This window comes from Cheilinus undulatus, linkage group 4 (genome assembly GCF_018320785.1).
Source record: "Cheilinus undulatus linkage group 4, ASM1832078v1, whole genome shotgun sequence".
Classification (NCBI taxonomy): domain Eukaryota; kingdom Metazoa; phylum Chordata; class Actinopteri; order Labriformes; family Labridae; genus Cheilinus; species Cheilinus undulatus.
In genome coordinates, this window is record NC_054868.1 from 3,380,044 (window position 1) to 3,483,682 (window position 103,639).

Below are 103,639 nucleotides of genomic sequence, written 5' to 3' on the forward strand. Positions count from 1 at the left end.
TGAGTATTCTCACTTCAATTCTCTGTCTTTCTCTCTGTTACGCTCCGACTCGTCTCATTGACCAGGCATGCATCTTTTAAACTCTATAAACTCCAAAACTTTGAATAGAAATACACCCAAAAATGCTGCTGGGATTGAAGTCACTCATGTCCGCCATCTCCTGGTGTAAAGTGGTAACAGTGCAGACCTACGCCATTAGCCCTATCTCCCAATAGTATAGAATTCTTTAAAAAATTCCTGGATCCAGACGGTGATCCAGATCACTCCCAAAATCTAGTCAGTTCTTCCTTATGCCGTTTTTGACATTTCCACAAATTTCATCAAAATCTGTCCACAACTTTTTGAGTTATGTTGCTAACAAATGAACAAACTGTCAAACTAACAAACTAACTAACAAACAAACCAACAAACCCTGCCTATCACATAACCTCCTTGGCGGAGGTAACAATAAAACCAATTTAAGATGCTAAGATATGCCAGGTTATTGAGTATGCCTAGATGGTTAACTACTGACAAGGTAAACAATCATTTTCAGGATTTTGGGAGGGCGATCAGATTTCAGGGGGCCCTTTTCAGCACTGGCTACCACTAGCTCCGCCCCCTGTTATGTTAATGGTAGTGCTATTTGATGCAGTAATCCATCAGTGAGTTATAAATCAAGATATTATGATTTTGGTTGCAAATCTGTTCACTCTGCACAGTGTTGTCCCAAATTAGTCGCAAAAAAACATATGAATGCATATTTTTCAAAATATTTGTTTACAAAATTGACATGGTAGCTCTGCTTTGTGCTGAAACTACAAAGCTCAACACAGTTAAGCATAATGTTTATGTTCAAATGTGGGCCGTGCTTCATTTTATATCAAGAATTTGCTGGGGGCCAGTCAAAGATGGGCTGCAGGCCACTTTTGGCCCCTGGGCCATTGTTTGGACACCCCTGTCTTAATGCATTACAGTCTCGTAGATTGGTGAACCCCTGAAAGTGTTTGCTTCCGAGAGACTCTGCCTCTCTAAAATGCTCCTTTCATACCCAGTCATGTTCACTTATACTTTTCCAGCCTTTTGTTGAACCATCCCTACTTTTTTGAGATGAGTTACAACCATCGACTTCAAAATAAGCACATTTTTAATGAACTGGGAAAATGTTGCAATTTCAACATCTGATATGTCGTTTATATTCTACAGTGAATAATTTATGGGTTTATGAGATTTGAGCATTCGGTTTGTATTTAAATTTTACACAGTGTACCAACTTTTTTGGAACTAGGGTTGTGTATTTAAAGTTCTGATTTTTTTAAACTTTTGCTTACAGTTAGTAATGAAGTGTGCATCTCTGATATTGCTCCTCCGTGTTCACTTGCATGTGCATGTGTCTGTGCATGTGCGTGACAGGCAGAGACTGATTGGTTAAGCCTCGAGGATAACTGCTGGCTGCACCAAATGAGAAATGATTCCTCTCCTGAAGCTCCTAATGAAACAGGAAGTTGTCATTACTAGTGCACTTTATATTTAGCCAATGCAACATGTGCAGCAATTGACAGCAATTTGTCTTCTGCAGGGCCTTTTGATCATCATCAATAAAGTTAGTTGGAAATCCTGAGCTGCTTGGATTTCATCTTTGAAGGAACATTCATTCGATAAATGTAGAAATGTATAGGGTGTAAATCCTGCAGCGTGGCTGCTCTCAATCAAAACAATAACAAAAGAAGCCTCTGCTAATCATTTCTCATTTTAAATCAAGGACAAAAAGGAAACTGCTCTCCATAACATTCATTTACTTAACAGTAAACTACTGTCTCAGTTTTACAGATGCATTCCTCATAATAAGGAAGAAAAGCTGTTAAGAGTGCACTTCCTGTTTTGCACTGTAAATCATACCAGGATGCTTTGCTATTAGCTCACAGTGCAAACCGAGAAGGGCACTTTTAACAGCTTTTCTCCCTCATGTTTTGAAAGCAAAACATCCTTTTTATGTGCAGCTTTTACTCATCAGGGTCTTCAATTTAAAACAAAAAGTAAACAACAGAGGGCAGAGATGAGCAATACATCTGGTTTTACTCAGCATGGGAATGTCTAGTAGGGCCACAATGCTCCATGAAGGGTTAGCTTGGGCGATTGAACTTGCAGCCAGCATGTTTAGGATTCCAGAGCTACTTTAGTAGATGGGGATCACAGTGATGCATTAAATGGCCTCTGACTGCCAAAGTTTGATATTTTCACCCTGTTGTATTCATAACTCAGGGATGGATATGAGATACAATGACCTTGACACTTAATCTTTGATCCTTACAGGGATACTTCAACATTTTGGCAAATTTGCCCATTGCCATTATTCCTAGAGTCCTAATAATATGTTTGTTTCCTTTATTTGTCCGTGCAAGCTGTTCCTAGATCTGGGTGGGCCGTTAAACCAGCTGCACCCCGAACACTATTGTGGCAGACGGTATTTCTGGCTTTCCCTCATCAAACTCATCAAATACACAATCCAACAACTCCAAAACGCTCTCATGGACAAGTTGTGACCTATACATTCACCACGCTATGAAATAATAACGTATAGTTATGTAACATTACGACACATGAAGCAAATACTCTGAACTATTTCTTGTGTAAACCACTTGGCAGAGAGACACAGTGCAGCATCCATGTCTGGAGTGTAGTTCCGGCTTTGCGTTTAACTTTAAACATCTCCGTCTCGTAACGTTCCATGATTATTTCATAGCCTGGTGAATGTATAGGTCACAACTTGTCCACGAGAGCGTTTTGGAGTTGTTGGATTGTGTATTTGATGAGTTTGATGAGGGAAAGCCAGAAATACTGTCTGCCACAAGAGTGTTCAGGGTGCAGCTGGTTTAACGGCCCACCCAGATCTAGAAACAGCTTGCACCAACAACTAAAGGAAACAAAAATATTATTAGGACTATAGGAATAATGGCAATGGGTGAATTTGCCAAAACGTTGAAGTATCCCTTTAAAATCTAATTTGTTCACGGTTGAGCCAGAGTGGACATTAATGCAAAGTTTGAAGAAAATCTCTCAAGGTTCTTGAAATGGTGTGTTTTCAAGATTGGCTTTGATGCAGAGCCTGAGGACCTGAAACCATGATGGCTATTGGCAGCTGGAAGTTTATCTTATTGTACAACAGCAGCCTAAAAGGCCTGTGCACATTAAGAATGACCTGAAAAAATTGTGCATAAGTGAGAAAAACACCCCTGGCATGCAAGGGTCTTTACTCCCAACTCTCTTTTTTTTCCTTAATGTGGCTCTTATACTAATCCATTCTTAAAGGGGACATATTATGCAAAAATCATTTTTTCAGGCTTTTCTAACAAAAATATTTGCCCCTGAACTGTCCACAATCCCCTCAAGTACCAGAAAAATCCATTCCCTCCCTCCTCTCTTTCTCCACCTTTCAGAAAATGTGTGCTGAAACAAGCCGTTCTCAGATTTTCCCCTCATGAAGTCATGTGGGGAGTTAGCCCCGCCCCCAGGTTTCGGTTGGCCCCCCCTGCCTGGAAGAAAGTCCCGCCCTCCTCTCTTGATTCTCCTTTCAGCTGGATCAAGAGTGCCACATACATTTCCTGAGAGGGGCGGAGTCAGACAGCTCATTAACATTCAAAGCCACAGACACAGAAACAGCTGGTTCTGAGCAGGGCTGAAACAAAGGGGATTTTAGACATGCAAACATCCAATAGAGGAGTGTTTTTTCAGCAACAAACTTCACAAGCATGTTATAGGGACCTCTAAGACCGACATAAAATGTCTTAAAGGGTAAAATATGTCCCCTTTAAATATTGTCCTCCCAATTAGGGTTCAGTTAAATGCATTGCATGCTAATTCTGCTGGGGGACGTTCTCATCCTAAAATAATCACAAACGATCACAAATAGAGCCCATCAGCTCCACCCAACCCTACTGTTTACTTCCTGTTTTTTTTTTTTCAAGATTTATTTTTGGGAATTACATTAACAGAAGACAGTGGACAGAACAGGAAACGGCAACAAGAGAGCTGGGGAGAGACATGTGGAAAGGTGGCACAGGCCAGATTCAAACCCACACTGACATGGGGCGCGCCCCAGTTTACTGCTTGTTTTGAATCGAGAACTGTGGTTAATGCTGCAAGCCACTTGCAGCGTGAACAAGGAAGTGCACTTTTAATAGCTTTTCTCCCTCATAATGAGAAATTCAGCCACGAGACCCAAAAATTGGTTCACTAGTTGATACACTTAACAGAGTGCAGTTTTATTATGAAGAGTCCTTATATTAAAGTGGGGGTATTATGCCTTTTTTCAAGGCTTTACACCATCTCCCTGATACCCACGTAGTAGCTTCATATGGTTTACAGCTCAAAAAAACTCCTCGTTTCTCACCCTGGTGTTCTGATAAACCTTTATTTTAACCTCTGTCTGAAATGCTTCGCTTTCCCTGCTGTCTCTTTAACAACCTGCTTTCCTCCGATTGGCCGATTTTCTGGAGGCTGGCCGGCAGCAGGACTCAATGTTTTGTGCCCGCCCCCTCCAATGTGGCTATATTGCTATGCTATTATTTGTAAACTTTGAATGAACCTTTCAATGAACCATACGTCTGAGTCTGACCCTGATAGTTTGGAGAGAGAGGGGGAAGAAAACCAGCAGCAGCGAAGGATAGAGCAGGACGTATCTGTTTGGTAAGTGATTAATTATTGTGTTACTAAATGGCTAAATGGCTAAAAGGCCTTGTGAGGGCGGTCTGTTCCGCTTTGCCGGCAGCATGGACGAACCATGAACCAGTGAGGAGATCCTACTGCGATGACCTCATCAGTTCGCTCCATCGAAATCTCGTCTCGAGAAGATCTCTGAGAGATTCCCAACGAACTGTTTTCATCAGTTTACACTCTAATTCCAGGATTACTGCCACATACGTTTATCTTGCGGTTTGAAAATTTGCATACGTGAAGTATGGACACCCAACATTTTGACTTTATATTTATGTTTTAAAAATAGGAATAGTATAATACCCCCTCTTTAAAGAAAAGCTGTGGAGTTGGGCAGAGCTGAACAGATCGTCTAGTCTCTACTCGACCTGGAAAAGCCATGTGTGGACACAACTGGAGGGGTATAACCCATTATGGATTTCAGAGAGTAATCATGGGACATTACAGGTAAGCAGGACAAAACATGGATGAGTTGTTTGTAATGCTTCCAGGAGCATTACACTAACTTCGCACTTCAATATGCAGCAGTCTTTAACATAGAGTTTTATAGGAACAAGTTGTGTGCATAAATGATGTCTCTACATGTGATATCAAATGTCCCTAAAACTATAAAAATTACAGAATTCTTCAGCTTTGAAAACTGTGGGAAATTCTATCTCATTGTGGCTTAAACTTCTGAAATTTGATTTATGATAGAAATCAACAAGTTTTTCTTGCTTTTAACTCTAAAATGACCTGGTAAGTCTACGTATGGTAGCACACTGCATGCAAAGAAAGGAGTTAGTGGGTTAAAAAGTGAACATAATGAGCCATGCAACCACTGAAAATAACTTTAACTTAAACCTTCTAAACCTTTCAGAGATAAATCATTGCAGAATCTGACAACTTCCCTAAACGCTGCTGGATCCTCTGCCCCTGACTCCACCCCAGTTACTCACTGATGAGCTGCTTTTGTGAGGTTTGTGCTGGTCCTCTGAGCTCGCTTCTTCTTGTTGGTCTTCTGCATCTCCAGACCACTCTGCACCACGATCCACTCGCTTAGAAATCCAGCAATAATAGTGTCCAGTTAAGGATAAAACTTTAAAACCAAAGAAGGACCTGCAAAGGAGCTGAGTAGTCCATAAGGTGAGTGTTAGCTGCCGAAGTAGAACCAGAAAACTGAATGTTGTTCACCGGACACTCCTCCATGTGCAGCTGACTCTGCATGAGTTAGAAGTGCTCTGACCTTGCTCTCTCTCTGGTATCTGACTCACACTCCACATTACACCCTCTCCTTGTATCACACCGACACACTGAACCACGGTGAGGAATTTTTATTATCCCCCCCCCCCCAAACTGTGAGAAATGCATACCCACAGAAATAGTTAACACCGGGATGAAGAGCATCAACATTAATACAGCTCAAAGCTGAATAACACCCAGGCTCAGAGCTGTGTCGTATGGATTATTTTGATTATTTTTATGATGGTGTGACATGTACAACACATTAACTGTGCTCTATTTAAATCCCTTATAATGTTTGAACCACAGCTATTAAAGTTTAATGGTGGTCAGTGAGCTGGGCGGCGTGGAGGCTAAGCCGTCTTGTACAGGATGGTCTGGATTGCCGGGCCACAAGTCACAGCTTCAGGGGCTTCAGTTACAGCAGACTGCTGATTCAGAGGAGGAACGCTGAAGCTGAGGGGGACAGAGAGAGGGAGGACGGCAGGATGGTGTAAGTAAGAACACGTACGAAAGACAGAGATCTATTTCTGGAGAGTGACGAGAGAAGTTAGGGAACACCTGAGACAATCAGAGCAAAAATGAAAGGATAAGAAATTTAATTATGATTTTGTCAGGGTGGAAAAACTCAGAGTGGGAGCTGGAATGTTTTTATGATGGTCTAATGCATTGACCATCAACTGGTGGCCCGGGGGCCATATCAGGCCCTCCAAAGCTTCCTGTCCGGCCCCCGAATGATCATTTAATTCAGGAAAGATGTTGTGGTGTTTAAGAGTATCCTTTGGCTTTCAATTGTCTGCAGCTGTTAAATCCATCCCACAAACAATGAATATTGAAATAGTTTGAGAATGACTTAACATTTGATCTGTTTTACAGGAATTTACTGACATAATTAGTAGATATTTAAAATTAGGGTTAAGGTTGGCAGAAGTGCTGCAAAAATGATCAGGTAAAGTGGTGAAAAGAGGTTCAAATGTGGTTAAAGAGGGAAAAATGGGCAAAAATTGTCATAAATTGGTTACAAATAAAAATAGTTCAAAAAAGCAATGCAAAGGATTAAAAAGTGGCAAAAATATAAGTGGCAAAAATGGGTAAAAGAGTGGCACAAAGGGGAAAAAACATGCGAGAAAAGTGGTTGAAAAGGGTTAAAGAATGGCAAAAATTAGGTTAAGGAAGCAAAAAGGGGCAAAAACTATCAAAAATTGGTTCAAAGTGTCAAAAATACAGCAAAAATAGCCAGGTAAATTAGCAAAAACGGGTTCAAGAGTGGCACACAAGGGAAATAATTGGCAGGAAAGTTGCAAAAGGGGGTTAAAGATTAGCAAAAAATGGGTGAAAAGTGGCAAAAAATGGTTAAAAGTTGCAACTATTGTTAAAAAATGTCATAACAAAGTGGCAAAAATGGATAAGAATGGCACAAAGTGTATAAAACATGCAGGAAAACTGTTTAAAAAGGGTTAAAGAATGGCTAAAATTGGGTCAAAGAGGCAAAAAGGGGTTGAAATGAGTTAATACTGGTATTAAATCACAATTGTGGAGGGCCCACTGGGATTTTCAGGGGCCCAGCTAATTCTGTTGTCAGGCCTGTCTCCTTGTGGCCTGCTGCATTACAGATAATAAGGATAGATCTCACTGGGTTGCATTGTGAAAGAAAATACAAATACTACCATTACAAAATGTTAACCAGACCAAAATATTGATTTAATTTTTGTGTACTTGAAAGTCCGGCCCCCAGAGTTTCTGTCTAGACTAAATCTGGCCCTCGTGCAAATGTACTTGATGACCCCTGGTCTAATGTATTTGGGGTGTCTGTCATTAGGAACATTTTTCTCAAAGATTTTCTAAAAAAAACATGACCACTCTGACTCAAGAGTTAACTGATTTTACTGATAATGTCAGAAGCCATATGTGAACAGGATCAAGAAACACAGCCATCTTTCCTTCGATAAAGCTGGACTGAAACAAAATGCAAAACTGTTCTGTGGTCAGATTAGTCAAGGATGCTGTGTCCTGTGGACCAAAGAGGAGAGGGAGCAGCCAGCTTGTTCTCGACTAGCTCAGATCTAAAGCCTGCATCTCTGATGGTATGGGGTTGCATCAGTGCCTATGACGTGGGCAGCTCTAACATCTGGAAAGTAGAGAGAGGTTTTAGAGTAACATATGCTCCCATCCAGACAATGTCTCTTTCAGGGAAGTCCTTGGGTATTTCAACAAGACGATGCCAAACCACGTACAACATCCATCACAAGAGCATGGCTTCACAGGAGAAGAGTCCAAGTGTTGAACTGGCCTGCCTGCAGTCCAGACCTTTCATCCATAGAAATCATTGGATCCTCATTAAAAGAAAAATGGGACAAAATTCCTCTTCCAAAACTCCAGCAACTGGTCTCCTGACCTCCGGTCTCTCCTCTCTGCAAAACACATGAAAGCCCACTTGGAGTTTGAAAAATACTCCAAATGGGCGGGCGGCACGGCAGTGCAGGGTCTAGTGCTATCGACTTACATCAAGAAGGTTTCTGGTTCGCTTCCTGGTCAGGGCCTTTCCTTGCGGAGTTTGCATGTTCTCCCTGTGCATGTGTGGGTTCTCTCCGGGTACTCCAACCTCCTCCCACCACCAAAAACAAGCTTATTAGGTTAATTAGTGACTCTAAATTGGCCTGAGGTGTGAATGTGAGCATACCTGGTTGTCTGTCTCTATATGTCAGCCCTGCGATTGACTGGTGACCAGTCCATGATGTAATAGCTGGGATAGGGTCCAGCACCCCCGTGACCCCTAACTGGATAAGCTGTATAGAAAATGGATGGGTGGACTCCAAGTGGGCTTTCATTTGGAGGGCTGCAATGATGGTTGTCCCTCTGGAACTTTGTCCCATCTCCAAACAGGATCTCTAGAGCTCAGCCAGAGTGACCTCTTGTTCTCCTCTCGCACTAAGACCCTTCTCCCCCATCTGGCTGGTCAGTTTGGCTGGGCAACCAACTCTTTGGAGAGTCCTGGTTGTGCAAAACTTCTTTCATTTGAGAATTTTGGAGGTAACTGTGCTCTAGGGAACCTTCAACAAAGCAGTCTTTTTTGTAGCCTTCCCCAGATCTGTGCCTGTCAACAATCCTGTCTCTTAGCTTTGCAGCTCCTTTGACCCCATGGCTTGGTTTCTGCTCTGATATAGAGGTCTGTGCCTTTCCAAAACATGTCCAATAAGTTTATTAACCACAGGTGGACTCCAGTCAAGGTATAGAAACATCTCAGCGATGACCCAGAGAAATGGGAGGAACCTGAGCTACATTTTTATTTTTCAGATTTTTGCGAAAATTTCTAAAGTGCTGTTTCCTCTTTGTCATGACGGGGCACTGAGCTGGGTTGATGGGAATAAAAATTAATTTAAACGACTGTAGCTTTAGACTGAATACTTTCTCGATGGCCTGTAAATATCAAATAAATAAAGAGCTGTAAACTATAATTATGTGATGAAAAGAGTGTCTTTATTGGTGTACAGTGTGTTCATAAGTGATGTGGCAGAGTGCCGGTGTGTGTCCTCAGTAAACCACAGAGTGACAGGTGTTGACGCCGCTGATGGATGAAGCTTCCATTTCTGCCGCAGAGAAAAAATGCAAACCCCTGAGCGGCATGAAATTCCATCTGTGTTCAAGGCTCTGTGAGAGGTGATATGTGTAACAGACCTTATCTATCTATCTATTTATCTATCTATCTATCTAGTTGACTGTTAGGCCTATTGACAACTACTTTAACTTCTTTTCACAGATCCACTGGGTTCTGGTGCTGCAGTTGTAGTCATTCAAGCCAATAAAAGTGACCATTGTGCGAAGGTCGCCACAGTCCTCTCCCCCGAACGCTCCATCAGGCTGTCCCCTGGCCCACTGCAACCTACAGACAGAAACGAGGACTGTCAAAGTAATACCATTTTTAATCGTGATTAATCTCAAGTTTCCTTAACCTGACACGCCAAATGGATGGTAAACCTCTCATAGACAGCATTTGGGAAAGGGCAGAGCCTTTGGAAAAAACTCGGTGGGTGATTGGATAAACGTTCTGTTTGTCACATCATTACGGGCCAATCAGAGCACTTCACTCCACCGTGCCTAAAAGTACTGCTGCTTACTCCTGATTGGTCCCATCACTTTCTAACCGGGCCCAAACCATTCAGATGGGAGCATTAAGATGGATTTGCCACTGAGAAACACGGAAACGGGTGTATCCATCTGCTTTGCAAGGTTAAAAATTTCTGTAGTTAATCACAGTTAATCTCACCTATTGTCACATTTTTAAATTTCACAATTTACATAGAGAAAAATAGTTTCATTTTGGATTTTTAAACTGTCTTAAACTAAGGGTAACCAACTCCCTGATTGGATAAGACCTGCTTTTATTTCAAAAGGAAAAGGAAGAACACCCAGCAAATCGGAGATAGAGATATGAACTTAACCACAGGAAAAGGAACTACTGTGGCCCTGAAGGTCATTGCAAAATATTTCATTAAGTGCAACAACACTTCAAGTTACTGTAAAAAAGGGTCTAATCATCACAACTAATTTACAACTGAATATTTAATGGGACCAGTGTTTTATTTGCAGTGAAATAGTGAATTTAAGAGCTGAGACGTAAGCTTCTTTTGCCTGTTTCATTTACTTCTGACCATTTGAAAAACTATAATGGTTCAAGACAAATGTCCAACACAATTTCTACTTATATCAACCAATTTCAGTTTAGAGTGCAGTCCCAAATCATTTAATGAAATGTAAAGTGGAAGTGTAACAACTATTAATAGTTATTAGGGCTGGGACGATTCACTTTTCTCCCGATTCGATTTTTTACGATTTTTTAGGTGCCGATTCGATTTAAATTGCGATTCTACGATATTGCCGATTTTTGCAATCTTTAGTTAGCTTTTTAAACACCAGTGGAAAAAGATGAATGATAATGATGCCTACAGACTATATCATGAAAAATACACATCACATGTGAGTCAGTTTTTAGGATTTATTCAGCAATATATTTTAACCAGCTTTTTATACTTTCTCTTCAAAAGCCTGGACTGCATTTAAAAGCAGCAATAATCAGTATAGAACACATCTGAAACCCTTCTGACAAAATGTGATAGAATATAGACTTTGTGAAGTAAACTGCTGCATTTATCTGCACACAAATAGGAGCCTTTACGATAACATACTCCATTATAAAGTGCACTTAAACCCTTTTCAAAGCCTGGACTGTAAGTAAAAAAGGCAAACAAATGTACAATATGAAAAGATACATAAAACATTTTTCTTTAGCTTATTTAGCTGTTTCTGTTCAGTCAGTGCTTTAAGAAAACAAATGTCAGGTCAAACTGAGCCCCTGAAAACTCAAAATTTTTGCCTTGAACTTTGTATGAAATTGAATTTGAAAAGTGTTTTGTTCAAAACCCTTGACATCAAAAGTAGTAAACTAAATGCATAATACAGTGAACAAAAATATATACTTTTTCAAAGTACTCTGCTGCTACAATGAACTATGCTCTTCATCAAGCTAGTGCTTGGGAATGTCAAGATTCTTGTGCAAAAACAAGAGCTGGTCAACATGCTCTGTGGTGAGGCTGCTCCTCTGAGCGGTGACAATGTCCCCGGCTGTAGAGAAGACACGTTCAGCAGAGACGCTTGTCCCTGGTACACATAGGTACCGCTTGGCTAGTTTGGCGAGGAGAGGGTACTCACAATGATGTTCTTTCCACCACTCTAATGGACTTTCAGACAGTGGCAAAGGAGCAGCCCTGCTGTACTCTTTCACCTCCTCTGCTGCATTTTCAAAGGCTGACTTCTCTTGAAGTGCTGGTGCCTGCCTGCTGGTTTCCCCAAAAGTGTTCCCAAGTAATTCATCTAGTGCACAGGACACTCTTCTTTTTGCAGATGGGGGCCCCAGGAAGTTGTTGTCTCCTCCTTCATTCTGACCCTCTTCTGCAGCAGCACAATCACCAAGTTCCTCCTGGTCCTGCCTGTTCATTTTTTCCTACAACAAAACACAGTGATAAAAAAAAAAAATCAATTAATAACTAATACAGTATATAAACGTCTTCATGTTCTGTCTTTGGCAGCATTCTACTTATTTGATAATAATATTGCAGCAAATCATGACACAATATTAGCCAAGTGTTCTACGTACATGATTATTCTTAATCATAAAATAAACATTTTAAAATAAATACACGTCCAGAACATTCAGTTATTTTTTATGTATATATCTCTTTATTTACCTGACAATGCTCCACAGAGGCTGCAGCTTCAGCGACCATTCTTAAAACGTTTCTTGCTTCTCCTCTTCTGGCAGGAATGGCAGCACTTTAAACCTTGGATCTAGCGCTGAAGCTAGATTAAGTGTGGCCTTCTCCCCCTCTGACGTGTACCTCTTACTTAGGTCCTGGTGAATGGCATCTTTCAGGTCTTTAACAAACAGAGGGTCTCCGAGGGTTTCCTGGGTGGCCTGCAGGAGTTGCGCATGGAGTGGAGCTATGATGGAGACTGTCGGGTTGTTCTCATCTGACATAACATTTGTAGCCACCTTGACTGGCTTCAGGGCCTGAATGAACTCCTCTGCATTAGATATGTCAGACTCAGTGAAGGTGCTGATCTCTTTCTCTCTTTTTCTCACATCGGGGGAAAGCAGTGCAGCCGTGACTGCTGGCTGCTGTTCGAGGAAACGTTCCACCATATCATACGCACTGTTCCATCTGGTTGATACGTCAGTTATCAGTTTGTGCGCGGGGAGCTTCAGCATCTTCTGTTTTTGCTCCAAAACATGAACTGCTGTGGCACTTCTGTGGAAAAATCCAGTCTCACGCCGTACTCGTCCGAGTAATCTTGCTACAGCCGGCAGCTTAAGGGCACGCTGGGAGGCCAGGTTGAGTGTGTGCGCGTAGCACTTAACATGGAGAAAGCCGGCTAACTGTGCAGCGACAACCATATTAGCTGCATTATCCGACACTAAAGCCGGGTCCTTCTCTGTGATATCCCATTCAGTCAGCAAGTTACGAAGCAGCTCTGCTACATTTTAGCCTGTATGAGACTCATGCATGACCCTGGTCTGGAGGACGTAGGAGGACAGAGACCAGTCTTCAGCGATGTAATGGGCTGTTATGGTGATATAAGACTGGGTTGCCCGTGAAGTCCATGCGTCACAGGTAAGAGCAACACGTTCTGCTCTGCTTAGAGATTCTTTGACTTTTTCCTTAGTGTCCTTGTAGATTTGAGGCAGTGCTGTTTCAGAGAAATACTTTCTGGAAGGTATCACATACCTTGGCTCCAGCGTGTGTAGCAGGTTCCTGAATCCCGTATTCTCCACCACACTATAAGGCCGCAGGTCTTTGCAGATGAAGTCTGCGATTGATTTAGTGATGCGTTTTGCTTTTTCAGAGCAGCTGGGTAGTTTACACATTGCTGCTTTGAGTGTCTGCTGTCTTGCTGGTGCGGTACGTTTGGTTACCTCCACATTTACCTCAGGGTGGTGTCTTGCTAGGTGGGCAGTGACGTTTGTCGTGTTCCCGCAGTATGCGACGTGAGCTTTGCAGAGTTTACAAATAGCTTTCGACATGTCCAGTTCTGCTTTTCCCTTCAAAGCTAAAAATCCAAAATGTGCCCACACTTTGGATTTAAAATGTGATGGCGGGGGTTTTATCTCCGTGGTTTTCTGCATGCTGTCCGCCATTCTCCGCGTTCTGTTTTTTCTTCCTCCCCGAACGGATGTGATGTCACGTTACCAGGTAAAAATGGACGAAGAAAAACATTTCGCCCTCTGCTGGAGAAAAGCGGTAACTGTTTTCCGGCCCGGCTTATTAACACAGAGTAAAATGAAGCGTTTAAATTTGGGGGGGGGGTGTCGATATTTGAACAAAAAAATCGATTTAAAAATCGTCAGACAAAAAAATACCGATTCTTATGTGAATCGATTTTTTCTCCCACCACTAACAGATATATCACATATTTTGCAGCAGCTTAAGTATTTCACACAGGTGAAATATTTTGCAGCAGAAATCGTTCACAGTTAGCCTTCAGGGCCACCGTATGGAACAGTGAAAGGTAAATATTTGATCGAAAAGGTGCAGATAACTTCTGACTGTCCGCTGAGCAGTCTGTGAGTTTTTGCAGGTGAATGAGGCGTTTAAAGAGCAGTGGTGGACTTCATTTATGTCACTGTGGCTGCAGGGAGATACTGCATTTTCTAATAAAAGGAATGCACCAATGATGGACCTAAATTAACTAATGCATTAAACCTTTACCTACTGACCCAGCGCCAGCGCTGTGTTTTATATGTCCGGAGTATTATTACTGTAAGTCTGTCAAAATCTGTCGGTGTTGGAAAGCTGAGAATTGAGGGCATGTGCACATATATGTTTAAGTACGGTACTTGCAACCATAAGATGTGGGCATTCATAGCAAAACACCATAGCAAAACACCAGAAGTATTGCAAGACCGCACGGATTCTCAACATTGTAACTCCTCGAAAGTTCGCTCAATCTAAAAAATTCCAACGCTGACAGAGAGCTGAGAATCTGTGCTTTCCCACAATACATGATGTGTGGTATATATATTTCGGTAATGTCCAGCAGCACCGCGAAAACGGCAGCTTTGGCAGAAGATGAGTGAGAAAGGAGAGTGAAGGAAGAGAGTAAAAGGAGAGTGAGCGAGAGTGGTGTTTTGTTTTCAAAAAATAGTGTTAGATATACATATATATACATATATATATACATACACATGTATACATATACATTTGATGTTTGTGTTTAAGAATGTTTAAAGAACACTTTCTATACTAAGTTTCATAGTATGTTCAATGCAACTGTTCTTATTAAGCTAAAGGCACAAAAAATGTGTTTGATGAGTCAAAAAGTGCTCAGAATATAGTCCGTTTGAACAGAAGGGGAATGTTGGTGTATAAATGATGTCGTGCTGGTAAAAGTGGAATGTAGGTAAAGTTTACAGTGCCAGTCTGCCAGTCTCCTTTTTTATTTTCAAATTCACATCATGCCCGATGTGGTTCCTTGTCTCTTTGGTTGAGTGGCTACATGTGAGTATAACCTTGAACAGCCCTGGTACAAGTTTCTTTCCATTTTGTAGCTCAAAATACTGCATAACTGCACCATTCCAGTGCATTGCTAATGATGTTTACTGCCTAGCTTCTTTTATTTACATCTGGTAGAAAGCCAGAAAGTCAGGCAGCAGCTACTAGAGGTGGGAGAGTACATTACTGTTTAAGCAGAGGATTTGACCTGTATTGAGGCCCTGTCACAAAAAAGATGGATAGATAGTTTAACTGACTAATAATTAGGTGTCAGCTAATTTGTCTAAAATTAACAGATTAGCTATCTAACAATCTATTTTATGCTAAGCTGCAGGTCGTACAATAATGTTTGCTCTTTAATAGACAATAAAACAATGGGAAAAAAGTGCTGCTGTTAATCTTCTCCTTATTCTATGACTCAGTTGTTCTAACTTTGCCATTGATGCCAATTGATGCATCAGTTTACTGTCGACACTGTTGACAATGGGCAAATTTTCCTTTTAAGCTTTTATGTACACTGGAGAAGACACTGTATTGTCAGTGTTCTGTTTTACAAGTTGTGGTCAGTAGTTGTTTAATTCAACATTACAATTTTTGAAGTTTAGAAACAGTAAACGGCTGTACAGCAAAGATGTTTCACCAAAATGTGTTTTTACCAGCTGAGGGTAAAGAGTTCCTCAAAATGTTAAAATGTTTTAAAGTATCTTACCAGTAAGTACACTGTACACCTGTACTAGATTGTACACTGTACAAACTAATACAGTTTATTTCAGATGAAGATGTAACGGCTATTGTTCAACTCATTGCCACTGTTAATATATGGCAGCAGATGTGTGCTGTTGAATAAATGTTGGAAACAGAGACCTATTCTTTACTGAATTCATTTAATGTATGTTACTGACAAATTATTTGAAACAGGCTCTACTTCAAAACACTGAAAGGGAGAGTTGGCTAAACTTATAAAAATTGAGTAACTCAATGCTTTTTTTAAATTTATTTTACTTATTTTAATTAGGTCTGATGGAACTAATTTGATTTCTATTTTTACTTTGGTCGAACTCAAGTTTTTTGGTTTCTTTGTAGAATAAACTTAATTTTGTTGCATAAAGTCAATTGAATAATATTAGGTTTCACCAACTCAAAAAAACAAGAAGTTCATTAAACTAACAAAAATTGGTTGGAAAATGTTGCCTCAATTTTTTTGAGTTACATCTAAGCAACAGTTTTTACAGTGTGCGCGAGGGCTCACAAACATTGCTGACGCGTTTACCTCGACAAAAATGTAACTACACGTTGAAACGACACAGACTGCAAACCCCAGCACTGGGTGACTTACAGGCTCTGAGTTACAGGCATGTTGTGTGTGCTCTAGAGTTAGATAAACGGCTGCAGACAGGGACTACTTTTAATATTCACCGCTCCATCCAGCTATCAGACAACGCTTTTCTTTGGGACCCTAAAACATCAACTTGATTTCTCACAGCATCAAACTTTGTCAAGATATCGCAACAACTGACTTTTAGCTTACTAGCCAAGTTACCCAGGTGTTTTGACTCTCACCTGTCTTTGTCCACTAATGTTCCATCCACCACACCCACGTCCCTTCCTTCTCTCTGTCAGTCATCCCGACCCATGCCGCCTCGGTGAACCCAGTTAGAAAGGCCTGTCATGAACAAACAAGAGACACAGATAGGAAACATTTCACAATCTCCATTTGATATTTTTGTATTAAATGTTTTTCATTATTAATAGATAATCTGTTTTTGTGTGTCATGTAATAATAGCACTCAAATATTGTTATAGGCGTATTTGATCTATAATTGTAATTGTAATTATCCTGGCTGTGGGACAGTGGACCAGTTCTTTACCCTTGCAGGACTTCTTGAGGGAGAATAGGAGTTTGCTCATCCAGTCTACATGTGTTTTGTGGACTTGGACAAGACCTACTATCGTGTACCTCATGGGTTTATGTGGGGGGTACTGTGGGAATATGGGGCCGCTGAGGTGAGCCATCAGGTCCCTGTATGACCAAAGTCGGGGTCATTTCCTGTGCTTGTTGGTATCCGCCCAGTTGCCCCTTGACTCCAATTCTGTTTGTGATTTTCATGGACAGGATCTCAAGGCACAACCAGGGGTAGGAGGATTTCCGGTTCAGGGACCTCAGAATTACACCTCTGCTTTTTGCAGATGATGTGGTTCTGTTGGCTTCTCCAGCTGGAGACCCCCTTGCAGGTATTGGGATGGTTCTCGGCTGAGTGCAAAGCGGTCGGAATGGGTGTCAGCAACTCCAAATCTGAGGCCATGGTTCTCTGCCAGAAAACGGTGGATTGCCCCCTCCAGGAAGGGGGTGAGTCTTTGCCCGGCGTGAAGAAGTTCAAGTATCTTGGGATCTTGTTCACGAGTGAGGGTAAAAGGGAGCGTAAGATTGACAGGCGGACTGGCGCAGTACTGCAGGTCTTGTGCCAGACCGTTGTGTTGAAGAGGGAGCTGAGCCGAGAGGTAAAGCTCTCAGTTTACCAGCAAATATACCTCCCAACCCTCACCTATGATCATGAACTCTGGGAAATGACCGAAAGAATGAGATTGCGGATACAAGTGGCCAAAATGGGTCTGCTCCAGAGGGTGGCTGGGCTCAGCCTTAGAGACAGGGTAAGGAGCTCAGACATCCAGAGAAAGCTAAGCTGCTTTTTTGCATGGTCCGGGCATCTAATCAGGATGCCTCCTGGTTGCCTCCCTGTGGATGTTATCTGGGCACATCCATCAGGGAGGAGACCTCGGGAAAGACCCAGAATGCGCTGGAGGGATTACGTATCCTGTCTGGTCTGGGAGTGCCTCGGGATCCCCCAGAAAGAGTTGGAAAGTGTCGCTGGGGAAAGGGACTTCTGGGTGGGCTTGCTTAACCTGCTACCTCCGCAACCCCACCCTGCATAAGTGGAAGAAGATCGATGGATGGATGGAATTGTAATTTTTTATTTTTAAAATAAACCTTAGTAATTGGCATTTGTGTTTATATGCAAGTTATGTGTACAAAAAACCCTAAAATGTAAATTTTTTACATGATGCTTTGTGCAACATTGTACACTTTAACCACCCTCGGGAATGGTGGTCTTTGACGCTGTTATTTTCTGAGTTACAGGCTGAAAAGTGTGGGAATTCCTCGACTAGAGGGAGTCTCTAACAGTATTGAGCCCATGAAGGCCCATGTTAAAACTTTACAGCTGAAAAAAATGTTTACTGCCTGGTATAACAACCATTTTAGCCCTTTCTTTACAATTCACTCACATATTAAATTAAATATTCAGGGAATACTTTTGTTTTGGGTTCTTGTGCTGTGTCCTATATATCCTATTATTTGTGCTTTATGTTCAAGCATGTTGTAAATGGTTGGTTTTGAAGATGTTATTTAAAGCTTCACTGGTGCTGAGGCTCGGAGGACAAAAAGAGCTTATGAAGGTAGGAATAGAGCTGTGGCACTGAGCATTTTAATCCTAAGGTGACAGCCTACTTACCTGTTCCAGTCTGCTGTTGATGACCACCAGGTCTGCGCCTCTCTGCAAGCAGTCCCTCCGGCTGTTGTCCCAGTTTCTCTGCTGAGAGGAAATGAAGTAACAGCTGGAGGCGAACATCACCCAGCCTTGAGGACAGCTGGGTTCCTCTGTCTCAACTTAACACAACAAAACAAAACATGTCAGCACAGAAATAGTGATGAAACACAGAGCAGGATGCTGCAAGTGAACACAACAAGGTACAAAGCTCAACAAGACAGTAAAAATCAACAATAAAACTGAGCGATCATCTGATTCATAAATATATTTATTTTGTTTGAAAGTTTCAGTGTCCTTAACAAAACTCTAGTGGCTCTGTTTCTGAAATCTTCAAAGAACAATAAAATTCTCTGCACGGCCTCTCTCCACTCAAACTGGGCTGGCAGAATGAACTTAAAGTGTAAAATGAGGGGTTGTAAAACTAAAACAAGGATTGTGAGGACATTTTAAATCTTCACAGATAGATGGGGCTATAGGGACAGTAACATGATTGATCTACCTTTAACAGCAGGCTGAGTGAGAGCGAGTCTCAGAGCGATGTTCAGGATTCCCTGAAGAACACATAACAGACCCATAATCAGTAGAACCACGCTGAAACGTCTGAAATCTGAAAAATATATAAATACGAAATACATTTGTTACTAGTTATAATTGTCTAGAACAGGGGTGTCAAACTCAAGGCCTGGGGGCTAAATCTGGCCCGTGGAACGATTATATCCGGCTTGTGGATCATATCATATTTGTATTTTAACTGGCCCACCAGTATGAGGTCTACAGATTTCCTCCAGTATAATAATATAGACCTCAGCTTGATTATTTAAAACGTCCTTGTTAAGCCATTAAAATCTGAAAAAGTAAAGCATAAGAAAGATTTTTAAAAAGTCAAGAATTTGGGGAAAGAAATTATTTTGTGTTTTTTATTTCATATTTTAAATTTTGCATCTGAAGATTACGACTCAAACTTATGATTTTGACTTTATATTTCACATTTTTATCTTTTAGATTCCCAATTTTAAATTTTAAGTCATATTTTTTACTTTGGCTTTTTAATCACATAATTTGACTTTTAAACTCATGATTTCACATTTTATCTCATATTTTGACATTTTAAATCAATAGCTGTTACTTTTTATATCATATTTTGACCTTTGAAACTCTTCAATTTTAAACTTAAGTCATATTTTTAAATTTTTAAGTCATCATTTTCAATTCTAGCTCATATTTGTACATTTTCAACTTCATATTTTGGCTTTTTAATCCCATATTTTGACCTATCAAATTCACAATTTAAAATTTTAAGTCATATTTTGAATTTTACACTCATGATTTCAAATTTGATCTCATATTGTGACATTTTAAATCAATAATTGATACTCTTTATATCATATTTTGACCTTTCCAATCAATTATTTTTATTACTTAAATCATATTTTGACATTTGAAACTCTTAAATTTTAAATTTAAGTCATATTTTTAAATTTTTAAGTCATCATTTTGAATTCTAGCTCATATTTGGACATTTTCAACTCCTAATTTTGGCTTTTTAATCCCATATTTTGACCTATCAGATTCACAATTTAAAATTTCAAGTCATATTTTGACTTTAAAACTCATGATTTCAAATTTGATCTCATATTTTGACATTGCAACCTTATGATTTCAACTTTCTTCTTGTATATTTGCTCTTTAGAAACATTTTTTTTCTATTTTTAATATGGTGTTCTGATCTTTTGAACTAATAAATGGGAATTTTTTATCTCAGATCATTTTTGACTTTTTTGAATTTCCAATCGATTTATCATCAGTGCTGTTTTTTTTTTCATATTTTATTACTGGTGAAAATGGATTGATGGTTTATGGTTAAATGTTGACCCTGTAAGGCTCTCAGGCTAGACCTGAATCTAGAATCCAGCCTCTGCTGTGATTGAGTTTGACACCCCTGGTCTAGAATATTAAAACTGCATTGAAATGGATGGACGTAGAGAATGTTTCAATCAAGAAATAAATAAATAATAATCTTAGGAAAAAAGACACATTCAAAATTTAAAAAGCATATAAACAACCAATTCAAATTTGGGAAAAAAGGCTATAACAAATAGGATTTAAAGGAAATTATACAAATAAATGTTTAATTAGTCACTCGTCATCCTCCAAATAAATTTGAAGAGCTCAATTGATTATAAAAATCAGTCCATTTCATTCCTAAATAAACACATCTGCTCTTCTGTGACCCCTGATTTCTGTTACTCACTGAGTTTATCGTCCTTCTCTGCAGTGGCATCTTTGGGTTCAGGTCTGGGGAGCTCCTGATACTCGCCGACCTCGGCGTTGATGTAAGAATCTCTGGAGGAGAAGACAACGGCCATGTTAATCGGCAGCAGTGAGGAGAAGTGTTTTAAGGCTGATGTTGTGAAGCGTTTCTGCTCACGGCGTCTGTTCCTGTTTGCTTCTGCTCCTCCTGTAGAGGAACTGTCCATCTCATCCTCTGTCACAACATATTTTTTATATATGTATTTTCTGTGATTTCATCCGTCACTTCTCTATCACATCATTTTTGTACATGTATTTGGATTCATTTTTTTTCTATGACTTTTTATAAATACCATTGATACAGCTGCTTCATATCGTTATACTTCTCAGAGTTCTGTTTCTGTATTCATTGGTTTTACACCCAACAAATTCACGTTGTGTGTAAAAGAACTTGGGAATCAACAAGAAATTGGAATACTTTCTCTTGTTTTTCCAGTGGATATGTGATGATATAAAAACCCCTGAGCATCCTGATCCCTACAGAGAGTGCCTGCTGTGATTTCTATGTTTCAGATTGAGTTTTTTAATTTAACACTCCATCTCAGACTCATATACATAGACTCATAAGGCCTAGAGAGCTAAGGACATGTTGTGTATCTTGGCAGCTTCTGCACTACAATCAGTCAAGACATTTTCCAATCCACATGGCCAGATGGGGAATAAAATCCTTCCAGAGAGTTCTGGGTCTGCCCCGGGGTTCCCATCCAGTTGGCTGTGCAAAGAAGATCTCCACGGGGGAGGTGACCAGGAGGCCTCCTGATCTGGGCTCCTCAGTTATCTCTAAATCCGGGTGTACACTGTACTGGTTTCCCCTGATTCAGACACGAATTTTGAGTTGTCAAGCTAACTTTTGTTTGTTGTGCTGTGTACAGGGGATAAAATGGCCGGCCAAAGCCTGACTATGGCCCAAGCAGCTGCTCCCGGCTAGTCTGATGGATCTCTGGTGTGTTTGCTATTTTGGTTCAACAACCGAACAGTGCCACCTCAACTTTGGGGAATTTTCCTTTGTAAACTGTCAGACGTCTAAAATAGTCACAAAAACAGCAGAAATGATTTTCTAATCCCCCCAGTAAAAAAAAGAAATAAATGAGCAGGAGACATGCCTCCAGCTGACACGAACGGTGATGTTTGCTTGTTTGCGTGTGAAAGAGAGAGAGATAGCGTGAGACGGGACAAGTTGTTCTAACTGGCCCATCAGTATGAGGTCTGCGGATTTCCTCAAGTATAAAAATGTGAACGTATCCTTGATGATTTAAGACATCAAGTCACAAAATCTGAAAAAGGAGTAAAAATATTTAGATAAGAAGTCAGGAATGTGAGAAAAGAAATCAATTTGTGTTTTAATTTCACATTTTCAGTTTTACATCTCAGAATTAAGACTCAACCTTACGATTTTGAATTTTTTTTCGCACTTCGAGCATTTCAACTCATAATTTTGACTTCTCAAATAATAGTTTGAGTTTTAAGATTAATAATTCTAAGTCACATTTGGACTTTTTGACCAATTATTTTGTATTTTATCTCAAATTTTCAACTCAAACTTTGACTTCAGAATCCCATAGTTTGACCTTTTAGACTCACAATTTAAAATGAATCATATTTTGACTTTTAATTCCATGATTACAAATTTTTTTTCATATTTTGACCTTTTAAACTCATGATTTTGTCTTTCTTTCTAATATATTTGCCTTAAAAAACATTATTTTTTCAATTTCAATTTCATGTTTTAAGCTTTTTGAACTAATAAATTTACTTTTCTCGCAGTATGAACCTTTAAACTTATCTTTGTAACTTTTTAAATGCCAAAATCATATATCATCAGTGCTAAGTTTTTTTCATATTTTATTACCTGTGAAATGAGGTTGACAGTTTATGGTTAAAAGGTGAGCCTGTTAGGCCCTCAGGTTAGACCTGAATCTAGAATCCAGACCCTGCTGTGATTGAGTTTGACACCCCTGACTTAGGACAAAGCCCCCCTTTCCACCCAAGGAGCAACCCACCATTTTCGGGCAGAGAACCAAGGCCTCAGACTTGGAGGTTCTTATTCTTACACCAGCCGCTTTGCACTCAAACTGCCCCATTGCTCACTGGAGGTCCCCAGCTGAGGAAATCCAGTCTGTTGCTGCGACAACCTGTTCTGTTTTTGTATTAAGTTATGGAAATACAAATGCAGTTTTTAGAAATTTGATTCCTCAATTAAAGGAGGACATAATTAGTTGATAAATTAAATAAACAGCTGCATCTTTCAGCTCATTTCGTCACCTTTTGGTCTTGTGCCAGTGTCTCTCAGTGAGGAAACATCCTGTTGAGAAAAGGTTGTGGAAAAGAGTGAACACAGCAGCAGCTTTACCCAACAGTGTGAAACATGTTACAAAAGTAAGAATGGCTCAAAACACTGACCTACATATTACATAAAGACTTTTATTTCCCATTAAGGGCATCAACGAGGAGGGGATTCTGATATTTACATTTACAGCAGAAATAAAACATCAGATGTGTGGATGTGTCTGGGGAGAGGAGGATATTACCAGTGAATAAAAAGGTTAGTGAGGCTCCTCCTCCTCCTCCGACGACGACGACGACAACGTTAGGAGACGTGTATGTGGAAAAAAGTTGGTCCCTAGTGACTTTACTCACTTCGTGGATTATTTGGAGTTATTTTGGCCAGATACCGCTCTCTTACACGCTGCCATTATTTTCTCAGCTGGCAGCACATCCATTTCCTGAGAGGGGCGGAGTCAGACAGCTCATTAACATTTAAAGCCACAGACATAGAAACAGTAAATATGAGCAGGGCTGAAACAGAGGGGTTATTAGGCATGCACAAATCCAGCACTGGAATGTTCTTTCAGCAACAAACTTCCCAGGCATGTTTTTGGGACCTCTGAGACCAATATAAACTTGTCTTTAAGGGGCAAAATAACAATAAAAAATGATTTTAAGAAGGATATATACATAACATTTGATATCAAATTTAAATTTTAAGATGTTTTTTAAAGATAAACTTCATAGACTTTAAGACCCAATCCCACCTTTAATTTCCAACCTTTTAGAATAATGACACAGTTATGTGTATGTTCTGTGCTAATTGCAAGGGTAAAAATGTAATAATATGGAAACAAAAACTCTGGTTGCATTATGGAGCATTATCTTCGAGAATTTTGAAATTAGACTAAAGAAAAAGACCTTGGATGATTGCAAAAACAAGGCAACAGTAAAAGGTCAGACTTTTTTACTTTAACAACCTTAAAGGAGCTGTACCACAGTCTAGAAGTACTAAGTTACAAGCTTTGCACTGCAGCTAACACTTAAAACAACAAAAGTAGAGATTTAAAATTAAAGAAAACATTAAACTGAAATCTAATTAGCTTGACTTAAGATGTTTCACACATACACTGAAGTACGAAGGGGTTTTTAACTCTTAGCAGAAGTGAACTACCTCCATCTGTACCAGAGCCAAGGCAGTGTATTGTGGATGAGAGCGGTAGTGAGCTCTCACACCAATCAAACAACCCGGACTTTTGGGTTTAGTGTGCCAGTGCATGGCATGGATTGCTTAGTTTGAGTGACTCAAACAAAAGAAAAGCAACATGGGGAGTTCTGTGCATGCATGAATGAGCCTTATGATGTTAAAATGATGTTTGTGTGCTTACCTCAGCAGGAGGTTCCTGGTCATTCTTCCATGATGCATCTGATCCCTTTAATCTGCAGGAACAAAAATGTGTTAGTATAAAATATCAGTTTGGTTTGGACAGGACCCTATTATGCAAAAATGTACAACTACTGCAACATAAACTCTCACCCTAAATAAACTCACTAATCAGTTATGGTTCTAGCTTTAAAGCACACCCAGCTATACTGTATATGTCCTATACTGAGGAACAGGAAGTCAATTCTGATATTCATCATTTTTACATTAAGATTAGAGTTGTTGAAAATAATCTCTTCCACCATGCGTCATGGTAAGGATGTGGACAATTCTGCATGGATACAGAAGCAACACATGACTGATGCAGAAAGATGCTGCTTGTGTATTTTCCCCCTTCAGTTGGATCTACAGTAAGTACAAAATAATGACCCACTTCCCTTTCAGACAGATTTGCTTTCAATTTATTTCAACAATAGTCTGTTTAAATGGCATAGCCTTTTTTTTTCCCTTGCACCACTCATATGTGACACTACCCAACCAATCAACTTGGTTTAGAAAGGCTCAGGGTCTGCAGAGTACAAGAGATAAAGAGTAAGTCAGGCCAGAAAGGATATATAATGCCTCCAGCGAGGTCTAGGTCTACCCCAGATCTCCTCCCAGTTGGACATATCCTGAAGATCTCTGAAGAGAGGCGCCCAGGATCATTATCTCCATTATCTCTGTAGCTTGAGCTCTCCCTGGATCCCTGAACTCCTCACCCTCTCTCTAAGGCTGAGCATAGCTGTACTCGTTGGGTGTTGTGTTAGGGTGTACTCACACTAGGCCATCCGTACCGTGCCTGGGCCTGTTTCAGCCTAAAGTCTGGTACGTTTAGCCAGTGTGAGTGCAATTGTTCCGTGCTTCGGCACGGCATGCTTCGCGGCCCCGGCACGGACGCAAATGAAGGAGCACAAGCGCAGGAATGTGACGTAGTGTGAAGTAACAACAAAAGGACCCGCTTGAGGGCGCAGAGAGCACACACAGCCGCCTGCTAGAGACAGCAGGATCCCAGTCCAGTCCACAATTCTACCCAGTTTCGAGCAAAGTCAGGCTTTAATGACTGTAAGAGGATTTCTGGTTTGTAAAATAAAGCTTCGTCCCTTGTTTTAGTCACAAACAGCAGCTCACAGGATGAGGCCAACTTAACTGAGTTAATTGCAATCTGCCTCTTTAATTTGGAAATTTATTGTGACAATACAGTTTGTTAGTTTGAATAATCCTGCTTCCATTCCTATACAGGGTTTCTGCAGAAATCAGCCAGTCAAATTTAATGCTTTTTAATGCCATTTTAATGCTATATAGTAAAATTTTTAATGCCATGACCGTGAACTTAAGAAAAATTACACAGCTTTGTTTTTTTGGAAAAGATGATTATCATATGACAACTGTCACTACAAATATCTCATCTTAAACATATCAGAACTTATGGAGCTGAGGGAGAACTTATATTGCACTGGAGGGTGACCACTAGTTCCCCTTTAAGCCATGTGCCTTCGTTCGTTAGTTTTTGCGTCCATCTCTGTCTCAGTGTTTTTCAGTTCATGGCAGGGTTCACTTTTTTTGCCTATAGCGCTGGTGCTACAGAGGTTGACAATCTTGTAGCACAGAACACAAAACCCGTAGCACAATATATAAAATGTTTGTTACATCTTTAAAACCAACATGTAATCAAAATATATGCTTAGTAAGTGATTACACTTTAAAAACAAAGCCAAAACGGCCAGTATTACATTTGTCATTAATGTCTACCAAAGCACACAGCCAATCATAGATGTATTGCATTCATCTTTTTTTTCCTATTTTTGGCAGAACTGAAAGACAGCAGAAGTCTTTTTCTGTGTTCATCCTTATTACTTAAACTTTAGTGTGTTCTAGAGACTGTGTTTCAAGGACTGAAGTGTTAGGTCTAAACTACATTTATATATTGGTACTGACATCAGCTCAATTAAATTTGTAAATATCCCCATATTGTATAAAACCCAATATTGTTCATTCCTAGTCAAACTAATAAATATAGTTAAGTTTTATGTTATTATGTGGGCCTTTTCAATGGATTTCTTGCAGGCCAATTCAAAAGGACCAAGGGCCACAGTTGGCCCACAGCCCATAGTTTGGACACCCCTTATATATCTACTGATACTCAGAGTAATAGGAAAATATTCCGAACATTATTAGACATTCATTACACACTGTTAGAGTTTGGTCCATATTGTAGTATCAAACTGGGGTCTGATGTCTACAGAGCTAATGTAAATGAACAGACGCTCTTTTCTCTAACAGTGTAATCATAACAACAGTACTATTGGAGTTCAACGGTAACTAAAAAAACGATCTCTAAATCGCATCTTTACCCGAACAATAACCACAAAGTTTATGCAGTGTGCTCCTGTCTCTCTCTCTCTCGTACACTGCTGTCTGTCTGTCCGTGTCATATCAGACCTGTATGCTACATTCAGACGCGTATTGTCTTCTTAACCAAAGAGCAGCAGGTACGATATTAGTGGAGAAAAAAATGCATCGTTTCATCAGAAGTTAGCGCAGACTGAGCGCTCTGTCCTCTCACTAACAGCCAACTCACTGCGACCATCAGTGCGTAATTGGAAAGGACGAGGCTAACGCAGAAGTAAGCTAGTGGATACAGGTTTTTAACATCGTCTAGCCTATGTGCTTTAAAATAAAACTTGGGATTACCGCAGCGCTCCTCTTCAACATAATGACACCTGTACTGCGTCTGCCCTGAGCCTGCCCCGTCTGTAAGAGCTGCAGCAGGTCCCTCGCTTGTGCTCCAGACGCACAGGATGGCGCATGACGAGAGGAAAAAACATTCTGCTTGAGTCTAAAATGTATCAGAAATAAGAAATAAATTAACTGGGCTTTCTGGGAAACTACAGAAAGAATTTTTAATGCCACCGAGAATCAAATTTAATGATTTTTAATGCCATTTAAGGCCTTACTTTTCACAAAATCAATTTAATGACTATTAACGCTTTTTAATGCCCCGCAGAAACCCTGCTATAGCTGAGTTAAATTTTGAATGAAGCTTGAGGAAAATCTTCCAAGAAGGATGGAGACTGTTAGCTAAATTAGCTACAGTGCTAACACATCAGTGCTAACATTAGTAAGTGTCAATATGTTGCTACACACACAAGTGTTCCTTGTGTGTAAAGCAGTGGTCCTCAACCTTTTCTATGGGCTGAGATTTATGCCACCAGAAACTGAATTTGAATAATGATATTGAATTTGAATAGCATGATTCGAATTTGAATTTAATGTTTTGAAACTGAATTCATTGTTTTGAAACTGAATTTATTTGCTTTGAAATTGAATTTTTTTTTGCTTTGAAATTGAATTTGTTTGCTTTGAAATTGTATTTTATTCACTTGAGCTTTCAACTCTATATATTCCTTAAATTCAAAAATAAAGCATTCAAATTCAGTTCACTCAATTCAAATTCAGTTCTACAATTTCAGTTCAGCGTGGCACACGTTTACGTCATCCACTTCCGTGAGGAAGAGTAATCGAGCACAGATAGTTCTCAATTCAGCGGGACTGCCAAAAATACAAGTAGAAGAAGAACTGAGCGGAGCTGGCGTCTTTTCCGCGATGTCTCAAGACCAGGGATGCAATTATCAGGATTGTATTAAGTTTAAAATTATTCATATTTATCATCGTTTACAGGAAAAGAACGCAGTGTAAGTCCTAACATTACTGTAGTTATTGGAGCTAGCTACTAATATGGGTCAGCATAGCCTCAGTCAATATGACACAGATAGCTGGCTTACAGTATTTTCCTCCAGTGTGTGGAATGCCCAACAGCCAAGTTACCTTAACGACACTTAAAATAGTTACTATTTTGCTATTCTGTGCTCCGTGTATGAATGAGGCTTTTAAATGATGACGGAGCGTAACGAGTGAGTAGTACCCCTGCCAGAGGAACCTGTTTGGTAGTTTATTGATCACGGAGATTAAACTTTTGTGAATTAAGTAAAGTGCCCAGATGGTCGTCAAAAATCCCTCTCAGGTATAATCGGCCACTGATGTGAAACCCTGTGCTGTCAGACACCATTCCCCCTGTTCATGCTTACCTGCTCAGTAACAGGTGCTGCTGCAGCTGTCAAACAGCCTGTCTGTCCTGTTTCCTTGCGTGCAAAATCTTTTACTAACTATTTTAAATGGCATTAAGGTAACTTGGCTTTTTAAGAGGAACAATTTCCACCACCCTGCCCCAGTCGGCTTCTACTTCATTCTAGCTGGGCATTACATGCACTGGAGGAAAATACTGCAGCTATCCCTGTCATATTGACTGAGGCTATGCTGAACCATATTAGTAGCTAGCTCCAATAGCTACAGTAAAGTAGCCCGAGGCATGGTGAACACTGATGGAGGAGTTGGCACGGCTGACCACACGGACTGAACAAGGTAAATGATTAACTTTCTATGAAGAAAGAACAATAACCTAAAAAGTGCATGGCTAATGGAGTTGTGATTCTAATACAAATCTGGTTGAAAAACGCAATCCACAGCACTTTCCTGAGTTTGCATGTAATGTTCGCTAGGTCTGATGTCAGGTCTGTTTATAATAAGAACACTTATTTAGGTTTTTCATGCATGCTCAAATGTTATATGTCACCCGTTTCAGAGGGCAAAAATAGGCTGAAGCAGGCAAGGTTATCTTAATGTCAATTTGCAAATCTCTCTCATGACGATGTTTTATTCTGATTGTCCAATGTTTGCATGCTTGCAATAAGCCAAAAATACCATGTAATGAGTATGGATCTGACAGAACATGTTCATACTGTCTGTAGATTATTTCAAACATTATTTGAAAGCAAATGCCTAAATATAACCTGCATATATAAAGTCTCCAAAATAAATCATCTGACCATAGACTTACATTAAAACTTTACTCCTATAATGTATCTTGACATCTCATAATGTCATAATGTATAATGTCAACCTTATAAATTCACAACTTTAATCTAAAACATTTAAGACTTCATTCCCATAAATACATTACGTCAATCTTTCAATATTACAACTTTAATGTCAAAATGTTTATTTTGCTAATACTCCATCATTCTCTGCTTTGCTGCTGAAGCAGTGCAACTTTTTATCTAAAAAAAATCTTTATACATAAATTTTATTGAATCACTTTCTTAAAAACAGAAACCTGTTTGGATTCCAGTCTTTGAAGGCTCAAGCTGCAGGCAGTGGAATCAGACAGTGAGTGGGAAAACAACAGCCATTTACACACTCAGCATTTTATATTAAGATAAAGACCATTATTAATATAAATATATACATTATTGTAAAAATTAGAACTTTATATAAGGAATAGCAATGATGACAATGTCATTTCTTGTCTCTCACTAAAGACTGAGGTGATACTGAGTGAGCAACAAGGGAAAATCATTCTAATAAAAGGGTTTTCTTTAGTGAGATTCAGTAGAAAATCTGTGATTCAGAGGAGAGCAACTATGTTTTTATATATAATGATTTAGAGCTATTATGGCATCTGAGGTTAAAACTCCAAAATGTTCTGCTGTGTGCTGAAGTACAACCTGAGGGTTAAACATGTCTTATCAGTGACAGCTTCACATGGTGTTATTAGGAGTTCATATATATTTTAATCAGTAATGCTCTATTTAAATGCAAACCTTTTTTCTTTCCATCCTCTAGACATCCAAATCCAGCTCAGCTGAAACAGGACAATTCACCCAAGAACCTTCAAGGAGGCGGCTAAAGAAGGTTCCAGACTGGTACAAAAATCCTTCATGGCTGGCTCCTCAAAGTCCAAAGATGTTACTTTTGTTTTCCCTTGGTGTTTTTCCTGACCTGAACATTGTTTTTATTTCAGCTGGTTAATGCTGGGATTAAAAGAAGACCAGACTCAAAGACAGTGGTCTCTGAGCTCATTTCAGATCTGATTACTTTTAGATGTATCCACATTTTCAGTTATCAGCTACTTTTCTGTTGATGTCTTGAAGCTTTGACAGTAGTTATTTTATTCTGGGTGGAGTGTGTAAATAAACTGATTGTTGCACTCAAGTTGGACTCATGATTGACAACTGATAGAAATATGTTAACACTGACAAAAACCAGTGAAAATTATTTGTAATTGTTACACTTATTGTATTAGCCTTAGCATAGACTTGGTGCCTGCTTTTGGTGTGATAGTGTAAAAAGTAGTATTTTGTTGTAAAGCATCATTTAGTTAATTGGTTATAATTCGTTTATTGTCTTTCACCATGTATATTTTGATTAATAGCTTTACTTATGTGATACAGTGAGGGAGCCAAACTTTTCTGAGTTAACAAAACTTAATTTGAGACTTTGCATTTAAATATCAATTGATAATGTGATTGAATCAACAAATACACTTTGCCATGGGGTGCCACCCTCTTGCCACCCCATGAATATTTTTCTAGATCCGCCCCTGCAGGGACACAATAATCAGGTTTGTATTAAGTTTAAAACTATTCATATTTATAATCATTTACACAAAGAAAAACGCAATGTAAGTCCTAACATTACTGTAGCTATTGGAGCTAGCTACTAATATGGGTCAGCATAGCCTCAGTCAATATGTCAGGGATAGCTGCAGTATTTTCCTCCAGTGCATGTAATGCCCAGCTAGACTGAAGCAGAAGTCGGCTGGGGGAGGGTGGTGGAAATTGTTCCTCTTTAACAGCCAAGTTACCTTAATGCCATTTAAAATAGCTAGTAAAAAAAATTTGCACGCAAGGAAACAGGACAGACAGGCTGTCTGACAGCTGCAGTAGCACCTGTTACTGAACAGGTAAGCATGAACAGGGGGATGGCTGTCTGACAGCGCAGGGTTTCACATCAGTGACCGATTATACCTGAGAGGGATTTTTGACGACCATCTGGGCACTTCACTTAATTCACAAAAGTTTAATCTCCGTGATCAATAAACTACCAAACAGGTTCCTCTGGCAGGGGTACTACTCACTCGTTACACTCCGTCATCATTTAAAGGCTCATTCATACACGGAGCACAGAATAGCAAAATAGTAACTATTTTAAGTGTCGTTAAGGTAACTTGGCTGTTGGGCATTCCACGCACTGGAGGAAAATACTGTAAGCCAGCTATCCGTGTCATATTGACTGAGGCTATGCTGACCCATATTAGTAGCTAGCTCCAATAACTACAGTAATGTTAGGACTTACACTGCGTTCTTTTCCTGTAAACGATGATAAATATGAATAATTTTAAACTTAATACAATCCTGATAATTGCATCCCTGGTCTTGAGACATCGCGGAAAAGACGTCGGCTCCGCTCAGTTCTTCTTCTATTTGTATTTTCGGCAGTCTCACTGAGTTGAGAACTATCTGTGCTCGATTACTCTTCCTCACGGAAGTGGATGACGTAAAGGTGTGCCACGCTGAACTGAAATTGTAGAACTGAATTTGAATTAAATGAACTGAATTTGAATTGAATGAACTGAATTTGAATGCTTTATTTTTGAATTTAAGGAATAGAGTTGAAAGCTCAAGTGAATAAAATACAATTTCAAAGCAAACAAATTCAATTTCAAAGCAAAAAAAATCAGTTTCAAAGCAAAAAAATTCAGTTTCAAAGCAAAAAAATTCAATTTCAAAGCAAAAAAATTAAGTTTCAAAGCAAATAAATTCAGTTTCAAAACAATAAATTCAGTCTAAAAAAAAATTAAATTCAAATTTAAATCATGCTATTCAAATTCAATATCATTATTCAAATTCAGTTTCTGGTGGCACAAATCTCAGCCCATAACCTTTTTGGCCCGCGACCCCCAAAATAAAGATGCAAGAGACTGGGTGCACCCACTGTACCTGAAGGTGGTTGAACACAGCCATGAACATTCATGAACCATTCTGGGAGTCAGCCAGGCTGAGGGCCCATGGAGGTCAGCAAAACCATGGTCCATAGTGAAGTAAAGCTGTGAAAACCATATATTTGACCTGAATAATAACCACTCTTATCAAAGCAGCAAATATCTCTTTGTATTCATTTGTGTAGTAAATAGCTTTCTTAAAAGAAAATTACTTTTGTTCACAACATATTTAAAATGGGTGAAAAATTGCTTAAATTAGTGAATAATGGCATAAAATATTGGAAAATGTGCTGAAATTGGATTTTTAAAGAACAAAGATGGGTTTAAAGAGGCAAAAATTGGATAGAAGTGGCAGAAAATAACCAAAAATTGAGGCACAAAAAAAAAATGATAAAAGGGGATTAAGAACTGGCTGAATTGGCTTTTAAGTGCAAAAAATTGAGGGAAATTAAGTGTACTGGGATGAAAAATTGATATAAACTGGCAAAAATGTGATACATGTGGTTAAAATGGGCAAAAAGGGGTGCAAAATTGGTTAAAGGTACAGTGCGTAAAAATGAGACTTTCAACATCTAACAGTCAATTCTGGAGTGTGATGCTCATTTCTCTGGTGATAACTGTGGGAACCAGTGAAGTTTAAAAATCAATACATGCTTAACTGTTATTTGGTTCCTTCTATGGTGCCATAGAAACAGGCAAAATGCTAAAATCCAAGATGGCACCTTCCTTGGAGGGGACCCTCCCTATGTATGAATAAAAGGCTTATTCTGAGTTAATTTAAAACATAAATTTAAAAAATGTGTCATCAGATGTCAACACTAATTCAGATCAATCTACTTATAAATGTTATGTTTCATTTTAACCAAGCTTGTTCTGCTAATTGCTAATAGGCTAAATATTACACACTGCACCAGTGACAATAATGCGGCGACAACAGGCAAAAAGTGGCAAGAATTGGTTTAGAAGTGACAAAAACAGGCAGAAAAAGTGGTGGAAAGGGTATAAAACTGATACAAATGGATTTTAAGTGGCAATAATGTGCTTACATTGGCAAAATTGAAGTGAAACAGTGATGAAAAGGGTTCACATTTGGTAAAATTGATGTTAAGTGGCAACAGTGTAATTTAAAAAATATCTGTAGTTTTTTAAGGCATCTGGAGACCCCCCTCTCAGTGCAACATTTGGCTGATTCCTGGGTAAACATCACAATCTCAGACCACAAGATAGAGGATCAGCATCAAAGTGCCACTGAAGTTAAGGTTTTTGGCTGAGAATATGAGAAAAATATAACGGCCTTTTTACTGTCTTTACCAAGAGTGTCTCTCCGTTAGTTTGGTGCTACAGTATTTACACCGAATCATTCAACATAAAGTTAGCTAACCTTTGTTATCTCGGCTATTACAGATAAGTGAATGAAGCTAAGCTCCAGAAGTTAACGTTAGTTTAACTAGAGCTCTTTGGACAACAGCTAACAATGATGTACGATCACCAAAGAACGAAAACTAGAACAAAATGCGCCAATGAACTCCCAGCAAACAACGCGACACAACGAACGGCGCGGCTAGAAGCTAACGTTAGGCTAACTTTAGCAAACGTTAGAGACGTTGAAGACAACTTTATATTTCTTTCCAGCAAACTGACAACATGTCGCCTCAAATACGATGTTGACTCACCTTAAAACAGATGTAGACATCCTTGTTAATTTTATTCACGTTGAGTTGTGGCCGACCGTGCAACTTTACTCAAAGGACACACTTTTCTCGGTTGAGATGTGGCTTAGGAAAGGGTTAAAAAAAATACACTCCGTCGCCCAGCCTCTCGGGATACCTTGTTTTGGAGTCGCATGTACCCCGTGAACACCGTTTGACCATTTTAAAACTTAAAATCTAAAAAAAAACTCATAAAACCAGACGAAGACTGACTTTCTCCTATAAATTTCAATGGACGTCCAGGCAGAGGATGTCCGAGAGTGTATGAAATGGCTATACGCACTGTGATTGGCTCATCGCGTTTGAGGGCGGGGCCAGTGACGTCATCATATCCAAACCACGGAATGTGGCTTTGATGTCACAGATCAAAGCCACAAAGCAATCAGTAATGCATAGCTGCTGTAGTATTAAACTGAAACTTGTAATAAGTTGAAACAGCGTACAAATATTTGTGGAAAAAATGTCTTCAAACAAGCTAGAACAGGAAACTCAAAGACGTCCTCCAACAATGCAGGCATTAGTGAGGGAGGTGCAGCATTTGACCGGCTTTAAAAGGTTTGCCGAGAAGGAAATAAAAGAACAAAAAGAGACTGTACAAAAAGTTCAGCAGCAAAAAGCAGAGCTCCACAAAAAGAATTTAGAGTTGTCTTCCAAAAATACATTTCTCACTACAAAGGTTAAAGAAATGCAAGTTGTGCAGGAGAAACTTAAAGCATCCCAACAGACCACCACAGTTTTAAAAGAGGACCTGAAAAAAGCTAGAACAGCAGAACATAACGCAACACAACAATTAAATCATCAAAAAATCAAGAATGAGGCTTTGGAAAAAAAGATTTTGCGATTAGAGACTTCAGTAGTTCACCATTCAGACAAAGAGGAAGAACTGAATGCTGAAATTAAAGAGATGGCCAATGAGAATAAGAATCTAAAGGAAGAAATAAAAATTCAAGATACATATTTACAAAAATATGCAAATACCCTTAATAAGAGCATGGCAGAGAAAGAAAGGCTGATTGCTGACAATCAGTCTCTCAGTCATGCCATCAAAGAGAGCGATGAACAGACTCTCAAAGACAAGGACACCATAAGTGAGCAGACAATAGAAATTCAGAAGCTGAAGGCCACTATCACAGACCTGACGTCAGTGTGCGAGGCAGAAAAATCACTGCAGAAAAAGTTTAAAAAACAACTTGTATCTGCTAACAATCAGTTGGAATCCCTCAAAGTCAAGCTGGAAGAGTCCGAGTCAGCGCGGATCAATCTTCAAATGAAATCCAATGCACAGCTGCTCCAGGCTGAGAAAGACATGCAAAACGTGCTTTCAGAAAAAGACCTACTGGAACAAAGTGTAATTCACTACCAAAGGGAAATCAGGGATTATCAAAATAAGGCCAGTTACACTAAACTGGAATCAGAAAAGTGTGAAAAGCAAGTCGAAAAACTTTCGGACGACAACGGCTATCTGACACGGCGAAACGCCAAGCTTGAAAGAGAGTCTGTCACCATGGCAGGAAAAATGAAGCACACTTTTAATGGATTACCAGAAACTCGTAAACATTTTCAAAACAGGCCAGCTGTGCTAAAGCAGCCCGTCGTATCCCCAACTAAGAGTGAAATTGAGTGTGTTGGCACCAGAATCACTCTCAAACCAAGACGAGAAAATTTAATTCTCGGGGGCGCTGCTGAGGAACACCCTATCCCTAAGCCCAACACCGACCCCCCTAAAGACCAATCACGGCACTCTCTTTGCACTGTTAATAGATTACCAGGAACTCATGTTCAAACCTGGCCAGCTGTGCTAATGCAGCCTGTCGTATCCCCAACTAAGAGTGAAATTGAGTGTGTTGGCACCAGAATCACTCTCAAACCAAGACGAGAAAATTTAATTCTCGGGGGCGCTGCTGAGGAACACCCTATCCCTAAGCCCAACACCGACCCCCCTAAAGACCAATCACGGCACTCTCTTTGCACTGTTAATAGATTACCAGGAACTCATGTTCAAACCTGGCCAGTTGTGCTAATGCAGCCTGTCGTATCCCCAACTAAGAGTGAAATTGAGTGTGTTGGCACCAGAATCACTCTCAAACCAAGACGAGAAAATTTAATTCTCGGGGGCGCTGCTGAGGAACACCCTATCCCTAACCCCAACACCGACCCCCCTAAAGGCCAATCACGGCACTCTCATTGCACTATTAATAGATCACCAGGAACTCATGTTCAAACCTGGCCAGCTGTGCTAATGCAGCCCGTGGTATCCCCAACTAAGAGTGAAATTGAGTGTGTTGGCACCAGAATCACTCTCAAACCAAGACGAGAAAATTTAATTCTCGGGGGCGCTGCTGAGGAACACCCTATCCCTAACCCCAACACCGACCCCCCTAAAGGCCAATCACGGCACTCTCATTGCACTATTAATAGATCACCAGGAACTCATGTTCAAACCTGGCCAGCTGTGCTAATGCAGCCCGTGGTATCCCCAACTAAGAGTGAAATTGAGTGTGTTGGCACCAGAATCACTCTCAAACCAAGACGAGAAAATTTAATTCTCGGGGGCGCTGCTGAGGAACACCCTATCCCTAACCCCAACACCGACCCCTAAAGGCCAATCACGGCACTCTCATTGCACTATTAATAGATCACCAGGAACTCATGTTCAAACCTGGCCAGCTGTGCTAATGCAGCCCGTGGTATCCCCAACTAAGAGTGAAATTGAGTGTGTTGGCACCAGAATCACTCTCAAACCAAGACGAGAAAATTTAATTCTCGGGGGCGCTGCTGAGGAACACCCTATCCCTAACCCCAACACCGACCCCCCTAAAGACCAATCACGGCACTCTCATTGCACTGTTAATAGATTACCAGGAACTCATGTTCAAACCTGGCCAGCTGTGCTAAAGCAGCCCGTCGTATCCCCAACTAAGAGTGAAATTGAGTGTGTTGGCACCAGAATCACTCTCAAACCAAGACGAGAAAATTTAATTCTCGGGGGCGCTGCTGAGGAACACCCTATCCCTAACCCCAACACCGACCCCCCTAAAGACCAATCACGGCACTCTCATTGCACTGTTAATAGATCACCAGAAACTCATGTTCAAACCTGGCCAGCTGTGCTAAAGCAGCCTGTCGTATCCCCAACTAAGAGTGAAATTGAGTGTGTTGGCACCAGAATCAATCTCAAACCAAGACGAGCAAATTTAATTCTCAGGGGCGCTGCTGAGGAACACCCTATCCCTAACCCCAACACCGACCCCCCTAAAGACCAATCACGGCACTCTCATTGCACTGTTAATAGATCACCAGGAACTCATGTTCAAACCTGGCCAGCTGTGCTAAAGCAGCCTGTCATACCCCCAATTAAGAGTGAAACTGAGTGTGTTGGCACCAAAATCAATCTCCAACCAAGACGAGAAAATTTAATTCTCAGGGGCGCTGCTGAGGGACACCCTAACCCTAAGCCCAACACCGACCCCCCTAAAGACCAATCACGGCACTCTCATTGCACTGTTAATAGATCACCAGGAACTCATGTTCAAACCTGGCCAGCTGTGCTAAAGCAGCCCGTCATACCCCCAATTAAGAGTGAAATTGACTGTGTTGGCACCAAAATCAATCTCCAACCAAGACGAGAGAATTTAATTCTCAGGGGCGCTGCTGAGGGACACCCTATCCCTAACCCCAACACCGACCCCCCTAAAGACCAATCACGGCACTCTCATTGCACTGTTAATAGATCACCAGGAACTCATGTTCAAACCTGGCCAGCTGTGCTAAAGCAGCCTGTCATACCCCCAATTAAGAGTGAAACTGAGTGTGTTGGCACCAAAATCAATCTCCAACCAAGACGAGAAAATTTAATTCTCAGGGGCGCTGCTGAGGGACACCCTAACCCTAAGCCCAACACCGACCCCCCTAAAGACCAATCACGGCACTCTCATTGCACTGTTAATAGATCACCAGGAACTCATGTTCAAACCTGGCCAGCTGTGCTAAAGCAGCCCGTCATACCCCCAATTAAGAGTGAAATTGACTGTGTTGGCACCAAAATCAATCTCCAACCAAGACGAGAGAATTTAATTCTCAGGGGCGCTGCTGAGGGACACCCTATCCCTAACCCCAACACCGACCCCCCTAAAGACCAATCACGGCACTCTCATTGCACTGTTAATAGATCACCAGGAACTCATGTTCAAACCTGGCCAGCTGTGCTAAAGCAGCCTGTCGTATCCCCAACTAAGAGTGAAATTGAGTGTGTTGGCACCAGAATCAATCTCAAACCAAGACGAGCAAATTTAATTCTCAGGGGCGCTGCTGAGGAACACCCTATCCCTAACCCCAACACCGACCCCCCTAAAGACCAATCACGGCACTCTCATTGCACTGTTAATAGATCACCAGGAACTCATGTTCAAACCTGGCCAGCTGTGCTAAAGCAGCCTGTCATACCCCCAATTAAGAGTGAAACTGAGTGTGTTGGCACCAAAATCAATCTCCAACCAAGACGAGAAAATTTAATTCTCAGGGGCGCTGCTGAGGGACACCCTAACCCTAAGCCCAACACCGACCCCCCTAAAGACCAATCACGGCACTCTCATTGCACTGTTAATAGATCACCAGGAACTCATGTTCAAACCTGGCCAGCTGTGCTAAAGCAGCCCATCATACCCCCAATTAAGAGTGAAATTGACTGTGTTGGCACCAAAATCAATCTCCAACCAAGACGAGAGAATTTAATTCTCAGGGGCGCTGCTGAGGGACACCCTATCCCTAACCCCAACACCGACCCCCCTAAAGACCAATCACGGCACTCTCATTGCACTGTTAATAGATCACCAGGAACTCATGTTCAAACCTGGCCAGCTGTGCTAAAGCAGCCTGTTATACCCCCAATTAAGAGTGAAATTAAGTGTGTTGGCACCAAAATCAATCTCCAACCAAGACGAGAGCATTTAATTCTCAGCGGCGCTGCTGAGGGACACCCTAACCCTAAGCCCAACACCGACCCCCCTAAAGACCAATCACGGCACTCTCATTGCACTGTTAATAGATCACCAGGAACTCATGTTCAAACCTGGCCAGCTGTGCTAAAGCAGCCTGTCATACCCCCAATTAAGAGTGAAACTGAGTGTGTTGGCACCAAAATCAATCTCCAACCAAGACGAGAAAATTTAATTCTCAGGGGCGCTGCTGAGGGACACCCTAACCCTAAGCCCAACACCGACCCCCCTAAAGACCAATCACGGCACTCTCATTGCACTGTTAATAGATCACCAGGAACTCATGTTCAAACCTGGCCAGCTGTGCTAAAGCAGCCCGTCATACCCCCAATTAAGAGTGAAATTGACTGTGTTGGCACCAAAATCAATCTCCAACCAAGACGAGAGAATTTAATTCTCAGGGGCGCTGCTGAGGGACACCCTATCCCTAACCCCAACACCGACCCCCCTAAAGACCAATCACGGCACTCTAATTGCACTGTTAATAGATCACCAGGAACTCATGTTCAAACCTGGCCAGCTGTGCTAAAGCAGCCTGTCATACCCCCAATTAAGAGTGAAACTGAGTGTGTTGGCACCAGAATCACTCTCAAACCAAGATGAGAAAATTTAATTCTCAGGGGCGCTGCTGAGGGACACCCTAACCCTAAGCCCAACACCGACCCCCCTAAAGACCAATCACGGCACTCTCATTGCACTGTAAATAGATCACCAGGAACTCATGTTCAAACCTGGCCAGCTGTGCTAAAGCAGCCCGTCGTATCCCCAACTAAGAGTGAAATTGAGTGTGTTGGCACCAGAATCAATCTCAAACCAAGACGAGAAAATTTAATTCTCGGGGGCGCTGCTGAGGAACACCCTCACCCTAACCCTAACCCTAACCGCAACCCCAACACCGACCCCCCTAAAGACCAATCACGGCACTCTCATTGCACTGTTAATAGATCACCAGGAACTCATGTTCAAACCTGGCCAGCTGTGCTAAAGCAGCCTGTTATACCCCCAATTAAGAGTGAAAGTGAGTGTGTTGGCACCAGAATCACTCTCAAACCAAGATGAGAAAATTTAATTCTCAGGGGCGCTGCTGAGGGACACCCTAACCCTAAGCCCAACACCGACCCCCCTAAAGACCAATCACGGCACTCTCATTGCACTGTTAATAGATCACCAGGAACTCATGTTCAAACCTGGCCAGCTGTGCTAAAGCAGCCTGTCATACCCCCAATTAAGAGTGAAAGTGAGTGTGTTGGCACCAAAAGCAATCGACAACCAAGACGAGAGATTTTAATTCTCAGCGGCGCTGCTGAGGGACACCCTAACCCTAAGCCCAACACCGACCCCCCTAAAGACCAATCACGGCACTCTCATTGCACTGTTAATAGATCACCAGGAACTCATGTTCAAACCTGGCCAGCTGTGCTAAAGCAGCCTGTTATACCCCCAATTAAGAGTGAAATTAAGTGTGTTGGCACCAAAATCAATCTCCAACCAAGACGAGAGAATTTAATTCTCAGCGGCGCTGCTGAGGGACACCCTAAACCTAAGCCCAACACCGACCCCCCTAAAGACCAATCACGGCACTCTCATTGCACTGTTAATAGATCACCAGGAACTCATGTTCAAACCTGGCCAGCTGTGCTAAAGCAGCCTGTCATACCCCCAATTAAGAGTGAAACTGAGTGTGTTGGCACCAAAATCAATCTCCAACCAAGACGAGAAAATTTAATTCTCAGGGGCGCTGCTGAGGGACACCCTAACCCTAAGCCCAACACCGACCCCCCTAAAGACCAATCACGGCACTCTCATTGCACTGTTAATAGATCACCAGGAACTCATGTTCAAACCTGGCCAGCTGTGCTAAAGCAGCCTGTTATACCCCCAATTAAGAGTGAAACTTGTGTTGGCACCAAAATCAATCTCCAACCAAGACGAGAGCATTTAATTCTCAGCGACGCTGCTGAGGGACACCCTAACCCTAAGCCCAACACCGACCCCCCTAAAGACCAATCACGGCACTCTCATTGCACTGTTAATAGATCACCAGGAACTCATGTTCAAACCTGGCCAGCTGTGCTAAAGCAGCCTGTCATACCCCCAATTAAGAGTGAAACTGAGTGTGTTGGCACCAAAATCAATCTCCAACCAAGGCAGAAAATTTAATTCTCAGGGGCGCTGCTGAGGACACCTAACCCTAAGCCCAACACCGACCCCCCTAAAGACCAATCACGGCACTCTCATTGCACTGTTAATAGATCACCAGGAACTCATGTTCAAACCTGGCCAGCTGTGCTAAAGCAGCCCGTCATACCCCCAATTAAGAGTGAAATTGACTGTGTTGGCACCAAAATCAATCTCCAACCAAGACGAGAGAATTTAATTCTCAGGGGCGCTGCTGAGGGACACCCTATCCCTAACCCCAACACCGACCCCCCTAAAGACCAATCACGGCACTCTAATTGCACTGTTAATAGATCACCAGGAACTCATGTTCAAACCTGGCCAGCTGTGCTAAAGCAGCCTGTCATACCCCCAATTAAGAGTGAAACTGAGTGTGTTGGCACCAGAATCACTCTCAAACCAAGATGAGAAAATTTAATTCTCAGGGGCGCTGCTGAGGGACACCCTAACCCTAAGCCCAACACCGACCCCCCTAAAGACCAATCACGGCACTCTCATTGCACTGTAAATAGATCACCAGGAACTCATGTTCAAACCTGGCCAGCTGTGCTAAAGCAGCCCGTCGTATCCCCAACTAAGAGTGAAATTGAGTGTGTTGGCACCAGAATCAATCTCAAACCAAGACGAGAAAATTTAATTCTCAGCAGCGCTGCTGAGGACACCCTAAACCTAAGCCCAACACCGACCCCCCTAAAGACCAATCACGGCACTCTCATTGCACTGTTAATAGATCACCAGGAACTCATGTTCAAACCTGGCCAGCTGTGCTAAAGCAGCCTGTTATACCCCCAATTAAGAGTGAAATTAAGTGTGTTGGCACCAAAATCAATCTCCAACCAAGACGAGAGAATTTAATTCTCAGCGGCGCTGCTGAGGGACACCCTAAACCTAAGCCCAACACCGACCCCCCTAAAGACCAATCACGGCACTCTCATTGCACTGTTAATAGATCACCAGGAACTCATGTTCAAACCTGGCCAGCTGTGCTAAAGCAGCCCGTCATACCCCCAATTAAGAGTGAAATTGACTGTGTTGGCACCAAAATCAATCTCCAACCAAGACGAGAGAATTTAATTCTCAGGGGCGCTGCTGAGGGACACCCTATCCCTAACCCCAACACCGACCCCCCTAAAGACCAATCACGGCACTCTAATTGCACTGTTAATAGATCACCAGGAACTCATGTTCAAACCTGGCCAGCTGTGCTAAAGCAGCCTGTCATACCCCCAATTAAGAGTGAAACTGAGTGTGTTGGCACCAGAATCACTCTCAAACCAAGATGAGAAAATTTAATTCTCAGGGGCGCTGCTGAGGGACACCCTAACCCTAAGCCCAACACCGACCCCCTAAAGACCAATCACGGCACTCTCATTGCACTGTTAATAGATCACCAGGAACTCATGTTCAAACCTGGCCAGCTGTGCTAAAGCAGCCCGTCGTATCCCCAACTAAGAGTGAAATTGAGTGTGTTGGCACCAGAATCAATCTCAAACCAAGACGAGAAAATTTAATTCTCGGGGGCGCTGCTGAGGAACACCCTCACCCTAACCCTAACCCTAACCGCAACCCCAACACCGACCCCCCTAAAGACCAATCACGGCACTCTAATTGCACTGTTAATGGATAACCAGGAACTCATGTTCAAACCTGGCCAGCTGTGCTAAAGCAGCCCGTCGTTCCCCCAACTAAGAGTGAAATTGAGTGTGTTGGCACTAGAATCACTCTCAAACCAAGACGAGCAAATTTAATTCTCGGGGGCGCTGCTGAGGAACACCCTCACCCTAACCCTAACCCTAACCGCAACACCAACTCCAACCCCCCTAAAGACCAATCACGGCACTCTAATAACACTGTTAACGGATTAACAGGAACTCGTTTTCAAACCAGGCCAGCTGTGCTAAAGCAGCCCATCGTACCCCCAACTAAGAGTGAAATTGAGTGTGTTGGCACCAGAATCACTCTCAAACCAAGACGAGAAAATTTAATTCTCGGGGGCGCTGCTGAGGAACACCCTCACCCTAACCCTAACCCTAACCGCAACCCCAACACCGACCCCCCTAAAGACCAATCACGGCACTCTAATTGCACTGTTAATGGATAACCAGGAACTCGTTTTCAAACCAGGCCAGCTGTGCTAAAGCAGCCCGTCGTACCCCCAACTAAGAGTGAAATTGAGTGTGTTGGCACCAGAATCACTCTCAAACCAAGGGAGCAACGGGGTAACTTGCATTTGGCAAAGCACCAGAACCTTTAAAAGCATTTTTCTTGACAAGCCATTCTGAATAATTTTCTGGCAGATCCATGAAACCTGACAAAACAAGACTGGGTTAAAACAATTACAATTACAAATGTTTTTGGCATACACATTTATTTCCTTTATTTGCATTGGATCAACACAAAAAAGCCGAAAAAAAGCCAAAATTGGCATAATTTTACACAAAACTCAAAAAATGGGCCAGACAATACTGTAATCGTTTATCCATGGCTGTAATCAAGAAGTTTATAACCCATGGAGCTCTGGCTAATCTCCCTGGACGTGGACGGAAGAGAAAAACTGACAAAAGAATGCAACGCAGGATAGTTGGAATGGTGGATAAACATCCTCAGTCAACTTCCACACAAATTCAGGCTGTCCTGCAGACTCAGGGTAAAAAAGTGTCAGCTGGGACCATACGTGGTCATCTGAATGAGATGAAGCGCTATGGCAGGAGACCCAGGAGAACCCCACTGCTGACAAAGAGACATAAAAAAGCCAGACTGGAGTAGGGCTGGACGATTACGGCAAAAATAATAATCATTATTTTGATTGATATTGAATTCAAGATTAATAAACACGATTATTCATTGATTTCAGAATTTGAGCATTTATTGAACCACAACTTAAAAGAACAATAAAAAATAAATTGGTAACAAGTAAAATAATAACAATACATTAAATAACAGCAACAAACAACAATAAATAAAAATAAATATCCAGTCTACATGCACTCCTGTAAAACTTGCAAAATTTGCAACATGCAAAAAACACTAATAACACAGCCAAAAACACAACCAAGAAAATACTCTTTGAAGTACACATTAATCGTTTTTCTTTGATTATAATGTTTTTATGATCATGAGAAGCCAAATTTGAAATCACGATGAAAATTCAATTAATTGTCCAGCCCTAGACTGGAGTTTGCAAAAATGTGCCTGAGTAAGCCTCAATCCTTCTGGGAGAACATTTTGTGGACAGATGAGACTAAGGTAGAGCTTTTTGGAAAAACACGTCATTCTACTGTTTACAGAAAACAGAATGAGGCCTACAAAGAAAAGAACACAGTACCTACAGTCAAACATGGTGGAGCTTCAAAGATGTTTTGGGGTTATTTTGCTGCCTCTGGCACTGGGTGCCTTGACTGTGTTTCTTGTGTTGTTCCAATGCACATAAAGGAAACTAGAAAAGCACTCGGAGAGCGCAGACCTCCGCCATTAGCCCTACCTCCCAATAGTGAAGAATCCTTTAAAAAATTCCTGGATCTGTCCCCATGTGCCCCCCATTACAAAGGCAGGTGCCAAGTCCTGCTGGAAACATTTGTAATTGCAACAATTGGAGAAGTGGTGTTTTTTCTGGAAGAACCCCAGGGGTGCCAATACTTTCTTCCATGACTGTATCTGGGATGCCTGTTGAAATGCCTGACTGAAATGTGTGTTCTAGGGCGCAGCGCCCCCCATGTGCACGGACGGCCCAGGCCTGAATCCAGCCTGAGGCCCTTTATCACATGTCTCCCCCCCGCTCTCGTCCCTGTTTCCAACTCTATCCACCATCCTCCTCTATCAAAAAAAGACACAAAAATGCCCAAAATAAACCTTTAAAAAAGTGTGTTCTAGCAGAGTGAATTTATCATGACTGTTGGTAGTATATTATTTTTAGCCAAAGTTATAGTAAGTGGTTACATAAGGGTTAATGCCTGACTTTGTCCCAATGGTTCAGGCCTCCACGTCGTCCATGAATCCCTGATAATTGGACACCTCGAAGGGCATTAACCCGCCTATACCGTGGTCACTTGCTAACGTAAATAATAAATAATAAAACTACTAAATTATAATTCCATATGTTTTGTGATCAAAATTGAAAGTTCTACTAAAACAATTTTGTTCCCCTTGCAACACCTGAGGGCTTGACTAATAACTGAAATAGCCATTCCAACCTTTTTTTTTATTCAAAAGAACCATAATATCACAAACTTAAGTAAGTTTAATGTAAATTAAAGCTGCAAGCAGCGATGATGGGCCCTCGCAACCCATCGCCATGGGGTATGTCGGGATTGCAACACTCACAATTTCACAGAAACAGAGGGTGATCCCCCTCATTAATATCCACAGCTTGTAGTTAGGGTAGTCGGTAGTCAAACAAATGGGTAGGAGGTATGAGCCCTGAAAATTTGATTGCAGCTCCAAAAAATGAACAAATCACAGGATTGTCAACTTCACAGCTCCTCTTTCTGCTCTGCTTGGCTCAGCTGCTCTCTCTCGCTCTCTCTCTCTCTCTCTCTCTGGCACGCTTGCAGCCTCACTCCCTCTCCCTTGTGTGCGTGCACTCACTGCACAGGAGAAAAATAACTGAGTGGCTAAAAGCATTGACTGATTGTCTTCTGAACGTTTCAATCATTGGTGATGAAGATAGAGCAGAGGAGTTAATTCAGAGATACAGATGTGTACATGTGTTATTATTTTCTTCAATGCTTGACTACATTGCCTGGCCAAAAAAAAGTTGCCACCTGGATTTAATTAAGCAAATAGATACGAGCCTCCTATTGAATAATTACTGCATGGGCGATTATCTTGCAGCTGTTAACAAGTTATTTAACCCCAGCTGATGCAATGAGTAACTTCTCATTTCTTAAACAATGGATTTTGTCTTCCCTAATGGCATGGGCATATTCCAAGATGACAATGCCAGGATTCATCGGGCTCAAATTATGAACGAGTGGTTCAGGGAGCATGAGACATCATTTTCACACATGGATTGGCCACCACAGAGTCCAGACCTTAACTCCATTGAGAATCTTTGGGATGTGCTGGAGAAGGCTTTGTGCAGTGGTCAGACTCTCCCATCATCAATATTACAATTAATGCAACACTGGATGGAAATAAATCTTGTGACATTGCGGAAGCTTATCGAAACAATGCCACAGCGAAAGCGTGCTGTAATCAAAGCTAAAGGTGGTCCAATGAAATATTAGAGTGTGTGACCTTTTTTGGTGGCGACCTTTTTTTTTTGGCCAGGCAGTGTATCTCATCTCAGTTCGTCATGTTCTCTTATTTTCATGGAAAAATAGATACAAACATTTTAAAGTGTTGGTTGCTGTTTGTTCCTGTCCTAAATAGTGTTGCAGTATTTTGTATTATTACAAGATAGCAGCCTAGCCTTAATTTTGGTTCCATTAGGGGAAGAAGGACTTTTGAAGCTTTCAACACACAAAATGAAGGAACAAAAATACACTTGCTGTTGTTTTACAATATGGGTCCAAAAGGCTTTTTTGTAGATCTTGAGATGTTGTATAAGCTCAAAAATTTTCAAAATTTTAAGTTAAACCTGCTGCAGGGGCTTAATTTTTGAAATGTTGTAGGGGGCGCCACTGAGCCAAAAAGCCACGCCCACCCACAACATTTATAACAATCATCTCAATTTTCCACCGAGCATATTTGTACCAAGTTTCAGGACTCTACAAGAAGTTTAAGCTCTTTATATAAGTACTTCCTGTTTCATGGCGAGGGATCCTTTGTTGTGGCAACTGAGTTATAAGCAGACGTGTGAGCTTTACAAATCTGATTACCCCAATGGAACTTCATAGATTCAACAAAACCTGACTGCAATATCTCCAATTGTGGAGGAATTAGAGGCAATTATATGATTACAGTACTTCATGCTGCCAGTGGGAGGCGCTATGATGTAGAGAAAAAATGTTGTGTATGAAACTTGTTCAGGCACGTAATTCCAGTAAGCATACAAAATCTAGTTGAGATATGATGATGTACAGCTGAGATATAACAGAATGCGTTTGTATGGCGAGACCTCATCATCAAAATTAAAATTGCAAGGATGCCACGCCCCCACCCTTTGATGACAATCCGCAGATCTTTAGTACTGGCATGCTGATATAATATATTGTGGAAAACAGTAATGTTTGTCAAAATGTGGTATGTGGTATGTTCTGGGAGCAAAGACTCTAAGTGCAAAATGTGGTCTATTTGCAGCGCGTTTTTCTAATGTGTTGTGTTTTGGTCATTGCAGCGCATTTTTCTAATGTGTTTTGTTGTGGTCCTTGCAGCACGTTTTTCTAATGTGTTGTGTTGTGGTCGTTGCAGCGCGTTTTTCTAATGTGTTGTGTTGTGGTCTTTGCAGCGTCTTTTTCTAATGTGTTGTGTTGTGGTCTTTGCAGCACATTTTTCTAATGTGTTGTGTTGTGGCCTTTGCAGCGTGTTTTTCTAATGTGTTGTGGTCTTTGCAGCACGTTTTTCTAATGTGTTGTGTTGTGGTCTTTGCAGCGCTTTTTTCTAACGTGTTGTGTTGTGGACTTTGCAGCACGTTTTCTAAATGCTGTGCATGTGTTGTCAAATTGATGAAGATGTTTTCTTAATTTGCTTGTGTCTTGTCTTCTTGCATGTATTTTTCTTAAGTAGCAGTGCTGTGAGCTCTCAGGGCCACCGTACCTTTCAGCACATTTTTGCTGCTTTTCACCCTTGAATTCCACTGGCTTGTCACTTTTAACCCATTTCTGAAGGTTTTGGCCCATGTGTGCCACTTTCTTTTTGCCACTTTTAACCCATTTTTCCTGCTTTTTGCCCATTTCTGCTGCTTTCCTATTCTGATTTCTTTTTGGCCATTTTGAACACATTTTTGCTGCTTGGTGCCTGAATTTGACTATTTTAACCTTTTTTTTTGCAGCTTTTAGCCCATTTTTGTCCACTTTCACTGCTTTTCTTGCCACGATTGGCCCATGTTTGCCTCTTTCTTTGCCAATGTGTGCTGCCTCTTTTTTGTGTCTTTTCCTAAGTATTTAATTCTTTTACATTAAAAGTCCACAACACATTAGAAAAACGCGCTGCAAAGACCACAACACAACACATTGGGAAAAACACGCTGCAGAGACCACAACAAAACACATTAGAAAAACGCGCTGCAAAGACCACAACACAACACATTGGGAAAAACACGCTGCAAAGACCACAACACAACACATTAGAAAAACATGCTGCAAAGACCACAACACAACACATTAGAAAAACGCGCTGCAAAGACCACAACACAACACATTAGAAAAATGCGCTGCAAAGACCACAACACAACACATTAGAAAAACGTGCTGCAAAGACCACAACAAAACACATTAGAAAAACGCGCTGCAAAGACCACAACAAAACACATTAGAAAAACGCGCTGCAAAGACCACAACACAACACATTAGAAAAACGCGCTGCAACGACCACAACACAACACATTAGAAAAACGCGCTGCAAAGACCACAACACAACACATTAGGAAAAACACGCTGCAAAGACCACAACACAACACATTAGAAAAACATGCTGCAAAGACCACAACACAACACATTAGAAAAACGCGCTGCAAAGACCACAACAAAACACATTAGAAAAACGCGCTGCAAAGACCACAACACAACACATTAGAAAAACGCGCTGCAAAGACCACAACACAACACATTAGAAAAACGCGCTGCAAAGACCACAACAAAACACATTAGAAAAACGCGCTGCAAAGACCACAACACAACACATTAGAAAAACACGCTGCAAAGACCACAACACAACACATTAGAAAAACGCGCTGCAAAGACCACAACACAACACATTAGAAAAACGCGCTGCAAGTAGACCACAACACAGTGGAAGTGTTTCCAGAGGACACTTAAAAGTGATGCACACGTCCAGACACGCTTGTTGATGTTGTTGACGCGGATTTTGAGTCACAGTGGTGTTGGAAAATGAGATAAAAAGTACGTGTTTTTGATTTATTTTAACATTGTGATTGCATGATTCAGATATTAGCCTATTGCAGTGATCTGCTTTTAAACTATCATTAGCCTTTTAGACTGTATATAGTGTGGAATTACTGTGAGCTCTCGTAGGATCAGGCACAAACATCATTATGTAGTAAAAAAGCTTATGTGTGCTGCAGAGCATAAACTTCCATGTGTGAGTCTTTTCATTCCTTTGTACCGAGTGATCTAGCGCCTCTCAAGAGTTTTAAACCTTCACAATGTGCTCAACACAACATAACCTGCAAAATAAGCGCATTAGTATAAAATGTCATCGAGGCACTTTGTGTTAGCTTAGTTACAATAGAACATATCCCTTCAACGCCCCGCAATCCTCGGGGCCACAGCCATCATGGGCCAGAGAATTGGGGTGCCTGTACCATGACTACTGTATTACCACTCTTTGAGTTTTGTCATGTAGGCCAATGTTTACTTTTTGGAGTGTTTTAAAAATCACAGATTTCATCAGGTAACTTTTGAGGGAATTACTTTACTTTTGTGAAATTACACAGCATCTGTTACTAAGTAAAATAATAACAACAAAATTTTATAAAATGGTGGTCCAAACCTCCCATCACTTGACAGCTATTTGACCTCTGATGCCACCAGATAGTCAGTAGCACATAGTGGCTGACCTTGAAATTTGCAGTTATGCTGCAATTTAAATTTAAAGGTGTGCTATCAACCTGGTTGGAGACTCATATTCTATGGAGATTTTTTTAAATGGTTATTTTTTTTTTTTTTTTGAAAGATAATATTTCACATTTTAACCCCACCCCTCCAATATCAAAAGTAATTATGTATTACTCCTTTAAATACGCTTTAAATGAATTCGTTTTTAGGTTTACTGGAGTAGATTTACAGACTAGTTATTTTACCTCTACTTGAGTAAATTTGATTCAAAGACACTGCACTTTTACCTTAGTCTATTCTTTCAGTCTTTCCTCCCTTTAAACCAGAAAATAAAACAGCAAAGTGAGCAAGGTTCAGATAAAAATATTTGTCATCTGTCCCTTTTATATACTAAGAAAAAATAATTACACTTTTTAAAATTTTGAATGTAGAGATCCATATCTATCCTTTGAATATATATTAAACTTTTGCATTACTATCGAAAATACAGAGAAATATCTACTAACTATCTTAATGTGGGCGATGACTATTAAGTAATATATGACCATTTGATCAATCAAAAGTCAGCTTGGCTAAACTTGTATCATACCAGGGTGTTTTTCTTTACACGGCAACCTCCATGTCTGAAGCCACACCCTGCTGCTGCGTTACTCATCCTCTTAAACCAAGAGGAGCTCAGAGGCTGACAGACAGAAAAACCTCATGATTTGATAAGGTTTGATCATGTTTTGATGTCCCATGAATGGAGCTCCCATCGAAACAGCCTTAAAAAGCTGATTTTACTGCATCAGCCTCAAGAGATGTGTGAGAATAAAGAACTGCGACACCACAGCTTGGCTTGTTTGGACCCTGTGTCTGTGTGGTTCTCTGGAAGCATGGGTTTTATGTCTGCCTGGCCACTGTGCTCCCCAGAGAACACTTGACAGCTGCATTTGGAATTTTACTCACTTTCATTGGCTAAAAAGGGCCTCAAAATTAGAATGAAAGGGGAAAAATGGCCAAAATTGGTTGACGAGGTTAAACAGTTGCAAATTTGATGAAACAAATTGCCAAAAATTGGTTAAAAGTGCCACAAAATAAGAGTGAATGACACAAGTGCCAACAGAAGTGGCCAAAGGTGGAAAAAATTGGTTGAAATTGCAAAACAGTTGCAATATAAGTGAAATACGTTAAAGAAAGGGTTTAAAATGGCAAAAAGATACAAATTTGATGGAAAAACTCACAAAAAATGGTAAAAAATTTCTCAAAACAAAAGTGAATGGGGAAAAATGGCTCAAAAGTGGCAAAAAAAGTGCAAAAAGCAGAAAAAATGATAAAAGTGCCAACAGAAGTGGCAAAAGGTTGAGAAGTAAAAAAAAAACAATAAAAAAGGGCAAAATATGCATGTAAAAATGTCTAAAATGGGCAAAGAGGTAGGAAAAACTGGAAAAAAGGAGGAAGAGTGGGGAAAATGAGGAAAAGAGGGGCATTTCATGGAAAATCTGCTTAAATGGGTGAAAAGTGGCAAAAAAAGGAAAAGTTTCAAAAAGCAGGATAAAAGAGGCAAAAAACTGGTGAAAAAAGTGGCAAATATGGGATAAACGTGGCAAAAAGAAATGGCATAAGCAGACTTAAAGCAGTGGTTAAAAGTGGCAAAAAATTAGGGCAATGGAAATATACAAACTAAGAAATTAAGTTTGGCAATTAAAGCCAACTGTATAAGTGTGAAAAAAACAAACTGATTAATGCAACTTGCAATGGATAATTTCTGAGGTCACAGTTTCGCTTTTATAGGTTTTCTGGGGGAATAATATTTCAAATTAAGACATAAAAGAGCCACAAACCATCACAGAAGAGCCACACATTGAGTATCACTGCTGTGTAGTGTATTTTTGTTGCTGTGGTATCAAACAGGAAGGGATTTTTACTAGAAGCATAACAACGTTTGCAATCATGACAGCCCTAATACTGGTAGAGACACAGTAACAGAGGGAATGTTCCATTTTGCTGATAGGCGGATAAATAAGCAGAGAAATAACAGTCAAATAAAGAAGTATTGTAGTTCTGCTGCCTCAGATTGTGAAGGAGCACATAAAGGATGTTATATTTCACTGTGATACAACAGAAACGTTGATGTTGTACTGAACCTCTGTGTGTTTCTCTCTTCTTTGAAGAGTGGCATATTTCTGTGTGAAACCTGCAGCATGTCTGAAGAACAAAGAGGAAAAATCAAAGCAGCGCATGGATTTGAGGAGCTTTTCCCCATGCACATTCAAACTGTGTGATAGGAAGCATGCAGAAATTATTTCATCAATATAAAAGTGAGCACAGAAACAAGGGAGAAGCAGCCATGGTGGAGTCCTCGCCTCTTTGACTTCTTGTTCAGCTGATTGAATGTATTGACGTGTTATGTGACGCCGTTCGATGTTAAGCAGGTGTTTTTGCTCTTGTGATGTGATGATATGATCCAAACAACCATCCAGGCTCCGCTGAAGTGTCCTTGAGCAGCTCATCTCCTCATGAATGGAAGATAAAGAGAGCGTTTACCTGGGCAGGTTTTATAAGAAAGCTCGACCTCCTTCATCATCTGACAGGCCTGGGCTCCAAACACAAACCTGATGACTGTAGAGAGCACTTCACATGCTGTATTATGTTCATTCAAAGGCAGTTATGGAGGTAAACCTTCTTAATATCGCTTAGTAACGCATCTATCCATTTCCTTCCACTTGTCCAGGTCGGGTCAGAGGTCAGGTCCCTCTCCCCAGCATCGTTTTCCAGCGCAGCCTGCAGCCATCGCTCTCTAACTTAGCACACAGCCTCAGCGCCGAGTCTCTCCATAGAGTAAACAGCATCCTGTGTCCTCATTGGCTCGATTCCTTCAAGGCCCAGCCTCATGTTCCTCCAAGATGGTTCACAGGAGGACCACCAGCACTCACAGGACTGTAACCATGTCTGCACCAAAGCTTTCCCAGGCCTGAAGAGAGAAATAATCCCTCCAGTGAGTTCTGGGTCTACTCCGGGGTCTCTTCTTGGTTTGACGGGCCCAGAAAACCTCCAGGAAACCACCTCCACTGACTCCTGACACAGCTCCACTCTGGGCTCCTCACCCTAACCCTCGTCTGAGCCCAGTCTTCCCTCTGAGAAGTCTCATTTTATCCACAGCAATGTTAAAATAGTTTGGGATTTTTTTGTTAGTTTTTATTTTTACCTTTCGTTTCAGATTACAGTTTAGATTTTACTCATTTTTCCTGCTGGTTTCTTGTTTTGCTTTGATTTTGAAAAAAATATTTGTTTTTAGTTTCGTTTTGATTAGTTTTTGGTGGAATATGAGACACCTGTCAAGGGTCAGGCCACTTTACTCTCTCTGGGCCTGGGTGTTCATGCCAGACTGTCTGCTGCTGCCAAAGACTAAAACTAAGGAGATTTTGTCTCTGATTTCATTTTAGTTCATTTTGTCAGTCGAGAAATTAGTTTTAGTGAGTTTTTGTTTTTCTCAAGCTCAGTATTGATGTAGTTTCAGTAAACTACAATGATTTGTACCTTTCAGTTTTAGTTATTCTGTTAGTTTTAGTTAAATTTATGTAATAACCTTGATCCACAGTCTGGTTCTCGTTTCATGTGTGTTTTAAGATGAGAGTGTGAGGACTGACATGCAGGGAAGAAGCCGCAGACAGGACTCCAACCAGTCTGTCCCAGCCTTTTTGGGGAGACGTGGGGGCCCCCACTACATTGATCTAAGACAGGGGTGTCAAACTCAAGGCCAGGGGGCCAAATCTGGCCCATGGTACAGTTATATCCGGCCCCCAAGACCATGAATATTTTTATTATAACTGGCCCACCATTATGAGGTCTGCAGATTTCTTCAGTATGAAAATGTAAACTTAACCCCTAAGGATTTAAAATATCCTTAAGTCATAAAAATTTGAAAAAGAAAAGAGTAGCAAGAACTATTACTGTATATTATATAAACACTACATATATTACTATAAATATTACTTTTTTATGTAATATCTAGACCTACAATTTTAAATTTTGAGTCATATTTTTACGTTTTAAACTCATGATTTTAAATGTATTCTCAAATGTTAACCTTTAAAAGTCACAATTTCCAATTTTATCTCATATTTTGACCTTTAAAACTCATAATTTTCACTTTTTATCTAATATTTGGAATTTTAAAATGTATTCTTTTGAATTTTATCTTATATTTTGACCTTTAAAACTCATATTTCTGAACTTTAATCTCGCTTTTTGAATATTAAAATGTATTCTTTTGAATCTTATCTTATATTTTGACCTTTAAAACTCATATTTCTGAACTTTTATCTTGTATTTTGAATTTTAAAATATATATTTTTTAATTTTATCTCATATTTTGACAGATAAAACTCATGATTCCCATTTTTATCTTGTATTTTAACCTAAAGAACTTATCATTTTGAATTTTATCTTGTATATTTGCCTTTAAAACTCTTGATTTTTTACTTTTTATCTCATATTTTGAATTTTAAAATGTGTTGTTTTGAAGTTTATTTCATATTTTTGACCCTTCAAACTCATGATTTTTATTGTTTATCTCATATTTTGACTGATAAAACTCACGATTTCCAGTTTTATCTCATAATTTGACCTTTAGAACTTATCATTTTGAATTTTATCTTGTATATTTGACTTTAAAACTCATGATTTTGACATTTTATCTGATATTTTGAATTTTAAAATGTATTATTTGGAATTTTATCTCATATTTTGACAGATAAAACTCATGATTCCCATTTTTATCTTGTATTTTAACCTAAAGAACTTATCATTTTGAATTTTATCTTGTATATTTGCCTTTAAAACTCTTGATTTTTTACTTTTTATCTCATATTTTGAATTTTAAAATGTGTTGTTCTGAAGTTTATTTCATATTTTTGACCCTTCAAACTCATGATTTTTATTGTTTATCTCATATTTTGACTGATAAAACTCACGATTTCCAGTTTTATCTCATAATTTGACCTTTAGAACTTATCATTTTGAATTTTATCTTGTATATTTGACTTTAAAACTCATGATTTTGACATTTTATCTGATATTTTGAATTTTAAAATGTATTATTTGGAATTTTATCTCATATTTTGACTGATAAAGCTCATGATTTACAATTTTATCTCATATTTTGAGCTTTAAAACTCATGATTTGGACTTTTTATCTCATTTTAAATTTTAAAATATATCATTTTGGATTTTTTTTTATCCTATTTCACTGGTAAAACTTATGATTTCCAGTTTTATCTTGTATTTTGACATTTAGAAATTATCATTTTGAATTTTATCTTGTATATTTGAGTTTAAAACTCATGATTTTGACATTTTATCTCACATTTTGACCCTTAAACCTCATGATTTTGAATTTTTTTTCATATATATTTACCTTTAAAACTCATGATTGATTTTTTTCCTATTTTGACTGATAAAACTCGTGATTTCTAGTTTTAGTTCATTATTTGACCTTTAAAACTTTTGATTTGGACTTCTTTAATCTCATATTTTGAAGTTTAGACATATTATTTTGTATTATTATTTTGACAGTTTATGGTTAAAAGGTGAGCCTGTTAGGCCCTCAGGTTAGACCTGAATCTAGAATCCAGACCCTGCTGTGATTGAGTTTGACACCCCTGACTTAGGACAAAGCCCCCCTTTCCACCCAAGGAGCAACCCACCATTTTCGGGCAGAGAACCAAGGCCTCAGACTTGGAGGTTCTTATTCTTACACAGGCCGCTTTGCACTCAAACTGCCCCATTGCTCACTGGAGGTCCCCAGCTGAGGAAATCCAGTCTGTTGTTGCGACAACCTGTTCTGTTTTTGTATTAAGTTATGGAAATACAAATGCAGTTTTTAGAAATTTGATTCCTCAATTAATGGAAGACATAACTAGCTGATAAATTAAATAAACAGCTGCATCTTTCAGCTCATTTCGTCACCTTTTGGTCTTGTGCCAGTGTCTCTCAGTGAGGAAACGTCCTGTTGAGAAAAGGTTGTGGAAGAGAGTGAACACAGCAGCAGCTTTACCCAACAGTGTGAAACATGTTACAAAAGTAAGAATGGCTCAAAACACTGACCTACATATTACATAAAGACTTTTATTTCCCATTAAGGGCATCAACGGGGAGGGGATTCTGATATTTACATTTACAGCAGAAATAAAACATCAGATGTGTGGATGTGTCTGGGGAGAGGAGGATATTACCAGTGAATAAAAAGGTTAGTGAGGCTCCTCCTCCTCCGACGACGACAACGTTAGAAGAGGTGTATGTGGAAAAAAGTCGGTCCCGGCTGGTCACTCTGCCTCGTCAGTTCTTTAAAGTAAATATTCTATTTATTAATCCACAGCTACATTTACAGAGGGTGTGATCACTGGGGGGGTGGGGGAGGAGGAGGGAGGCTAGAGAAGGGGACGGAGTTAGGAGGCCACATAGGAGACGAGAACAAGGGGTTGAAAAAAGAGGGGGGAGGAGGAGGAGGGTAGAGAGGGAAGTTAGGGGGAGGAAAGGAGGGAGGAGGGTAAGGGCAAGGAGGGGGGAGGTACATAGGGGGGATGTTTGTGTGTCTAGGTGGTGGTTGGTTGTGTTTAAATGGTGAGTGTTTATGTCGCGGGTTCTGGTGCCTAAACGGAGTCCCTGCATGTCTTGGTGGGAAACCCCTGCTGTCACGCTGCTGTGTAAAGATTTTGTGTTCAGAATTATCTGAGGGGAAGGAGAGAAAAAAGAAGATTTTAATTTAAAAAATGCAGAGGTGTCTGACATTTTTGTAAATAAATGTGATTGTGAGAGTAATTACCTGAACTGTTGTTGTCTTTGCTCTTTTTGGAGTTTCTGGCTTTCCGTTTAGCTTCCTGCTCCTTCTCGTCGTCACTATAGTCTAAGGCCTGGACAGAGAGGGGAGGAAAATAAGCATGACGCTCTGAGTTTATGCATGAATTAGTGGTGGGCAGTAAATTGGTATCAATGCTGTCACAGGTAAAATTTCTGCCATGGAATAGATTTTTGCAACACTGTCATCACTGGTTTAACTGCTTATGTTGTGGTGCACACAAGGTCTAAACAATGCAGCCACCAGTGTTAGGAATTAATTTGTGACCACTGAGCTCAGTCTGAGTCCAGCCATCAGCACGTTTCACTCTGACACTAAAGAGCAGCAAGACAACAAGCCAAATGTGAAGTGTTTGCATCCCTGCGATTAAAATGAAGCACAGTATTAAAGTAGGGGTATTTTGCCTTTTTTCAAGGCTTTACACCATCTCTCTGATACCCACGTAGTAGCTTCACATGGTTTACAGCTCAAAAAACTCCTCATGTTTTTCACACTGGAGTCCTGAAAAACCCTTATTTTAACCTCAGTCTGAAACGCTTTGTTTTCGCTGCTGTCTCTTTAACTCCCCCCGCTCCACAGACCTGCTTTCCTGCAACTGGCCGATTTTCCAGAGGCTGGCCGGCGGCAGGACTCAATGTTTTGTGCCTGCCCCCTCCAATGTGGCTAATGTTATTATGCTAGTAGTTGAAAACTTTGAATGAACCGGTCCGACTGAGTAAAATATGGTGAATTTTGATATACGCCCGTACCTGTTAGACCCCGAGTCTGATCCTGATAGTTTGGAGAGAGAGGGGGAAGAAAAGCAGCAGTAGCCAAGGATAGAGCAGGACGTATCTGTTTGGCAAGTGTTTAATTACTCTGTTGCTAAGTGGCTAATGGCTAAAAGGCCTTGTGGGGGCGGTCTGTTCTGCTTTGCCGGCAGCACGGACGAAACACGAACCAGTCAGGAGATCCTATTGTGATGACTTCATCTGTCTGGTCCATCGAATTCTCGTCTCAGTAGAATCTCGGCAAGATTTTCAATGAACCGTTTTCATCAGTTCACACACTAATTCCAAGATTACTGCTGCATACATCTATCTTGCGGTTTGAAAATTTGCACATGTGGAGTATGGACACCTAACATTGTGACTTTATATTTATGTTTTAAAAATCGGAAAAGTATAATACCCCCACTTTAAGGTCAAAGGTGTTCTCTCCTCTGAAGTTTGATGTTTGTAATAACAGCAACATGAAACAAGTGTTTGCTTTGCACAGCGTCACAGTCGGCCTGTCTGGGGCTTTAATACAAGCTGGGATCAAGGTGGTTTGTTATTGGCCAAACACCACAGTGACGTGTAGTACAACGGCTTTAACCACTGTTTAAAGGTGTATTCAAATGGAAGATTTGCTTGTTTTAAGTCCATGATGGGCTAGTGAGGTGGGATGTGGCGATAAACGAGGTTGGAGAAACTCTGTGGAGACTTGAACCACAACTGTGCGTAATCCAATCAGCAAGACGGTCTCACAGAGTCAGCACAATGGACAAATGCACAGACAGCATGACAGGAACTTTCAAGGGTATACCAAGATTGCTGTTTCCCTATTTCACCAAACATGCATTCAAGTTGCATTTAACCGGCTGGTCTTGAGTGGAGAAAATGCTCAGAAAACAGCCAAATTCAACCCAGGGCCATTGTCTCAGTGGATATATGATGAGAGGCTGGTATGCTGATTAGAGAGTGGCTTAAAAGAGACATATTATACTAAGTCATATTTTAACACTTGCATACAATGCTACAATGTTGAGGATCCTTTCTAAACCATACCGATTTCATTTTATCAAGAGAAACGCGTCTTTCCATAAACCCTGCAAACGAGATTACCGGCCACTCTGAACAGCTCGTTGCGAGACTTGATACGAGCTGATGTCAGCTCGTTGTCCGGCTTTCCCATTGGACGGCTCTGAGCAGATGCTCCCCTCCCCTCCTCCCACAGGAGGCTCTCAGACCTGCCCGGCAGCTCGTTCTCAGCCACGCCCCCTCCCCGGCGCTGTATATACCGCTGCGGTTGTTTCTTGCTCTCGTGTGGATTTATTCCGGTCAGCATGTCTTCTAAACTTATTTGTGTTTTTTTTGGTTGTGACGATAAATCTACTCTGTATGTGCTTCCGAAGGATGAAAGCAGTGGGAATTGTTTGTCTCATCGAGCCGACCGCCTGCGAACTTTTTTCTCTGCGCTCATCACTTCACAGAAGATTGTTTTGTCAATAAAGGACAGTAAGATGCTGGATTTGCTTCTAATCTGCTGCTAAAACATGGAGCTGTTCCCTCTGTAAAGATTGCCCAGGGAGGCTTAGAACTACAAGCTGTAAGTCACTTTATAACATTACTTTAAAATGAGCCATGGGTCAGTGGGAAGCTAATATGTGCTAAACTCTGTCATCAGTTGTTTTCATAACTATCTGCCCTTTTACCCAAAACTATGCCGTGAAACATTGTGTACCTTTACATTACTAAGTCTTGACTTGTGCTGATTAAAAGCCCAATCCAATCCAATCCAATCCACTTTATTTATATAGCACATTTTATAATCTGAACATTTCCAAAGTGCTGCACAAAAAAATCATTAGAAACAAAACAATGGATATACCAGAGCTCAAGATAAAACCAATAAAACCAAGGGAATATATTAAAACCATAAATAACAGCTAAAATAAATAAATAAATAAATAAAACACACAAACAAACAATAAATATTAATATACAAAATATAAAAAAGGATAAAAACAGTAGAATAAAATAAAATAATAAAAGACACAGGGGACCACACAACTCACGCGATATTAAAAGCTAAAGAATAAAAATGGTTCTTAAGACGAGACTTAAAACACTCCACTGTGGGGGCTGTTCAGTTGTGGGGGGGCAGAGCGTTCCATAGTTTAGGGCCGATCACAGAAAACGCCCAGTCCCCCCTGGTTTTAAGTCTCGTCCTAGGGACCACGAGCTGGAGCTGGCCCTCGGACCTCAAAGTGCATGCTGATGTGTAAATTTGGATGAGGTCTGAGATGTACTGTGGGGCCTGTCCATTCAAAGCTTTAAAAACAAACAATAAAATCTTAAAATCAATTCTAAAATTAACAGGAAGCCAGTGCAAAGATGCAAGAATTGGGGTGATTTGTTCACGTTTTTTGGTTCCTGTTAAAAGTTGTGCTGCAGAGTTCTGGACTAACTGTAAGCGTGAAACTGCATTATGCGAGATGCTGCTATAAAGTGCATTACAGTAGTCCAGGCGAGAAGAAATAAAAGCATGCATGACTTGCTCAAAGTGCTTTAGAGATAAAAACGGCTTAACTTTTGATAAAAGTCGAAGGTGATAAAAGCCTGATTTAACGACTGTACTGATCTGTTTGTCGAGATTAAAATCACGGTCCATGGTGACACCAAGGTTGGTATGAGGCCAATGAGTAAACTAAGCAAAACTCGGGGATCAATGGGCCAGGAAAACAGTTCGGCCCATTGTTCAGCCCCCAGGAAGCTTTGACCTCGCTGGCCAATCAGAGAACGGTAAGGTCACAGACATCTCTGAGTCTTAAAGAGACAGGACTGAAACGGAGCGTTTTCAGCAGTAGGCAAGATCTGCTGAAAATAGGGGTTTTCTAAACTAACTACTAACTATTCTAAAGGTGTCCCAAAATGACATCCTTAAAAGGAAAAAGGGGTAAAATATGTCTCTTTTAAGTTAGCAGTTAGCGCCACTAGCCTTCATTTCTCTTTTTTAATTAATATTGTGATTAATGTGGTAACTGGTCACTGTGGTTCAGTTATACATGAGTATAACCCTCAACAGTCTACGTAGAACTTTATTTTTATTTTCTAGTTGAAAATACTGCCATACCATGCTGGTCTTATGACATGCTAAACGCTAAGCTAAGGGATTTCAGGCCAATATTTATAAAAAATAATAGATAATTAGTTTAACTGGCTCCTAAAGCTTGAGCTGGCACAAATTTGATAACTGATTTAGTCCTTTAGCCAGCCCTAGTGACTTTACTCACTTTGTAGATTATTTTGAGTTATTTTGGACAGATGCTGCTCTGCCACTATTCTCTCAGTTGGCAGCTGGGAGGAGGATCAAGAGATCCACATCCATTAAGCCACAACCATTTCCTGAGAAGGGCGGAGTCAGAAAGCTCATTAACATTTAAAGCCACAGACACAGAAACAGCTCATTCTCAGCAGAGCTGAAACAGGGTTGTTTTGGGCATGCACAAATCCAATACTGGAGTGATTTTTCAGCAACAACCTTCACAAGCATGTTTTGGGGACCTCTGAGACCAATATAAACCTGTCTTTAAGGGGCAAAATAATAATAAAAAAAAAATTTCAGAAGGATATTTCTTTAGGGTATATACATAACATCTGATATCAAATTTAATATTTCAAAACTTTTTTTTAAAAGATCCTCTTCATAGACTTTAAGACCCAATCCTACCTTTAATTTCCAACCTTTCAGAATAATGACACAGTTATGTGTGTTAGGGCTGTAGTCAACCAAAGAAAAACTTGGGTGACCAAAAATCACACCCAGGCACCAAATAATCGATTGGTTATTCAGGTAAAAAAATGTCACTCATTAAAAAAAATTACCTCGTTGGGGACTAATTCAATCCATCCAGGCTCCTCACTGCACCTGCTTGGTACTCTTGGTACTCTAAATGATCGCCGACCAGGGTGATCTTGGTCGACCTAAAGCTTTTCGATCAATTAATCGACCAGTCGAATTGAAGCTGTCAGCCCTAATGTGTATGTTCTGTGCTAAGTGCAAGGGTAAAAATGTGATAATATGGAAACGAAAACTCTGGTTGCATTATGGAGCACTATCTTCAAGAATTCTGAAATTAGACTAAAGAAAAAAAGACCTTGGTTTGATTGCAAAAACAAGGCAACAGTAAAAGGTCAGACTTTTTTACTTTAACAACCTTAAAGGAGCTGTACCACAGTCTAGAAGTATTAAGTTACAAGCTTTGCACTGCAGCTAACACTTAAAACAACAAAAGTAGAGATTTATAATTAGAGAAAACATTAAATCGAAATCTAATTAGCTTGACTTAAGATGTTGCACACATACACTGAAGTAAGAAGGGTTTTTTTTAACTCTTAGCAGAAGTGAACTACCTCTGTCTGCACCAGAGCCAAGGCAGTGTATTGTGGATGAGTGCGGTAGTGAGCTCTCACACCGATCAAACAACCCGGACTTTTGGGTTAGTGTGCCAGTGCATGGCACGGATTGCTTAGTTTGAGTGACTCAAACAAAAGAAAAGCAACATGGGGAGTTCTGTGCATGCATGAATGAGCCTTATGATGTTAAAATGATGTTTGTGTGCTTACCTCAGCAGGAGGTTCCTGGTCATTCTTCCATGATGCATCTGATCCCTTTAATCTGCAGGAACAAGAATGTGTTAGTATAAAATATCAGTTTGGTTTGGAAAGGAACCTATCATGCAAAAATGTACAACTACTGCAACATAAACTCTCACCCTAAATAAACTCACTAATCAGTTATGGTTCTAGCTTTAAAGCACACCCAGCTATACTGTATATGCCCAATACTGAGGAACAGGAAGTCAGTTCTGACATTTATCATTTTTACATGAAGATTAGAGGTGTTAAAAATAATCACTTCCATTGTTCATCATGGTTTGAATGTGGACAATTCTGCATGGATGCAGAAGCAACACATGACTGATGCAGAAAGATGCTGCTTGTGTATTTTCCCCCTTCAGTTGGATCTACAGTAAGTACAAAAATAATGACCCACTTCCCTTTCAGACAGACTGCTTTCAATTTATTTCAACAGTAGTTTGTTTAAATGGCATAGCCTTTTTTTCCCTTGCACCACTCATATGTGACACTACCCAACCCATCAACTTGGTTTAGAAAGGCTCAGGAGTCTGCAGAGTGCAGGAGATACGAACTAAGTCAGGCCAGAAAAGCTGAGGGAAAAAGATGCAGATTACAGTGATTACAAGACCCTGACACATGCTGCAGAAGGAAAACTACTGCATGCGGAATGGAACTTTTACTTCAACAAAAGGTGCTGCAAAATCTGGCATTTAAGGTTACAACAATAAAAAAAAAGTCAATGAAATCCTGGAGGAATGTACTACCACTCACTTCCATACACTCAGACAACAAATGAATGAGAAGAGACCGATTTGTTGCATCTTTCCATCTATTTTGGTCCAATCATCAAAGGCTGGGTCCTAGCGGCAGCAGGCAAAGATAGTCAACCCAGACAACCCTCTCTCCAGGGACATTTTCCAGCTCCTACGAGGGATCCTGATGCATTCCCAGGCCAGAAAGGATATATAATGCCTCCAGCGAGGTCTAGGTCTACTCCAGGATCTCCTCTCAGTTGAACATATCCTGAAGATCTCTGAAGAGAGGCCCCCAGGATCATTATCTCCATTATCTCTGTAGCTCGAACTCCCCCTGGATGCCTGAACTCCTCACCCTCTCTCTAAAGCTAAGCCTAGCTGTACTCGTTGGGTGTTCTGTTAAAGTATAAAACCTTGTGACCTAAGAAACAGAAGTGAGATGTGTGTACTTACAGTTTGAGCTGCTGAGTGAGGATGTACGCTGTGTACTCCTTGATGTGCGGCGTGTAGTACAGAGTGAGGCCCTCTGTCAGCCCTTTGCCGTTGATCTGCTCGGTAGAGTTAAAACGCAGGATGTAGAGCGGACTGGACACCGGGCCAAACACATCAAACACCTGAGACATCACACACAGAAACACACACGTCAGAGGCGCAGCTCATCATAAAGACAACCTCCGATGGTGCACTCACTTTTCCCACTGCCAGCCTATCAGACCTGAAGATGATGCTGTCTTCGTTTAAAGGGGGCGTGTCCTTCAGGGACTGGATGATTACTGCAGACACAGAAAGTGCCATTAAAATCAAATCTGAGAAAATATTTATTTAAAAAGACACAGTATGATCTTCTTCTTTGAGTTCTTCTTCAGATAAAGTTGTGACTTATTGTGAGAGTGAAGAAGTCCTGTAAAATGTGAGAAAATTAATAAATGTGTCACATGTTCAATAGGATAAAAATAGCATGAAATATGGCTATTACAATACCACAATCATAAACTATTACATGATACTACTAGAAATAGAATGGTAACTAAAGTAGAAGAATTAGGCAGCCAGTATCGGCTAAGTTCTTGTGTTTTAACTAGGGTTGTTCCAAATCTGATACCAATATCTGAAATACACCTGATACTGCATAAAATGCACGTACTGGTATTGGCGAGTACACCAGTTTATGCACTGATCCGATACCATTTGGTTTAGCTTTATATTTTACTTTGTTGAGCCATGCTAAATGTTAGCGCTGCTAGAAAGCCCTGCATGCACAAGCTACCATTTTTAGAGCAGTGAAGAAGAACCAAAGGAGCCACTGCGGCAGCAAAGAATGGAGGCTGTGTGACAGTTTTTCTCTGAATGTGACAGTTAAAATGCCTTCCAGACTGGCGCTGTTGGACAAGACAAGAAGTGACACAGTTTATCAAAACTTAAATAACTTTTGAACCATAAATCCTTGCCTCTTACTTGTTTTCCTATTGAAGCTAGCTGTTGTCCTTTCCCATTGACGCCTTTGAATCCCTAGCAGCAGCATTTTCAGCGATTCTGGAACTTGTGTGACTTCTGGGGACTTGAATGATTAAATCCACACCAGTAAACTCGATACTGAACGTTGCTCTATCCATTTTGATCCAATTACAATCATTACCGCTAGCTCGAATGCTAACCGCCATATCATTTACCCGTTGTGAGGGTCTGTCAGCCAATAGCAAGCTGTTCTGTAATCATGTGATGCTGCCTGAAAAGAGCATAAAGGCGAGAAAGATAGAGTCTGTGATGCAACCCCCTGTATTAATATTTAGCAGTAAAACTAATAATTAGCAGAAAGAAAACTTTAGAGTCACAGAGATGTGTACATTATGATTCTATATGTTGAGCGATGTTCTGATTTAAATATAGGTCTAAAATTATTTTTTAGTCTGCACAGTCAATCCAGAAGGTTCCCACTGGTATCGGATCAGTACTCGGTATCAGCCGATACCAAATACTGTGGTATCAGAATCAGTATCGGGAAGGAAAAAGTGTTATCGGAACATCGCTAGTTTTAATTCCCAAAACCTGCGGTTAAACTCCCAAATTCATTTCTTTCCCATGCACCTATATAATGAATACAATGTCGTTTGTGTAAGCACTTTCTGCCACTACCAATCTTTACAATAACAGAGATTTTATCATTCATTTGGTTGTTTCAAATGTTTTTAATCAAGAATCAAAGGAGCAATGAAATGTACTTTGCAGCCCTGGTGTGTATATCTACCAAGTTGCTGAACAATGCTGGAGATGTTTCCTATGGGCTGCAGTTCTGCATCTTCTGGTAACGAAACGTTCACCTCCTCCACTGCAGGCAGCTCCTAAATAAACATAACACATACGCTCTTTATATCATGGTGCAAAGGCTCAACTCAGAACGATCTGCAAAAAAATGTGTACACAGAATTGTGCTCTAAATTTGATCCAGTGTGTTTTCACATGAACTTAAGTTACAGCTAGGGCCCAAAGACGAAATATTTCAACTCGTGTCCTTACAGCATACGCCAACTGTTTCTTCCTACAGTGACCTAATCACACCGCATTGAAGCAGCACGATGGAATTTTACCCGGACTCCACATTTTAATTCCTCTTTATGTTGCTGGCATTAACATAGACCAGGAATTAAGAGAAGGTTCACCAACAAGGAGTTAGGAGTGTCCTTGGAGTGTTTTCTTCATTTCTTCTTACTTCTCTCACTCAGTGGAGGTAATTAGCTCACCTTAACCCTTTTACTCCTAGGGCATCGTCGACAACGCGCTGTTAAAGCACACTTTACATGACCATAATTGCATGACCGTTTGTGCTAACGGAAAAATTCAAACAGTTTCTGAAAGCTAAGAAACTGTGCTCTACAGCCAGCATGTGGTTATTTCTGTACTTTCCCCTTTTCCCACGAAGAATCTAGCATGAAGTTCCCATGTTTTTTGTGTTTCTTCATTTTAAACTGTTAAAACACTTAACATGCAGTAATATGTAAATAACCGCCATATATTAAAAGTTCTAAGTATTGTGGAAAAATGGGCAAAAGCACATACTCACAGGACATTTTCTGGGCCTTTTATGGTTAAAATAAGAAAAGAGCCCAGAAACTCAGTTTTAATTTAAACACTTACAAAAAAACACTTTTTAAACATGCAGTACATTGTACACAACTGCCAGATATTAAAGTACTCTAGAATAATGGGCAAAAGCACTTACAAGACACTTTCTGTGCCATTTAAAGTTTAAAAAAGAACATGTCCAGAGGCTCAGAAGTTAAAGGGTTAACCAGGGTAACCATGCTACAAGGCAACTGTGACTATTTTGGACCAGATTTCCCCTTCTGAGCAAAGTCAGCAAAGATCTAATGATCAGATGGGATTTTCCTGTGGTTTCATGTGCCTTAAAGGGGATTTTCTCTCGCTGATTTGCTTAGATTGGATTCACTTTGGCTTGGAGTGGTTAATATTAAACAGAAAAATATTCATGTGGAGTGATTCAAGAGGTGAGGTGAGCAGAAGTCACTTTAGCGCTCTGAAACAAAAGGTTGCAGGTGCTGCCAGCATAAAAGCACTGATGTGGACGCAGGCCCTTGAGCCTAGTTTATGATTCTTCATCAATTCTACATCGCTGCCAGGCCATTCTGGCCTATGCCCTATTGAGCACCACATACTTAGGCATCAGTGCACTGTAACAAATTGATGTAATTTCTACAATAAAATTTTCCAATAACTTCTTGTTTGGTTATTTCACAGAGTTGGGAGAATGAGAAGCTTCATGAAGAAAATCTTCTGCATTAATGGGCGGAGCTGTAGCAGCTTCAGTCTACGGTTACATGGCGAGTAAAGTTTGATTTAATATTCATATTTAACTTCAACGAGTTGATCTTGTTTTTGACATAGTTTAAGTTAGTCGTGTGTTCATTACATTTTCATGCCCAAAAACAAAGTTAGCAAGAAATGTTTCCGACATTCAAGTTAATATTAACGCTGAATGGCTCATAGCAGTGGATAAAATAATATTAATATATATAGCATGTTCATTTACCTAACTGTATGTTATACGGTTTAAAGTTTTGTGGACTTATATATGTCGTTTTTTTATTTACATGCTAGGCGTGAAGCAGATACTCATCCACCCAGACAAGTGCACACTACATAAAGCTCCGTGGTGAGAAAAATATTGATTTATTGTCATGGCTTTAAACTTTCTAATTGTTAAACGGACTCGTGTTTTAGCACCGTCTTATTAAGGATGACACATGAGTTCATACAGCAGCGTTTATATCTGTCATTAACTCACGAAAACTAGCTTAACTGTGGCTAAAGCTGGCTAATGTTAACGTTATGTATTGAGTCCATCTGTCTGCAGACAGAAAGCTATAAACTTGTCTTAATGATAAGGGTGGGTAAAAATATGGATTAATCGATGCATCGCAATATTTCCTCTCCCAATTCAATATCGATTCAGCAAATCCTCTGAATTGATTCACCTCCTGGCCAGTGGGGGTCGCTGTACGTGTGATTTGCGTTGTACGGAAGCCGCACTCGACCAAACAACAACCTACCATACGCATGTTATGTGAGGTTTATCACAATTTCCAAGAGGACAGAAATATTATTTAAGTTTACATGCACTTTACTTTTTCAGTGTTTATATAGAACTGTCATGTTTTTTACTTTTGTACTCCATAAGCACAAATAAGTTATTATTGTGCAAATTTTCATTTTCAGATGTTTTATTGCTCAAAAATGTGAGGTGACTTACCAAATATGTTCACATGAGCATGAAAATAATTACTAAAAAATTGTCAACAGGTTGTGTATTTCTACTTCTTACTGAATCGACATTTAAGCATTTAAATCAATATCGAATCGAATCGCAACCTAAAGAACTGAAATTGAATTAAATCGTGAGGTTCTTAACAATACCCAGCCCTACTTAATGATCTTAAAAGGTATTCTGATTCCTCTGTAGTTTAGTAAATGTCTGAGTGAACAGAAACACGTAGTCTGCACTCATTTTTTGGACATAAGAGCCCGTTACACTAAAGAGATGTAAACAGTCAAGTATGAGTTGAGAATGCCAGACTCCATTCATAAATCGTTTGATTTATCAGGTAACATTAAAATAACACTGTCAGTCTCAACATAAGACTCCGTTTGACTCAGTTTATAAGACTTTTCAATTCAGATTTGATATAGTTAACATGTTAAGTGACTGACAGCGAATGAATAAAGTCTCAAACTGTTTTCTCTCTGTGTCATTAAGCTACAGGTGCCCTGGGAACAGGATCTCAAGGTAAAACATTAATGTTTTGTGTTTATCTATGTGTTAATTTTTCTGTAGGATTTTAAATTAGACACATTTGTGATTAACCATGAACTCAATGATTGTTTAACCATTTAGTTAGTGAAATTTGACTCAGTTTGTTTGGTCTACTACACTGCAGAATAAATGAGCTGGTGATTAAAATAATTTATATGTAATTCTGTACAGCCAGGAGAAGGCCTCATTCATTACCCCTGATTGATGGAGTAAAATCTTTATGATCTAACAAAAATACTTTAACACTTCCTCCCAGGTTTCTGTCATCATGGTGTACAAGCTGTGCCAGCAAGCTTACCTATCCTAGCAGAGTTTAAGCCACAGTCTCACCTGAACCAGTTAGCAAGAACCATGGTGGAAACCAAATCTGCAGATTGGTCATGACCTGTAATCCATCAGAGGAGGGTCTCCCTACCATCATCATACCTCTCCAGTGTCTGAGAATCCTCAGAGCACAGCGAACTGAAGGTATGTTTTAAATAGTTTTTATTATACTTTTAAATAGAGAAGTTAATTTAATCAGATTAAAAACTGTCTACTGTTGTTTACTTCACACATTCTGTATAATGTCTTCAGATTAAGTTTGAATTATTTTAGGTTGAAGTTTTTTATTTTTTTCTTTATTCTTCTACTCCCAGTAGTAAGGCTGAGGGAGCAGAAGATGAGCTGTAAGGGAAGTGACTTTTTTAGTTTTGATTTCTGTGTTTTTCTCTGTCAGTTTCGTCACCTGCTGACAGTGAGGCCTCCTGACTGCCCAAGACTAATTGTCTGAGGTATGCATACCTTTGTTTTTACACTGTGTTCCACATTACTATGCAAATGACATTTTTCTCTTATTTTCCTAAATATTAATGCAAATGACAGTCAGGGTATTTTTCAAGTCATCAGCCATTAGAGCATAAGTCAGATGTTTTTGAACAAACTTCATAATGATAACCATTATCTTTTTAAAAATAAAAACCTCAAAATGCACTGTTCCACATTGTTAAGAGTTTTAAAACATTTTATAGGTTGTAAAGAACTGAAAATGGTCATTTGTTGAATTTACAGAATTAGGAAGTCATATTTACTGAAATCAAAAGCTATTTCAATCAAAAACATCTTAACAGGCCAAGTTCCATGTTAACATAGGAGCCCTTGTTTGATATCACCTTCACAATTCTTGCATCCATTGAACTTGTGAGTTTTTGGAGAGTTTCTGATTGAATTTCTTTGCAGGATGTCAAAATATCCTCCCAGAATGGCAGTTTTGATGTGAACTGCCTCCCACCCTCATAGATCTTTAGCTTGAGGATGCTCCAAAGGTTCTCAGCAGGGTTAAAGGTCAGGGGAGGATGGGGGGCCAAACCATGAGTTTCTCTCCTTTTATGCCCATAGCAGCCAATGACACAGAGGAATTCTTTGCAGCATGAGATGGTTCATTGCCATGCATGAAGAAAATTTTGCTACAGAAGGCACTTTCTTTTTTTTACCATGGAAGAAAGTGGTCAGTCACTTTTTTTAACCATGGTAGAAAGTGGTCAGTCAGAAACTCTGTATACTTTGCCGAGGTCATTTTCACACCTTCAGGGACCCTAAAGGGGTCTACCAGCTCTGTCCTCATGAATCAGCCCAAAACATGACTCCGCCCCCTCCTTGCTGACGTCACAGGCCTGTTGGAACATGGTGGCCATCCTCCAACCATCCACTACTCCTCCATCTGGACCATCCAGGGTTGCACAGCACTCACCAGTCAACATGACTGTTTGAAAATGAGTCTTCATCTATTTCTGGGCCCACTGCAACCATTTTTGCTTGTGAGCATTGAATCAGGCAGCTGAATAGTAGGTTTATACATGACTGCAAGCCTCTGGAGGATCCTACACCTTGGGGTTGGTGGGACTCCAGAGGCACCAGCAGCTTCAAATACCTGTTTTCTGCTTTGTAATGACATTTTAGAATCTTCTCTCTTAATCTGATGAATTTGTCGGTCAGAAACCTTCCGCATTATGCCTGTATCTGCAGGAACCCATCTGTGCTCGGAATCAGCCACAAATCCTTCACAGTACGATGATCATGATTCATTTTTCATGAAATATCTAATGTTTTCATTCCTTGTCCAAGGCATTAAACTATTTGACACTTTTCGGCAGCAGAGAAATCCGTTTTCTTTCCCATATTGTTTGAAACCTGTGGCCTGCTTAATAATGTGGAACATGTGGAACAGTGCATTTTGAGGTTTTTATTTAAAAAAAAAATGGTTATCATTATGAAGTTTGTTCAAAAACATTTGAATTATGCTCTAACAGCTGATGACTTGAAAAATAATCTGATTGTCATTTGCATTAACATTTAGGAAAATAAGAGAAAAATATCATTTGCATTATAATGTGGAACGCAGTGTAATTTGATGTGAAGCACTGGAATTATTGAAACTATATTTAAAGGTGCAGTGTGTAAAACTGAATATCAACATCTAAAAGTTGGTTCTAGATTGCATTTCTCTGCTGGAAACTGTGGCAACCAGTGGAATTTAATGTTTATCTGTAATGTGAATAAAATACAATACAATACAATACAATAGCCGTTTCTCAATTCAAAGTTCACAAGTTCGAACTTTGCGTTCTCTGGAAGTTCGGACTTGGCAAGTTCATTCCAGAGGTCGGACTTCAGGGGTACGGGAGTCCGCAAACGATCCTACTACTATTGGAACAGCAGCGGATTTGCTAGCATCCCCTTCTACATATCTACACGTCACATCCGGTTGTCCCGTTGCTAGCGTTTCCAAAAACACCGACATCGTCCATTTAGAATTTATCAAGGATGAATTTTATCCAACTCATCCAACATTTCTGGGTTTCAAACACAATTCTATCACAAACAAGCAATTTATTCATATTTTTACACGGCAGCAACGGTTACTAACAACTGTTTGACTTCTCCTCCGCCATTGTTTGAGTTTCCCGCTGGACGGCGCGAAATTATTGTGGGATTGTAACTGTGAAAAGTCCGCTCAAGTTACGCCAAGCAGCAGACTCGGTAAAAGGGGCGGGGCGAGTCCACATCCGGGTACTTCGACCGAACTTGTTTCGATGCGGACTTTGAATTGGAACAGAACTTTGGCTTTGGTTGATGACGTACCACAAGTCCGTAAGTTCAGAAGTATGCTGAAGTATGCATATTGAGAAACAGCTAATAACTTTATTTATCCTTTTTGCCTTTTTTCCTCTATGTTACCATGGAAACATGTAAAAATCCAAGATGGCGGCATCCATGGAGGGGACCCTCCCTATATATGAATCAAAGGTTTATTCTGAGTTGTTTTTTTCAAAATAGCTATTTTTGAATTTAGATGACTAAACACTTATTTAGATAGACCGTCTTAGAAACGTTTTGCTCTATTTTACCAAGTTTGTTCAGCTAAATGCTACTAAGCTAAATATTACACACTGCACCTTTAAGACATGTGTCCACAACATGTATATTTGTCTGTGTGCAAACTTAAGAATATGATTATTTTTTCAGGTTAAGCTCCCCCAGCAGTTCTTTGGATGGTGGGTATTGAGGGTCAGGTGGTTGTGCCTCCACATCCCAACTTGCAGCGTGACTTGCAGCTTTCTCCTCAAACTTCTACATCTTCAGCCGGGGCTATCAGGAGCAAGCTTTGATCAAACTGGAGTTGAACAAGGTAACTGTCTGACAGAGGTAGAATTTGGTTTTTGTGAGGTCACCAGGGGCTAAATCTGAGAACAGCTTGTTTCAGCACACATTTTCTGAAAGGTGGAGAAAGAGAGGGGGAGAGGGAATGGATTTTTCTGGTATTTGAGGGGATTGTGGACAGACCAGGGGCACATATTGGTGTTAGAAAAACCTGAAAAAGTGATTTTTGCATAATATGTCTCCTTTAACTTCAGTTACAGGTATGTGCAGCATTAGTGCCAATCCAGATTTTTATTTCACTCGTGGTGTTTGTCAGTTTACCCATAATTCTCCTGACAGTGAGTTACTCTAGTTCATAGCATTAATACAGTAACATTGTTTAAACAGCATTGTTCTATGAAGATTTCTGACGGAGCCTTAAAGCCAGTTTAATGTCACTTTTAAGAATGTTTGGTTCTGTTTTAACTCAGTCTACTATGATTCATTTTAAATGTGCAGGTTAATATTATCTTTAATATCGAAACATGTTTGTAATGAATGGATCCTATTTTTAAAACTGTTGCAGCTCATGTTTGAAAATTTTAGCATGTAATGAAAACTATTAAGTTTTAATAAATGTCTTGTGTTTATTGCAGCTTTGACTCTGTTTTTATTTCACAGTTAAAGTGACTTTAGAAGGCAGTTTTGATGCAATTAGGATTCGAAGTTCAATGTCTTTGTACTATTATCTTTGTTTACAGGTAAATATTGCACAGCTAATGTTAAAACAAAACTTCACTGTAAAATTTCCTACAGCAACATTGTGGCCTAAACCTAACCACTGCTTGTGCCACCCTTCACAGCAACGACTGCAAGCAAGCATTTGTGATGACCAGCAGTCAATCCTTTACATGGGAAGAATTGTGGCCCATTTGTCTTTGCAGAATTGTTTTAATTCCGTAACATTGGAGAGTTTTCCATCCTCGGCTGTGGAAGTGGACGGCACTGCGCGGTGCTTGTCTGGTGAGTACATGTGGGTCAAAATGGTCAGTTTTTCAATTAGCGTAGATATTTCTGTGCATCTTTAAGGCGCCACAAAAAAGGACCCAGGGGGCCTGATTTGGCCCCAGGGCCTCCAGTTGAAGCCTGGATGTAGGCTATGGCGTAGCTTTGATTCTAAAGGATAAATCGAGCTTTATTGACCTTCTGTCTCAAAATTCAAACACAAACCCCAGACTGACCTCCAACAGGACTTCATCTCTGGTCTTGATGGGTGCTGGTTGGCTGAATCCCTCGTCGTCATCCTCCTCCAGCATGCAGGCAAAGGTAGAGGAGGATGAGGAAGACGATGAAGAAGAAGAAGAGGAGGAAGATGTTGAGCTGTCACTGAGGATAGAAAAGGGCCCGGGTCAGTCCTATGCTTACATTCTAGTCCTTCTTTTAACTCTACTGGCATCAAAGAAGGCCAACAGAGTTGAAAACCATGGGCTTTTATGCGTTTGTGTGTAAATACCTGTCAGAATCCTCTGAATCTTCATCATCTGTGTCCTCAGTTGTACCTTCACCGGATAACAAGAGCAGGGCTGTTGATGTCTCTGTCTGAACGTCTTCTTTGTTAACTGGATCAGTTTTTGTTTTTGTGTCTTCATTCTTCATGCTGAGATTCCCCGACGGTGATGTCACTGTAACCTCCATCTGCTCTTCCCCGTCCTTGTTCGCTCCTGTTGCCCCTCCAGCATCTTCTGTCGGTTTTTCATCCATCTGAAGTGTATGAACACAGACTTTGAATCTCCAGAACCTTGTCTTCATTGGGGATGGAGACTGAAACCCAAGTCCATAAGAACCCGGTTCTGTGTTTTTGAAATACCCGAAAATCAATAACGTTTTGGCTTATCGATACTGCTATCGAGTCTCACAGGCTCTGTGACGTAACATCACTTTAAGATACAACTGGTGTAAAAAATACACAAGGAGTATACGGTGTTAATCAAGGCTGAACGATTTGCAAAAATAATCTAACTGCAATTTTTTTCCCCCAATATTGCAATTTAATATTCCATTATTATTCAGGGTTTTTCCTGCATATTAAATTCAGTGGCGGGCGCCACCAGGAAATTTCGTGCCGCCACCGGCTCTCAAGGCTCTGACGTCATGAAAAACTGTAATATCTGACAAGCATTACAGCAGGTGGATGATATTTTTAACTGAAATTATGGTGTTACGCCAATTAGGCAGCGCTGGGCCCAGGAGTTGGTGCCAAACCTGCCAAAGAAGAAGAAAAGAACCACAAGTTTCCTGAACTTCCTATTGTCTTTGGATCAACACAGTGCGGATGAACGCTGCACCACTCGCCAGACACTCTGAGGAGAGCGCAGAGGAACGCTGCGCTAAGTGTGTGTGAGCTAAAAACACGCAAAGTAGAGGAGACTTTTAGCTTTAAGGATAAACACAGGGCTTTATCATCTCTGCATTTCTCCCTCCACTTAAGCCACAGCGTGTCATTACTAAGACTGAGCGTCAATCAGACTATCACTGAACAGGAAATATGGATCAGTATTAACAATTAGCAGATTTAAATCATGATCAAAACTCGTTGCGCGCACGAACCCATCTAATAAGGCAGAGAGAAGGAGAGAGGATGTCAGGTTAGGAGGAGGAGGAGGAGGTAAACAATGTGAAGCAACAGCTGAACTGACCGGTCAATGATTGTATGTTTGTGTTTGATATTTTAGATTTCCTCCAGGCAGAAGCTGCAGTAAACTTCTCAGTTCCACTGATTTTATTTATCAAAAATAGAAGCAGAGAGAAATAAAGATCCTTCTGAACTTAACCCAGAAATCACATTACATATGACTTATCTTATTCATATATTATTATAGATAATTCTGTGTCCCTGCTGAACTCAGCCCGAGTGCCTGGCCCCTCCCCCTCACACACAAGCATCTCTCTCTCTCCCCCACTCAGGCCCCACGGACATAAATTCAGGAGTAAACGTTTTTTATCGTATCAGCGTTTTGGGTGACTGTAAACAATACTTTTTTAAACGGGTCCCAGAGTGCATAAGTCCCTAAATGACTAACCTTTCTTCTCCATGTGGACGGCTATTCGCATCTTTCCTGAAACGAATGTCACAATCAGTGTAGCTCTCTGAAGACGCCTGCGCGGGTCCGACCAAAACAAACATGGCGGACCACAGGGTTGTGTTCACACTGCAGAAGCTACTGAGCTTGTTATGGCTTTTACAGCAAAATCTGATGCTCCTTTACCACCACCGCGAAATGCATACACCACTGATCATCAACTGGCGGCCCGGGGGCCACATCAGGCCCCCCAAAGCTTCCTGTCTGGCCCCCGGAAGATTATTAAATTCAGAAAAGGAAGAAAAGAAGATTTTAAGAGTATCTTTTTGCTTTAAATGTCTGCAGCTGTTAAATCTATCCCGCAAACAGTTAACATTGAAATAGTTTTAGAATGACTAACCATTTGATCTGTTTTTACTGAAATTTACTGTCAAATTAGTCGATATTTCAAAAATGGTTAAGTTTGGCAGAAGTGTTGCAAAAATTGGCAGAAAAAAGAAGTTAAGTTAAAATGTTTCAAAAATGGTAAAAGAGGAAAAAGGGGCAAAAGGTATCAAAAATTGGTTACAAATGACAAAAAATAGTGCAAGAAAGTAAAGAAAAGGGGTTAAAAAGTGGGAAAAATTGATAATAGAGCGGAATAAAGAGGACAAAACATGCAGAAAAAGCGGTTTAAAGGGGGTTAAAATCTTTCAAAAATTGGGTTAATGAAGCAAAAAGGGGCAAAAAGCATCAAAAAGGATTAAAAGTGGAAAAATGTTTTTAAAGTTGCAAAAATTGTTGAAAAAAATGTAATAAAGGGGGTAAAAAGTGGCAAAAAATAGAAGAAAAGTGGCAAGACCAAAATATTTATTCAATTTTTGTGTATTTCAAAGTCTGGACCCCAGAGTTTCTGTTGAGACTAAATCTGACCCTTGTGCAGATGTACTTGATGACCCCTGGCACCATATATGTTCCTAAATCCAATGCAGAGAACAACCAGAAGGGCAACTAGGAGAAAGTTTGTGTTAGTTTTCGGTGATCTTCTTCCCTTTTAGTGCATTTCCATAAATTAGTATCCTGTGTGTATCAATAACGATCCTCATCGCTAGTCATGTAAATACAAAAAATATAAATACAAAAAAAGAAGGAGAAAAAAATGTATATATGTATGTGTATATATATATATATATATTTTTTTTTTCTCTTTTGTTCACAGTAACTGGCTTATTACTGTTTTGTTGTATTTTCATTCGTTTTTGTTTGTTCTTCCCCATTTTTTGAGCCTATTTTATTTATTTATTTATTTTTTACTTTTCTCTTTTCTGACAAATCCTGCTACTACATCCACCAATACGACTTATGTCACTACCTTTATTACCATTATTTCGTATTACTATCATTCTTTATTTTTATAATGTATTGAACATTTATCATAATTAAGTATTTAATCAGGCTACGGTGAGGTCCTCCCATAAGCCTTCCAGGTTTCTGACCTCATCTGCACATATTTCTAAACTTCCTCTCTATCAAGAGAGGTATGTACATGTATTTCTTTATTTTACATATTATATGTGCAAATAAATAAACTGAAAAAACAGTCTTCATATTACATATGGAATTAAAGGGCTCAGAAATCAAAATATTGTTGAGGAGCCATTTCAGGAAATATGTCGAAAGAATAAGAGTGCATCCAAGTTCACAATGCATGGGGGAAACGTTGCAATCACTCCTTTTTTCATTGCAATTTTAACAATTGAATAAACAACATAACCCTTTTAAGTCTGGCACTTAAATTAAACTACTTCAAATACTTTCAACAACATTCACAGCAGAGGAATCCTTCATTTTTAGGGACGTTTCCTCGTTCGTTACCTTGATAACGGAATTAAAGATGACTGGATAAACGTTCAGTAAGTTCTACAGCACTCTTCAAAATGTGAGTAAGACGAGACTTTAGATTAACTGATGCTACATACATGCTAAACATATATATATGTATATGTATATATGTGTGTATATATACATATATATACATATGTATGTATATATGTATATACATATGTATATATATATATATGTATATATATGTATATATATGTATATGTCTATATATATATATATATATATATATATATATATATAGACATATACATGCTACTGATGGTACAGTGTGTAAAAATGGGACTATCAACATCTAACAGTCAATTCTGGAGTGTGATGCTCATTTCTCTGGTGATAACTGTGGGAACCAGTGAAGTTTAAAAATCAATACATGCTTAACTGTTATTTGGTTCCTTCTATGGTGCCATAGAAACAGGCAAAATGCAAAAATCCAAGATGGCAGCTTCCTTGGAGGGGACCCTCCCTATGTATGAATAAAAGTCTTATTCTGAGTTAATTTAAAACATAAATTTAAAACATGTGTTATCAGATGTCAACACTAATTTAGATCAATCTACTTATAAATGTTATGTTTCATTTTAACCAAGCTTGTTTTGCTTAATGCTACTAGGCTAAATATTACACACTGCACCTTTAATAAATATAGAAATCCCGTTAATGTAAAAACACCTTCAAGCGTGGGTTTAAAACTTCTCATATAAACTACATTGACAAGGAACAGTCGCTGTGTGGGTTTATTCTTTCACTTAATAGTGCCACTATGGTATACACGTTTTCACTTTAATCAGATTCAACGAAGACATCTGATCAACAAATATTTAAGCAGTATATAAACACGCTAGCATTAGTCAGCTAACCATCAATGCTAACACGCTAACAAGAAGGGAAAAACGAAGTTTCTGTCGCTGTTCTACAGCAACAAAACAGCAACACGCAGAGTTCGATCAAAGATGTGTCACAGGTAACATTTAAACAAATAAAAGTCATTATCTTTAACATCATTACCTGTCTGTTAGTCTGCTAGATCAGCACTGAAGAAGCTCACGTAGGAAAGGGGGGCTGTTAAACTCAAACTAAGCTAACCATTCTACATCCGCTATGACCCTTCAGAATAAAAGCGGAATTCACTTCCGCGTGCATCTCATTTCTATGACGGAGTGTTAGGGCCCCACACGAAGAGAAAAAAATAAATAAATAAAAGAACACATTTTTTTTCGGGCATTACGAGAATAAAGTCATAATATTACGAGAATAAAGTCGTAATATTACGCGAAAAAAGTCGTAATATTACGAGAAAAGAAATCGTAATATTAGGGGAATAAAATATTACAAGAAAGAAAGAAAGCCTGCCGGGGCGCCGCCTCCGTTAAAATGAGCAATGTTGCATCTTTTGAAGCTATACTTTAGTATCGGTTTCAAAAATAAGGAAATACTTCACCTATTATTATTATTATTATTATTATCAGAATAAGGACAATACTCCGTCGTAGATCCGCGGCAGACTGTCTTTCTTGTAATATTTTTTCTCCTAATATTTAGACTTCATTCTCGTAATATTACGACTTCATTCTCGTAATATTACGACTTCATTCTCGTAATATTACGATTTTTTCCTCGTAATATTACGACTTTATTCTCGTAATATTACGACTTATTTTTTCTTATAATATAACAACTGTTTTTCTCGTAATGCGACTCCGTCGCATATTTCTGATTTTGTTTTGTGTGACTTTTTGTATCAATTGTATTTAATTGACTTTCAGTCGTAGCATATTTCAAGTTTTAGGCATCTATGTTTACTCCATGTACACCCTTAATTATATATGCATTTTGTGGTTTTATTTCAATCAGCTTGACAGCTCATAATAAAGCTTATAATAAAATATAAAGTACTATATTGTGTGTTTTTTATATCACATTATAAAGAGCATATTTATATTCATTTAAGACAAGAAAACCACCCTTGTGAATCATAATAAACCAGGAATATTACTATAATAATTGTAAGATTCCACGGCAAAAAAATAAGACCAGCACAGTTTAAAGATTGTAATCATAATAAAAATACAAACAATTTTCACTTTATCACGCAGGTTACATTTGTGGATATGACTTTTTGTAGTGCAGGGTATGGGGTATAAGGAATAAATACCTACTATAAAATCAATAGTAGACCTGCTTCTAAAGAGTATATAAATTGAGAGTGTACCTAAATCAGCACACACCACTATACCACTGCTTATATGCATGTGTTTTTACGGTAAGACTGCTTAGTATTGTTATGTTGATAGTGTGAATGTCCGTTTCAAGCAACTTTAGTATAAAGACTAGATAGTAATTATTTTTTATGTACCACCGAAATTTGTACCAGGAATGATATTTATTTTTTGCGGCAAAATCATGTCTTTCCGGTTAAAAATAGTTCTCTCTCTGCGCGCTTGACGTACTGAGGTCTACAAATGCAACACGTGGGGTTATGTTTTTCCGGGTATGCGCGATGCTGATGCGCTGTCTGATCATTTTGGCATGTAATTTAGAGCTAGCTCTCCACATGTGTGCTATGGTGCTGTGCAGTAAACTGCATGCTGTCTGTGTTTGTCACCGGTAAGTGCTTCTTAGTTTACATGTGGATCGTTGTTTACTCTCACTGAAGGCAGCTATTGGCAGCACATCCACATCCATCCAAAAGTAGGTGAGGGAAATATTATCTGAGGTTGGGGAATATATAGAGAGTTTTTAAGACATTCTGGTATATTTTCCAAAAAAGATATAAGGTAATGGTTTATATAAAAGATGTTTATTTTGTGTATTTATTTATTAAGCTGCATAAAAAGCATTAATAATTATTGGCCTTGTTTTCCCTTGCTCCTCCCAGGTTAGAAATACTAGAAGTGCTGCAGTAACTTGTTATTTCTCTTTAGAAAAAAATGGCATGACTGAAAGTTCAGAACAGAGCCTTAAGGCATGTTTGGACCAGAAATTTAAGCTGAAGTAAGGCACAGATGCCTGAGGGCACAATTCGGCACAAAGTAGGGGAAGCATGGGAAAATAATCTGTTGAAAAAATAACAAAGTCCACACCTTCAGGATGGAGTAAGTGTGGATGTGCCAAATAGGCAGGTCTTGCTGTGGGTGTCCCCATGGCCCAAAAAACTGCTGGTGGTCTCCGGGCATATAACCATGGTGAAAAAGGCCCAGACAAGAGCACTGGTTTGGCTCAGTGGGTAAAGCAGGCTCCCATATACAGAGGCCACAGACGTCAATGATGTACTGGTTGCTGGCAGGGTTATTATAGTTAACTAAAACTTTTCAACTGTTATTTAAGCAATCAAAGTGGAAAGTCCCCCTGCTGGAACTGTTTCAGTGTAACCAGTAGGTGGCAGCAAAGTCCATTTTACTTATGATAAAGAAGGTAACTGATGACTGAAAATGGTTTAAATTTTGAAAAGTGCTGTGTTGTTTCTGCAAACACCATTTAGAGATAATAGTGGGTGTAATTCTGGGTTGTTTGGGGTAAAATAAACATTCACTTATGTCCATTATGCTGGTTCTAAAGGAGTTTTATGGGGATTGTTGCCAATTACACAGCATGTTGAGGTTCTGTGACCAAATTGCTGGTTTATTTATGCTCCCTTCTCCAGTATTGAACTGGATCTAATGTTTAACTGTTATTTGTTTGTATTTGAACTGAGCCAATTTTATGCTTATTTGGAATCAAATGGTGACTTCCACTGAGTTTTAAAGTAGATTTGATATTTTCTAAACATTCTTTACCTCAGCCATGACACATCATTGAGCATATCCATTAATTTTTGTATGGATCAGGGTGCCAAAGATCAAAACCTCAAGATTAGTCTCAAGATTTCAACCTAAATTGACCCAGCAATAAAGAAATGGAGAGGAGTTTTTCACCTACTGTACTCCAACCCTTTTTTCAGGCATTAAGATGCCAAGCTCTGCACGTCAGTACTTTATGGAAACAAGAGCCCATACATAATTTCTGTGGCTTGGTATGTCTACGTGCTGTGTGCTGCTGCTGGTAAGAATAACTAGCCACAATCTTAAGATGCTGGCAGTACATCTTTACCTGCTTTTATCCCTCAGGTTGTCATAAAACATGCTGTTAAAGGACAAAGCCTGGCTAAATGATTTGTAAATATAATCTAATTGCCATTTTTTCCCCCAATATCTGGTTTTAATATACAATTATTTTTAGATTCCTCATCGATAAATCATTCAATACTATAACCAGCACAGTATTAGATAAATTAAACTAGAGAAGAAAGACTTGAAAAAATATCTGATTGTGATTTTGGCTCATGTAGCAAATTTGATGTCAATTGCCATACTGAAGGTTATTTTTGTTTCTGATTGAGAAAAACATATATTTTGTAAACTACTCTACCATTTACAACTACCATTTCTCCCAGAAATTGTTGCAATTACAACTATTTTTGGTACACACGTTTATTTTCTTTTTGTACATTGGAGCAACACAAAAAATCCGAAGAAAAGGACAGAATTGACATAATTTTACACAAAACTCAAAAAATGGGCCAGACAAAATGATTGTCACCCTTCTAAAACTGTGGGTAAATCATTTTATTCCAAGCATGTGATGCTCATTTAAACTCACCTGTGGCAGTAACAGGTGCTGACAATCTAGAAATCACACCTGAAGCCAGTTAGAATGTCTGAAAGTTGACTCAACCTTTGTGTTGTGTGCCTGTGTGTGTCACACCAAGCATGGAGAAGAGGAAGAAGAGCCCAGAATAGTCTGAGGACTTAAGAAGAAAAATTGTGGGAAAATATGAACAATCTCAAGGTTTCAAGACCATCTCCAGAGATCTTGAAATTCCTTTGTCCACTGTGTGTAATATAATCAAGAAGTTTATAACCATGGTACTGTGGCTAATCTCCCTGGACGTGGACGGAAGAGAAAAATTGACAAAAGGATGCAACACAGGATAGTTGGAATGGTGGATAAACATCATCAGTCAACTTCCACACAAATTCAGGCTGTCCTGCAGACTCAGGGTGCAAAAGTGTCAGCTGGGACCATATGTGGTCATCTGAATGAGATGAAGCGCTATGGCAGGAGACCGAGGAGAACCCCACTGCTGACAAAGAGACATAAAAAAGCCAGACTGGAGTTTGCAAAAATGTACCTGAGTAAGCCTCAATACTTCTGGGAGAACATTTTGTGGACAGATGAGACTAAGGTAGAGCTTTTTGGAAAAGCACGTCATTCTACTGTTTACAGAAAACAGAATGAGGCCTACAAAGAAAAGAACACAGTACCTACAGTCAAACATGGTGGAGGTTCAAGATGTTTTGGGGTTGTTTTGCTGCCTCTGGCGCTGGGTGTCTTGACTGTGTGCAAGGAATCATGAAATCTGGAGACCATCAAAAAATTTTGGGCCGCAATGTAGGGCCTAGTGTCAGAAAGCTGGGTCTGTGTCAGAGGTCATGGGTGTTCCAGCAGGACAATGACCCCAAACATACCTCACAAAGCACCAAGAAATGGTTGGAGACAAAGCTGGAGAGTTCTGAAGAGGCCAGCAATGAGTCCAGATCTAAATCCCATTGAACACCTATGGAGAGATCTCAAAGCTGCTGTTGCAAGAAGCACCCTTCAAATCTGAGAGACCTGGAGCAGTTTGCAAAAGAAGAGTGGTCCAAAATTCCAGTTGAGAGGTGTAAGAAGCTTGTTGATGGTTATAGGATGTGATTGGTTTCAGTTATTTTTTTTTTCCAAGGGTGTGCAACCAGATATTAAGTTGAGGGTGCCAATAATGTTGTCCGACCCATCTTTTGAGTTTTGTGTAAAATTATGTCAATTTTGTCTTTTTTCTCCAGATTTTTTGTGTTGTTCCAATGCACATAAAGGAAATAAACACATGTATACCAAAAACATTTGTAATTGCAACAATTTCTGGGAGGAATGGTGTATTTTCTGGAAAAATTCCAGGGGTGCCAATACTTTCGTCCATGACTGTACACTAGCATGTATGCATAATGTGTAGAGCATAAAATCTTATCAGACTGATATTTGACAAATTTGTCCTAATGTCTGTGGTCTCCCACGTTTTAAAAACTGTTTGAGATTTTAGAATCGTCTACTGTGGCCAGCCTAATACAAATAATCTGATCTATAAAAGGAGCCCCATTCCCTTTCACTCAGAGTGAAGCCAGACGGACATGAATAAAGCAAAGCTTTTCATTTACTGCTAGGATACAGGATCAGATCCAAGTGGATTTGAGGATCCATGTAGATCCATGAGGCTCATGAGAAAAAAATCAGAAAAAGAGAAAACATGAGTAAGACATTAAAATATGTCCAGAAGGAACCATCAAACATTTAAGCTTGAAGAGCCAGTTAGCATACCAAGTTTTCCTCAGTGATATTTGATAACCAATAATGAAAGTGTTGTCGGAGCAGCTTGTTGAAAGCATCAATCATTGTTAAAGTCAGGAGTGAAAAGTTTCTCCTGGACTGGTTTAGATGTAGGCTTGTTTATTTGTGCCAAATCCAGGATCCAAATGTGTGAAACCTTGTGTTCTGTTTTTCTGTACGTTTACCTTACAACAGCCACGGGAGGACTGCTGTTAAATGTCTCAGCCTTAAATATGTCCTTTACTGACCTTTCTTTGGCTTGAAGTCGCACAAATTCCTCTGTTGTAGCACTGAGCGCTGATGTTTTTCTACTTGAGCTTTATTTTTTCATGTCTTGGTGTCTGATTGAAAATAGAACTCAGCGATTCCCCATACTCTTCATTCAGATCCTTCAGTCCAGCATTTTTTAAAAATCCTTGTATCACTGTTTTTATTCCTGGAACTAAGTCAGAGCAGCAACCCCAGTAGTGGATATAAAACATGATATAAACATTCGATTTAGCACAAAACAGCATAAGGAAACAGGGAAAAGCTAAGACTACACATCCCACAACCCATTGCAATTCCTGTAAAGATGATATGTGGAATTTTTGCACTGAAATGTTCTAATTAAACACCCGGTGACTACTTCCATCAAACATTTATTTTTAAGTTGAGTTTTTACAGTGCCAATACTTTTCAAAGACCGAGCATTATTTAATTTTAGAATTATTACGGGGCGTGTCTGTTATGGTGGCTGCCTTGACAGCCACTCGGGTTACTGTTGCCATAGAAACACTGATTGACAGATGAAAGACTACTTTATGATAAGCTGCTGTTGTGTTGCTGTTTCTCATTCATGTTTGTTGCTGCTTACGTGTGATGGACCAGGATTAGTCTTAGGTTGATGCCCTGCCAGCTTGATTTTATGGTTTATTTTAATTTGTGCATTACTGATGTCTCACTTCTCACTCCTTCATGACTTCTGTTGGGGCTTTTCTGCTACATGGCGCGGCGTGGCTCAGCTCGGCTTGACTTGGTTTGACTCAGCACGGCAGCCCAGCATAGCAGGGGGATTTGCTTCTCCACCACAACTGGTCTATCCATTTGAGGGTGTGTTAAGAGCTGATGACGTGGTGTTTTGAGCCGTCCTCGATCTTGCTACACTGTCTGATCTGACTTTACATCATTTAAAAGCAAAAATCTAACTGTAGACTGACGGGGCTGCACGCTGCTCTTTCCACACTCTCTCCATCTTTCTTGCTTTCTTTTCTTGATCAATAAACTAACAATAATTCACGCTTATCATCAAAAGGAGTGAATTTTCCTGCATAAAAGTTGAAGAACAGTCTTCTAATGATTTATTTATGGGTGTCTCGATAGCAGAAAATGAACACAATCATATTTTTGGATGTGGCAGTGAGAACGGCATGCTTTGCTAGAGCGAGCTAATAAATTAAAGACAGACTCTATCATGGGCTGAATCTTTCGAATATCTCCAGTATTTCATTTTTCCAAAAGTCTAGAATTTATTGGTCTATAAGAAGGGGAAAGGATCAAACTTTTGTCTTTTGTAGGTGCAGAAAAAGTTGTAATCCTGGATCTGTGCTTGGTCCTTCCTGATTTCACCAGCAGTGTGAGAATCTGTGTGCAACTATTGAACCGTTAACCTGACATGCCATCTAGTAAACCTCCCATAGACAGCGTTTGGGAAAGGGCAGAGCCTTTGAATAAAAAAAAAACCAGGGTGACTGGATGAACGTTCTGTCTGTCACATCTATACGGGCCAATCAGAGCAAAAAAACACGTGACATAGTAGCCCCCACTGAAGTGTGAGGCTACCGAGGAGTAAACTCCATAGCGAGCTGCATAACGCGAACCACGGCGACTGTAGACATGTCAGTTCAGGACTTTGTCGTTGTTGAAAAGAAGGCAACTCACTGCTGTTCTTTGTTCTTCTTTTAACGAAGAAATGTCATCAAGTTCTGATAAAACTGCCGCTCTAGCTAACCTTGCAAAGCAGATGGATACGCCCATTTCAATTTTTTTCACTGGTGAATCCATCTTGTAAAGCGCCCATCTGAACTGTTTGGGCCCGGTTAGAAAGTGACAGGACCAATCAGCATCAAGGGGCAGCACTTTCAGGTACTTTAGCATGGATGCTGTTAAAGTGCCAGTTTCATCAGAACTTGACAACATGTCTTTGTTAAAAGAAGAACAAAGAGCGGTAGTGAGTTGTTTTCTTTTCAAAAACGATAAAAGTCAAGTACTTGCATGTCTGTAGTCACCATGTTTCGTGTTAATACTGCGCACGCACAGCTCCATAGCTGCTACGTCACGTGTTTTGTTGCTCTGATTGGCCCGTAGAGATGTGACAGACAGAACGCTCATCCAATCACACTCCAAGATTTTTCCAAGCCTCTGCCTTTTCTTAAATGTTTCCTATTGAAGCTTTACCAGATGGATGTGTGAAACACATCCATGCTGGCGTGTCAGGCTACGCTTTAGCAGCATCCAAGCTAATGTCTTCCACCATAATTGCACCGGCCTCTTCTTGCTGCTTGCTTACGTCACGACTTTTTCTTGCCCGAAAGTACTGTCCCTCGATGCTGATTGGTCCTGTCACTTTCTAACCGGGCCCAGCAGATCAGATGGGAGCTTTGCAAGTTGGATTCGCAAGTGAGAAACATGCAAACAGGTGAATCCATCTGCTTTGTGAGGTTATCAGACCACAGTATGAGCACAAAAATCTTGAGTTTTGGTCTTGTGTCATAAATGTTTAAGTCGTACAGTGAATGCTGACATTAGACCCCCACCTCTGCGCCAGGCCAATGCCCCATCTCTCCCGGTATCCTCCCAGCTGAACCCTTCATGACACACAAGGCTGCCCCCAACGTATAGATCAGGCCTGGGAAAGTGTCTCAGGTACTTGTAGAACCAGGCGGCCACTCTCGTATCCAGCAGCTGACCCTTCCCATCCTTGCTCTCTTGAACATGTCAACTAACAAAATTATTTTCCAAGTGGAGGAATTTATTCATACCTAAATGCTGGACTTTGGCTTTTGGCTTTGGAAGTGGGTGAGTGTTTGAAACTTTGGTTTCAGGTCAAAGCCTTCCCCACATCAAACAGCCCTTCTCACTATGATGAAAGAGGTCCACTTTGAGCTAATCAGAGCTGCTTTTGAAGATAATGTTGCCCCAGAGAGCATTTCTTTCTAAACGCTGATAATAATAGAAAGTGATCCTCTGCAGGATTCCTATTTTGTGGCCAAAGGAGCCGAGCAATGCTCCATTGTTCTGAGTTGGTCAGAAACATACTTGAGAGCCGGTTGAAGTGTTTGGGACGTGGTCTAGCGGTCCGTCTCATTGAACCAGCCTCTGCATCCTTTGACGTTTCCTTTGATAACATTGTATGAGTGCAGCGTCTGACTCTGACTCCCATTGTTCCAGAGGAGCCAATGGAAAACAGACATCATGGCTCAGACTGTGCACACTCAGAGAAAACCTTGAAAACTTTTGTTTTGTGGCACAGAAAACAATCCGGCTCATTTACGCTGGTGAGTCATGAGTCAGAGGAACATTTTTCACATTTTAACAGCGTGGAGTCACTGATGGTGCAGCGTGACGGCTGTTCGGGTCATCGCACCTGTTCTCCTCTGGGTTTACAGGCTGGCCGTCAGCGCAAAAATGTACAAAAATAAAATAAATGGATGTCGCTGTTCGAGGTCATTCTGATATTGTCTCAGAAACAGGAATGTTTCTGTTGGAGGTCAGTTTATAAGAATAACTCTTCCATCTGTTGTTTTCATAAAGGGTTGATTTAGCTAAAAATGGGTCAGGTAGAGTTCTGCTTTACTTCAGTTAGAGAGGGACTGGTCTAAAAATTCACATACATTAATCACATTTTTAAACAGGCTGTAATCTGACATGAAAAATGAGACCTTTACAGTTTCTCTTGGTGACATCTATTCATGGAAGCCTGGATTTTTATTTCACTGTGAGGGACTGACTCTGAAATTTCCATCAACTCCCCAGGGCTGCACTGAATCCGTGTGTTTTCAGGTCGAATCGGACCCAGGGTTTTAGTTGTACCACCGGTTTTGGATCAGCCTAAGTTTTTTGGATGAATTTCTGTTTGAAATTTTGATGAGCTCTCTTATTTCAGGGCTACAACATCTATAACATAAGTGTAGCCATTATAATAAATTTTGTAAACAAGCCTGAAAATGTGCATATTGCACTGCAAAAATTCAGTGTATTTGTCCTATTTCCCATAAAAATACAACCCCAGTTCCAAAAAAGTTGGAACGCAGTGTAAAATGTAAAATATAACAGGATGCAATGATAGCCAAATCTCATAAACCCATATTTTATTCACAATAAAATATTGAAAAAACATCTAATGTTAAAAATGAGACATTTTACCAATTCATGAAAAGTATTAGCTTGTTTTGAATTTGATGGCAGCAAAACATCTGTCCTGGACACATTCAGAGTAAAATCATTGTAAGCGCTCTGGAAGCGAACTATTTTACCTTTTATTTAGCCAGGTTAGACCCATTGAGATCAGAGCTCTCCCTTTCAAGGGAGAGCCGACCAAGAATGGCAGCAACACACAAATACACTCAAAATCATACAGCACACAAAAGACATTAACAACAATAATAAATCATCAGTTAAACATTGGCATTCGGAGAGTCTGGATTCACGAGTCACCAAGTTTTGCAGTTTAAAATCGGACTGCAGATTGTTAAAACGGGTTGGAACATCTAAAAGCCTCCTTTCCCAGCTCAGTTTGGACTTTGGGAGCAACAAACTGCACTGTCAAGCAAATGCAACCCAGAGATTTACCTAGAATGGCTTTATAAATGAAGACGTACCAATATCCAAGACGAGGTGTACTCAAAGAAGTCCATCTGACTTTAGAATATAAAGTACAGTGGTGAGTAAGAAATCTGCAGGTTGTGATAAACCTCAGAGCTCCATGATACACACTGTCCAACATATGAAGACTCTGAGCGAGCCATTCATGTACAAAACATCATCATAATCGAGGACAGGTTAAAAAAAAAGTAGACCTTACCAGTCTCTTTTTGACATGAAATAAGAAACAGGACTTATTTCATCAGTAAAAAACAAGAAAAACCTCAAGTTTTTTGGCAGCATTTCATTGAGTAAAAACCAGCTCAATTTCTTGACTGTCTTTGGTAACAACTTTCTCAGATAGTGTGCTTTTAGCTGTTCTTGAAGATGTTAAGAACTTGAGTTTAGTTTCATCTACGTGTAGAACGAGCTGCAGCTGGCAAAGCTGATCTTGGACTAGATCAAAAGCATGCTGAATATTTACAAAAGCTTGTGCAGGTGTAGGTGCACAGCAGTAAACAACAGTATCATCAGCGTGAAAGAGAAAAATTAGCATTTTGAATATTCCATCCAAGACAACGGATATATACAGTTGCAAGAAAAAGTATGTGAATTCTTTAGGATTTCTTGAATTTCTGCATAAGTTTGTCTTAAATGTATTCTGATCTTCATCTAAGTCACAACAATAGACAAACACAGTCTGCTTAAACTAATACCACACAAAAAAATATGTTTTCATGTTTTTATTGAACAAAACATGTAAACATTCACAGTGTGGGGTGGAAAAAAGTATGTGAACCCCTAGGCTAATGACTGGTTGACCCTCCTTTGGCAGCAATAACCTCAACCAAACGTTTCCTGTAGTTGCAGATCAGACCTGCACAACGGTCAGGAGGAATTTTGGACCATTCCTCTTTACAAAACTGTTTCAGTTCAGCAATATTCTTGGGATGTCTGGTGTGCATCGCTCTCTTGAAGTCACAGCATCTCAATTGGGTTGAGATCAGGACTCTGACTGGGCCACTCCATTTTCTTCTGTTGAAGCCATTCTGTTGTTGATTTACTTCTATGCCTGGTGTCGTTGTCCTGTTGCATCACCCATTCTCTGTTGAGCTTCAGTTGGCGGACAGATGGACTAAAGTTTTCCTGCAGAATGTCTTGATAAACTTGGGAATTCATTTTTCCGTCAATGACAGCGATCCGTCCAGGCCCTGAGGAAGCAAAGCAGCCCCAAACCATGATGGCCCCTCCACCATATTTCACAGTTGGGATGAGGTTTTGATGTTGGTGTGCTGTGCCTTTTTTTCTCCACACATAGCGTTGTGTGTTCCTTCCAAACAACTCCATTTTGGTTTCATCTATAGACAGAATATTTTGCCAGTAGTGCTGTGGAACATCCAGGTGTTCTTTTGCAAACTTCATAGTTTTTTTTTTTTGGACAGCAGTGGCTTCCTTTGTGGTGTCCTCCCATGAACTCCATTCTTGTTTAATTTTTTACCCATTGTAGATTAGTCACCACAAATGTTGGTATGTGCCAGAGATTTCTGTAAGTCTTTAGCTGACTCTCTAGGATTCTTCTTCACCTCATTGAGCATTCTGCGCTGTGCTCTTGCAGTCATCTTTGCAGGACAACCACGCCTAGGGAGAGAAGCAACTGTGCTGAACCTTCTCCATTTGTAGACTGTCTGTCTTATCGTGGACACATGAACATCAAGACTTTTAGAGATACTTTTGTAACCCTTTCCAGCTTCATGCAAGTCAACAATTCTTGATCGTAGGTCTTCTGAGAGCTCTTTTGTGCCAGGCATGGTTCACATCAGGCAATGCTTCTTGAGGACAGCAAATTCAAAACTGGTGTGTGTTTTTTATAGGGCAGGGCAGCTTTAACCAACACATCCAATATCATCACATTGATTGGACTCCAGGTTGGCTGACTCTTGGCTCCAAATAGCTCTTGGAGAAGTCATTAGCCTGGGGGTTCACATACTTTTTCCACCCTGCACTGTGAATGTTTACATGTTTTGTTCAATAAAAACATGAAAACATATCATTTTTTGTGCAGTATTAGTTTAAGCAGACTGTGTTTATCTATTGTTGTGACTTAGATGAAGATCAGAACACATTTTATGACCAATTTATGCAGAAATCCAAGAAATCCCAAAGAATTCACGTACTTTTTCTTGCAACTGTATAGTGAACAAGAGTGGTCCCAAAACTGAACCTTGAGGTACCTCTTTGTGGATTTGTAGTACCTCTAATTGAACGGCCTGGGTTTTGCCACTGAGAGTTTTTAGACAGTCCAATAAAATCCAGTGAGCCACAGTGTCAAAGGCCTTAGAGAGATCTATGGAGACCCTACCTGACATTCTTACCATGGGACGTATTGACAGTCTGCTTCGGGGTAGTGGTCTTCTCAGCTCTGTTACTCATGGACAATGAATGCTTGTTCAGTGGCTTTGGCTAATGACAAGTAAAGTAAAATGTTAAATTCACTTTTCACCAAAATTATAAACATAGAGCACATTCAGACACAATGTGAGGAGCTGTGACTGTGCTTTAAGGGCGCATTCACACCAGAGCTGTTTGATCCGCTTTAAATGAAATCTGGTCTGTTTTTCCGGATAGTCCGGTTTGTTTGGAGTGGTGTGAAAGCTTAAACGAACTCTGGTGCGGACCAAACAAGCGGACTCTGGTCCGCTAGAAAACAGGGGGTCTCGGTCCGCTTCCCAACGAACCCTGGTGCGGTTCGTTTGAGGTGTGAAAGCAAAGCGGACCAACTTGTGAAGCAAAGGCATGAAGTGGCATAAAGCATAATGCTATACGGATTTATATGTGATTTAATACACTCAAACACATGTTGGTATCTCGCTTGGCGTCTGTGTAGCCATAGCAACATGTCGTACTCGGTGCTGATTTATTCATCTCATGTAAAGAACGACATCCTGGACAGCTCACCACCTTGCTGCCTGCTCGTGCTGCCCCGATGCAAGAGCAGAAACCCCAAGACGGTGTAAATTCGGTGGCTTTTTGTTGTTTATGTGGAAGAAAAGACCGGTAGAAGGAGTTTTGTCTTCTTCTACGCCTTCTGTTCTTCTTAGTCGCCGTTTGTTCATGGCGGGCAGAGGTTGTAGGTGTTCAGACAGTTTGGTCCGTTTGGCCAAGAGCAGTGTGAATGAGAACCACACCAAAGGAAAGTGCAACAATATTGCAATTTCCATTCCAAAACGGACCCAGTCCCCCGGACTATCAGGTGCGAAAATGACCTAAGAGGAGGGTATGTTTATTCTGTTTACCACACGCTATAAAATATCATGGCATGTAGATCAGTAATTATTTAGCCTAATTACCTTGTTTTTATGATTTGGGGAAAAAAAATCATAAATGTAGTAGTACCTGAAGAGAACCCAGGCATGCACAGGGAGAACAATTACACTCTGCACAGGAAGGCCCTGACCAGGAAGCCTGCACTGCTGTGCAGCCCACCACATATCTTATTAAATGAAACGCAAGGAACAGCACTAAAAGCTTTTTCAATATGGAAAAGATTTTTTTGCTACTCTCCTGCCTGACTTTGGCATGAGTTTGTGATGGTTACATTTGAGGTTCAGTTGTACTGTAAGCTAGAGTAGCAGTTAGCTTGGATGTAGCTGTAGTATAGGGGCAGTTTTATCATTTCTTTATTAAAACAAAACCAAAGAACTACACTCAAAGCTCTTGGCAGAGATGTTTTTGAGCTTCCCCCTGACCAACCTCGGCACAAGTTTTTCCACAATCAGTCTCCATCGCTGGAAAACTTTGACAGCAGTTTGCTCCAGAGTTCAGGTTACTTCCAGAGCTTTACATGTCTACAACCTCACTTTGCCTTGTTTTTCTGTCTAAATGTGACAGATATTCATCTAGAATTTATCTCCAAACCCTTCCTATGGGAGCTTTCCCAGATGAATGTGAAATAAATCCATGCAATGCAAGTATGAAACAGTCTATCTGGTGTGTCGGGTGAGTCCTCCAAACCTTTTTGTATCACAAAGGTCTTAAAGTGTTATTTGGGTGCATGGATTCTCTGTTTCCTCCACCTGAAGCATTCAGACTTCTATTAAAGCCTTTGAAACACTCCCAGTGACAAACGGCCTCTCACCAGCCTGCCCATTGTTGTTCAGTTCCGGTAAAATAAAATTCCCACTGTGGGAATGCCTGGTTCAGTGCACAGACATGCACACACAAGTCTGGCAAATATTTAGAGATTTCTCTGGAATTGAAAAGTAGGCCAGGGCAATATTGCATCACATACTTGTAGGTAGGCCAAGGCAAGTTTATTTGTATAGCACATTCAGCAACAAGGCAATTCATAGAGCTTCACACAAGACACCAAAACAAAATGAAGGGGATATAAAGTTACCAAAACAGCCAATAAAAAAGAAACATCAAAGTATTTTTATACTTTTTAGTCTGTTTTATACGGAGCCCAAGACATGAAATGGTAAAAAAAAAAAAAAAAAAAAATTAAATTGTGGCCACAATATAGCTATAATGTGCACACGGAATACTAATTCATGGCCACAAAATACTAATTTGTGGCCACGAAATAAGTATAATGTGCGCACACAATGCTAATTAATAATATTGATATCATTCCTGGACAGCTGGGTAACCAAATCGAGCACACCTTCCTATCCCAGCGTCCAAGTCGTACCTCCGACAGTAAAACAACCTGGCTCTCAATATTCTGTTTAAATGTCTCTGGGTAATAATGGTTCCTTGCAATGCCAGGCTTTTTAGAATGTCTTTGTAGCTCATTCCCAGCCTAAAATAATATTCAATCATACTATCCCTGTCCATCGTGTAGCTTTAGCCCCTCTACTGCCTCCACCTTAGACCTTAGAGAAGGTGTGCTCGATTTGCTTACCCGGATGTCCAGGAATGATATTAATATTATTAATAAGTATTTCATGCACACATTATACCTACTTCATGGCCACAAATTAGTATTTCGTGCACACGTTTTCCTTATTCGTGGCCACAAATTGGTATTTTGTGGCCATGAATAAGTATTTTGTGGCCTCAACTGAGTATTTCGTGGCCACAAGTTGGTGTTTTGTTTCCATGAATTAGTATTTTGTGGCCACGAATTGGTATTTTGTGGCCATGAATTAGTATTTTGTAGCCACAATTTAGTGTTTCGTGGCCACAAATTAGTATTTTGTTTCCATGAATTAGAATTTTTTGGCCAAAATTTAGTGTTTTGTGGCTATGAATTAATATTTTGTGCACACGTTATAGCTATTTTTTGTCCATAATTAAATTTTTTATTTTTTTACCATGTCATGTCTGGGGCTCCGTAGTTTTTGCCCTAAGCTTTTTTTTAACCATTTATCTCTACTGGACTTTTTGTCTTATAAAGCTTGTAAAACATCAACCCTGTGGTGCACAGTCAGGATGTAAACATCCTTTTATTCAGAGTAACCTGGGCTCTAAGAGTGTGTGTGCTGCAGTTATGTCACTGGAATTAAAAAAGTTAGGGGACTATGAACACAAAATAAAAAATTGAATGCTAATGAAAACCTTAAAGTTTTAGGAGGGTTTTCGCACAAACTTGTTCTCCCATCTCTTTGGGACTAAATGATAAAAAAATCATTCTGTGACAAAAAGTCTTCAAAACATTCACATTTTTCACAAAAAGTTCTGCTTTTGGGAATTTGAGTTATAATTCAAATTTCTTTCTGCGGGGACTCTGAGGGCAACATCACAGCCTCTCTGTGTCTTTTTCTCCATTATGGGTCATTCAGGCTCTGTTCTCTGGTGCACATGCACTGTGCAGCAAAGCATGCAAAGCAAAACATCATTAGAACATTACAGCAGAGGGCTTTCAGAGGAAAAACAAGTGACTACGATTTCTGAGTGTAAAGTTATTTAACTTTGAAAAATGTGTCTCTTCATGCATATATGATACTCTCAGAGGGTTAACCTGAGTGCACTCTTCTCTTCACCTTTTAGAGAACAAAACAGCTTTACCCCCTGCATAGATGCCTCTCATATTCCTCAGCCTGAAGCATCACAGCAGCGATCAACAGCCAAGTCCACAAGGAGAAGAGATGACGCCCTCTGCACAAAGACTCAGCACCTGCGGCTGAAGCTCCTCCCGTGCGCGGTCCCTGCTGTCTTCATCTCAAAGGGAAGACCGGCAGCTGACTCCAAAGATGGCATGCTAACACTGCTAGCTCCCCTTCCAGCTGAGAAACACACACTCTGTCGGTGGTAAAAAGTCACAAACACACACAGATATCAGCGTGTTAACTGGCAACAGCACAGTCCAGCAGGAGGATAAAAAGGGATAACTGAGGAACAGTCTGTAATAAATTCCCCCCTGAGTCTGGAGCTCCACATCGCCACTTTTTCTCAGTTCAATAAATTATGAATGTGAAAATGGCCCTCATAACAGTCAAAACAATGAGTCGTTCTAAAACTGACACCACATAAATATTTGACCAAAAAAGGCTTGCATTTATGCAGACTAACACATGCTGGATGTTTTATTATGGGGCTGTATGGGGATTGACTCACTTTTGCAGCCAGCCTCGGGTGGACACTCCGGGAACTGCATCAGCTTGGTTGGTATTTCAAGGTTGCTGCTCGGTTTAATCCATGAAATAAATCATGTCAGTCATCTGTAGATATGCGAGTATCTGACTCTGGAAACTTCTGGTCACACTAGTGCTTGTTGTCATAGTGATAAGTGATCAACAAACACTGAGCCAGTCCTGAAATCCTCAGATCGACCTCTGACCTCTGAGGCTCAGGCCAATCAAAACAATGCAAAGCCAAACAGTAATCCCTGTTTGTCTAATGAGGAGCACGGGACACATACACTCACAGTGTTTCTTAAATGTGGGTAAACCCCTGGTCTTTAGTCTTTCTGGGTCAAACAGAGTTCTCATTCTGGGTCTCTGCTTCATCAACCAGGGAAGTTTGGAGAGTTACTGCGGGCTGCCAGCCGATTCAATCACAATAAATCAATGTGTTCAAACTAACCCTTTTGGTAACACAATAGGATATACAGAACTTGTGAAAGTTAGTTACTATCCGCTTCATTGCCAATAAATTTCAAAATGCAGTTTTTAAATGATGATTTCATTTACATACCTACCTCGCCCTACGTGAAAACATCCATGCTCCCCTTGTTAAATCATGAATTCACTGTGATTAACCACATTTTTTTTGGAAGCTGAGTTCATTTTCACTACCCACACCCAGGCCAGATTACTGCCAGACCTGCTGAATCCAGAAACCCCTTAAACAGAACCTGTCCGACAAAGTTAAGTAGGCTAAAAGATCTCCAACACATCATGGCGCCATCTAAAGAAATTCAAGAACAGATGAAAGAGTCATTGACGTTGATCAGTCTGGAAAGCTTTAAAAAAAACATTTGTAAGGCTTTGGGATGCTGGCACTTATTTGAGGGCCATTAGCTACAAATGGAGAAAACTAATAACAGTGATGAACCTTCCCAGGAGTGGCTTGCCAACTAAAATGACTCCTAGAGTGCATCGACGACTCATCCAGGAGGTCACAGAAGAACCCAGAACCAGATCAAATGACCTGCAGGTCTCACTGACTCAGTTAAGGTCAGAGTTCATGATTCAACAATCAGAAGGAGACTGGGCAACATTGGCATCATGGGAGAGTTCCAAGGCCAAAACCACTGCTGGCCAAAAAACCCCCACAAAGGCTGGCCTCATATTTGACTAAAAACCTTCTGATGATCCCCAAGACCTTTGGGGAAATATCCTGTGGACTGACAGGAAAAAAAATTTGGAAGGCATGTGTCCTGTTCCGTGTGGAGTAAAACTAACAGCATTTCATAAATCAGTCAAACATGGTGGTGGTAGTGTGATGGTCTGGGGCTGCTTTGCTGCTTCAGGACCTAGAAGAACTGATGGAACCATGAATTCTGCTCTCTACCATAAAATCCTGAAGGGGAATGTCCAGCCATCAGTTCATGACCTCAAGCCTGAGCACACTTGGGTTATGCAGTAGGACAACGACCCAAAACACACCAGCAAGTCCACCTCTTAGAAAAACAAAATGAACGTTTTGGAGTGGCCTGGTCGAAGTCTGGACATAAATCTAGGCCTTTGAAGCTGGAAAGCCTTCCAGTGTGGCTGAATTAGATCATTTCTGCAAAGACGAGTCGGGCAGAATTCCTCCACAGTGGTGTGAAAGACTCACTGCCAGTTATCACGAATGCTTGCAGTTGTTGCCTCCAAGGATGGAACAACCAGCCATTAGGTCAGGGGTTCTCAGCATTGGGGTTGGGATCCCATTTGGGGGTCGCGAGACACTGAGAGGGGGTCTCCAGATACCTAAAAACAACAAAGAATAATTTTTTAAAATAACACTGTTGCCACTTACACCAATTTTGCCAAATTTTACCCCATTTTCATCACTTTTCCCACCAATTTTATCTATTTCAACACATTTTTGCAACTTAAAACCCATTTTTTGTCAATTTTAAACCATTTCCACCACTTTGTTTCTGCATGTTTTTGCCACTTCTAAACCAAATCTTGCTTATTGTTGGCTCTGCTAATGCATTATTGCTGCTATTAACCCCTTTTACCACTTTTTAAGCCACATTTCACAATTTGATAAGTCCTCTTTTACTATTGTCTGACTTTTTCTGCCTCAGCTAACCCTTTTTGCCAGTTTATATCAATTTTCGTCCTATTTCTCCAAAATTCCAACTATTTTTGCCACTTTTGAATCCCCTTTTACCAATTAATGTGCACATATTTGCCTCTTTAACCCTTTTTTTTGCCATTTTTGGGGTTATTTTGTCACTTTTAACTAATTTTTGGCATTTCTAACCAATTTCTGCTACTTTTAAAATCCAATTCCACCACCTTTTCCACCAATTTTTGCCATTATTAACCCATTTTAGCTATTTAAATGTATTCTAATTCTGTTTCCTATAAGGATTTACATTTTAAAAGATGCAACCTATTACACAAATGAATTAAATTTTTGTCTTTGATAAGAGTGGTTATTATTCAGGTTAAATATTAAATACCACAGTTTAACTTTACAATGGACCATGTTATTGCTGGCTCCCAGTTTGTCTGGGCCCCAGAAAGCTCTCCCATTGTTCCCCCCTAATGGACAGCCTTGTCTCCACATGACTGTTCTTGATTGTGCATGGCTGTGTTCAACCATCTTCAGGTACAGTGGGGGTCCCAGATCTCTGGCACCTTTATTTTGGGGGTTGCGGGATGAAAAGGTTGAAAAACGCTGCATTAGGTTTAGGGGGTGATTACTTTCTCACAGGGCCAGGTAGGTTTGGATGTTTTTTCCCCTGAATAAATGAAATCATCCTTTAAAAACTGATGTTTGTATTTACTCAGGTTTCCATAAGTAGTGAGACCAACATGTTGCTCTTCACAGGAACATTCTGGCATTTTGGAGTGTTTTTTCCTTTTAAAGCTGATAAACAGACAAACTCATCACTCCAGAGAGGAAATGTGGAAATGACACAACAAAAACTTGGGAAAATTCAGGAATTTGAGGAATGCTCTCTGACATGTGGAGTAGTCACAGAGGAGGAGCAGTAAAGTGATGTGTATTTGTGTTGTATGCTGTGCTGTTGACGGGGTTTCGTCGTGTACAACACAAAGAGTGGCACTGGGACTGTTAAAAAGAAAAATAGTGGACAAACAACACCTGCTCCGTGTGAGTCCACTGTGTATCTGTGTCCAAGACAATGCAGATTAAAAACAACTAACACCTGCTGCCTTTATGAGCAGCATCCTGTGGCCTCTGACAGACGCGGCTTTAGTCGTCTGTTTACTATCACAACAGTAAAAGGAACATTCACATCTATAGAAAAAGCTTTATCACTAAAAACAGCTGTTTAAAGGTGTTAGAGCTGTTCAGACATTTCAGGTTAAATCTTAAGTTTGAACCTCTCAGATGGAGCAGTCGTGTAAAATTTCTTGTGTTGTTTGATAAACCAGGCCGGGGGCAGATGGGGGAAATAACTCAGGCCAGGAGTCTGACACCATCCCAGGCCACCGTGTCCTAAAATACAATGAAAGTAAAGATAAAATACAGAATTGGAAAATACAAGGAAAAGTCAAATTTAGTTAAATTCCTGGCTTATAAATTGACTCAAGTTGAAGTAAAATGTTTTTCATTTAATGTTTACTTCAAGTGGTAAATACTGAGGAGATGTGAAGTAAATTACAACCTTAGTTTCAAAAAAGTTGGAGCACTATGTCAATGTAAATAAAAACAGACTGCAATGATTGTCAAATCTCACAAACCCACATTTTATTCCCAGTAGAACAGAAACAACATATCAGATGTTGAAACTGAGACATTTTACCATTTCATGAAAAATATTAGCTCATTTTGAATTTGGTGGCAGCAACACATCACAGAAAAGTTGGGACAGGGACCATGTTCACCATTGTGTAGCATCCCCAACTTTGCAAAGCAGATGGATACACCCATTTCTGTGTTTCTCACTGGTGAATCCATCTTGCAAAGCCCCTGTGTGAACCGCTTGGGCCCAGTTAGAAAGTGACAGACCAATCAGAGAGGCAGTACTTTCGGGCGCAGCAGAGTTGTGATGTTAGCAAGCAGCAACAAGAGGCCAGTGCAGTTATGGAGGAAGAGATTAGCGTGGATGCTGCTAAAGTGTAACCTGATATGCCAGATGGATTTGTTTCACACATCCATCTGTGAAAGCTTCAATGAGAAATGTTTGAGAAAAGGCAGAGGCTTTGAAAAAACTCGGAGGGTGATTGGATGAATGTTCTGTCGGTCTGTCTTCCAATAAGAGCAACAAAACACGTGACGTAGCTGCTATCAAGCTGCGCGTGCGCAGCTACTGAGGAATAACGTGAAACATGGCCACTGTAGACATGTAAGTACTCGACTTGTCGTTTTTGAAAAGAAAACAACGCACTGCTGTTCTTTGTTCTTCTTTTAATGAAGAATTGTTATCAATTTCTGATAAAACTGGTGCTTTAGCAGCATCCACTCTAATCTCTTCCGCCATGATTGTACCGGCCTCTTGTTGCTGCTTGTTTACGTCACGACTCTACCATACCTGAAACTACTGCCCCTCGTTGCTGATTGGTCCTGTCACTTTCTAACCGGGCCCAAACAGTTCAAATGGGAGCTTAACAAGATGGATTCACCAGTGAAAAACAAGGAAATGGGCGTATCCATCTGCTTAGCAAGGTTAGCCATAGTGGCAGTTTTATCAGAACTTGAAGACATGTCTTTGTTAAAAAAAAAAAACAAAACAGCAGTGAGTTGTTTTCTTTTCAAAAACAACAAAAGTCGTGTACTGACATGTCTACATTCGCCATGGTTTGCATTATGCAGTAGTCACGTGTTTAATTGCTCTGATTGGCCCATAAAGATGTGACAGAATGTTCATCCAATCACCCTCTGACTTTTTTTTTTCCAAAGGTTCTGCCCTTTTCCCAAACACTGTCCATGGGAGGTTTACCAGATGGATGTGTGAAACATATCCATCTGGTGTGTCAGGTTATAGCGTCCCTTCTTTTTAAACAACAGTCTGGGAAGTGAGGAGACCAGTTGCTGGAGAGGGGTGTTGTCCCATTCATTCTGATGTGAGATTCTCGCTGCTTAACAGTCCTGGGTCTTCCTTGCTGAACTTTTTCCTTTTCTGATGCTCCAAATGTTTTCTACAGGTCCAGAACCTGGACTCTGCTCCTGTGAAGCCATGCTGTTGTGATGGCTGTGGTTTAGCATTATCTTGCTGAAACAGTCACGGCCTTTCCTTCCCATCCCTCGTCTGGATGGGAGCACATGTTGCTCTAAAACCTCTCTCTTCTTTTCAGCATTGATAGTTCCTTTCCAGATGTGTAAGCTGCCCACCATTGTTAATTTTTGCAGCTATTTTTAATTTTAGTTTTAGTCTTTAAATGAAATGCATTTTAGTTTTAGTCCCATTTTAGTCATTTCTACCCTTTTTAGTTTTAGTCTAGTTTTAGTTGATGAAAACTCAAAACATTTTAGTCTAGTTTCAGTCCATAAAAGTCCTCACATTTTAGTCTTTACTTTTAGTCCAAGCATTTATTTTCTTGTCTAAATCTGGTACCAAATCATGGTAATGTGTTCTCTTCATTCTGATAAACCTGGGGTCCCTGCTTTCTACAGCTGAGAGGCAGAATAGATACAGATGCATTGCATTTTGACGGATTTACCAACAGTGGAGAAATATCACAGATTTTGAATGTCTGACCAAAACTAAATTACATTTTAGTCTAGTTTTAGTCATTACAGATCCATTTTTGTTAATCTTAGTCTAGTTTTTGTCATGGAAAAAGGCTGTCAACGAATAGTTTTAGTCATAGTTTTAGTCAACGAAATTAACACTGCTGCCCACGCCACAGGCACTAATGCAACCCCATACCATCAGAGATGCAGGCTTTAGAAGTGTACGCTGATAATAATCTGGGTGGTCCCTCTCCTCTTTAGTCTGCAGGGCACAGCATATGTGGTTCCCAAAAATAATTTCATATTTTAATTCATCTGACCACAGAACAGTTTTCCATTTTGCATCAATCCATTTTAAAGGAGCTTCGGCCCAGAGACGATGGCTTCTTCTTTGCATGATCTAGCTTAAACTGTCATTTGTGTTGACAGACAATGATCTGGAAGTGTTCCTGAGCCCATGAAGGGATTTCCAGTACAGACTCATGCCTGTTTTTAATGCAGTGATACCTGAGGGCCCAAAAATCACCAGCGGCCAATACTGACCTTCAGCCTTGTCGCTTGTTCAGAGGCATTTCTCCAAATTGTCTGAATCTTTTGCTGATATTGCGGAGTGTAGATGGTGGGCTATTCAAAGTCTTGAAGGACATTTTTCTGAAATTGTTCCACAATTTATATTGGTCTATAAGAAGAGTAAAAGGTTTAAAGCTTTGATATCAATAGACCCAGCCAAAAGTACATGGGCCCACCCTAAGCTGTAACCCTCGTCAGTCCCCTCATAAATGTAAGACAAATGAAGCAGATAAAAGGTCTGGAGATGATTTCGAGTGTTGAACTGGAATTATTGGTTGTTTCATTTGCCCTTCAGAAGTCATCTGTCACTTCCTGTTTGACTCATAAAACAAAAAAACCCACAAATGTCTGACCTGCTGTTGTTTCTGTGACCGTTCCTCTCTCTCTCATTTCCTGTAGAGGTTTTTTCCCTCTAGCCAGTGACCAAATAAACACTAAAATAAAAGTCCGGTTAAGAGGGCAAATGTGCAGTCACTCTATAAATATTACACAATAAAGCAGGAAGTAGAGAAGATTACCCTTATGTGGACTCAAAGAGAACAACTCAAATGTTTATATATTTTCTCATTGTAAACCTAATGTACATTTTCTTTAGCTGTATTCCAAAGAAAACACACACACTTGAACACACACACTTGAACACACAGTGGCTGGAGGGAAAGCATGTTAGCCGAGAGATAAGCCTCTTTTGTTAGCTGGTTGACACCGAGACACCATTAATTAGACTGGACCCAAGGAAACAGGTCAATGACCTAACCAGTGGACTGTGTTTGTGTGCAACAATGCAACACTCTGTTTCTGACTTCTGAGGATCTCACTCAGAAGCTGGTTTAAGTTTGGACATTTATTAGAGAATGCATTTCTGAGAAACCTGAAACTTTTTTATGGATGGGAACTTTGCTCATTGATCACTTAGATACACTGTATTGCCAAAAGTATTCGCTCACCTGCCTTGACTGGCATATGAACTTAAGTGACATCCCATTCTTAATCCATAGGGTTTAATATGATGTCGGTCCACCCTTTGCAGCTATAACAGCTTCAACTCTTCTGGGAAGGCTTTCCACAAGGTTTAGGAGTGTGTTTATGGGAATTTTTGACCATTCTTTCAGAAGTGCATTTGTGAGGTCACACACTGATGTTGGACGAGAAGGCCTGGCTCTCAGTCTCCGTTCTAATTCATCCCAAAGGTGTTCTGTCAGGTTGAGGTCAGGACTCTGTGCAGGCCAGTCAAGTTCATCCACACCAAACTCTCTCATCCATGTCTTTATGGACCTTGCTTTGTGCACTGGTGCACAGTCATGTTGGAACAGGAAGGGGCCATCCCCAAACTGTTCCCACAAAGTTGGGAACATGGAATTGTCCAAAATCTCTTGCTATGCTGAAGCATTCAGAGTTCCTTTGACTGGAACTAAGGGGCCAAGCCCAGCTCCTGAAAAACAAGCCCACACCATAATCCCCCCTCCACCAAACTTTACACTTGACACAATGCAGTCAGACAAGTACTGTTCTCCTGGCAACCGCCAAACCCAGACTCATCCATCAGATTGCCAGATGGAGAAGCGTGATTGGTAACTCCAGAGAGCACGTCTCCACTGCTCTAAAGTCCAGTGACGGCGTGCTTTACACCACTGCATCCGACGCTTTGCATTGCACTTGGTGATGTATGGCTTGGATGCAGCAGCTCGGCCATGGAAACCCATTCCATGAAGCTCTCTACCACTGTTCTTGAGCTAATCTGAAGGCCACATGAAGTTTGGAGGTCTGTAGCAATTGACTCTGCAGAAAGTTGGCGACCTCTCTGCACTATGCACCTCAGCATCCACTGACCCCGCTCCGTCATTTTACATGGCCTACTACTTGGTGGCTGTGTTGCTGTCATCCCTAATCACTTCCACTTTGTTATAATACCACTGACAGTTGACTGTGGAATATTTAGGAACGAGGAAATTTCACCACTGGACTTGTTGCACAGACCCATTCTTTTACAAATGTTTTTAGAAACAGTCTGCATGCCTAGGTGCTTGATTTTATACACCTGTGGCCATGGAAGTGATTGGAACACCTCATTTCAATTATTTGGATGGGTGAGTGAATACTTTTGGCAATATAGTGTATTTCATAATGGAAACTGGGTAGCTGGTGATATTCTTGTTGTTAACTACACTGACGTGGATGCATCATGGCTGCCATACATCTCCAGTTTGGTCAGTTGGGTGTGTCGGCTGTGCATGCTCCAAAAAACTGATGCAACGTGGTCCTGAGATGCATGTGTAGGCAAGGTAATTTGGATGAGGAGGATGTGTAAACATCAAGACAAACTAATAAACCCACAATTCTCTGATCCTTTAATATTTTTTCATATACTAGTTTCTTTGCTGAGGACATCATGCCATGGCGAGAAACTCCAGATCAGACAGTGAATCCTCCACAGGACATCCCTGCCCATCAAGACGATAGCCTTCCAAAAGTGACCATAGGCTGCAGGCAACCCTCTACTGAATATCTAGTGGTGCCTTCCATCAACATGCATTGTCTACAGGCAAATATATTTACAGTAACAGCCAGACTCATGTTCAATCAGCCAGCCTAACACGTTTATGGAGTGTGTGAAGGATAAAATTCTCCCAGAGTTAAGACGTTTAGGACATGATGCTGTTGCATGTCCACTAGGATTATGCTATTTTATTTAAATTATGCCATGCCATGGTTGCTGATTTGCATATGCAACTCTGTGCAAAGATAGGAGGGATGCAAGATGGCTCACTCCAGAAACAATACCATGCATGAAGAACACAACCAATGGC

General features: G+C 40.2%; 3 protein-coding genes and 1 long non-coding RNA gene across 4 annotated transcripts; all 4 read right to left on the bottom strand.

Moving 5' to 3' along the window:
• Positions 1 to 10,936: 10,936 nt before the first annotated feature.
• LOC121509162 (E3 SUMO-protein ligase ZBED1-like) lies at positions 10,937 to 12,196 on the bottom strand. Its single transcript, XM_041786407.1, has 2 exons — positions 12,156 to 12,196; positions 10,937 to 11,911 (listed from the first exon to the last, which is right to left on the bottom strand). The coding sequence occupies exons 1-2, from the start codon at positions 12,192 to 12,194 to the stop codon at positions 11,435 to 11,437; spliced, it is 516 nt and encodes a 171-aa protein (XP_041642341.1). The 5' UTR covers positions 12,195 to 12,196; the 3' UTR covers positions 10,937 to 11,434.
• A 4,334-nt stretch (positions 12,197 to 16,530) lies between these two features.
• On the bottom strand, positions 16,531 to 21,374 carry LOC121508403 (CD209 antigen-like protein D). Its single transcript, XM_041785241.1, has 4 exons — positions 20,754 to 21,374; positions 19,002 to 19,109; positions 18,467 to 18,621; positions 16,531 to 16,620 (listed from the first exon to the last, which is right to left on the bottom strand). Exons 1-4 carry the CDS (start codon positions 20,977 to 20,979, stop codon positions 16,531 to 16,533), a joined length of 579 nt encoding a protein of 192 aa, XP_041641175.1. The 5' UTR covers positions 20,980 to 21,374.
• A 1,891-nt stretch (positions 21,375 to 23,265) lies between these two features.
• Positions 23,266 to 34,268, bottom strand: LOC121509163. Its single transcript, XR_005991849.1, has 3 exons — positions 34,011 to 34,268; positions 24,466 to 24,517; positions 23,266 to 23,535 (listed from the first exon to the last, which is right to left on the bottom strand). It is a non-coding gene; the product is annotated as an uncharacterized LOC121509163 (long non-coding RNA).
• Positions 34,269 to 55,983: 21,715 nt separating this feature from the next.
• On the bottom strand, positions 55,984 to 77,861 carry LOC121508563 (H/ACA ribonucleoprotein complex non-core subunit NAF1-like). Its single transcript, XM_041785496.1, has 9 exons — positions 77,784 to 77,861; positions 73,328 to 73,575; positions 73,056 to 73,200; positions 65,116 to 65,209; positions 63,561 to 63,643; positions 63,324 to 63,484; positions 62,101 to 62,152; positions 56,699 to 56,786; positions 55,984 to 56,604 (listed from the first exon to the last, which is right to left on the bottom strand). Exons 2-9 carry the CDS (start codon positions 73,573 to 73,575, stop codon positions 56,273 to 56,275), a joined length of 1,203 nt encoding a protein of 400 aa, XP_041641430.1. The 5' UTR covers positions 77,784 to 77,861; the 3' UTR covers positions 55,984 to 56,272.
• Positions 77,862 to 103,639: the final 25,778 nt, after the last annotated feature.

Coding starts and splice junctions, on each gene's coding strand:
- LOC121509162 (XM_041786407.1), bottom strand. CDS start 12,194: ATGGTCGCTGAAGCTGCAGCCTCTGTGGAGCATTGTCAG. Junction 11,912..12,155: donor CCTCTGTGGAGCATTGTCAG/GTAAATAAAGAG, acceptor GTTTTGTTGTAG/GAAAAAATGAACAGGCAGGA.
- LOC121508403 (XM_041785241.1), bottom strand. CDS start 20,979: ATGGACAGTTCCTCTACAGGAGGAGCAGAAGCAAACAGGAACAGACGC. Junction 18,622..19,001: donor CACTCAGCCTGCTGTTAAAG/GTAGATCAATCA, acceptor TGTTGTGTTAAG/TTGAGACAGAGGAACCCAGC. Junction 16,621..18,466: donor TCAACAGCAGACTGGAACAG/GTAAGTAGGCTG, acceptor TGTTCATGACAG/GCCTTTCTAACTGGGTTCAC.
- LOC121508563 (XM_041785496.1), bottom strand. CDS start 73,575: ATGGATGAAAAACCGACAGAAGATGCTGGAGGGGCAACAGGAGCGAAC. Junction 65,210..73,055: donor GAGATGAAGTCCTGTTGGAG/GTCAGTCTGGGG, acceptor ATGTTTATTTAG/GAGCTGCCTGCAGTGGAGGA. Junction 56,605..56,698: donor CAAAGACAACAACAGTTCAG/GTAATTACTCTC, acceptor CCTTCCCCTCAG/ATAATTCTGAACACAAAATC.